The sequence below is a fragment of the Phascolarctos cinereus genome, unplaced genomic scaffold, assembly GCF_003287225.1.
Source record: "Phascolarctos cinereus isolate Bilbo 61053 unplaced genomic scaffold, phaCin_HiC Scaffold_2;HRSCAF=192, whole genome shotgun sequence".
NCBI lineage: Eukaryota > Metazoa > Chordata > Mammalia > Diprotodontia > Phascolarctidae > Phascolarctos > Phascolarctos cinereus.
The window spans coordinates 165,373,624-165,517,802 of NW_027555625.1; the positions used below are offsets into that span (position 1 = coordinate 165,373,624).

General features: G+C 39.1%; 1 protein-coding gene and 1 pseudogene across 3 annotated transcripts; both read right to left on the bottom strand.

Annotated features, from left to right (window-relative positions):
• Window positions 1–6,809: 6,809 nt before the first annotated feature.
• On the bottom strand, window positions 6,810–110,339 carry ISM1 (isthmin 1). Of its 3 annotated transcripts, none has more exons than XM_020986153.2 (6): window positions 110,111–110,339; window positions 52,476–52,715; window positions 34,401–34,665; window positions 25,157–25,300; window positions 13,154–13,243; window positions 6,810–8,561 (listed from the first exon to the last, which is right to left on the bottom strand). In XM_020986153.2, exons 1-6 carry the CDS (start codon window positions 110,243–110,245, stop codon window positions 8,044–8,046), a joined length of 1,392 nt encoding a protein of 463 aa, XP_020841812.1. In that variant the 5' UTR covers window positions 110,246–110,339; the 3' UTR covers window positions 6,810–8,043. The 3 variants fall into 3 exon arrangements, with proteins under 3 accessions (XP_020841812.1, XP_020841808.1, XP_020841817.1); XM_020986149.1 differs by lacking the exon at window positions 110,111–110,339 and adding an exon at window positions 57,199–57,351; XM_020986158.2 differs by lacking the exon at window positions 52,476–52,715.
• Window positions 110,340–143,323: 32,984 nt separating this feature from the next.
• Window positions 143,324–144,179, bottom strand: part of LOC144455682 (E3 SUMO-protein ligase KIAA1586 pseudogene) — an 18,413-nt pseudogene continuing 17,557 nt past the window's right edge.

The following is a 144,179-nucleotide window of genomic DNA, read 5'->3' on the forward strand; positions in this document are numbered from 1 at the left end:
AATGAGGTCATGAAGAGTTGGACACGACTAAAATGACTGAGCAACAGCAGCAATAAGAAATTAGGCTAATACTGTCCTTAGAAACTGCTCTTGTAAATGGCTTGATAAATAGAGAGAGAGAAGATAAAAGTCACTAACCAAAAGGCATTTCAGGAATTATCTGTAGATGTTAGTCATGTGTCTCATTGTTTTAGGAAAGTGAGAGCTGATTCTTACCTCAAGTTAAAAAAAACTCCATCATATTTGAACTCGGCTTTCACTTGTGATTTAAAATTAGAGACTTCCTTCCATACATATAGTCAATAGAAACAAAATATTGTCCCCCCATGATAATAAATATTTTTAATTTGTGTATCATGTTGCCATAAATGTAGGCTTCTCTCAAATATAGACTGCACCTCTCAAATGAGATCACAGAATCCAGCTTTGGAGTGGATTTCAGAGGCCAGCTTGTCCAATTTGTAAGTCTGTGGGAATTACCTTTACAACAAGGGGTTACCCTTGATTAAAGTAGATTATTAGATGACCCATTTCTTCAAGAGGGAGCATTAAAAGTTAGAATATTTTTCATTTTATTGAACCTAAATTTGTCTCTTTGCAACTTCCCCTATTGCTCCTAGTTCTACCATCTTGGGCCAATTAGAATAAGGCCAAGCCCTCTTCATATGACAGCTCTTCATGTCTTCAAATATCAAAAGATAACTTTCATGTCCCATTAGTTAAGACTTCTCTACAAGCTAAACATTCCCAGGTCTTCAACAAGTTTTCATATGGCACAGATTCTAATCCTCTCACCATCCTGATCATTCTCCTCTGGACATGTTTCTCTTTATCAATTTGACTTTGTTGAATCGCTTCAGTCATGTCCAATTCATTGTGACCCCATTAGGGGTTTTCTTGGCAGAGACACTGGAGTGGTTTGCCATTTCCTTCTCTAGCTCATTTTACAGATGAGGAAACTGAGGGCAACAGGGTTAAATGACTTGCCCAGCATCACACAGCTAGTAAGTGTCTGAGACCAGATTTGAACTCATGAAGATGAGTCTTCCTGATCATAAGCCCAGTACTCTATCCACTTTGCCACCTCGCTGTCCCGTTCTTGATTGATATCCCTCCTAAAACATCATGTCCAGAACCGAACACAAAACTCTAGAAGCTACCTGACCAGTCCAGGGTACAGTGTAACCATTACCTCCCTCATTCTAGATTTTGAAAGGAAAGAAATATGTAGGTATATCCTGGGGGAAAGATACTGACTACAGGAAAGACATTTTTATTCCTGCTTTACACATGAGACCCAGATGATTGCATTTCCAGAGGAAAGCAAAGAGGATTGGAAAAGACAGGAGGAATGTGAACTTTGCTTACCTTTCATCTTCTCGGGCCCCTGCTTCCATTGCTGCTATTCTTTCTTCACCCACTTTATGCAAGCAGGAAATTGGTTTATTCCTCCTTATTGCATGCTCAGGTTAACATGTTATCTTTAATGAGGGAGACAAGCATTAGGAAAGTGGAAAGAACCTGGTTCTGAGGCAAGAACAAGTAGTCCCAGTCCTCTGGCCTCTGACACTCTGAGCTGATACTCAGAGAGAAAGCTACCAAGATTCTGAAGAAGCAGAATTTGCTCTACTTATTAGAGATGAGGTTGGTACAGTTTTAAGTGTTTGACTACAACAGACTTACCACAGCTGGGAAATAATCCTGAGGGCTTTGTGAGATGCAGACCTTCTGTGAGATATTCCCACTTCTTGAATCTTATTCCAGGATTTGGAATGCTTCCTTATTTCACCACAAATTCATTGGTATTAGAAATTTCTGCTCGAGCCAACTTATACCAGAATTCTTGAGATCTGACTGTTAAATTTTCCGCATGGGCATTTATACCTTGGAAATGGACAAACACTGCAAATCAGGGCTTGACTTAACTGTTTTGTTGATTGTCTTTAAGAAAGTGATGGAGAAAATGTTAATGCTGATTAAGCTTTAAAATGTGTCCTGTGTATCTCTTAAATTTTTTTTTCTGAGAGCTGGTTGTTGAATTTTTACCAGCATGTTGCTGCTTCTAAGTAACTAGAAACAGTATAGGGATTTTGGCAATAGATTTAAACGAATGGCAATACAGTTCTGTACTGCAGATTTCTCCCTTTGAATATCTTCAGTGGTGGCAATTCTTACTCTCTAGGGAGGCTTTTTTAAGTTTTGGAAAGAACCAAAGTAATTCACAAACAAATCTGTCAACTAATATGTGTGATTAAGATGGTTTGTATGGTAGGTTCCAGTGGAATGGGTACTAAATTTATAGGAAGCAGACATGGGCTCAAATCAGGCTTTACTAAAGACTACTTGTGTGAACTTGGGAAAGGAACAGAATTAGTCTGTCCAGTTCTCAGTTTCCTCATCTGTAAAATGAGGAGGGTTGACTAAGGTCTTCGTCTCTAAATCCTTGGATCCCCATCCATTATCTTTATGGGCTCCCGAGCCTAACTCTGCCTTTTAATGTCTCTTCAGGCTCAGCCACTAGAGGGCAACTGGTATCTCTGTTTCTCATGATAGGGCTCTTAATACATTTTGGTGAGACTGGCTCTTTGGGGTCCTCAGGTATTCTGAAGACATCTGTCCTCACCTGGAGTTGCAAAAGAGCTAAATATGACTTAAGAAATGTTCAGAATTGGTATATTAGTAGCATTTTAAGTCAGAGGCTACCACAGTCTTTATGCTGTTGCTTATAATAACATTTGCAAAGCATTCTGTATATATTTCATTTGGAACTCACAGCAACCCTGTGAGTTAAGTAGTTTGGGTATTTTCTGAGGGGTCCAGACTTGTGATTTCATGAGTGCTACAGAATTCCTAGAGAAGCAATTAAACATGTCCAAAACCAAACTCATTATTTTTGAGGTACTACCATCTTTCCAGTCATCTAGGCTCTCAATGTAGATGTCACCTTCAACTCCTACCTCTCATTCCCCATATCCAGTTGCCAAGACCTGTTGATTTTACCTTTCTGACATCTCTTGCATACGCTCCCTTCATCTTTTTTTTTTTTGACACTCATTCTGTCTGCCTTAGGTCTCTCCCTTGTCCAATCCATTTTCTACTCAGCTGCCACTGATATTCCTAAAGCACAGGTCTATGTCACCTCCCTTATTCAGTAAAATCCAGGAGCTCCATAGCACCTCTAGGATCAAATAGAAAAGTCTCTCCTCATGACCTTCCTCCTCCCCTGCCTTCCTCCAACTATCTTTCCATTATTCTCACACCTCTCCCCGAGCTGCATCTCTACTCTGCAATATGGTGACACTGGCTTCCTCGAACAAGACACTCCATCTGTTGACTCAGAGGATTTTCACTCTGTCCCCATGCCTGAAATTCTCTCCCTTCTCATCTCTGCCTCCTTGCTTCCCTGGCTTTCTTCAAATCTCCGCTAAAATTCTACTTGCAATAGGAAGCTTTTTCCAATCCCCTTAATTCTAATGCTTTCCCTCTATAAATTATTTCTTATTTATCATATATATATGTATATATATATACGTATGTACATATAAAACTTGTCTATGCATAGTTATTTGTACATTGTCTCCTCCATTATACTTTTTCTTTTCTTTGTCTTCCTAGCACTTTGCACACAGTGTCTGACACTTAATAAATGCTTATTGGCTGACAGCCTTTTCTTAGGGCAGATTAATACCTGTTTTGCAATTTATAATCTTAGAAGGTTGCCTGGTACACTGAGAAGTTAAATGATTTGCCTAGGGTCACAGAACCAGGATATAACTGGAAAAAAAACCAAACAAACCAAAACTTGAAGCCAGATCCTCCAGGTTCTGAGGCGAGTTCTCTATCCACTCTATTATGCTTCCTTTTTAAGAAGCAAATGCAATTTCTGCCCTTAATATATTCTATGGTGCTATTATAGAGTGACTTTCCTCCTTGCTCAGTACAAAGACAAATGTTACATCTAGAAATCTTCCAATAACTGGCTTGGTACAGATAAGTGACTATTCCTCTCTTTTTCCTTAGAGGGTTGTTATGAACAGGAACTCAATTACTGAGTCACAAAACCCCTTGTGCCTTGAGGTTTCAGAACTAGTATTCGCTCCAGGTTGGTATAGATCAGAGATCAACAACCTTTTAGAAGTGAGGTGCTAAGCTGGTGGGGAGGAATTGAAGGGCTTTTCTGATAGGCAAAGGGGCTACTTTATTCATAACTTAAATTCCTATGTTGCCCCAATTAGAAATCTGTTAGGAATAACATATATTGTTTTTAAAATATAAATTGTAATAAAGAAGAGTGACATTTATCAGCCATGTATTTACACATTCAGATAAATCAGAAAAGCTGATTTGCTTTTCTTCAAGTACCTCCCTGAAATCAGACGATGAGATAATGGAAGTTTGATTAGAGTAGGAAGGAACTGGATGGATAATTTGGAAACACTTTGGGTAGAGGAGAACAAGGAGTACACAAAGAATCATGCTGAAGATTTAGTTCCCATTTTGCATTTTTTACTCACTGACTCTGCCTTGCCTCTGGCTACAGGTTGATAATTCCTGGTATAGTTTATAGACACACTCATCTCACTTGTCTTTGGACTTTCAGAAGGTCGAAGGAAAAGGACCTAATGCCCCAATCCATCTAGGGGGCTCACATTTACAAGCAAAGAGGGAGTTTGGGGATTTTATGAAATAGATCTATGCTCTCCCCCACATCCTGTAACTACAAGAAGCTGCTGAATGGATAAAGTCATGAGCTGTGACATAATTAGAATTTCTGAGCACAGTGCAAGTGAATAGCCCTTCTGGTGGGTTTATGGAAAAGGCAGTTTAAGGGAACAACAAAGGGGAGTTATGTTATGGTGCTAAAGGATGGAGAGGCTTAACATAATAATAATCAGCATTCCTATAGTGCTTTAAAGTTTGCAAAGTGCTTTACAAATATTATTTCGTTTGATTCTCACAACAACCCAGAAAGGTAGGGGCTACTATTATTGTCTTTTTCAGATGGAGAAATTGAGGCAGACAGAAGTTAAGCTACTTTCCCAGGGTCCCACAAGTAGTGAGTGTCTGATGCTGGATTTGAATTTATGGCTTCCTAACTCTAGGTTTAGAGCTCTATTTACTGCAACAAGTAGCTGTTTTAATTTGTAAGCTGACCTTTGGTTTCAGAAGAGCAGTTCAGATACATCCATACATCCATATACTCACATAAGGAGCAGTGTGTGTGTGTGTGTGTGTGTGTGTGTGTGTGTGTGTGTGTGTGTGTATACACCTGTATATGTTGGGGCGAGGCTGTGGGAGTGGTGAGGAAGTTGTGGCCCACTAATATAACATCATCCAACCCATTTTTCCATGAGGGCTAATCTCCAGAACTTTAGTTAAGGATGACAGGCAGTTTTGTCTCCTACCTAATAATTACTGCTGTCCAAGATTTCTTTAACTGTGAAAAGGACACACTCAAGCATTGCAGAGTTTTAAAAAGAGATACCTCTGTGTGAGGTAGAACAGTGAATTAAATTCACACTAAAATAATAATGGCTGATAATACTCCCTTCCTGGGGCAGCTAAGAGGCCCATTGGGCTTGGAATCAGGAAGACTCATCTTCGTGAGTTCAAATCCAGCCTCAGATACTTACTCCCTATGTGACCCTGGGCAAATCACTTCACCCGGTTTGCTTCAGTTTCCACACTGGTAAAATGAGCTGGAAAAGGAAATGGCAAACCACTTCAGTATCTTTGCCAAGGATACTCCAAATGGGGTCATGAAGAATTGGACAAGACTGAAACAACTTAACAAAAGGGGAGGTAGGAAAGAACGAAAGACCATGTGCTTTGGGGAAGGAAGACCACATCAGAGAGGGGGAAATAGAGGGAGAATATCAGAGCATCACTGATGCTAGATAATGGAAAGAACACTGGATTGAAAATCAAAAGGCCTCGGCTCAAGTTCCAAGATCTTTTACTGACATCTACTCTGTGTGATATAGACAAATGACCTAATCCTAGCTCCATCATTTATGATCTAGCAAGTCACCTGAAAACGAGTTTTGGACGAGATGGCTTCTAATGTCCCTTCCAGGCCTCAATCTATGATCCCATGATCATATATCAAATAGAAGGGCCTGCTGCTTTTAGCTTTGATTAGTTCATCAAATTCTTCTGTGAAATACCTTTAAGTTCTAGCAAGGGACTCTGAGGAGACAACTTAAGCTTTAGTAAGTACTTTCTTCACAAGCCAGGAGGCAGGTAATACACATATTATTTGACCAATGAGGAATAGGCACTGGGAAGTTAAATGATTTTTCCATTTGTCACACTTCTGAAAAATGGTAGAGTCTTGTTCAGTCATTCTTTGTGACCTCATTTGAGGTTTTCTTGGCAGAAGTACTAGAGTGTTGCCATTTCCTTCCCAACTCATTTTACAGATGAGGAACTGAGGCAAACAGGGTTAAGTGACTTACCCAACGTCATATAGCTAGTGAATGTCTGAGGCCAGATTTGAACGCAGGGAAGGTGAATTTTCCTGACTGTAGGCTATCCACTGTACTATCTAGCTGCTCTGACAAATGGCAGAGCAGGAACTCAAATTTGAGTTATATGACTCTTCTTTTTGGTGAGGCAATCAGGGTTAAGTGACTTGCTCAGGGTCACACAGCTAGTAAGTGTCAAGTGTCTGAGGTCGCATTTGAACTCGGGTCCTCCTGACTCCAGAGCTCTATCCACTGTGCCAACCCCATATGACCCTTCTTTTACTATACCAATCCACCTCTCAATTGACCTTAAATAATGTTATAAAATAAAAGATGCAGGCATACATACTACGATGATTTTATTTATAGATTCTCTTTTTCTGGAGTTTTGCAAGTAAAATATTCTCTACAAATCAGTTCTTTACTTGCACCAAATCCCACCCTACAGAAGCAGAACATATCAAAATTGCCTGATGCATGAGACACAACAACTTAATAAATACTTTACAAAAATAATGCAGTTTTTTTCTTAAAACATTAAAAACAATTTAGGATCCCCAGCCCCAAGCCCTTCTTTAAACAACAACATTTGCTGGCCAACTGCAAACTGGGAGCATATGAGGGTGGGGGGAGGAGAAAGGTGAGGTGATCTGAAAAGAAAACAATGAGTTTTATTTTCTATTCATTTTGTTCCTCTTTCAAAAAAGTGCTATTTCCTTCTGAATGCTCAAAATTCCTGTGATTTCCAGTCCCTGCTAAGGCCTGGATGAGAACTCAAAGTTTTGGTGCCTTTATGTTTTTTTTTTCTAGAATCATCCAAGTAAACAAATATTGACCTTACACTCCAGAGGCTTTTGATGGCATTGCAAAAACTGGGCCCCAGATTTGCCATGAAATGCCAAACTCAGCACTAATTTGAAACAAGGGGCCTATGGAAACCTGAACCTCAAGAAGGTGCCTTAGGACTAAATAATATTTGGTTTGAGGTTGTTTTTCTTTGTCATTTTTGGCATTTGTGTTTGTTTTTTTTTTTAAGTCATTAATATTCCCTTTCTCTTCTACTTCCCCAGGACAATTCCTTTCTCTATTCTTAGAGATGTGACTAAATATTTTTTTATGAATATAGCTCCAGAGAAAAAGTTATGCTTGTCACATTCATATTAAATAAGTTATATATAAAAACTGTCTATAATGTTTAAAACTTTTAACCTCTCTTCCCCCTTTCCCTCCCTATACTCTGAAATACTGGGTCAAAGCACAAGTTTAATCACACCAACTACTTATTCCCATTTATTTTCCTGGCTTTTTATCCCCTTTTCCACATAGGTTTGATCACCATATACATTATTCTTAGTATGCATACAGGGGTGTGTATGACTTCATATAAAAAGTCCCATGGCTCTATGCATACTCATACTGTAAATTATGGAAAATACACATGTATTATATACAAATATACATATATACTATAAAAAGATTAACCCCATTTCAAACAGATCAGTGCAGAAAATTTGTGTCACAGGTGCTAGGTATATAATTACTACCTTCTCCCTCAAGGCTGAATAGCCCCACCCCATTAATATTCCCTAGCTTCCTGGAACTGCTTGAAATAGTCTTCATCAGAAGGGTTTTCTGTACACTTCTGACCATTGTTGGGAGGCCGGGCTTCATTATACCTGCTCCAGTCTCCCTTGCAAATTATCCAGGGCAAAATGTCTACTTTGTAATGGAGCTCTGCAGAGAACTCAATGCTAATCAGGTTTGGAGTCCCAGCGCCTTTTCCCCTGGTAATGAGTTTCATATTGTCATCATAACAGCAGTGCTGGGCTGCCAGTGTTGTGCTTTCCAAGGAGAGCATGGATCTGATGCAATATCGGGCTGTAGGTTTGTAGATGTCCAGCTTCTCCTTTGGTCCACTTGCATCCTTCCAGCGGAAGTCTTTCCGCTTATTACGGTCAAAGATCTCTGCTGTACTATAGGCAACTTCAGTTGGGTAGGAGCAAGGGCAGCTAGGAAGGTCATTGATCACTTTGTGCATATATTTCTTTAAAAACTCACTCTTGCAGCTCATCCATCTCTCACAACTGTCAGTGTCTGAAAAAAAACAAAGAAAATCATCTAATCACAAGCAGAACCACAATGACATATCACATCCAGTCAAGCTATCAGATGAATTTAGAACCAAGAATGACCATGAACAGCTCTCCTATAATGAATGAAAAAAAACCTATAATTGGTCATTCTCATGCACATCAAAGGATGTTTGGAAAACTCCTCTTTATTACAATGCCTTATTTAATTGGCTTTCCAAGCATTGAACATGGAGTGACATAAAAGTGGAAGCCAGGAAACCCAAGCTCTAATACTGATGCTCTCATTTGTTTAACTGTGTTGTCTTAGGTAAACCATAGCCTCTTTGGGGCTCATACATACATATAGCAAATATTTATTGCCACTGTAACTAATAAAAAACAAATACATATGATCCCTGATAGTTGGAGAGATAAAACATGTGTAGCAATAACTAAGGTACAAAGTAGAATGTGATATATGTGTGTGTGTGTGTGTGTATGGTATTTTGAGATGGCTCTTGAAGGATGGGTAGGATTTCATAAATGGAGTAGGGGGGGAAGTTTATTACAGGCTAAAGGATTGAAATATACAAAAGTTGAAGGAACAGTAAATAGTCTAGTTTGACTGGAGCATATGCACATAAGGATGTAGAAAAGTACATTGTGGATAGATCATTGAGGGAGGGTTTTGACTGTTAACCTAAGGAGTATGGATTTTATTTGGCAGTCAATAGAGAACCATTAAGATTTGACTGGGGAGTGATATAATTAGAATATTGCACTGGGAAAATTAACCTGACAGTGATGTACAGGATGGATTGGAATGGAGAGAACTAGGAAGACCAGTTAGAAGGCTTGGGACAGTACCTGCATTCAATAAATGCTAGTCAACTTGAAGGCTATTTTGTAGCAGTTGCTGGGAGGGAATAAATAAGAGCCTGGACTAATTATGTGGGCTGTTGGAAGGGGTAAAAAGGAAAGGATGTGAGAGACACTGAGGTAAAATCAATAGGATTTGACAACCAATTGCAGGAGAGGGGTCAGAAAGGAGTCAAAGGTGATGCTAAAGCTTGGAGCCAGCATGAAAGGTAGACTATTAGTGCCTTTGACATAAATATGGATGCCAGGAGGAAAAACAGGTTGGAGGAAAGGGTCTGTTTCTTCACCTGTAAAGTAAATTAGGGCTAGATTAAATGATTTCTAAGGTTCCCTCTATCTTGAAATTACATGCCTTCTATGGATTCAATTATCTACTTGGAGTAATCAGAGTAGATGATAGATCCTGCGAATTACACATCTGGAATGCCACTGAAAATTTTCCACTGAGGGTCTGCACTTCAAAAGCAAAACTAAACTTCATTCGGAACACCATCAGAAAGTCCAAATATAGGGGTTTGCTTTTTCCCCCCAGGGTGAAGTTTCCTGAAAGTATGACATTTGTGATTGTATATTTAGAACATGCATGGTTTTTATTGATTTTCCTCTCCGATGGAATGAGGCCAATATGTTAAGATGTCCAAAGACATATTGTTAAATAGACTGACAGGGTTGCCCCAACATAGAATTTTAGAGCTGATCGGGACCTTAGATATCACTTAGTCTAGATGAAGTTGGTATGATTTGAAAGGTATTAGAAGATTCTTCTTCTCTCAAAATACTGCCTTTACAATCCTATCATAGGGCCTTTAATCTTCATTAGAATCATGCCTTTGGAGTAAAGCACTGTGCCTCCATAGAATCCTGGTTAAAAAGAAGTTTCTTATCTGGGGAGATAATACATTAACATAATAGCGCTAACGCATTATCACAGAGTCTCAGGACAAATAAAGGGAAAAAATGTTCCCACTATGGGGTATTGCCCATAGAAGGTATGAGGCTACACTGTGGAATGCTGGCACCTGATTATAGTATTAGGCAATGATTTATCAATCATGGAATAAAGGATGCTGGGGAAATAATTAGGCCATTCGGGAAAAGAAGGAGACTGTATTGATGGGAAGGAAAGGATGAAAAATAGAACTAGTACATATATACAAAAATATCCCTCTCATGGGACTGATAGTCCTGTTATCCAGTTAGTCTAAGTCAACACACACATGCAAGCACATGGGAGTGCTTGCTTTGGCCTAAAGAACTACTGAGCTGCTCTTATGTTCTCAAATTCAATGACCATAAATTTTATAAGATCATAAGTGCAGGGCCAGAAATGGCTTACAGGTCAAGCTCCGGTAAGAAATTCTCATTTGGGAAGTTTTTTAATCTTTTCTAGCAAGACTGGTAAAGATACCACTATAGAGCTGATGGGCAAAGGTATAATGTTTTGGAGAGAGGCTTTCTGCCAGCTGGCAAAGTGGTGAATGGAAATGGAAAATAACACTCTATTTCTGAAAAATACCTTCTTAAGGAATTAGAGACCCATAAGAAAGGATATTTTCTCCAGGCTAAATTTTATAGTGCATGTTCATGACACTTTCAGATCTATCTCTAAAACTAGTAGTATAACTGTGAAACTATGATAATTAATTTTCCCTCTTTCAGGGAGTAAAATGTGTGGTAGGTCATTATTAGTTCCATTTTATGGATGGGGAAAATATGGCAGAGAGAGTCATACATTCTGGTAGAGCCAGGGCACCTGATTCTCAGGTCACTATTTGCAGCCTGATTGGTATTTCATATTTGGGAAACATTTGTTAGGGGCTTCATATACATAAGGCATTGTGTTAGGTACTTGGGAATATAAAGATAAAATAAAATTCTAGACCTCAAGGAACTTTCTTCTTGGGGATACAATGTTTACACAGGTAAGTAAAGATAATTTGAGGGTAGTGAGGCACACTAACAACTAGTGAAGATCAGAGAAGGCTTCTTGTAGGTGTCACATGACATGATCCTAGAAGTAAAGTAAGGATTTGAAGAGGTAGAAATGGAAAGGGTGTGCAGTCTCAGCAACGGTGGGATTGGGCCACCCACCTAGGCAAAGGCATGGAAGTGGAGAGGGAACCACAAGAAGGTCAGTTTGGCTGAAATATAGTATACGAAGGGGAATAATATGAAATGAGTCTGGAACTAGACTGAGAAGGTATTTAAATGCCAAGCTGAAAAGTTTCTATTTTATCTTAGAGGCAAGAGAGAACCACCGAAAATTTTTGAGCAGGGGACTGACATAGTCAGACCTGTTCTTTGGGAAGATTATTTTGGAAGCTGTGCAGAGAATATTAGAAAGGGGAGAAACTGGAAAGAAGAAGACCAGTTAGGAGGTTATTGCTATAGTTCACAAGAAAGGTGACTCTGCATTAGGGTGGTAGATATGTGAGAATAGAGAAGGGATCACTTTCAGGAACTACTGCAGAGAGAGAATGAACAAGACAGTGAAAAGTTATGGATAACTTCATGATTATCAACCAGGGTGACTGGAAGAATGGCGAAACCCTAAACAGAAAAGGGTAGTTCAGAGATGGAACAGATTTAGGGAGAAGATGAATTGAATTTGAGATGCTTATAGGACAGATATCAAAATGGGGCCGACCAGAAGGCAAAAAGATGATGTGGCACTGGAACAGCTTAAGAGAGAGAAGGGTTGGATATACAGATTTCAGAGTAATTCACGTAGAGATAATTACTGAAGCCAAAAGAGCTGCTGAGGTCACCACAGAAGGCAGAGAAACAAGACTCAGGATGGAGCCAAAGGATCCTAGCAAGTGGGATAGAGATGATGATTCAGCAAAGAAGACCAAAGAGTATGAAAAACTCACCACTGAATGTAACTGCCTAGCCCCTCAATTACGGTGTTATGGCTTGTATCCTTAGTCTGAGGAATCTTTGTGGTTGAAATAATTTTCCTTCTACCACAACCTTGACTGAAGTGATAGAATAGAATGAGTATAGACTATATTGAGGACTATACCTACAACAACCATATCACCCTATTGATGATTGTAATAGCTCCTCAATTCATTAGGAGCTAATTAAGATGTGCATTGTTCTAGCCCATGCATGCTTTTTCCTTCTCCCTGTTACCTGGCTGCTGCTCATTCGAGGGATCCTAGCTAGAGGCAGGGAAAGCAACTCAAATTCAAAAATCAGTCAACATGGTGACTGATAATTAGTTCTTTTTAAGATGTGGTGTAGGAGAAAAAAGTGGGAATAAATGGCTGAAGGAATATTTCATGCTAGTTCTGGTACCAGTTACTAAGGCTAATTGAGACCTGGGAGTTTACATATTTCTGTGCCTCATTTCATACGTTTTCTTATATATTTCCTTGATTCCCTTGCTTGCAGAAGGAGAAAGTATTGAAGAGCTAGAGCAGTAAAATCTGGTGCCACCCTAGCCCAGACTTGGGACTCTCCTACCCCTACCTACCACCACCACCCCAACACCTCCCTGCCCCAAGCATGGAAATGGCCTGGAATAGGGAGCCAATACTTTCTGGCTCAAGCCTGAACCCTGCTATTCTCTTTCTGGGAATGTGTGTGGAGAGAAAATAATGTTCTGGAAGAACTGGGCCCAGTGAAAGGAAAATGAGGCCTTGAGATGAATCCAAAGATGACTTTGCAAAGGCAGAAAGAAGAAAAAAGCTAAATCAATATTGGGATATAAATCTTACAGCAACTTACCAACTTCAAAGAGTTTGGTGGCATTAAACTCTTCACTTCCTGCAAGCAGGCTTACTTCTGTGGCAGCTGTCCGAAAGGTGTCTTCAATTCCTAAACACAGGCAGAAGTTCATATTTTTTTCCAGTTATATAAAAAAGAGAGACAGCTTAAAAAAAACCCAAAAGTCTAAACAAAGATCTTTTTGTGCTCTACATTGCTTTGTTGGCATGAATTTGTAGACAGAGAAAAAAATTAAAGGCAGATAGAACATAAAATATACTAAAACTAGGATATAGCTTGTAGCAGAAATTGCAACATAACTCAAATAACTCTGAAACAGTCCCCAGGGAAGTTCCATCTTGTTGGTTTTTCTATAGTGTGGAGCCCAGGGCAAGATGGTACCTGGGAGAGAGATGGCCTAGAATTTCCATAGGGTAGTGAGTGCAGTCAAACAGGTATATACTTATGTGTAAAGAAAAAAATAATTTCACCTTACATATTTATAGCACTTTCATGGGGGATAAGGATGGGGTGGCATGGTAGATATTGCCTTCTGAAGGAGAACTAGAGGTTCAATTTGGTTACAAGAATGGTTCAAAGTTACACAGGCAGTAAATAGTGAATGTGGGACTAGAACTACTTTCTTCAAACAAAACTGAAGCAACATAATCCCTTTTTACTAGGCTACTACTGCCCTAATTACTCTATCTTCTCTTACACTGCAAGTACCAAGGAATATCAATAAGGCTTCCAAAAGAACTATCAAGGTTCAGGGCAAGATTCCTCTTTGTCTTCTGAAGATTGATGTAACTGAAAATTATTTTAAAATGTAACTAGTATCCATTTGGCCTAAAAAAATCCTGTATTGGCCTTTTCCATGTTTACCAGCACCTGTCCTGTTCCTTGCACATGGGTCCTGCCTACTTTTGCTATGGTTTGTTTGACTGGGCTAAGGGAATCTTAGAATCTTAGAACTGGAAGAGACACTAAAGGTTATCTGGTTCAAGCTTTACCCAAATTGTCAATCTTCTATATAATGTCCCTACCAAATAGTTTAGCCTCTGCTTGAACATGCCAATGAAAGGGAACTCCCTACCTTAAAAGGCAGCTCATTCCAGTTTTGAGTAGCTCTAATTATTAGGTGGTTATTTTATATTCTGAGCCTAAATCTGTCTCTCTACAACTTCTAACCTCATCAGCTCCTTTGGGTTTAACTATCATGTCCACACAGAGGACAGATGTGTGTCTGCGTATGAATAGATAGACAGATAGACAGACAGACTGACACACAGATAGGTAGGTAGATAGACAAACAGATAGATAGACTGATAGATAGGTTGATAATTTATGAATATATCCTGTCCCAGTCTTTACCCTCAGTCCTGCTTTACCAACTACCTAATAGCCATTTTAAACTGGATGTGCCAGAGGAGTCTTAAACACATGTCCAAAACTGAATTCATTTTATTTCCCTTCAAATATTTTCCTCTTCCAAACCTCCCTGTTTCTGTTAAAGACACCACCATATTTTAGTCTCCTCAGTTTTAAACTTTGGCATTATCATGGACTCCTCACTCTCCTGCACTCCACATATCCAATCAGTTTCCAAGTCTTGCCATTTTTACCATCATAACAACTTTGCATCTTACCTCTTCTCTCCATTTGCCAGATTACTATCTTATTTTGGGATCACAACACCTCTCATCTATTTTTCCAATGGCCTCCTAACTGGTCTCCCTGATTCAACTCTCTCACCACTCCAGTCCTTCTTATGCATTGTTAACAAAGTGATTTTCCTTATATGCAGAGCTGACTATGGAACTCCCCTACCCAATCAATATCAGTAGCTTCTTATTGCCTCTAGGATGAAATAGAAATTCTTCTGTTTAGCTTTAGAACCTGCCTGCCCCCAATATATTTTTGTAATTTCACTGGTTGTTACTTCCCTTCCTTCACTCTGCAATCCAGCCAAACTGTCCTTTCTACTCCTCACACATGACTTTCCGTCTACTGTATCTGTCCCCCATACCTGGAATGCAATCTCTCCTGGTCTCCACATCATAGAATACCACTCTTCCTTCAAAACACAGCTCAAGCACCACCTTCTGCATGAAAACTTTCCTGATTCCCCTCAACTGCTAGTGCCCTCTCAACCAGACTTGGTGATCTTACTAACAGTATATATTTATTTTATTAACTTTATATTGATGATCTATGTATTTATATACACTGTTGCTTTCTCCCATTAGAATGTAAGCTCCTTATGGGTAGGGATTATTTCATTTTTCGTACTCGTACTCAGCATCTAGCACAGGGCGGGGCACATACTAAGTGGGTAATAAATACTTATTGATTGATTGATGATCCCAGTTCTGCTCTCTGGAAACACATAAAATAAGTCTAGTGTTCTGCAATCAATTCATCAAGTTCTCCTATAAATACACAATCCCCAAAAAGAGAAACCAAAGGAAAATCTTCACCATCAATAAGCATTTATTAGGTGCTCACTATGTGCTAAGAACTACGGATACAAGAAAGGCAAAAACGTGGACCCTGAGACAGAGTTCACAGTCTAAAGGGGGAAACAACATTCAAACAAATAACTATAAATATACAAGATTTAGAAGATATATATTATGTAATATACATATATACATATACATACAATGTAAATCGTAGGTAATCTCAAAGGGAAGGCACTTGGGGGTGTTGGGGTGGGGAGCAAGAATGAGAAAGGAGCAGCAAAGACCTCTTGAAGGAGGTAGGATTTTGAGCTGAACCTCAAAGGAAGCCAGGGAAACCAGAAGGAATATCACTCCAGCCATGGGGACAGTTAGTGAAAAGGTATGGAGCTTCTTGTGTGAGGAACTGCAGGAAGGTCAGTATGACTGTATCATAAAGTACATTGAAGGGATCTAAAGCATAAGAAGACTGGAAAGGCAAAAAAGAATCAGGTAGTGAAGGTCTAAATGTCAAATGGGATTTTCTATTTTGTCCTAAAGGTAATAGGGAGCCATTGCAGTTTATTGAGAAGGACAGTGACATAGTCAGACTCACATCTTAGCAAAATCACTGGCAGTTGTATGGAGGATAGATCAGAGAGAGACTTGAAGCAGGGTAACCAATTATAAAGCTATTATAATAGCCTAGGTGTGACATGATGAGGGCCGGCATGTGGTAGCAGCTGAGAGCAGAGGAGGGGACACATAGAAGATGTTGTGGAGGGAGAAATGATAAGACTTGACAACAGATTGGATATATGGGGTATGGGTAAGTGAGGAATAGAGAATAAAACCTAGATTGTGAGCCTGGGTGACGGGGAGGATGGTGCATACTTGACAATAATAGGGAAGTGCAGAAGAGAGAAAGGTTTGGGGAGAAAACATGAATTATATTTTGAACATGCTGAATTTGAGATGTATATGAGACATCCAGTTTGATATGTCTAATAGGCAGTTAGTAATGCAAGACTGGAGTTCAAAAGAGAAGTACAGATCTGAGAACAGTCTGCATGGAGATCATAATTGAATCCATAGTAGCTGATAAGGTCACCAAGCAAGATGGAGAAAAGAAGATCCAATACAGATCCGTGGGGCACACCCACAATTAGTGGGGACAATGTGGAAGAAAATCCAGCAAAGGAGAGTGAGGAATAGTCAGACAGGAGTATAACTAGGAGAGAACAATGTCATGAAAACCTAGAGGAGAGAATATCCAGGAGAAAAGGCAGCTGATCGTGTCACAGTCTATAGAGGGCAAAAATAGGGTTGAGAAAAGACTATATTTGTCAAGCAAGTGATCACTAGTAACTTTGAAGAGAGCATTTTCATTTGAGCCCTGCATGTCTCAATCCCTGCAGTCTGACTTCAGATTTGGAAAAGGAGCAAAAGAGTATAACAAATTTCTTTGAGGTACACTGTCTGATTTTCATTTGACCTGCTTTCTTTTTCAAAACTTCCTCTGTAACCCATGATAAGAATTTATTTTCATAATGGGTTAAAGGTTAATGTTTCTCAGGTGAGTTCTCTGCCTGCCATGTCAGGCTTCTGCTCTTGGTTCCTCTCCTACTTTATCATAAAAAGGAAGGGCATGGAAAAATAAAACGGAGGGCTGAAATTCAACAAACCAGTGGAAAAAACAGTGCTTTCATTGAGTTATAATAGTTCTGCCACTAACTGGCAGGCAAGTTATTTCACTTCTCTAAGCCTCAGTTTCCTTTCTTCTATGATGTAGGGCTTGAATGAGTTGATTTCTTTTTTAAAAATGTATTTTTTCCCAATCAGCAAACTCTTCCTTCTTTCCTTCTTAACTACTCCCCTCCCTCAACTGAGAAAAAGAAAAACAAAACCCCTGTTACAAACATGCGTAGTGAAACAAAAGAAATTTCCACATTGGCCAGTAAAAAAATAAAAAAAAACCCACCTCATTTTACCCTCTGAGTCTTTTACATCTGTATTAGGAGGTATGTATCATGTTACATCATTCCTCTGGAATTCCTCTAGTTGGTCATTACCTTGATGAGATACCCTAAGTCTTTCAAAGTTGTTTGTCTTTACAATATTGTTGTCCATGTATAAATTGTTCAGTGGCTCGGTTCATTTCACTTTGCATCTGTCTACACAAGTCTTCCTAGGTTTCTCTGAAACCATCTCCTTCTTCATTTCTTAGAGTAAAATAGTATTCCATCACTTTTATATACCATAGCTTGTACAGGCATTCCTTAATTGATGGGCACTCTAATAGTTTTCAATTCTTTCCTACCACAAAAAGAGCTAGAAATATTTTTGTAATCCTTAGAGTTTGTTTTGCTTAGAATTAATCCCTTCCTCAATCTACCTTCCTCTTAATTACCCCTTTTTCTTTCTCCCCATTTCCCTCCTATTTCACTGTTGAATGAAAAGTATTTCTCTACTTAACTGATGTACATGTGTATTTGTATGTTCTTTCCTCCTTTAATGAGTTCAGATAAGAGTGAGGTTCAAATGTCATCCATTTCCCCCATACCTTCCTCCTTTGTACAGACTTCTCCTTCTACTCTTTGTGACCCCATTTGGGTTTTTTTTTTTGGCAAGAAGTGGTTTACCATTTCCTGCACTAGCTCATTTTACAGATGAGGAACTAAGGCAAACAGGGTTAAGTGACTTCCCCAGGGTCACTCAGGTAATAAGTGTTTGAGGCTAGATTTGGACTCAGGAAGATGAGTCTTCTTGACTCCAGACCCAGCACTCTATCTACTATATATCCTGGTTATGTGAGATAATTTTCTCTAACCTTCTCCTTTCCTTCTTCCCCTCTCCCCAGGGTATTCCTCTTTACCTCTCTTTCTATTCTTTTAAGACCATTACCACAAATCCCTCCCTAGGCCTTCTATATAAATAGATTCTCTTTCTGCCCTACCTCCCCAGTCATTATAGGGCTCAGAGGGTACACATATATCATCTTCCCATATTAGAAAGCAAGCAGTTTGTCCTTGTTCTGGTACTTTATTATTGCTCATTTGTGCTTACCTTTTTGTTTCTCTTGACTGCTGTGTCTGAATTTCAAAGTTTCTACACAACTCTGGTCTTTTCATCAGGAATGCTTGGAAGCCCTCTATTTTATTAAAGGTCTATTTCTCCCCTGTAGCATTATGCTTTCTTTTGCTGGGTAAATTATTCTTGATTGTAAGCCTATATCTTTTGCCTTCTGGAATATATTATACTCCCTTATACTGGTGGCTAAATCATAGGTGATTCTCGCTATGGCTCTTCAGTACTTGAATTCTTTCTTTCTGGCTTCCTGCATTATTTTGTCTTTGGCCTGGAAGCTCTGGATTTTGGCTATGATGTTTTTAGGAGTTTTTGTTACGCATTTTCCTTCAGGAGGTGACTGGTGGGTTCTTTTTATTTCTACTTTAACCTTTGTTTCTAAGAGATATGTACAGTTTTCTTCTGAGATTTCTTGAAATATATCTAGGCTCTTGTTTTGGTAATGGCTTTCAGGCAGTCCAATTATCCTTAATTTTTTTCTACTCTATCAGTTTTCCAAATCAGTTGTTTTTGCTATGAGCTACTATACAGTTTCTTCTATTTTTTTTCAGCCTTTTCACTTTGCTTTAATATTTCATGTTGTTTCATGCAACCATTAGCTTCTCTTTGATCTATTCTAAGAATTCCAAGTTTTTTCTAAAAGCGTGCACAAGCGTGTGTCTACACATACACACACACACACACACACATACACAAAACTGGATAGAGAAATACTTCACTCAGAGAAATTTCATTTATATGGGAAATGGGGAGAAAAGAAAAGGGGCAATTAAGGGGAAGGTAGATTAAAAGAGAGATTAATGCTAAGAAAAAATAAACTCTGAGGATTACAAAAATACTTATAGTTTTTTTTGTGTGTGTGTGTTGGAAAAGATTTGGAAACTAAGGCAGTGCTTCTCTATGTTGCTTGGACCACGTTTTATACCTCTTGTGCCAAACTATGAATAGCCTTTCCAATTCTTTCTTCCATAACTCTCATTTCTTTTCCAAGTTTTTTTCCTTTAGCACTCCTTTCATTTACAAAAATATTTTTAACTCTTTATAAAAATCCTCTCATTTCATCTCTTTCAGGAATTCTAGTTGATATGTATCCACACTATATTTTTCTTTGAGGCTTCACTTATAGTTGTTTTAGAATCATTCTCTTCTTCTGATTTATGTAGTGAGTATCCCTTTCACCAAAATAGCCTTTTGTGGTGGGATCTGTTTTTTTGGTTTGTTTGTTCATTCCTGAAGCCTACTTCCTGTTTTTTGGACTTTATATTAGGGCCAGGCTCTGCACACTTCTGTAGCCCTCTATTTTTTTTTTAGATAGGCAATGGGGTTAAGTGACTTGCCGATGGTCACACTGCTAGTGCTATGTGTCTGAGACCAGATTTGAACTCAGGTCCTCCTAAATCCAGGGCCAGTGCTCTATCCACTGCACCACCTAGCTGCTCTGCACACTTTTGGATAGAATATCTGGGCTGGCCCAGTTGTTGATTTCTCTAGAGTATAGAGTATTGTCTTATGCCAGGATCGGATCGCAAGAACAGCTCAGGCTAGGTACCTGTAAGCTCTCAGTACTCCCACAGTAGTCTGATCCAGGGCAAAATTTGATTGTGGTCACCTTACCACCCCCAGCCCCCATCTGAACTCTGCAAATTACTCATCTATAATTCTGTTTGATCAACAGGCTCGTGGGCTTGCCTCCTTTAGAGGTCAAGGACTGTATTTAATCACTATCAGCCAGCTGAAATGCGTTATTGGTTCAGAGTAACAGAATGGGTTTCCCTTTGGTTTGGGAGTGCTGCTCCAGTTATTCATCTGCAGTCTTCAGACTGGGCTAGATATTGAACTGAGATCTTTTTCAGCTTCTGGGGTTCCATACCTACTGTTTGCTTCTGAACTTGGTCCTAACTCAGCATATAGCATAGGGCTCTTTACCTCAGAATGCTAATCCTCCATCTTTCCTGGATCTGTGATCTAGCACTGGGTAGTGAGTGACAAAGCTGCCAGTTTGCACCTGTCCCCATCAATATACCTTTTGTGGGTATGGAAGTGCCCTGGTAAGGGTGTAAGACCTCCACCTGCCCCAGTGCGCCACCTCTCCCTGGGCACTGTAGTGCTACATACTCCTAGCCAAATCCTATTGCCTAGTGTCTGGAGATGTTTCTCTCTGTCTCCCTGTGTTGACCTGGTTTGGGAAAATGACTAATTGTGATTTTAAAAAAATTCCTATCAGGATTCAATCTGGTGCATTTTGTTTCGCGAATTGTTATGAGGACAGCTCACTGTACTTTCTTCTGCTTCTCCACTATCTTGGCTTCACCCCTGGATTAATTGGCTTCTATGAACCCTTTTCAGTTCTGCCATATTATAACTCCATGGAATAGTTCTTCCAAATGGAAAATGATGGCACTTTGTGGATAAGGAGAAAGTCCAGGAGCAGAGAAGCTTGGAGAAGGCAGAAGCAGAGAGGATTGTGTGTGTGTGTGTGTGTGTGTGTGTGTGTGTGTGACAGAGAAAGAGAGAGAGAGAGAGAGAGAGAGAGAGAGAGAGAGAGAGAGAGAGAGAGAGAGAGAGAGAGAACAGGTAAGAAGAATTAGGACAAGACATCATTACTACTAATCCCTTGATGAGGGCACAGAAAGGAAAAGCTTGAAATAAGCCAAATGGGAGTTGGCATTCTCATAATAGGATAACTGAATCCATCATCTTGTTCCCTGGAGTTGGTAAGGAAGAGGGAAGTCACTGCCTTAACCAAGAACAATAACCTGGATTAAAGAGGAATCACTTTTTCCATTTGGTTGATTTTACTTTAAAAAAATTAGATCTGTCTGTTTTTAGCCACAATTGTGTTTGTTATTGGGCATTTTCTACAATGTAGCTTCCTTGTATATTAAGCATAAATGTAGAAGATAGCCCCTTCTCCAAAGACTGGGAGTCAGGATGATGGGGTTCTAGCCTTGACGCTGACACTGCCTTTACATGTGACCTTGGGAAAATCACACAATCGTTATTATTTTAGAGGTATAAACAGAATAAGGTGATTGCTTGTGGTCCATCACTCAGATCCCACAGGGCAGGTTTCTCTCCTCCCCAAAATATTTACCCTACATTCGTCCCATCTCTCCCTTATATTCTGCTATTAGCAGTAATTCATTTGATTCTGGTCTTCAAGAATCTCTTTTTCAAAATAGTGAATATATCTGGAGGTGGGAAGAGAGATAACATCCTAAACTGCTATTAGCTAAACCTTAGATTAATTATCAGTTTCTGAGAACAAGATAGATTTTGGGGGAGGGAAGACAGGTCAAGGGTTATTTTATCTTTGTTCAAGGTACTTGGTAAGAATATTTCTTGGGACAGTAGGATAGGGCCAGTGATTTTTTAAAAATCTGGCTAAGGGATCTATTATCTAATTTTTATCACTATGGTTAGTATCTTAATAAAACCACAGATTTAGAGCTAAAAGGGACTTTGGAGGCTATTTAATTCAACCCCTTAATTTCATAGATTTGAAAACTGAGACCCAGAGAAGTTGACAAAACTAGTATCTGAGGCATGATTATTGACTCCTTGTCCAGCATCCTAGGTGCCATTCCACTCAGTTGATACTAGCAGTGTGACAGGGATGTGACTACTCTATCTGATCAAATGAAACAACATATGTAAAAACACATGTAGGGGGCAGCTAGATGGCACAGTGGATAGAGCACTGGCCCTAGAGTCAGGAGAACCTGAGTTCAAATCCAGCCTCAGACCAAACACTTGACACTTATTAGCTGTGTGACCTTGGGCAAGTCACTTAGCCCCAACTGCCAAAAAAACCAAAAACATATGTAGTATAAAAGGCTCTGCAAACCTTAAAATGCTATATAAATGATAGTTGTTGTTATATAAAAATTTATTGTGGATCAGATCTGGTAAGAAATATATATTTAACACCTATTTTCTAGCTGCATAAATATTATAAGATGAAAATCTATTTATTATATATGCTAAATTGCTTGGTAGTTTACTTATGGTGGCTTGTGAAGTCTTCCTGGTCAGGCAAACATAGATCAGGTTTAGATGCTAAGAAAAAATTAGTCTAAATAAATTATGGAGTCATGTGGTTGAAAGGAACTTCTGAAGGTGGCATCTTGCCTATAGAGAGGAATATATATCTTCATGGGCACTTGAACATTTTTCCTATTTCTGAATGCCTCTGGAAAGTCTATTTAAAAAGAAACAGAAAAAATAACCTATACATGGGTGGCAGTGTCTATAGTTCTTCTAGGGAAGCTCCCTGCCCTTAAAAGCACAATCACTGGATTGGGGAGGAAGAGTGTTGAAGGGAGGGCAAAAATTGGGCAAGGAAACAAAGTGTTTTCATTGGCTTCTAAGTTTTTCCAAACCTGTATAGGGCTGCTCCTTCCCTCATGTCCCATACATAGACACACATGCACACACACACATACCTGTATGCAGATACACACACATACACACCTTTTCCTAATATGCACATTGAATACTGTCAAATCTTTTTTTGTTTCTCCTCCAACTACACCCTTTCATTCAAAGTCCCAATCTCCACTTCTATGAATAGGACTTCTGTGTGCATGAAAAACAGAAACTTCTAGTGAAGGATTTTCTATCCCTGAAATTCTGTCCCTTTTTAGTTTTAGTCCTTCGAAATTTGGAATTTCCCAGAAAGAAGCACATGGTAATATTTTACTCAGAAATGTTATCTGGTGATAAAGGGACCTAAGGGTAACAACACCAAATGAGACAATAGATGTTTGCAATTGTATAGTGTTCTCTGAACACATAAATTCAGTAGCCTAGCAATCTGGTTTTGTGATTAAGAAATCAAATGCCAAAACAACAACAGTAATTAAACAAGAAGTTGTCTTAGATTTTAAGTTCATTTGTATCTATGATCTGTATTTAGGGATGGCTCTTCAAAATCCTTGCAGATATCCACAGAGAACCAATCATAATATGACATTGTATTTACTCAAGGCTTTACAATTTACCAAGAGTGTTTATATACATGTGCTGATTTGATCAAGAAAATTTAGTAAAAAACTCAGTTGGGTACCAGTTGGATTGTTAATTGAATTCCTTCCATTTAAAAGTTTGTGTAACAGTTGGGCATTACATATGGACTGTGTTAAAAACTTAGTTTGAAATTTGTATTTATCTATGTGTGGCAGTAAAACTTCTTGTGATGAACAACATATTTGACCACAATTTTATAGTTCAATATTCTCAGAAGAAAGCAAATCTAAGTCCAAGGGCCAAGATCAGCATCAGGATAACAAATTTAGACCTGGGAGGGATCTTTGAGATCAACTACTTCAACATTCTCATTTTACAGATGAGGAAATAGGCCTGAAGACATGAAGTGACTTTTCCAAGGTTATACAGGTAGTAAGGGGCACATGTATGATTGCCTTCAGTTTCTATTTTAAAGTTAATACATAATATTATGGTCTTCAACTGTGTCACTCTTATGCACAGAGATACAAAAACTACCTTTTTAGGTTTAATATCTTTTAAATATATTGAGTATGGTTGTTTCTGGGCAGCAGATTCCCTAATCTCTATATATAGCCCTAATCTTTCTCCTGAACTCTAGTTATTAATTACCAGCTGTCTGCTAGATAGTACTTCCTGGTTACCTTGTTGACATCTCAAACTCAGCATGTACAAAATGGAACTCATTATCTTCTCCTTAAATCCACACCTCCTACAAACTTCCCTATTTCTTTTGAGGGTACCATTATCCTTCACTTACTAAGATTCATAACCCTGGAGTTGCCCTGGATTCTTTCTTTTCCCTGTCCCCTCATATCAAATCAGTTGCCTAAACTATAGGCATGGCATCTCAGCAATGAAATGCCATAAAAATAATGAGAGGGGACACTCATCCTACACGTCTGTATATTTAATCTTTTGTCCAGTCTTCTCATTTCTACCTTCACAACATCTCTTGTCTATATCCCCTTCTCTTCACTCACAATGCCTTGGTTCAGGTCCTCACCCTCTGTCTCCCGGAATACTGCATTAGCTTTTAACTGCCTCAGGTCTACAGCCAGTTTTCCACAGTGCTGTCAAAGTGATTTTTCTAAAGAATAGGGAAGTGTTACTTGCTTCTTCCAGAAGATACAGTAGCTCCCTATTATCTCCCAGATCAAATACGAAGTCCTCTATTAAGCATGTAAAGCTCTTAACCTGACCCTTCCTAGACTTCTTAATTCAGTTCTCTCCATGAACTCTTACTGACCAGCTATACAGTCATTCCCTGAATTAGATTCTCTACTTCTTGCCTCTGTGCATTTTCACAAATTGTTCTCCGTGCCTGGAAAATGCAGTTCCTTCTCACATTTGCTACTCAGATGCCTTACTTATCAGTGTTTACAGATTTCTGAAGTGCAACTGCTTACACTGATAATTTAACAATCAGCTTTAGTAAGCCTGTACAGTCTCACTCCAGCACACCCCTGGGTCCCATTCCTCAACAAACCTGGGCAGTTTGGATGGTCACATGTTCGGGACTCCGTGGCTGTGCAGGCATAGCCACATGACCTCGTTCGCTTCTGATTGCCACTTCCACAGGTTACACTGCAGACAGACCATCGGCTCCAGTCTCCTTCACCATCAATGTAATCTGGATGGAATGAAAGGAGATGGCCTCTGAGGCTAGATGCATGCACTCCAATATGCCACAGGCCACATGCCTATACAGCTGGTCTTGTACATAGATTCAAATTAGCCAGCAGATTCCTTGCTGGCTAATTTCATACTTACCAGGGGCCACAGTTGAAATGCCATTGGCTGAACTAGAGCCATAAACATGTAAATACCTGGCATATTACTTTAATTACATAAAAATTTCATATTCTCAAAGCACAGAATCATAGAACTGTGATGATGGAAATAGCTTTAGACATCATCTAATACAACATTCTTTTTTTCTCTTTTTGCAGAGGAGGAAACTGAGGTTCAAACTGGTTAGGCAGTTCATATAAGGTCATACAGATGGTGTCAGAGCCAGGGCCAGGGCCCCAGGACTTCTATTTTGGTGAGCTTTCTGCTCTGTCACATGTCTTCATGATTTCTGCTCAGATCATCCTGGTTTCTTTCTAGCTTTGAGGTTCAGGGCCTCTGCTCATCTGAAAAGGTGATCTTAGTATATGGAGATGTTTGTGTGCCTTGATGAATAGATAATATAAGTATACAAAGCTAACAGATCTTTGGGGCTGGTATTACATAGACAGCAAGAATGGAATCCACATGTTTCTACCTGAGATTTAGGCCTGGTGCCAGCCTCACAGCCTTCCAATGTTCCTAAGGGCAGTGCTATTTCAAAAAAGTAATTTTCTAATCTTGATTCTTGGCAGCTGAGAATCTTTACCATTAAGCAGGGTGAAGCATTGTATGGCTATGTCCTGCTCTCTGCCCAAGAGAGGGAAAACAACCCTCCTGTGGACTGCCCACCACTGCCTCCATCTGAAGACCTCCTTCCTTTCACCCCCCTAACAAAAGGAATTTTTCCAAACATTGATTTTTCTGTTATGTAGAATTAAGTTTTCTAATCACAGTAACCAAAGCAAGTATTTAAAACATCATCTTGCTATAGAATTAGGGTATTTTGGTCTCCCTTCTCTCTTTCTCCTATATCTATTTGTCTGCATTTATAATTTACTTCATTTTACTCATTAAAGCAAAAATAAAAGTAGAGGACCACATGTATTCTGCAGGAGCAGAGTTAAGGAGCCAATCTGATATAATTAATGGTAAGAGCAAACTCAGTTTGAACCCGAGCCCTGACACATACTGGTTATATGACCCTGGTCATGTCATTAACCTATGGAGGTTAAGTGACCTTAACTTTATATCTTTCCACACTCTATAAATTAGCCAGCCTTCTGAGTCTCAGTTTCTTCATCTGTAAAATGAGGCTAACAATTTCTGTTCTTTCTAGGGGTATATTGTGAGGTAAATGCTGTGCTATGAAAATGTGAATTGTGGTTAGTGAATGATTCATTTTACCTTTCAAAGCACAGGTTTTAGAATTAGAAAGGACTTTGGGGATCATCTAGTCTAGCCGCCTCATTTTATAGGCCTAGAGAGATAAAGTGACATGGGTTCAAATCTAGCCTCAGACACTAGCTACTAGCTGTGTGACCCTAGGCAAGTCACTTAACCCTATTTGCCTCGCTTTCCTCATCTCTAAAATGAGCTGGAGAAGGAAATGGCAAACCACCCCAGCATCTCTACCAAGAAAACCCCAAATGGGATCACAAAGAGATCACTGAAATCACTGAAAAGACTGAACATTAACGACCAAGGTCACACAGGTAGTAAATAACAGAGTTGGGATTTGAATACAGTTCCTCTTGCTCACCTTCTTAACTAATAGAACCCTATCGTGAACATCAGAGGTGTCCCTGGAGCATTGGTATTGGCACAGTCTCCCATGTGTCCAGCAGAATATCCAAGGGGAATGCACCAGATGCACATTTGTGTGCACACACACAAACACATATATACACACATTACCCACAGACTGCACAGTTTGAACTTTTTTAATAACTCAGATTTTAATAACAAGGGGAGAGCCACATTAAGTCTAAGTAACAGCTAGAACTTTTAAAATTCATAAAAAGTAGCAAGTGGGAAAGTCAGAAGTAGTCTAGTAAATCACCTGGGTATGTATCGGTTGTATAACAGGTGCCAGGCTTGGGAATCCTGCTTTAGGACTTGGCATTGAATACTCAGTGCCCAACCAAATATATTCTTGGGCATGTGGTCATCCAGAAGAGAGTCAACTTATAATTTTTCTTCTCCATTACATTCAAATAATTTTTTTTCTTAATCCCCCTAAGATTGGAATGGAATAGAATTTTTACAGTGCATATATAGTGAAAGGCACTGTGCTAAGCACTTTACAAAGCTATCTCATTTGATCCTCACAGCAACCCTGGAAGGCAGATGCTATTATTACCCCCGTTTTATAGATAAAGAAACTGAGGCAAACAGTGGTTAAGTGACTTGTCCAGGGTCATGCAACTAGTGTCAGAGGCTAGATTTAAACAAAGAAGTCTTTCTAACCTCAGTGCTCTAGCCACTGTGTCCTCTAGCTGCCTGTAAAATGAAGGTATTTTGCTCAAAATTCTAAACCACTTTGGAAAATTACATTGGAATCTAAGCTCAAATTTTATTGCCTTTTCCTCTATTATTCCTTGTGAATTCAGCTATTAATTCTAGTTTGTCTAGATTATAAAATTATGAAAACATCCCTAAAATGTTCTCTTCCCCTTGAGAAGTAGAAGACCATAGAGGTATTTATCATACTAAGAAATAGCTTTCTCCTTGTCCTAATTTTAAACACTCACAACTGCAGTTCCTTTTAAAACTATCTTTATATTGTTCTCCACAAAATTAAGCATGGAACACTTATATAGTTAGATGCATAATCATTTCCGCCAATGATAAGCAATCTAACGGCCTTTTGAGGAGCAGATTAGTGTAATGTTAACCACCACAAAGGAAGGCCTCTGCAGCCTACCATTTTATATGAATATCAATGAAAATACCTTTTTCTTGGAGATCATGCTTATCTAATGATTTTGTAAGACAGAATGGGGATTTCTGAATGTGGCAAAAGCTAGAAGGGCAGCACTGACTTTATAATATTGTCACTATATGTAAAATGAAACCTGCTTCATTTTCTTGCCTATCACAGATGTTTACTTAAAATAGTAAATTCACATAGGGATAATCTTCCATTTTTATAGTGCTTTACACTTTACAAAGATAATAGTTGTCTCATTTAAGTAAAAATCAAAGAACACAGTAAAGGAAGAAAAATAGGCCACTTTAGAATGGGATGTGACTTTTGTTTTACAAATGCCTTTTGGAGATTAAAAAATATATATACATACACATATACATACATACACACACACACACAAATATGTGTGTGTGTGTGTGTGTGTGTGTGTGTGTGTGTGTGTGTCCTATTTTAGAGTGCTTCAGGTACCAGACCTCTATGAGATGGTTTCAGTCTCAGTGTTAGGGCAGCTGAAGACACTTGACTCTCTTAACTCACCTGATGGAGAAGAAATTACCCAAAAGGAAAAGCAGTTTGATACAGCAAAAAGTTCACTGACATTCAACAGACCTGGCTCTGCCACTTATTAACTGTGTGACCTTGGACAAGTTGCTTAACCTCTCTGGGTCTCAGTTTCCTCACAAATAAAATGTTCTAAATGATCTTTACAATTCATTATAGTCAAAATGTTCTGTTATTCGATGAATTCTGGATTGGGAATCCAAGACCTATCTCTACCACTTACTAGGCTTGTGACCTTGGACAAAGTGCTTAACCTTGTTTGAGTTTCAGGTTTTCATCTGTATAATGGAGGTTTTAATACTTAAAGTACACAAATCACAGAATTTTTATGAGAATTGAATGAAATAATATACGTAAAACTCTTTGTGAACCTTTGAATACTAAACAAATGGGAGCTACTATTATTAGGATAATTATGATAATAGTTGTGAAAGTTGTATAATTCTTACTAACAGGTAAAATGAGTTACAGAAGTGGAAATGAAGGGAACCTACGGAGGATTTGACCATCCCTTCTTCAAGTTTCTGAGAGAGATGAAGAAAAAGCCAGGTGTCATCTGACATGCACTCTAGATTTTGGGGGGGAGAAGATTTTATAGGTTCAAAGGAAGGCTGAAGCATAAGGACTAAAAATTCTACAAGTGAAGTCAGCTGAGGAGGGAAAGGAAATTCAAGAATGAAATCCTGAAGCTATCAAAGGGAATCAGTTGTGATGGGGAGGAATAATGGGAGTCTTCAAGCAAAGACTAGATGACCAGCTATGGTTTAGCGGGGCTTTATGTGTATGGGCTGGACTACATGGCTACTGAGGTCCTCTAAAATTGTGTAACTGTGAACTGTCTGAAGAGACTAATGTAAATGGACATGGATCTCAACAGGCAACTTAGGTTTTGTTTCATTTGTTTTGAAAAAGTAGGTACAGAATTTGGAAACAAGGGCAGTTAACAGAAGATGAATATAAAACCACATCATGGACCTGTACAAATAGTGCCAGGAATGGTAAATTCAGAATGAGCTGAGGCTGGCAAGCTGAAGACAAAGACAGGAGAGGGTTTTGTTTTGTGGTGCTGGATAAAAGAAGGGACAGGACAGTTGTTTGGGGGTGGGTGGGTGATGAGAGCTGACAACAGAGAGAAGGCAGAGGTGTTTAATTGTCATTTTGCTTCTCTTTTCTGTGTAAAGAAGGGTGACTCTTGCCCTGGAAATGACATACAGTAATGGTTAATAGGTAGCTGATAATACCCAAGACAAGTAAGGATATTTACAGTAAGAGAACATCTAGCTGCCTTTGATGAATTTAAATCCCCTGAGCCAGATGAATTGTGATGTCACCTATTAAAAAAATGGCAGGTGTTATCACTGAGCCACTGTCAGTGATAACTTTGAAGGTCATGGATAATGGAAGATGTACTATGAAACTGAAAAGGGAAAGTGTACCAATATTCTTCCCCTCCCCAAATTAATCATGTTCTAATAACAAAAGAAAAACAAGAAAAGAAAGAGGAGAAGTAATATGCTTCTATCGCACCCTGAGTCCATCAGTTCTCTATCTGGAGTGGTGGATCACTGTGTTGATCAGAGTTCCAATTTTCAAAAATACAGGAAAATAAAGGAATCAGTAAACTAAAGTCCAATGAATGTAACTTTGATTCCTGGGAAAATTCTAGGAGTGATCATTAAAGAAATAAGCAATAGATATCTAGAAGAGGAAGTAGCCACTGGAAAGGGCTAGCGAGTATGAGTTTAATCAAGAAAAAGTCACGCCAGAAAAACCTCATTTCCTTTCCTTGGTTTAGGGTTACTAAGTTACTACATATACAGCTTACCAAGATTTTACCAAGATTTTAGCAAAACACTTGCTAAAGTTTTTCATACCCTCCTTATGGAAAAGATGGACAGATGTGGGCTAGATGATAAATACAGTTAGCGGATCTAGATCTGGCTGAATGGCTGGATTCAAAGGGTAGTCATGAATGATTCAATGCCAGTTCAGCAGGAAACCTCCATTGGATTGCCCCCCAGAGATTTGTGCATGGCTCTGTAATACTACAATGGACTGGATAAAGGCAGAGGTGAAATGTTTACCAAATTTGCAACTGACACAAAGCTGGTAGGAAGAGCCAACTCACTAGCTAAACAGAGTCAGTATCTGAAAAGATATTTATAAGCAAGAATAGTGGGTTTAATCTGAGAAGAAATTCAATGGGAATAAATATAAACTCAAATACTTTGGTTAAAAAAACTATATTATAAATGTAAGATGGAGAGATATGTTTAGATAGCAGTGTCTAAAAATCTTTGAGTTTTACTGGACTTAAAGCTCAATATTAGCAGTGTGATGTGGAAGCTAAGAAAGCCATTACAACCTTGGTATTCATTAAGAAAGTCGCAGCTTTTAAGAATGAAGAGAAGATGGTCCCACTGCACTTAGCCCTGATCAGACCACATCTGCATTATTGTGTTCCGGGCTCCACAATTTAGGAAGTTACATTGATAAACTAGAGAGTATCTAGAGGAAAGCAACCAAGATGATGAAGGGCTTTTCATTCCATGCCATATGAAAATAGGCTGAATGGACTAGAGATGTTCAGCCCAGAGCAGACTTGGAGTGACATGACGGCTTTCTTCAAGTATCTGAAGGGCTGTTGTGTAAAAAAGGGTTTGGATCTGCTCAGTTTGCCTTCAGAGGACAGAAACAGGAGCAGTGGGTGGAAGTTTCAATAAGGCAAATTTAGCTTGATGTCAGGAAAAATTTCTTAACAATCAGATCTTTCCAAAAGTGGAATGAGCTTCCCAGAGAGGTGGCTAGGTTCCTTCTCATTGGAGGTCTTCCAGCAGACTGGAAATGGCTGACTATTTGTCAGGTTTGTTATAGGAGGATTTCTTTTGGGGATTTGTATTGAATTAAAAAGACCCTAAGATCCCTTCCAACACTAGAATTATGTGATTCCATTCCATGTAACCTGCCACATGCTATGTAATACATCTTACAACAATTATTATATTATGTAACTATGTCTAATTGTAGAATGTTATACACACATACATCTTTAAACATCTCTCCAACCCCGGTCCCAAAGCTGCTTCGATTTGGGTAGAAAGGATCCTCTTACTTAGAGTTTATGGTCATGTGTCCATAACTGAATATTTTAAAGTGAAATTTATCTTTCAAAACTTTCAAAACAAAAATAATTACTAAATGTTAATGGCTAGATTCCTAGCTATCATAAGCTGCTTCAAAATTCTTTCAGGTGAGCTATTTGCTCACCTTAAGCAGATACTAAACTTCATGAATGGTTCTCAGGTCAAAATCCCTACCTATAAATTTCCTCAAGGGTATACAGGTTAATAAAAAATAATTAGTAAATCACTTTACCTGGTCAGACTTTCCTTTCCTAACCTTAGACAAGCCCAAGGTGTTGAAACCATGATGAAAGCTATGGTTGATGATAAGTTCAACACTACAGTCAGCAAGCCTGCAACTATTAAAATTCTAAGCTAGATGATTTTCTTCATCTCTTTTTTTCTCTGTGTCTCCAGAACTGTACTGAAAGTTCTTGGGATTATTCTAATTATGGACATGTTTAAGGACGTTTTCAGTAGGAGTATGTTAATGTCTGGCACAAACATTTGTGGCTTGGAGACTCTTTTTTGTACTGACTTCTTTGAAAACCTGAGGAAGTCATCTTTGATGCAGTATGAGTTGACATGTCGATGCTTTGATGTTGGGATATATAGTGATAATAGTAAGATATGTGACAGGATACAGCTTGGTGTGACAAAAAGAATATTAGGTTTGGTGTCAGAGTTCCTGGACATAATTTATAATAAAGCTATTATTTATGATTGCCTATATGGCCACAGAAAAATTACTAAACTTCTCTGGACCTCAGTTTCCTCATCTGTATAGTGATGAGGTTGTACTAGATGGTCTCTAGTTTCCTATTCCACTTTGAAGGCCTGTGAAATTAACATTAGACTCATGTGTTTTTATGCCTAGAAACTCTTTTATTTCCTACTTTACCAGATCTTTTTAAAAAAATTGTTTTGAGTTCTTTTATCTTTATGTCACCTACATATCTCCCTCCCCACAAGTGCCATCTCTTTTTATAAGCACTGTATTTTAATTTTTGTTTCAAAGTTTCTGCAGTAATCTTTGTTCGAAATGATTCAAGTTCTGATGACTAAAAATTCTGCCTCTCTCTCAAACACCAATTTAAGTCCCACATGTCAAAAGAAGCCTTTCTGATGATGCCAGTCCTCATTTCTCTCCCTCTTCTCTAAACTACTGTTGTTTTAGTGGTATACACTCAATGTATACCATTTGTAACATTCTGTTGTTGCTTTATGTTTCAATAAGAAATTATGTACCTTGAAGGCAGGAACTCTATCTTTAAATTCTTTTGTATGCCTCATAGTACTATCAGCTGAATGGTACTATGCTCTATAAATGCCTGCTGATGGGCCAGTTAGAATTGGGAATTACCTATCTGTCCTAGGCTGTATAACATGTGGCAAAAATGGAACTTTGGGATGAGCTATTATATATCCTATACTCCTTGGCTGCTAATCTGGAAAAATAAATTTTCTTTCCTCAAATATTTGAGGGCTATGTAGAAAGAAAAGTTTGTGTATTGGGTGGCAAGGATACAGAAGGGCAGTATTTTTTCCTTATAGATTAGAAATTCACATTGTTCATTCTTTTAGATGAGAAGACATAGTTGATCTGAAGTGATATACACTATCTTCTTTGGACCAATTTTTTCACCAGGGATGGGTAACGTTGTGAAAGTAATGTTTTACAGAATCATTTCAGGACTAAGTATGAAGCCAGTTAGGACTGAACTACAGCATCTTGGCCACCCATGTTTCCTACATATGTTCAGCTCCTTTTGTATCCTCCACATGTACACATTCTCTCCTATAATTTTGAATGTATTTGATCCACTATCAGGGAAATATATTGTTACTATTTTCTTACTATTTTCATATGGTAATTAGACAGTTTTCCAGTATATTTATCAGAAAACAAAACAAACTGCCTGGCTTGTTGCCATGGGAAATCAGAATAAGTTTGGGGCTCTCCAGCTTACTGAGGACCATTACCTGCCATACTAGCATTAACATGTAAGACACATACATACACAAAATTGCTTAAGTAATATTCATCTACCTTCAATCAATGTAAACCATAGTATAGTATGGCTCAGGCAAGGGAAGAAGTAGAATAAATTTCCTTGCTGGCTCTACTGTAACTAAATTATTTTTAGCATTGGTTTTTACAGTACGAAGTTGTCAATTTAGTCCTTCATCTTTAGATATGAAACTCAATTTTGCTTCAAAAAACAGAACAGAACAAAACAGAAACAACCCTAAAGACCCCCAGCTAAAAAAATGTTTCCCTCATAGGGTAATTGGTATATATTTTAAAATTGAAGTCTTACCAGAGAAATGTGGCTTGCTAGCATCTCACTGGGGATTCTGTTAAGTGTAGTCTTTATGAGGTATGCTTCACAAATGAACAAAAGCCACATATTGTAAACTGTGTTTTACTTGGCTCTGGGTCAATAATGTCTCATCATTCTCATTTCCTCCCCTAAATAGTTGTATAACACTGAATGAAAACTCACCATATTCTGGCTGTTCTTTGGTTTCAAAAGTCCGATGGCTTGGGGCATGGCGATCCCATCCCCTGGGGGGGTTGAGGAAGTTGCTATCTTCTGTAGTGCTATCAAACTTGTAGTCCTGGTCACCACTGTTTACCCTTGTCAAGGTGGAAGACCTCTGCCACCAATTACGCCAATCAGGTGATGGGATTGGCCAGCTGGGCTTGTTTTCTGGGTGCAAGTCTTTCTCTGACTCTGTGTCTGGACCATCAACAACCTCTATGGTAACCTGGGGAATTCAAAGCATGCAGAGAGTGAGGGTCCATTATCCCAACTCACATCTCTAGGGAGTGAGGGTCTTGGGAGGTATTCTGTTGTGGTGAGAAGAACAATGGTTTGGGAATCAAGAGACTTGGGGCTCAGCCTTATCTCCTAGTTGGTTGTACTTGGGCAGGTCACAATTATTTAAGACCTCAGTTTCCTTGCTTGTATAAGTCCCCCGGCAGTAAAAATTTTGATATTTCTATGATCTAAAACTTGATATTGCAGAGAGAAATGATGAACACCTTATTAGTTAAGAGAGAAGTCTGAGCTTAAGGCAATTAGATTCCTAGACATACGAAGATAGGTCTTGGTTTCATCATTAATGAAATTCAAAACTCGATGGATGTTCAAATATGGGACTAATGCAGGGTGAGGTAATTATAATCCTGGGTCTACTAAAGCTATCTGCCCTGCTACTGGACTCTGCAAACTCCTGGGTGTTGTCATCCACCCTGCCTAAAGACCCCTGCTCCTTACTTGCCCTAAGGATGCCTAGACCCTTTCATCCCAATTTCAGTTGAACTCTCCTATATGTTGTCTGTTCCCTCTCCCCCAACCAGAATATGAGCATCTTGAGAGCAGAGATTATATCACATTCCTGTTTCTATCCCCAAAGCTTGGCACAGTGCTTGACACAAAGCAGGCACTTAATAAATGTTTTTTTTCTCATTCATTCATACTGAATGGCAGGCAGTTCATGTCCCCATACCACCCATAGACCCTGTTTAGCCCCAGTGGTAAAATATAAAGGTACAGGGTTGCTGATCTCTGATCTAACTAAGATTTACAACTAAAAGACCCAGGAAGTTAGAGATCTGGGCAAAATTTCATAGGTGTTCATGACTTCTTGGTGATGTCTCTTACTTTCCCTGCAGCTAAAGCTCATCACAGATTAGTGATGCCAAATTCCAGAACAAAGCCCCTGAAGCCAGGGCAGGTAGAAGAAGTGCCAAGGTTAGAACCTGCCCACAAGTTAAGGCTTCTGCATTTTTAAGACCACTCTGCCACAGCCACAGGGCTGACAGAATGGAGCTTCTTGGCTCTGAGAGACAATCAGCTTAGTGAGGCTTGTTCAAAAGACTTGTTGGGCTTCTTTGGACATCACACAGCTCTTGCAACATCACTCTGGATGAGTTATGTGTAAATGAATAAGAAACACACACTCCCAAATAATAAAGGCAAGCTGTGCTAGGCAGATGCCTTTTCAGTTTTGCTCTAACCCGACATTTGAAGAGGGACTGCACATGTCCTGCCAAATCAAACTAGTATTTGCCCATCTATGAGAAACAGCCCCTTCCTTTTCTGTTAAGGGGAAGACGTATTGACTGGAACAGGCTTTATATTGCTTATTTTGAAATTCCCAGCTAAATTATTCAGGTGGGATAGTGATGTTTCTTGTCTGTTTAAGAAACCCATAAGGGCTTTCACCTGGTGGGGAACTGTGAGTTCCCTGGGACCTGGGAGATAAAACGTCATCAGCCAGAAAATGTCTCCTTAATTCCTTTCTCTCTAAACTTCTCCTCCATTCTCCAGAAGCCTTCTCACCCTGGAAGATTCTTCTACCCGAGGCCCCATCTTCTATCTGGCAAATTCCTCCCAGAACCTCCATTTTGAGGAAATGCCCTTCATTCCTCTCCTAGCTCCACTTTTGACTCTCTTGACTTCTCCTCTATGACTCTGCACAAATGCAGAATCTTTTCTCTCTTTTCTCCCCTTTCCTTTTCAGCACCCTATTATATGTAGTTTTTCCCCATTAGAATGTAAGTTTACTGAGGGCAAGTACTGTCTTTCTTTCTGCTTATATCTCTATTCCCAGCACCTGGTACATAGTAGCTCCTAATAATGCTTCTTGATATGCATGGAAGACACAGTGTTATCGGCATTATACTGCTTTTCACAAACAAACAAGACCCCCGTCAGACTATCCAATTAGGAGATTTACTGTTTGTCTTCTACTTAGGTAAAGTGGTCTAAACAAATAATGATGATGACAGTAATGGTAGTGGTAATGATGATAGTCTGAAGAGCTTGTCAACAAAGGCATGGAAAGAAAAGGCAGGAATCTTCTGTCCCCAAATTCTCACCACATGCTCCCCCAGTGATTATGCAAATGCAGAAGCATCTGTATCAAATAATAATTAATCTTCTCCTTTGTAGGACCTAGCATGGGCAGAGATTGAGAACAAGATATTTGTGCCCAGAAATTAAGACTAACCACATAAATATAGTAAAAGACTATTATAAAACATTTCAATATAGCACAACAATCCATGAATCTGTGTCATTGGTTAGGCTGCCTGTCAAATGCCATATAATGCATCTTTCTCACTCAGATACAGAAAATCTGTAAGTCACGTGTTATACTGGTACCCAACAGAACTCTGTTGCACTGCTTTGATGCCTAGCATCTTTTATATACATTGGTCTTTAGACTCTTTTTGCAGATCCCCAAAAAGAGAAGCAAAAAATATATATATATATATTCCAGTACCTATTGTTTCTATCTGCAATTAGTGGCAGGGGGTGGGGAGAAGCGATGGGGGTGGAGAACATAACCCAGGAAGTGGAAAAGGCCAGAGCCAAAGAATCGTTACAGTTCAGTAGTGCAGAACCAAGTTGGGCAGTTACAGGACAATGAACATATTTCCTCTTTGGTGACATAAAACTTTGCATTTATAACCTTGTTCCCCTTTGACTACAGATGGAACAATTGAGATGCAGTGACTGTGAGGCTATTAAGAGACTGCAACAGGCCTAGACGGCTAGAGCCATACAAACCTGCAATTGTGGTAATAAAAGAAGTCTCTGAGTAGGAGATAAGGTGGACTGTGCCCAACGGTTTGGTATTACATTTGTATGCAGACTGGAGTCAAAGTGATTACTTCAACAAAACAGGCCCTGCAATTTCTCCAAGTTGGGAATAAAAACAATGTCATGTTTAAAGCTATTACCGTCACTCCATGTGTTTAGAATTGTGACAAAGATCCAAACAAAATAGGTTTGTTGGTTGGCCATGCAAAGAGTAGCAAAATAAGAGTTTACTCCAGTTGTTATATCAATGACTGAATCTCAGCAGCTTAGAGTTTTCTTTTTTCCCTTTAATTTGCACCGTCTCTGCCCAAATGCAAAAAAAAAACCCAAGGATCCTTCTTTCCCCTTATTAAATTAACAATATAAAAATTTCACAATAGTATTTTTTTTAAAAAGAGACTGGTTTTTAACCTAACATTCTGCTAGGTCATGATTAGAGATTCTTCATTAGCAAGATCATTAATTTTATTTATTTATTAAACCTTTTAAAATACAGAGTATCCCAAAAGTCTTAGTGCAGTTTTCAAACTTTAATATCTTCAGAAGTATGAAACCTACAAACTTACAAAAGCACTACTGGAAAGAGTAATTATTTACATTTCTCTTACACTTTTAAGTTCCGTGAATTTTGAATAACAATTTTAATTTTTAATTTTAGCAAGATGGGGCATTCTGTCATTATGCATTATATGTATGATAAATGACAAGTTATTAGATGACACTTTCTCAGATCAATGCAAGTCCTTTTGCTTGACCACCTCAATCATCTGATCTGTCTCCATTAGACTTTTTCCTCTGTAGTCATGTCAAAACTGTCACATATGCATCAAAACTTCATTCTTTTGATGATCTTAAGGCTAGGTTTACAAATACAAACCCCTTTACAGTCACTAAGACTCAACTGATGAAAGTGTTTACAAATTTTGAAAACTGACTAGAGTTAATACATAACACAAGACAGTAGTTATGTTGAATATTAATTTTAAAATAGTAATATTTTAAACTTTTAAATAGTCTTTCCAATGCTGTTTTTTGTATAAGTGTATAGAATTTATACTTCTTAAATTATTAAAGCTTAAAATTGCACTAAGATTTTTGGGACATGCTGTAGAAGAAATGACTCATACCTTTATTACAATAACTACTGACAGAGTGCTTTAAATTTCATAAAGAGCTTTAGATACATTATCTCAATTAAACCTCATAAGAACCTTGTACAGAAAGTACTTAGCCTCATTTTATAGACGAGGAAATAGCTATTTAGAGGTGGCAAAGCAACTTGCCCAAGTTCACACAGCCAGTAAATGTCACAGGCATTTACTCTGGATTTGAATCCACATCTCTTCTGATTTCCCAAGTCCAGTACTATTTATTGTCACTATTTACCTATTTCTTCAGTGTCAAAGAATCTTGTTTACAGAGCAGACTGCCAGCTGAAACAATAAATGTGGGGAGCTTAATGTTTGTGTCAAAATACAGCAGATTTCCAGCATTGATAGAGGCACCAAGTATTCTTAATCCTTATTCTTCTCCTTAATGCAATTATTTTTTGTATTACAAATACATCTTGTATTCATCTCCTCCATTACCACATGTGAAGAAGAAGCACAAGAATGAAAGCTCTTAGAGTACTCTCAAACAATACAACTCTTGGCAGAATCTCTTGGTTCCTTAAGGGAATTTACCCACCTTGTGTACTAGTCTGGACAATTCTGTCTGGGAGTCCTGTCTTCCAAAGCCAAGAGATACATGGGAGAATCCTATGTAATTCTCTAGCTTCTTCCCACCTCTTGAATATGGAAGTACTTTAGAAAGAAATACTTTGCTTCCCCTCTGTTCAGAAGGGTCTTCTAAAGGAAAAGGGTAACTTTTACTCATTGGGGACTGTTTTCATCATTACTACTCACACTCATTCAAAGAGGATAAAGATCTATCATCTTGTTGATCATCTAAATACATCTGTGAGGTGAGGGGAAGACATGTCCCATTTTGATGAACAGGGAAATAAATTCCTCCAGATCACACAGTAATCAGCAGTAGGACTGGGACTTGATTACGTCTTCAGGTGTTGCATATATTATTCTGTCCACAGTTGACAGTACCACTCTGGGGCCCATTTCTGGATGATCCTAGTAAAAAAATCACTAAACAGATTTTGTAAATAGAACTAACTATACTCAACATGTTGAGATTACCCCCAGTTCTTATTTGTACACAAGCTGACTGCATATTGTCTTCTCCATTGGACTGTGAGCTCCTTGAGAGCAGGGACTCTGCTTTTTGTCTTCTTTGTATGCCCAGAGCTTAGCACATAGTAGGTGCTAAATGACTGACCATGGAACTTTTACTATGCTAGAGATAACAGTATTTGGGAGAGATAATAAAGGGTAAAGTTTGTTGCTCTAGACCTTTATCTTTTTTAACTGCTTAACAAAAATTTCAGGCTCTTATTTAAGACCCACTGTCAATGCTGACACTCCAAAATAGATCTCTCCCCCCAACTCCCACAAGGGAGAGAGGAAATCTGAAGCAAATGTACTAAGAGTGTTGTAATCTGACTCATCTGATTGTATGGTATGGAGCTTAAGAGCCTTGTGGCTATGTAAATATATTTTAGCAGAAAAAAAAAAGCCTTTGGATGACTGGTGTGTTTTTTATAAGTCTTTTTCAATGGAGAGAATGAAAGAAAATATGTATATTAGTTTAAATGAATGTTAATCTCAGATCATTCCAGAAAAGAGAAAGTTTTGGTGGTTAAAAGCTATTGTAGCAATGAATGCCCTAAGCCTAATTATAAGTTTATTTTAGGGATTTTGTCTTTTCAGTTGGGATTTGCTATCTGACAATCAGTTGTACACTTAAAGCCAAGTCAGTACCATGGTTCAAGTAAACCAGTCCCAGGTGATTTACTTTCTTTTTTAAATACTTAAAAAAAATTAACTTCTATTATTGTGTCAAATTTAATATTGAGAGTCAATTCAGCAGTTTGGAGTGATTTATTTTTATTTTGTACTTAGGTGGTTTCTTGTCTCCAACCTACAACTTCCACTGCCCTAAAGCTAGACTTGGGACTATTAAAGAGAAGGCCTGACTAATTTAAAGAAGAGACTACCTGACTTATTTGGAAAAAAAAAAACCTATAAAGGGATCTGAGGTTGTGTCCTATTCAGTATCACTCTCCCTAAAGGCTAGAAGGAGAATGGGACTGGGGGTATCCCCTTGTCCTCCGTTTGCCAGTTTCATCTTGGAAAGGTGTAGACAGCTTTTGAGGGCTAACAGATTTGGGAAAACAACCCCCTTCCCAACAGCTCCATAGTACAGAGCGTGGGAAACCTTTCTAGAAACTAGAGGGGCAGGGCAGTGAGCAAGTTTAGTTGAAAGTGGAGTGTCAAGTTCCAAGCTTAGGCTCCCCATCAGGAGTAGGGAATAGGTGGGGGCAGGAAGGGAGGGGGCAGGCTGCCAAGGAAAGAAGGACAGAAAAGGGGGGCATTGATAATGGAAACGGATTCATTGACAAACCCCCTTCACCTGGCTTCACTCTGCTTCACATAGGAAGGAAATGCTTTGACTGGGCCCTGAAGTCACCAGCAGGGCTGTCTGCCCTGCTGATTCAACCTTGTGTCAAACCAGTGAATTTCAACAAAAGAGTGGAGCTGTGAGGAAGGGGAGAGTGTTGCCAACACGGAAACATATCACCCCCTTTTAAAAAGCACCTCATATTTTAAAGGACCACCAGGGAAATGGTTTACTCAAGTGCAATGGTGCATTCGGCTGCAGCTGCCACCCCAGCGGTCAGGCCAGCTCCAAAGCAGCCCGGCCTTGCACTGGATGTATCTCTGCGCATAAGCAGCCCTAAGGCTGGTGTAGCAGCAGCTGCTCCATTCTTTCTTGACTGACCAACACTCAACGACTGTTCTTTTGTGGTCTTCCACAATACGAGGCCAGAAACTGGATTCAAAAAATTATTTTAAGAGCTAACAGGTCACTGATCAACAAAACATTCACCTCTGCCTGCAAGGAGCAAATAAACAGACATAAGAACTGTATTAGAGGAAAATAGGATGGCACAGCTGGAAAGGGTAGGAAAAGGGGGTGTCTGTTGCCTTTTACCCCTATTTTAACTTTAATTGTATCTGGGCAGTGATCATTTGAGTTTCCAGTCCATTTCGGCAAGTGCTTTTTTATTTTGAAATGATATAATCTTTATTCTGCTAGCCTTGGGGCAACCAATATTCTTTTGGCAGCTTGATGATCTCAGTTGTCCTTAGTGGTAACCTAAGAAAATGTGGCAGCACTCATAAAAACGGCACATCCCATTCTCTGGCCATAGCCTCAAAAGCAGTATTCATGAAAGGATCATAGAAATGCAAACTCAAACATCTTTTCACAGGTGAAATCTTCAGAGAATCATGAAGTACACATTTCTTCCTCCCAGGGAATAAGAAAATGAGATTGTAAAGTCACTCAAAGCCATCATAGGTGTACATGGGCCTGTCTAGATATGCCTAAAGAGTGGCACAGTAGATAGCCTGATGGGCTTAGGTCAGGAAGACCTAAGTTCAAATCCAGCCTCAGACACATACTAGCTGTGTGACCCTGGGCAAGTCACTTCACTCTGTTTACTTTAGCTTCCTCATCTGTAAAATAAGCTGGAGAAGGAAATGATAAACCACTCCAGTATCTTTGCCAAGAAAACCTCATATAGTGTTGCAGAGCCCAACAAACAACAAAGAGAGCAAGCTATTTCTATTTGTATCACATCAGCAGCCACATCTCCACAACTTGAGTCAAAAGGAAACTGAATTCTGAGATTGCCACTAAAGGAGTATGAACAGCTGAATTGAGCCTTCTCACACTCTATGCTATTTTTGAGATTTAGCCCCTCCTCTCTCTCTCTCTCTCTCTCTCTCTCTCTCTCTCTCTCTCTCCCTCTCTCTCTTTCTCTTTCTCTCTTTCTCTCCCCCTCTTTCCTCTCTCTTTCCTCTCTCTCTCCTCTCTCCCCCTCTTTCCTCTCTCTCTTTCCTCTCTCTCTCTTCTCTCTCTCTCTCTCTCTCTCTCTCTCTCTCTCTCTCTCTCTCTCTCTCTCTCTCTCTCTCTCTCCTCCCTCTCTTCTCCCTCTCTTCACTCTCTCTCTCTGTGCCTCTCTCCCCTCTTCTTTTCTTCTTCCTTCCCTTTCTCAATTGTCTCGTTACTCCTTCCATACACCCTCCAACCTTTCCTCTTCTCTAATTCTGCTCTGTTCCCCCATCTCCAGCCATGAGTAGGAATGTTTCCAAAGCATTCTTCAGTTCATATTCAGCTAAACAAAACAGCTTATTATGATGAAAAATGAATTGTAATCTTGGCCACTTTGGATACTCCTCACACAGACAGATTAGGTGTGCAAAAATTAGGGTCAATTCTTGTTTGTCATCTCCTGTTTTCTTTTGAAAAGAAAGTTTCTCAGTTCTCAACTCCAGAGCAAGTAAAGCTATACCTACTTTGTACCAAAAAATCTAGATGCCATGTAAAATGTGCCCAAGTAAATGCCAGATAGGCTGTAACAGCTTCTACGCTTACTGAATTATCTGGAAGAGAGAGAAGGAAAGCCAAGAAATCTTCTCAGACTCAGTTCTTGGCCATAATTCTGTATATTTGATAACTTCTCAAGAAAGGAATATTTCCCCTTCTATCTCCCCCACTCTTGCCTCCATCTTCCTACATTTCAGTAGCTTGTTTTAGTATTTGCTAATTTTTTGCACTAGCCTTAGCTCACTCTAGGGCAGCTAGGTGGTACAGTGGATAGAGGGCTGGGCCTGGAGTCAGGAAGACTCACCTTCCTGAGTTCAAATCTGATCTCACATACTTACTACCTGTGTGACACTGGGCAAGCAGTTAAACTTGTTTGTCTCAGTTTCCTCATCTATAAAATGACCTGGAGAAGGAAATGGCAAATCTCCCCAGTATCTGCCTAGAAAACCCCAAATGGGGTCACAAAGAGTTGGACATCACTGAAAAAAAAATGACTAAATTGAATCCCTAGTATCTAATACAAGGCCATTAGTCTGTAACTTAAAGTCTTCTCAATCTCCCTTAATGCTAATGCCTTCCATCTATTTTTTTTCAAATTAAATTTAATTTTTTTCAATCATCAAAAACCCACATTCTCTCCCCCTAAGAACTAAGAAAAAAATAAAACAAATCCCTGCTTCAGACATGTACAGTCAAACAAAATAAATTTCTATATTGTCTGTGTCCAAATATACACGTATACATACACATATATATATAAATCACTAAGATATAAAGAATATTTTATATGTATATACACATATGCATGCATATATGCATGTGAATACATGTGTATGTACACACAGATATATAGCACACATATATGTATGCATAAATATATACATGTATATGTGTTATATATAAGAATATGTATAAATGTATATTCTCATTTTGCACTCTCAGGCTCTCACTTCTCAGGAGGTGGGTAGCATGTTTCGTCATTAGTACTCTGAAATTGCTGGTGGTCAGAATTCCCATATCTTTCAGAGTCATCTTTACAGTACTGTTGTCAGTGTAGTCTATTGCTGCTGTTCACTTCACTCTGCATAAATTTGTACAAATCTTCCTAGGTTTCTCTGAAACCATCTTCTTCATTTCTTAGAGCATTGCAGTATTCTATCATTTTTATATGCCATAATGTGTTCAAGAGTCATTCCCCAATTGATGGGCAGTACCTCAGATTTCAATCCCTTGCCACTTCAAAAAGAACTATACATATTTTTGTACTTAGAGTTTGTTTTGTTTAAAACTAATCTGAGCCTTAATTTACCTTGCTTCTAATTCCTCCTTCCCCTTTCTCCCCATTTTCCTCCTATTTCACTGATGACTGAAATATATTTTTATACTCAACTCTGTGTGTGTGTGTGTGTGTGTGTGTGTGTGTGTGTGTGTATATATTCTTCCCTCCTATGACCAGTTCAGATGAAAATAGAATTCAAGTGTCAGATGCTTTCCCCCCATCCTCTACCTCTTCCTCCTTGTCTGTATGGACTTCCATCTCCACACCCAGATTATGGCATATTTTTTCCTAATTTTACTTTTTGTTCCCCACCTATCATATTCCTTTCACCTTCCCTTTCCATTCTTCTTTTAAAATCGCTGAGACAGAAAGAACCCCTCTAAAGGCCTTCTGTCTAGTTAGCCTCCTTATATGAGCCCTGATGATAGGGTTCAGAAGGGACACATGTACCATCTCCCCACCTTCTTATGAATGAATGTTCATTCTTATTTACATTTTTATGTTTCTCAATTGTGTTTGTACTTCATAGTTCTCTATGGGGCTCTGATCTTTTCATTAGGAATGCTTGGAAGTACTCTAATTCATTAAAGATGTATTTTTTTCTCCTGTAAGATTATGTTTTGCTGGGTAAATTACATTTGGTTGTAAGTCTATATCTTTTACCTTCTGGAATATCATAGTCTAATCTAAGCACTCCATTCCCTCTATTTTCTATTTATCCTGAATATAGTTTGTTTGTACATATTTGTTTGCTTGTTGTCTCCCCCATTAGACTATGTACTCCTTAAGGTCAGGGACTATTTCTTTTTTGTGAGGCAATTGGGGTTAAGTGGCTTGCCCAGGGTCACACAGCTAATATGTGTCACGTGTCTGAAATTGGATTTGAACTCAGTTCCTCCTGACTTCAGGGTCCGTACTCCATCCACTGTGCCACCTAGCTGCCCCTAAGGACTGTCTTTTGCCTCTTCTTGCCTACCCAGTGCTTACTACAATGCCTGGCACATAATAGCCACTTAATAAATGTTTATTGACTAACCTTTATAGTGGTAGCTGCTCAATCATAGGTGATTCTGACTGGCTCCTCAATACATGAATTCTTTTTTTTCTGGCTGCTTACAGTATTTTTTTTTCTTTGACTTAGAAACTCTGGATTTTGGCTGTGATGTTCCTGCAATTTTTTTGGTGTGTGTGTGGGGTTCCTTTAAAGAGGTGACTGCTAGATTCTTTCTATTTCTACTTTGCCCACTGGTTCTAACAGATCTGTGCAGTTTTCTTTTATGATTTCTTGAAATACGATGTTTAGGCTCTTTCTTTTTTGGTCATGGCTTTCAAAAAGAACAATGATTCTTAAATTTGTTCTCCTCAATCTATTTCCTGGTCAATTGCTTTAGCTATGAAATAACTTTGTATTTTCTTCTATTGTTTTTCAGAATTTTGAGTTTATTTTGATATTTCTTGGTTTTTTTTTTCCATGGAGTCTTTGGATTCTATTTGGACCATTCTAATTTTCAAGGACATTGTTTCTTAGGCAAGGTACCTCTGGTGCTAAGCTATTGTTTCCAATTCTTTCTTCCATAACTCTCATTTCTTTTCCAATTGTTCTTCTTATACTCTCATTTCATTTATAAATCATTCTTTAACTTTTTTTCATACTTTTGTTTCATCTCTTACAGGAATTTAATTTGTGCCTAAACTGTGTTTTTCTGTGAAGCTTTGGTTGTAGATGTTTTAGAATCATTCTTATCTCATAGGTGAGGGTCTTGAGTGTTCCTCCTATAATAATTGCTTTTTATGCAATTTATTTTTGTTTGCTTATTCTTCCAGTCTACTTTCTGACTTTAGACTTCATGTTAGGGCCAGGCTTTATGCACTTGTGGATGAAATATCTGGGCTGGTCCTGGTGTTGCTTTCTTGGAGCATTGTATTGTGTTATTCTGGGATCTCAGGGACAGTTTATGGTGTGATCCAGGGCAAAATACTGACCCCCTGGTCTGAGCTTTCCAAGTTCCTGACCTGGGTTTGGGTCTGCACAACAGGATATTGCTGATATATTCAACCAGCTAGCTGGAAAGTTTTGCTGGTTCACAGCCATAGAACTGTAGGCTTCCCTTTGATCTGGGATTCTTGCCCTGCTTATTCCTCTGCAAGATTTAGATTGAACTGGAGCCTGGAGTTAAGACCTTGCTCTGCTCCAGGGGTCAGAGCCACACAGCTGCTGTTTCCTTTTGAATTTGCTCCTTGCTCAGGATACAGCCTAGGGTCAGCAGCCAACTACTTCTAACCTAAACTGCCACCCCTAGGTGGAGGTCCCCTCTTCCTTCAGACCTGGATCTATGACTTGGCACTGGATAGTAAACAACAGAGCTGCTATTTGGCACCTACTTCTGTACCCAGCACAACGTTAGGACACTCTATCCTGGAACCTGGACTTATGTTTTCCTTGATGCACAGCCTCTCCTTGGTATAGAATGGCCAGACCCCATTCCCAGTTTCCATAGATCTCTCTACCTCCCTTTGTCAACCTTAAAAATGGTAGGGAAATGACTCACTATGATTTTCCCCCCTGAATTTCCCAATCAGGATTGATCTGGTCCATTTTTCTAGGTCTCTTTGGAGGAATTTTTTGGAGGGGAATTCACTGTGCTTCTTTCTTCTGCTCCACCATCTTGACTCTGACTCTATGTCTGCTCTGTGTTATCTCCATGGTATCATGTATATATCTTGTTTGCACATAGTTGGTTTGTATGTTGTCTCCCCCATTCAACTATGATCTTCTTGACAGTAGGGATTATCTAAGCCAAGTGTTGGGGATACAAAGAAAGGCAAAAATGTAGTCCTTGACCTCAAGGAACACATGTTCTAATGGAGGACACACCATCCAAGCAACAATATGCATATAAGATATATACAATGCAAATCAGAAGGGGCAATACAAGACTGGGAATGACCTCTTGCAGGGGGTAAGATTTGAGCTGAGTCTTGAGGGAGGCCAGGAGGTGGCAGGTGAGAAGGGAGAACATTTTAGGAATGGGAAATAGCTAGTAATAAGGCATGGAGTCAGCAGATGGAGCTTCATGTTTGAGGGAAAGCAAGAAGACCTGTTTCACTGGATTGTAAAATACACAGACAGGAGAAAGGTATAAGAAGACTGAAAACATAAAAAGAGGCCAGGTGGTGAAGAGCTATAAACACCACATATGGGATTTTATATTTCATCCTAGATGTAATAGGAGCCACTGGACTTTACTGAGTTGCAGGGAAGGGGTTACATGGTCAGACCTGTGCTTTAGGAAGATCACTTTGGCAGCTGAGTGTAAGACAGACTGGAATGGGGAGGGACTTGAAGGAGGTGGACCATCCAGGAGGCTCTTGCAATAGTCCAGTAGTAAAATGATAATGGCATGGATCAGGATGGCAGCTACATGAGTGGAGAGAAGCAGATGTATCAGAGAAATGCTAAGAAACAACAAGACTTGGCAAAAAGTTGGATGTGTTGGGTAAATGGAAGCGAGAAGTCGAGGATGATGCCAAGGTTGTGAGCCTGGGTGACTGGGAGAATAGTGGTGCCCTCAACAATAACAGAGAAGTTAGGAAGAGGGATGAGTTTTGGGGAAAAGATCATAACTACTGTTTTGGCTATGTTGACCACTTCATGTAAATAAACCTTATTTTGTTAGAGGTTTTTCTGTTCAGAGACAGCCCAACAGAAAGAGTAGATACAAGACAGACAATACGTCTGGAAGGGTCTATACTTTGAATAATGCAACCAATTACAATAAGTCAGTACTGATTAGAAGCAATACTTAGGTAGATGGTGATTTCACTTCATTCTTTAAGAGAGTCCTAAATTGATATGCTTAAAGTTCCCTGAACCCTGCCTCTGCTTTTTTTCATGACTACTTCCTCTCTTCCTCTCTTTCCCATCTGTTGAAATCTTATTTACCAATTCTTCAAGGTTCAGCTCAATATATACCTCCTCTATGAGGCCATCTTTAATTAACCTACACAATAATCTCCAGTAGCATTTATTGTCTTTACCACTCAAATGTTGCTGAATTATCACCCACATATTGCCCTGTAGGCCTATGTGTGCCAAAAGGTTCTGTCTCAGGCCCTTTCCCTTTCTCAGTGCTCAGCGATCTAATCATCTCTCATTGGTTCAATTATCATATTATATGCAGATGACTCCCATATAGACATAGCTTTCATCTCTCTCTTTAGTTCAAGTTATAATAATAATAATAATAATAATAATAGTAACTAGCATTTATATAGTACTTCAAGCTGTGCAAAACTCTTTAAAAATATCTCATTTGTTCTTCACAGCAACCTTGGGAGGTAGGTACCATTATTACAGCCATTTTATAGATGAGGAAACTGAGGTAGGAAGAGGTTAAAATGACTTGCCCAGAATCACACAGCTGGTGGTTGAGGCTACTTTTGAACTCAGGTCTAGTGCTCTATCCACTGTGCCACATAGCTTAAACTGTATGCTATACATACCTAAATCAGTGTCCCATAGGCATCTCAGTCTCAATAAGTCCAAAACAAAAATAATTATCTTTATCCCCAAACCTAACCTTCTTCCAAATTTCTCTAATGCTGTTGGAAGCTCCACTATTCTTCCAATCTCCTAATTTCATAACCTCAGCTTTACCTTCCACTCCTCGCTCACTTATCCCACATATCCAATCAGTTGCCAAGTCTTATCAACCTCTACCACGTATCATCCAAGTGTACCTTCCCCTCAAGTCAGCCATGACCCTACTTCAGGTCTTACTTACCTCTTGCCTACACTATTGCAGTAATCTCCTAACTGGTCTCTCAGCTTTTATTTTCTTTATTCCCTTCTTTGAGAAGGTTCAATAACTCTGGCTCCAACCTAGTTTTCTTGACTGATTGCACATTATTCCTGTTTACACACTTTCAGCCAAACTGTCCTACCTGATTCCCCATGTTACATTACACCACCCATTCCTCTTCTTTTGCATCTTGCGGAATCCTTAGCCTTCTTTAAGACTCAATACAAATGCTACCTCCTACATAACACCCTTCCTGATCCTCTCCCCTCAGTTGTTAGTGTATCCAACTAAATTACTTTGTATTTACTTATCTGTCTATCTAACTATCTATCTGTCTGTATGTCTATCCATCCATCTATCTATCTGTTTTTTTTCTAGAAGAACCCAAGCTCCTTGAGGGGCAGCAAGGTGACAAAGTGGATAGAGTGCTGGGCCTGGAGTCAGGAAGACTCATTTTCCTGAGTTCAAATCTGTGCTCAGACACTTGTTAGTTGTGTGACCCTGAGCAAGTCACTTAATCCTGTTTGTCTCAGTTTGCTTATCTGTCAAATGAGCTAGAAAAGGAAATGGCAAACTGCTTTGCCAAGAAAACCTCAAATGGGGTCACAGTGTCAGACATGGCTGAAACAACTGAACGGTAACAAGCTTCTTGAGGGCAGGATTTTTTTTTTCGTTTTAGTAACCTTAATGTGTAACACATTGATTTTTGGTTGGGAAGGTTCCAGCCTTGTGATTTCATCAGTGTAGGCAACTTCCAATGTGGAAACTCCACACACACACATACACATACAATTGTTCAATTGTTTCAGTCAAGTCCAAGTCTTTGTGACTCTTTTTGGAGTTTTCTTGGCAAAGGTAATGGAATGGTTTGCCATTTCCTTCTCCAGCTCATTTCACAGATAAGGAAACTGAGGCAAACAGGGTTGAGTGACTTGCCCAGGTTCATATATCTATAAGTGTCTGAGGCCAGATTCGAACTCAAGTCTTCCCGAATCTAGACAGGACACTGTATCCACCATCGTATCTAGCTGCCCCCTCCAATACATATCAGTAACTCATCTATAATGTGTAGTTTCAGAGAGCTGACTGGGGCACTGAGAGCTTTAGTGACCCACTTAGGGTCAAGGAACTATTCTATGTCAGAAGCAGGATTTGATCTCATATTTTCCTGGGTCCAAAGCCATCCATCTATCCTCTATGCAATGCTGCATTTCACTGCACATAGTAGGTGCTTAATAAGTGCTTATTGAATTGAACTGTCACATATATTGTTACCTTTTCAATTATTTTGTGAACCACTTGAGAGCTGGGGCCTTAGAATTTTTTATATATCCCACAGTGCCTAGGTATACTGTCTTACATAAAGATAGGCAGTAAATAAATAATGTTTTATTTGAGTTCAGTTGTGGTTCTGCTTAGAACTCAAGGAAAGCTCCTCAATTTCTCCTTCTCTTGTCATTAGATTGTAAGCTTCTTGAGGGCAGGGACTGTCTTTGTCTCTTTCTGTATCCCCAGTGCTTAGCATAGTGCCTAGCACATAGGAGGCACTTAATAAATGTCTTATTGATTTTTCAAATTGGCATCTCAAACAAAATAGATCTAAGAAAGGATATTTGGATTCCTACTGTACCTGGTAGAAATTTTTTTTTAGAAGAAGGCATGAGAATACTGCCACTAATTTACTAGTGATCAATCATTCCAGTTTTCATTTTGATGTGCTCTCTGCCTTGACTTATTTCTGGCATTTGTTGATGAGAGAAAGGATAGGGAAAGGGTGGGCAAAGTTACCCCCCCCCCCCCCCCCCCCCCCCCCCCCCCGCTTATTGAAAGGAACTTAAAATAACTTTGAAAATTAAGAGAGCATGAAAGTGGAAACATCTGCTGGGGGTCAGGAAATTGTTATTAGCCACTGAGCCAAAGCCCTATTCTGCCATTAGACAAACTGGTGATGGAAGATCACAGTGGAGACCTAAGGTTCAAAGCAGGGCTTGGCCTAGGTAAAATTGTGAAGCTGATGAAGTCAGTGTTTTTGTCTTCCCAGCCCCCTGTTTGACTATGTACTTGCTCCTTCAGATCACAGGTTCCCTTTACTTTCTTTACTTAACCTTCTTTTTTAAAACTGTTCTCTGGAAATTTCTCAGTTCTTCATACCTCAGAATGAATAAGTTTAAGTCAATATGTTACCTTTCTCAGGCATATTTTCACTTTAATATGCTACCCATTACTATCCCTATAACTAACACTGTCCCATCACCTTGTTTTCTCTTCCTCTACCGGTATACTAAATCAGGGGCCACAGAGGAGCAAAATAACCCCCTCTCCCTATTCTCTCATTCCTAACCTCAACTTTTTCCAATCCAAAGTCCACTACAATCCTGTCCACCCTTCAGCTTACCTACTAGCATTCATATTCTATCTTCCCTTCATTCTGGACCTCTTTCTCTTAGATTCCTTCCATCTACCAGTCCTCACTAAGACCTGGCTTTCCCTCAGAGGTCCTTGTATCACATACTGCTAAATGGAGCTAAAGGAAGTCAAATAACCAGGCTGCTGAAGACATTATAAATTCATGTTATCCAACTCAACTGGTCTCTCACATAAACAACTGAGGCCATTCAATAATGAGCTCCTTCTTTGCCCTTGCATTTATCTCAGAATCCCCACTCTCTTCTCCTTTTCTCCAATCTCTGACAATGAAGTAGCCCTACTCTTTGCCAAAGTAAGCCCCTCTATATGTGTCTTTGTTCCCATCTTCCATCTTCTCCAGAAGACTGCTCCTTCAATCACCATCTACGGACATACCATCCTGAATGTGCTTGGAGAGGAGGCAGCCATTAGTCACTGGCTGCCATAGGCTTTTGCTTAGGCAGCTAGGTTGTACTGGGCTTGGAGTCAGAAAGATCTGAGTTCAAACATTATCACATATTAGCTGGTGATGATGGGCAAGTGACTCAACCTCTCTCTGTCTCATTTTTTCATCTGTAAAATGACTGAATGATCTCTAAGATCTCTTCTGCTTCTGGATCTATGACCATATGACCCCCTCTCCATAACTAAAGGGTTTTTTTTCTATACTGTCTTTATACGTCTATTCCTGGGAAAAAAGAATCCACTAGATTTTGTCATTCCTTCAAGCTGTCATCATATGGTCTCCCTTTCTCTGCCAAACTCCTCAAAAGAGCTATCTATACTCACTTCTTCTATTTCTTCTCCTCCTACTTTCCAATCTTTTCTAATCAACTTTTGTCCTTGAAGATGCAAAATAAAGGCATAGTCAGCTGGGAAGTGACTTAGAAGCAACTTGGGAACACAACTGGGTCACACATTCTATTTAATCCCCAATAGTTCCACCTTCTGATCACAGCCCTTTACCTGAATATTTGGATTTTGTCCATTGATATCAGCTTTTGAGAGATCTGGAAAGTTTGGGAGATCTAAGAGGAAGGATCTGGGACCATCTCTCTGTAAAGATGTATGGGTATGCTCCTGCCTGAATCGTTGCTTGGGGAATGGTCTGTGTGCAGCTTGGTGGTCAGGATACTCCCTCTGTTCTTCCCTGGTGAGTGAGAAGCTGGGTTCTGATAAAGAGTGGCTGTCCACATTGAGGTTGTTCTGGGGGGAAAAGAAAAGCATTAAGAAGCAATTAGAAAAATAGCAAACCAAACAGGCCATCCAAGCCAATCAGTCTTATAAGCTCACGTAAGGCCATAGATGGGATCAGGAAGTTGACATTTTATTTCTAACACTATAACTGATTCATTTTCATGCATTCATCAAGAAATGTTGCCTCTCCATGCAACATTTGTTTCCCTTTCTTCAAATACTAGGTCACTATTAATTCCCCCAGTTTACTGAGAATTTTGTGAGGATTAATGAAATAATGGTTGTTGAATTAGTACTTGATTTGAACGGAAAGGGCAGAGACCACAAAACAAAAGCACCATCTTGAACTAAGATGGATGGTCTTCTAGAACTAACTTAAGTAAAGCCAATAGAGGTCACCTCCTAAAGAAACAGGAGAGAAATTGCCCTTTCTTCCCATCTAACTCTGGTACCATCAATGTGAGGGGTGTGTGTGTGTGTGTGTGTGTGTGTGTGTGTGTGTGTGTGTGTAGGCATGTGTGTATGTGTGTGTAGGCGTGTGTGTAGCAAAATGTTTGTCCGTGATTTTAGCTCTGTTGACTTAGTAATTTTTATCCCTTTATCTGAGTTTTAAAAAATTCAGATTCTCAATCAGATTCTCATTTCTACCTCCTTCTTTCCTCTTCATTTGGCATATTTTTTCTTGCACCTAGAGTATCTTTTTTCAATCAGTTTTTTAAAAATTTTCAGGCATTTATTTTTTCCTTTCCTCCTCCTTCCCCCACTGAAAACAAAAGAAAAGCCTTGTAATAATAGAAAAAGGACAAGTAAGCAAATTACATGGTAAATCTTTTTTATGCTAAACTATTTGATGACATTCAAGAGTATCACCATTCTCCCAATCACCCAAGCTTGAAGTCTCAGTGTCATCCTCAATTTCTCACTCTTACTCACCTTACGCATCCCATACATCCAGTCCATTGCCAAACATTATTATTTCTGCTTGCACTGCATCTCATAGATACATCCCCATGTCTCTACTCACACCTTCATCATACTTGTTCAGGCCCGCCTCATCCCTCACCTATACTAACGCAATAGCCTCATAAGCAGTCTGCCTGCTTTGAGTCACTCTCTGATCTAATCTATTCTCCATTCACCTGCCAAAGAGATTTTTTTAAAAGTCTGACCATGTCACCTCACTATGCTCCCTATTGCCTTCTGTTTCAAATGTAAACTCTTTGACATTTAAAGGTCATAACCTGATTCCTCCCTATCTTTCCAGTCTTTTTACACTTTTCTTCCCTTCACATACTTTATGATCCAGCTACATTGTCCTATTCAGTCTCTTGACCACAACATTGCATCTCCTATCTTGGTGCCTTTGCATCGACTGTCCTCTCATCTCTAAAATACTCTTCCCCCTCATCTCTACCTCTTAGTTTTTCCTGTTTCCTTTAAGATTTAGCACAGATTGCACCTTGTGGGCATTCCTGATCCCTCTCTGCTAATGCCTTCCCCTCTCAGACTGCCTTCTATCTACTCTATGGTTTTTTTTATATCTAGTTATTTACATGTTGTCTACCCCATTAGAATGTTAATTCCTTAGAGACATGAACTGTTTTTATCTTTCCTTATATTCTCAGCACTATATTCTAAGCACATACTTAGGAAATACTTGTTGATTGACCACTGCCAGCAGTTACTATATAATTTCAAGAAACTGAAACCAGAAGAGACATGAGCATTTCTCCCTTGGAGAGAAGCAGATGAGGCGGTTGACTAGAGAGTCAAATGGCAAGAATCTACTAAGAGCCTAGTAGTGACAAAAAGAAATATGAAGGACAATCTCAGCCAGGAATTTATAACATGAGCTCAGTAATAGTAACTGTGAAATGAGCATAAAACACTCCCTATAGGATACTCCCCTAGCATGCACTGTCAGTTAGGGTCACCAGAGGGATAATGACAACCTTGGGTTCTAGGGGTAACCCTGTAGGGAGCTACTCCTGTTATTACTATTATGTTATAATTTTTTTTACTATTATTACCACTATAACACTCAAATTCCTACATCCCACTAACAATCAGATAGAAGACTTAATTAGCTTTTAGCAACATTTGCTTAAATTTCATAACAAGAATAGTAGTTATCAAATATAGTCTTGGAATGCACTCTCCCCAAAATATACAGACTACCTATGGAGAGAATGGGCTCAAACTTAAGAGAACAATGGTCTAAAAGTGAGACATATACATAGGATACATATGTTGCCAAGGCAGATCACAACTCTTGATACAGCAGAGCCTGGCAGCATCTCTTCACAGAGTCTTCACACAACTCCCTGACAGGTGTGGCATCTGTGCTGTTCACCCTCAAGACCTAGACTCTGAGGCCTACCACCTCCCAAGCAGGTCATCTAAGCAAGCCAAAACCCTGCAGGCTTAGCTCTTTCTTTTGGACCACTCTTCCAAGTTCAGGGCTGGGCCTCTACATAAAAGACCTTATGACAACTATCCAGTACCTTTACCAGATCTTCATCTCTGAAGGTTAAGCCATGACCATTAAATTGCCATTTACCCAATAAGTACTAAAGAGCTCAGGGGTTCAGGCTTCCTCAGTTCTGTTCTGTTTTGTTTTTTTCAGAAATAAATTTATCCATAGGTATATGCAGGTCAGTGACTTAGAAAAAGTAGGGGGTAATATATACTTTGGAGACAAATTCATTGTCTCTTCTGGCCTTTTCACATGCAAATTAGATTCTCAAATCCTAATATCCCTTACTAGTGGCAAATAAGTCTATGAAAAATTGAAAAATGATCCACTTATCTGAAAGAGGCCCACACTCTATTCTTCTAGGCCAGAATATTCTCTGAGTTGGTTTCACTCATACAACTCACAGATGGAGACAATTGTTTGTCCCTTATATCTTGTATGTTTGTCTAGAAGAGGCATACCGTTACTGATAGCATTGACAACAAATAGCACAAGAATTCAGAGACGAGTTTAAAGATTATTTCCAACTGGGATAGTCAAAGAAGACTTCATAGAGGAAGTGAGACTTGAGATGATTAGGATGAGTGTAGAGATGAATGAGTATGCCCACTGAGGAGAATTCATTCATTCATTCAACAGGCATCCTTTAAGCAACTACCATGTACAAGATACTGTGCTAGATGAAAGGAATACAAAACAAAGTAAATAGTCCCTTCCCTCAAAGAGCTTACATTCTTCTGGGGGTAACTACTTATACATAATTAAGTCAATATAAAATATGTAGAAAGGAATTTCAGGGGGTATCACCAACAACTGGGGGGGGCAGAAAGAGACTTCTGTAGGGGGTAACACTTGAACCGAGCTCTGAAGGAAGCTAGAGACTCTGAACAGTGGCAGTCACAGAGTGTATTCCAAGTATAAAGGATAGCCTGTGCAAAGGAATGGAGGCAAGAGTTGTAATATGATGTCTAGGGAACAGCTAAGGCCAGTGTTGCTTGGATGTAGATTATGTGAGGCCATATAATGTGCAATAAGACTAGTAAGATAGATTAGTGTCAGACTGGGGAGGACTTTTAAGGGTCAAATAGATGAGTTTGTAACTTACGCTAGAGGCAACAGGGAACTATTGAAGCTTTTCAAGTAAGGGATCAGTAGGGTTAAATCTATGCTGTAGGAATATCCATTTGGCAGCTCTATGGAGGAGGAGTTGGAAAACATAATGATGGGAAGCAAGGAGGCCAATGAGGATACTATTACAATAATTTAAGCAAAAAGTATAAGGGCCTGAAACAGAGTAGGGCTTATAAATGCTAGAACCAAAGGAATAGAGGTAGAAACACTAAAACTACAGCATGGGGCCATGAGTTTGTCTAGAATGGAGAATTCATATATATGTGGGACAACTGAAAGTTTCTCTCATGAAATGGAAGCTATGCCCTAAAATTTAGTTAAGGCTTTAGCATTAGCTGGGCCTAAGTTTCATTTTCCTGTAAATCATACATCTGTTGCCCACCCCCTCCCTTGTTTTGTAACCACCACCCCAGCCTTATCTTTGCCACATAAAGCAATCTTCTAGCTCCCAAGCTTGTTTTGAGTAAAATGTATCTCTTAGTTTCTGGTAGAATGTAAGGTCTCTTACCTCAACCAATGGGGATAAAGAGATTCAGGAGGGTGGGGTTTTCTTAGAATTGTTTGTCTAGGGGTATATAATTGCTTGCTTGCTGCTTGTATCCTACCTTCCTACTCCAGTCTGCCCTGGGTAGGTGATGCCCAATTCTCGAGCGAGACTTGCTAGAATAAAACTTCTGTTTCTACCTAGAGAAACCTCTGAATTTTTATTTGGGTAGGTGGTCTCAATCCCACTCAATATATGAAAGTAGTTTAAAGGAAAATACAGTGATAGCAAATGATAACCAAATCTTGAAATTATACTTTGCCCTGATCAAACAATAACTAGAATATCGTGTTCAATTCAGGGCACTACCCTTTAGGAAGGACGCTGGTAAGATTGACAACCTGAGGAAGGCAATCAGAATGGTGCTGGACCTGAAGTCTCTGCCATGGTCTAGAGAAGACTCCAGGAAGGACATGATCACTGTCTTCAAGTACTCGCCGAGCTGCTGCATGGAAAAGGTTTTGGATCTTTGGTCTCATTTTGGCTCTTTCTTTGGTTTCAGAGAGCAGAATTAGGAGCAATAGGTAGAAGCTGTAAAGGAATAAATTTGGGTTTATTGTCAGGAAAAACTTCCAGATAGCAGGATGACAAGTGGAGCTATCCTGCTCTAGATGGCCATGAGAGCTATCCAAAAGTTGCATGGTATACCCTGGGAGGTAGAGAGTTTCCCCTCCTTGGGTAGGTAGGTGGGGGTCATCAAGCTAGATCTGGATGCTGCTGTTCAGGTATGGCTACTAAATTTTCCTCTAACTCTGTAATTCTGTGATTTTGGAAGCCCTCTCATTTCCTTCTTCACCTCTAATAACGATAATTTTTTTATACTGGTCAATGTAAAATTCTGTGTGAGCCTAAAGAGGTAGAAGGCAGTGTTGTGGAACTCACTGACTTTTCTTTTTTACCAATCCTAACCTTCTATTGTTCACCAGTTTCCTTGATCTCTCTCATCTGAACTTCCTTTGGAAGATTCCTCTGGGATGTCATTTTCATGTTTTCATAATGGAGATGGGGCAGGGGGAGGGGAGAAGATAGGATTTCACCCAGCTTTGGGTTCGTGGTTAATGCTTTTGTTTTTGTTGAATGTATTTTGGGGTTTTGCAGTGTACATTAAGGCCAACTGTCTCCACACATGGCCCCCTCCTCACCCCAAGTAGGAGAGCTGCCACTGTCTTTCACCCAGGCAAAGGGATACATTTAATATCAAAACATTCAACACCCTAGAGCATGTCCAGGGTTAGGAAAAGCCCAAAGACAAGAAGAATCCAGTAGATAATTATCTTTGTAGAGAGTTAAAAATGAAGAGATTCAGTAGATTTTAAGTTAACAAAAGATGATTCTTAATATAAAAAGAATGAACTTGAAAATGCCCTTCTAAAATTAATGGTTCTGAAGTTCAAATTCATTATAAAACATTTGTGTGTAAAAAGAAACTTGTTTCTTGAATCAATAAGAGAAGGGGAGGCTGAGGCAAAATATGAAAAACCTACATTTCTGTCTCCTTTCACAAAATGCAGGCTAAGTGGGAGAAGTCTGGCTGTCCTTCAACATGTTTTGGCTTGCCTTTGCCTTAAAAGCTGGAGACATGGCCAGGGGCATCGTTTTTGTTCACCTTTTAAGCCATCTCCCTGCTATAGTTTTTGTCTTTTGGCACATCTGCACTGAGTAAGCTCCCATGGCATTCTAAAGCATTGCACAATAGAATTCAGGGCCCAGTGAGTTATTGAACCAAACTCCAGGGTAGCAAGGGAGAAAAATCTTCCCTTCCAAAGGAAAAAAAAATCTCTTTCTAAAGCTCAACAGGAGCTAACTGGATTAAACTATTTCTCCACTTTTTTTCTACATTTGCTTTCTGCCTGCCATCCTCCTCCTCCCAAACATATAACCTTTTCCCCTCCGGGCCTCCAACAGTGCTGAAGGGGGCAGCTCTCTTTTGACCCTGGGTGGTTGTGTGCATATAGGTGTGGGAAGAGTTTAGTCTCAAAAGAGGCCTCTGATTTGCTCTTCTCTATTTTGGAGGTCCTGTAAATTAAACCTGAGTCTCACTGAATTAAAGCACATTGGAAAAGGTATATCCATTTGGTTAAAAAATGGCATTAAAAAGATAAAATACATCTCTCATTTGCTATTTCTTAGCATTTTGATTAGTTGATTAAAAATAGAATTTTATCTGATTAAATTTTTATTTTAGTTGTTGGATTTTTCTCTTGGTTAGGGATAAAGAGCCACATGCTCTAATCCCAGCTCAGCTACTGACTTCTGTATGACCCTGCGCAGATCACTTAACCTCTCTCTAGTTTAATTACTTGTTTTGTAAAACAGAGCTGGTAATACATACCAACCTCTCACCTTCCCAGCAGGACTGTGAAGATTACTTATATTATGTCTACACTGTGGAAAGGACAGTGCAGAGTTAAGGCAATTAGCTGGGTAATTCAGGCCACAAGTACTTTTGCCGGGAATATTCAGATAATTGAGGTAGATGTATTTTTTGGCAGGGGTTAGACACACAATTGCTGCATTGCTCTATTTCTCCCCAACACTCCTCCCCCAATCCTTCACTCTCTACCCTTAGCCTGACTCTGGAGTTTGAAGAGCAGTTGGAAGATGTGATGTAATACAGAAACTCAAACTCCAGAGACTTGTACTCCATGCTCCCCATGCAACTCAAGAAGTGACTCTGGAGTTCTGCCCATAATGTTCTCCTCGGGACCTTGCTATAAGACTGCCTAATACTGTACATTCTCTCTCCTCCATTCCTTCCTTCCTCCCTCCCTCTCTTCCTTCCTTCCTCCTTCCTAACTTCCTTCCTTCATTCTTCCTTTCCTTCCTCCCTTCCTATCTTTCCTCTCTCCCTCCCTTCCTTTTCCCTTCCTTCTCCCTCTCTCCTCCATCCCTCTCCCTCCTTCTCTTTCCCTCTCCCTCCTTCTCTTTCCCTCTCCCTTCTTTCTCTCTTCCTTCTCTCCCTTCTTTTTTCTTTCCTTCCTCTTCCTTCCCTTCCTTCTTCTATCCCTCCCTTTCTTCCATCCATCATAAATATACAAACCTATTCCCCCAACACATGGAAGGCAGCCCCCCCTCCACTTGTACCATCTCAGTCCCTGAGGAAGAGAAGGGGATTACATTCTTTTTCTACTTCAGCAATTTGACTCTCCCATGAATATATTTCAAGACAGACTAAAACTCTATATTGTGTTATAGCAAAGTTCCAGTATAGTCAAGTAAGATAGGAAAATCCTTCCTCAAACTATGGAATGAAAAGCCTGGCAATTACATGCCAACCAGAATTTACTAAAGATGTGAAATGGGTCTTTACCTGTTCTCAAATAGCCACACTACATATCTTCCTTATAAAGCACTTATTTTATGCTGAGCTTTTAGTTGGTAGAAATCTATCATATATTTACTCTGTTCATTAATTTTGTGCATGCATTCATTCAACAAGCAAGCGCCTACTATGTACAAGACGTTGTAGATACAAAACCAAAATGGTTCCGGCCCTCAAGATGTTGGGCAAGGGACTAAAGAAAGGGAATATGTAATAATTCTATAAGGACTACTATGTGTTAAGCATTTTTAACAAATACTTCATTTCAGCCTCACAACCACTTTTAGAAGTAGGTGCTGTTATTATTCCCATTTTACACTTGAAGAAACTGAGGCAAGAAGTTTTGTGACAGCTGGTAAATGTCTAAGGCTGGATTTGAGCTCAGGTCTTCTTGCCTATAGTATCCCTTCCTCAATCCAATGTAGCAACAGCTGCCCCTAGGGAGGAGGTATACACACAGGTAAATAAATACTACATAAAATTATTTAAATATATGTCTGCACCTGTGATTCCATTGGTGTAAAGAAACCGCCAATGTAAATGAGCACCTATTTTACAATTTAGTTTTACAGAGTTGCTTGGGAGCACTGAAAGGTTATGACTTGCCTTGGGTGAATTGGTCAGTCAATAAACATTGATTAAGCCCCTGCTATGTGCTAGGCACTGTGCTAAGCTCTAGGGATACAAAAAAGAAAAGATAAAAGACTCTTAGATTACAGTCAAATGTGGTCATATAGTTTATGTCAGAAGCAAAATTTGAACCTGGCCTTCCTGCCATGAAAATTGGCATTAAGCCAAATGCAGACCTTTCTCCATTACTGCCTCAGTTAAAAGGGTATTCCTGGGACATAACAGATTTGTGAAAATGATTTATGACCAACAAGCTGTACTTAAACTGGACACTGAACTGGGAGATAATTATCAGCACTGGGGCATCCTTGCAGCAAAAATAAAAATATTCCTCCTTGCGGCTCTAAAGTTGTGACTATACCAACAAAGCACAGAATTAAAATAGTTCTACAGGTAGCATGTATGTATAGACACCCTCTTTCTTAAGGCAAACAAGCCTTTCTGAAATTGGCCTAATTGACTCTCCACATTGACCCAATTATCCAAATATTAGTCATTGTTTAATATACTTTGTGTTGGAGGGTGGAAAAAAAATCACATCTTAGTTTTAAAGTTTCTTTAGAACATAAGAATATAGCAAATTCTATGCTTTATTGTAACAATGATGTATTAAGCCTAGTTTTCTGTCTTTGGCATCGAGAAACATCTTATGTCCTCCATAGTGGACTACCAAACGTTAGTCAGTCATTCAACAAATATTTATTAAGTGCTTACTGTGTGCCAGGCACTATGCTAAGACCTAGGGATACAAAGAAAGGCAAAAGTCTTCCCTCTCAAGGAGCTCACAATCTAATGGAGGAGAAGACATGCAAACAACTATGTAAAAATGATATAGAGAAGACAAACTGGAGATAATCAACAGAGGGAAGGTATTAAGAGGATTTGGAAAAGGTATAAAGTGAGATTTTAGCTGAGACTTGAGGGGAAGCCAGAAAGCAGAGGTGAAGATGGAGAGAATTCCAGATTTGGAGGACAGGTAGAAAAAAGGCCCAGGCTGGGAAAGGGAGTGTCTTTTTGGAGGAATAGCAAGGAGTATGTGGGATTGAGTAGGTAAGATTTTAAGTAGAAGGAGATAGGAAAGGTAGGAGGGAGCTGAGTTATGAAGGGCTTTAAAAAAGCTAAATAGAGAATTTTATATTTGATCCTAGAGATGGTAAAGATCCACTGGAGTTTATTAAGTGTGAGATTGATGTGATCTGCTCTGAGCTTTAAGATTAATCTGACTGCTGAGTAGAGGATGGACTGGAACAAGGAGAGACCTGCGTCAGGGAGACCAGTGAACATGCTATCATAACAGCCTAGGTGTGAGGAGATGGAGAACTTGCACCAGGCTGGTGTCAGTGTTAGAAGAGAGGAGGCAACATACTGGCTAGAGGTTAAGAAAATGAAGTCGACAGAATTTAAAGTGCCGTATAAATGTTAATTGTTATTATTAGTATTTTTTCTATCTCTACCCTTCATGCCTTTGTGATTTAGTAGAGCTTACAGACTTGGCCATATACCCTCTCAGCCTTCATCTTTTCGTAGTGGAATCTCAACTTGTAAATTTTTATTGCATATTTTGGTGAGATGGGATTTTAGGGGATAGATGGAACAGGTGTGAGATGGGGAGTGAAAGGTCAGAAGTGAAGGGCAAGAGGTTTAGATTTAGAGCTATAAGGAATCTCTACAGCTGTCTGGTTTGACCCCCTCATTTTACAGATGAGGAAACTGAGACCTAGAGAGGTTGTTAATTGTCCATCCTCACACAAAAAGCAAGTGACAGAGCCAGGATTGATAACAGAAACAGGAGAGTAAATGAAAAGTTTAGGAGACTATAGCACTTTTTCTTCTAATATACCGTGTCCCTTTTTAATGGTTAGCATTTCCCATGAAGTCGTGGTTCACTACCCTTATAATTGGCTGCCTATTTCATGAAGAATATTGAGGTTCTCTGTGACAAGAGGTCTTTCAAAATTATTCTTCAAAGCTTTTTAGCATTATTTTCTACTCTCTTTTCCTTCCCATGTGTGACTGTTCTTCATCTCACTTGCTCTCAGTCTTCTCTAGAGCCTTCCTCCAAAAGTCATCTTTTCTCCCTTAGTCATTTTCAGTCATTCCATCTCTACTAGTTCTTCTTCAGCTATGTACAAACATGGTTAGGTCTATCTAATCCTTTAAAAAAAACCAAAAGTCTGCCCTTGACTCTTTTTTATCCTATCTAGTCACCATTCCTCCTCTTTCTCCCATTCATGACCAAACTTCTGATGAAAAGCTGTCTCTACACTCAATATCTCCAGTGTCTCACCACTCATTCTACCTCTTGCAATCTGGCTTTCTCCTCTTTCACTATACTCAAATCTTGTCTCAGACTTTATCAGTCACCATTAATCACCAAATCTAGTGTCTCCTCTTTATTTCTCATCCTCTATGACCTTTTTGCATCATTTGATAATCTTGATCACTTTGTTCCCCTTTGTATCCTCACTCTCCACCCTTGGATACATAGTCACTCTTGGTCCTCCTACTACACAATTTAATTACTCCTTGTCTTCTGACCTTAAGGTGATTGTTCACAGAATTATATAATCTAGAGCCACAGGGTAACATGGCCACCATCTAGTTAAACCCATACCCCCAAAAGAATCTCCTCAACAACATACTTGATGTTCACCCTCTACCTAAAGACCCCCAATGAGGGGTAACCCAAAGCAGCTGTTTTGAAAAACTCGAATAGTTGGGCAGTTTTTTTCCCCTGACATAAGACTAAATTTACCTCTGAAATTTCCACCTATTCCTCCTAGTTCTGCCAAGAACTAGGGGCCAAGAAAAACATTAATTCTTCTCCTGCATGACAGCTCTTCAAATGCTTGAGCATAACTATCCCATGTTCCCCTTAAGTCTTCTTTCCTACCAGCTAAACATACCTAGTTCCCTCCTCATATGGTATGGTCTAGAATACCTTAGCATTCTATTTGCCATTCACCAACTTAGCAATATACTTCCTAAAAATGTGTTACCTGGAGATGAGCACAATATTCCATCTGGAGTCTGACCAGGACCAGGACAGTTGGGACTATCACCTACCCTCTCCTTGGTCATTATGCTTCTCTTAATGAAGACCAAGATCAGTTTAGCTTTTTGGATGCCACATCACCCTGCTGATTCATAAAGCTCTGGAATTTTTTTTTTTTTTGGCTAGGCAATGGGGTTAAGTGACTTGCCCAGGGTCACACAGCTAGTAAGTGTTATGTGTGTGAGGCTGGATTTGAACTCATGTCCTTCTGAATCCAGGGCTGGTACTCTATCCATTGTGACACCTAGCTGCCCCCAAACTCTAGAATTTTTAAGACAAATAGCTCAATGCCATGCTTCCCCCATCTTGTACTGGAAAAGTTAGATTTTAATTGTTTTTAACCCATGTCAGACTCTACATTCCACCCTATTAAATTTCATCTTACGTTCAATTTAGGTCAATGTTCTAGACTGCCAAAATCTTTTTTGGATTCTTACTGTTTTTCACTGTGCTAGCTACTGCTCCCAGCATTGTGTTATCTGCAAATGTGATAAGCATATGATCCAAGTCATTGATAAAGAGGTTCATTAGGAAAAGTGCCTTATGGGCTGCTCCATAGGAGGTATCTTTCCAAGCTGACAGGGAGCCATGTCTCTAAATCCAGCTAATCAACGGTTCTAATTGTACTATATCATCTAGCCGAGTGGTATCAAACTCAAATAGAAAAAGGGGCCACTAATCTAAAATAAGGATCCCCAAGGACCGCATACTGACTTAGTTTTAAATTTTAATATTATCTATTTCTTACTGTATTTTTACTTATTTTGTCAGATATTTCCCATTTATATTTTAATCTGCTTTGGGCTGCACTTTGTAGTGTTGTGAACTGCATTCCAGCTGTGGGCTGTGTGTTTGACACCTCTGGTCTAACCCGCATCTCTTTTTTCCTCCAAATGAATAGCATGTGATACTTTATAAAGCACTTTAATAAAATCTAGTTAAATCATATCTAAAGCATTCCCCTCATCTATTAGCTTAGCTAGCCTATCAAAAAAGGAAAAAAAAGGCTAGTCTGGCTTGTTCTCACCAAAGCCATGCTGATTATTTGTGACCAACAATTCAACCTAATTCAAAAAGCATTTACTACACATAAAAGTACAATGCAAAGCACGGGGGCTACAAAGGCAAGAATGAAATAGCCCCTGGCCTAAAGAAGTCTACAGTCTTTGGGGACAATGGGGAAAACATGCATATAGAAAATAAGGCTAGACAATCATATGCTGTACTGGAGATTCCTTTTGTGAATAGGTTGGACTAGATGGTTCATGACGTACCTTTTAAATTTCAAATTTTCTGATTCTGTCATTTCCCACAGAAATTGGAGGGAATAAGGATAGGTTTCCTGTTGGAAGTATCACTTGGCCTGAGTTTTGAAGGAATTTGGGCATTCTAAGAGGTACAAGTGAGAAGAGACAATTTTCCAGTCGTGGGTTGTCAGCTTGTGCAAAGAGATGGAATATCATGGATGGGAACACCAGGCCAGTTTGCACAGAATGTACAGTACGTGAAGAAGAGTAGTGCAGGAAACTCTGGAAGGTAGGTTGGAGCCAAATTGTGAAAGTCATTAAATGCCAAACAGATGAGTTTGTATCTTCTGAAGAGCAAGATAAAACTACTAGAACTTCTTGAGAAGGGGAATAAGTAGTCAGAACCTGTGCTTTAGGAATAACAGTTTTGCCAAGGTTTAGAGAATGAACTGGATAGCAGAAGGACTGAGGCAGAGAGACCAATTTAGAGATTACTGCAATAAGTCTTAGAAAGATGGGATGAGGTCCGAGCTAGGGTGGTGGCTGTGTGAGCAGAGACAGGGGAATGAAGACAAGGTATAGTGTGGAGGCAGAATCACAAGACTTTCTAGACACAAGAGATGAAGTAGAGGACAGAGTAAAAAATTACTTTGAAGTTATGATTTTGGGAGACAGTAAGGATGATAATGTCCTCAGGAAAAACAGAGATATAAAGAGAAAGAAGAGTTTGGGGGAGGGGAGGCAGAGGATATAAGGCATTCTATTAGAAATATGGGATTTTAAGATGCATTTGTAATGCCAGACTGGAATTCAGGTGAAAGATGAGAGCTGAAAAAATAGATCTGGGAAAAGCTGCATAGAGGTGATAATTGAAAAGGATGGCTTCTCTTTCTAGATCTTCACTAATTATCCCATTTTGCCAGGAAGTTTGAATGTTAGTATTAAAAATATGTCCTTTTTCAGGGAGAAGCAATTGCTACTTTATAAAAATAATATTTGTTTGTTTAGAATAGACCTGTGATTTCATTTGTTTAGGGAGGGAATTCTCTACCAAGGTAGGGAAAACTATTTTGCAACTTACAGTCTTAGAGATTTGTCTGGAGTACCTGAAAGGTCTTAAGTAACTTGTTCAGGATCACAAGACAGTATGTGTCAGCTACAGGATTTGAACCCAAGTCTTTCTGATTCTGTTGCCTGTTCTCTATATTACATCACGTAGGTTCTCATATCATAATGTTATAACATAATGATAATTTATAATGATGAGATGGCAGTAAGAAAAAGGGCTATGGAGCTATACGTCTGTATATTCTACAGCCCTGGGGACACAGATCTGAAATAGGATTCATCATAGAATATTCAGGTGAAAAGAAACTGAGAAGGGCATTATGTGAGATTCTCCAGAGCTTGCTCACCTATCTTATTCTTCCCACTCCCAATGCTCTCTCTCAGTGCCACAGAAGTTTCCTTTCTATGGCCCTAGACAATAGTTATTAGTGTTCTTTCAGGTGCTGGCTTTGGTCCTATTCTCTGTACTCCTTATACTATCTCCCTTAGCAATCTTATTTATTCCTAATGGGTTTGACTATTGCCTTCTTTCTGCAAATGATTCCACAATCTTCATCTCTAGTGCTGATCTCTCTTTTGAGCTCTAAACATACATCTCCAACTGCCCACAAGGCATTTCTACCTGTATACCCCCACTAGAACCTCAAATTTAACATGTCTAAAATTGAGTCCATCAACTAAATCGAGACTGTCAAATTCTTTAAGAGTGTGAACTGTCTCATCTAAAATCCCACTCCTCTACAATGCTAATTACTGTGTTCTAAACATTGTAATTGCTTCATTTTAAAAAAATCGGTTAATCTCAAATAAGCAAAGATTGCCCCACTTTAGGTCATACTGGATAGGCAACATATAGAATAATATAATTTTGAAGTCAGAAAGGAAAATGAGTCCCAGAGGAGTTAACTGAGTTCCCTGAGGCTTTACAGCTAAATAGTGATAGAGCTGGTACTGGAACTCAGATCTCCTGATCTCTAGGACAGAGCTTTTTCCATTATTTCTGGCTGTTAACTGCTTCACTGTGAATCCTCTTTCACTTATTACATGTGTCTAGTCCTTTGGAGAGTTGTTGAAAATGAGTTCTTTATAAGAGACATCTTCTTCTTGTTAAACTTGATTTGAAAATGGTTCTTAAATGCTGGTGGGCCAAGGTAAAATTGGGTAAGAAAAGCAAAGACATTGTAGGAAAAGACAATGAAGTGCAGGGTTCTAAAGTTTTTCTACTTGTGTCCATTTCCCCCAGTATATCACTAGTTAGAGATCAAAGATATGTAGCCACTGAATCAGACCACAGTTTGGCTGATCCTACTCATTTTGGTCATCTTCATGAATGAGTTGGTTCACCACAGCCTCATCAAATATGAAGACATGCAGAATGATCAGTGGCCCAGTCTGGTAATTCTGTTCAGGCAAGTCCAACTCAAGTTGTCATATTAACTAGGCAGAAAAGTAGAAAACCATGCCAGAAAGTAAAGAGTATACATAATGTAGTTGGAAGAACAACATCTAGAAGCTATGGGCAGCTTTATCCATCTCTGGAAAAGATGGAACTAGTGCAAAGTGATAATGGATTGATCTTACAAATAGCTCTTTGCTCTTTGAAGCAAACAACAACAAATACCAGGCAAGTAGAAAAGAATTCTGAGTTTACTACCTCCAAACCTCATCAGGGAAAGACAAGCTGGTAAAAATCTGCTGTGAGCTAGGAACATTTGGTGCTTGGTTTTCCAAGCTATTATAACTATTCCCAGATTAGCACAATCTGGCATACATCCTGAAGCTACACTGGATTGTAAATTCCTAGAAGGCAAGGACCATGCCTAATCTATAGTCTATAAACCCCACACAGCCCAGTAGAGAGTATGATGAACACAGTGGGCACACAATAAATGTTAGCTGATGATATGATGAACGTGGGCCAAGTTATATTTTATTTTAAATTATTCTCAGCCTATGAGCCTTAGGAACACTAATTTAGCTTTTATGTGGTCTTTTAAAGAAAAAATCTTGGAATTTTCAATTGACAATATTAGAGAAGATATTATTAGAAATGTTTATGGTCTTACGACTTTGAACAATAAATAGCCACAACTGCCATTAGAACTCCAGCCTTTTTCCTTGAAACATACTAATTATATAGCTAATTAATTGTCTGTCCTAATTTTTTGAGTGAGGTGAACATCTGCATATTATTATGGTCAATGTTTTTTCACTGTTCGAGGGATAAAGGGACCCATATTGTAAATTTGCTAATGGTTTGAGTCACTTCCATACGTAGACTACATTTTCTTCTTCCCCTTACATGTGATAAACACACAGGACTTTATCTGTGGTGGCATCTATTATGTCTGGAAGGCTTCCACACATCTAAAAATAAGTTCAAGAACATAATTGGTGGCATTTCAAAGAGAAGAACAAAAGTTTCTCCTCTTAAGAAGATAAAAGAATAAAAGGGCATATGATTATCTTTATGCATGAGTGAGAAGAGAGCACTCCCAGGAATAGAGAGGATTGGGGGGGGGGGGAAATTAAATCAGTTTCAGACTGTACAATCCCTTTTCCTAAGGGGGAGGAGCTGACCTGTTCTTATTGCTCAGGAAAGTGGCACGAGGCAGATTGTCATGAATGTGGCAGGCTCAAAGGATTGTCAGTCACCACTGTAATTACCAAAGGGAAGTAAACAGGATATGGCAGGCAAAAAGAAAATATGCAATTTTAATAAAGGGATGGGATGACAGAGGCTAACCACCTTCTGGTATTGCATGGCCCCTGCATATGCGTTAGATAATTCATTTTAATCACTATGCCTGAGGCAGTGGGAATGTAACTGATACCCAAAGCCATGAACCTCAGAGAACATGAAAACATAATGTACTTTTAGGAATCACTCCTGGAGAAAAGAAAGCAATCAGTTTGCACCAACCTTCACTTTAGATTTGGGTGCCATGGAGTCCTTAAGACTAAATTTAGTGTTAAGCTACTTGGACAAAGAATGTTCTAAAGGGCTGGTGTGAATATAGACTCACATATGGAAAAGTCGGCTGTTTCCTGGGGGAGCACATCCCCTTACTGTGAAAGAAAATATCCTAATTTTTTAATGTTTTTGTTCCTCTCCAGCGTGGTTATAGTAGAGTGCTGGAGTGTTACTTCATCAGGTGGTAGTAGACACTGAATTCTTGACTTCCAAGTTTCAAGTGTAAAATTCCTCTTAAGAGAGTAAAACCATAGGTCCTAAGAAGAGCCACTCCATTTCAGTTTTATATGGAGCAAAGTTTGGTCTTTAGGAGCAGTAAAAAAGACACACCGACTCTCAATTATGTAGGAAATGACTATTTGGCTTGTAGATTATGTAGGTCCAAGACTTCTCTACCCCTTCCTGCTTCCACTATGCTGTTTAAGCTTTATTAGCAAGTTCTCAAGAAGCAGTATGGGAGAAGAGATAAAATTCAAATATGTCAATTTTTAAAAGCATTTCCCTTTAAAATATATTTTTATTTATTTTGTTAAATATTTCCCTATTAACATGTAAAAAAATTAACATTCTTTTTTTAAATTTTGAGTTTTTAAAAGAATTTATACAATTGCCAACTGGACATCTCCAAATGGGAGTTTCATAAGTATCTCAAACTGAACATGCCCAAAATAGAACTCATATTTTGCCCAAAACCCACCCCTCTTCCCAAATTTACTATTTTTGTTGAAGTTACCATCATTTTCCCAGTGATCCAGGTTCACAATCTCAGATTCATCCTCAATTTCTCACTCTCCTTCACTCCCTATATCTAATCAGTTGCCAAGTCCTGTCAGTTCCATTTCCACATGTTCTTGTCTGTCTAATTCTCACTACTCAAATAACAACCATTCCAGATCAGGCCTTCATCACCTCTCATCTGGACTACTGCAGTTGCCTATTAATTGGTTTTCCTGCCTCCAGTCTCTTCCCTCTGCAATTCATCTTCCATATAGCTTCCAAATTTATATATATACATAAGGCAATTGGGGTTAAGGGACTTAAATTTTATATATATATATGTGTGTGTGTGTGTGTGTATGTATATGTGTGTATATATATACATATATGTACATATATATGTATATATATATATACACACATATATGGCAATTGGAGTTAAGGGACTTGCCCAGGGTCACCCAGCTTGTAAGTGTCAGGTGTTTGGTCTGAGGCCGAATTTGAACCCAGGTCCTCCTGACTTCAGGGCTGGTACTCTATCCACTGTGCCACCTAGCTGCCCCCCCCAATTTATATTTTTAAAGCACAGGTCTGACCATGTCACTCCCCCATTCAAGAAGCTTTTGTGGCTTCCTAGAATCTCTAGAATAAAATACATAAAACTTTTTTCTCTTTGTCATTTATCTTCAAAATCTAGCTCCAGCCTATCTTTCCTTTATTTTCCCTCATGTAATCTGCATTATAGCCAAACTGGCCTATTTGCTGTTCTCCACACACAACACTGCTTTCTGTGTCCATGGCTGGAATGCTCTCTCTCCTCACTTCTACCTCTGAGTGGCTAGCTCCATCCAAGGCTCATCTCAGCGACTAGTCCCACATGAGGCTTTTGCTCATCCTCCAAATTGTTAGTGACCTGAGGGGGGGGCTCTCCCCCTCCACCAATATTTTGTGTTTCCTTATCTGTGTACAAGTTGTTCTTTCCTCCATCCCCCGATCCCATAGGATGTAAGCTCCTAAAGGGTAAGCACTATTTAATTTTTGTGATTGTGTCCTCAGTGCCTAGCATTGTATCCAGTGTAGTAGGTGCTTAATAGTGCTGAAATGACTACCTCTAAAAACAATTTCAGTAAGCCCCATTCAATTTTGTATAGTTGATTAAAGTTATATTGAGGAAGCAGCAAATTGAAACTAATAACTAAAATAAACCATCAATTAATTTAATCTATACTCTTTTTCCTATTGTCATGGATAATTAAGAGCTGGCTTTGTTTTAAATTCTGTCAGACTAAGCATGTTATAAAAATCACAGAATCTCCAAGTTTCAAAGGGACCTGAGAAGACCGTAGCCCAGCCTATAACTGAAAAGAATCTCCACACAATAAGATACCCTAAAAGTGCCACGCCCCAACCATGACAGCCCAGTCTACCTTTAGAGAATTCAGATCTTGAGGAAGTTTGTCCCCATACCAAGCCTCAGTTTACTTCTTTGCAACTTCTACTCACTAAGGCCAATTCTGACACTGAAGGACAAACATAACAAGTCTGATCCAGTCTTCCACAGGCCAGCTCTTCAGATACTTAAAGGTAGCTATACTATCTCACCACAACGTTTTCCTTTCCATCAGCTAAAAGATACCCAGTTTCTTCAGTGAATTCTCAAATAAGATGAACTTAAAGCCCTTCACCAACCTGGATGCCCTCTTCTGCATACTCTGGCTTTTCAATATCCTTCCTAAAAAGTGACCCCAGAAAACTAAACCCAGTACTTCAGATCTAGTCTAATCAAGGTAAAGTACTTCAAATATCATCACTTCCCTTATCCTGGAAACTAAGCTGCTCTTAATCCGGTCAAAGATTGTATTAGCCTTCTTAGCCAACCTATCACACTCACAGAACAGATTTGAGGAATGATTTGCCATCTCAGATTTGAAGGTGTTATACAGAATAGGGTAGGGAAAGGAATAAACATTTATATAGCACCTACATTGTCTAGTCTAGACACTGTGCTAAGTGGTTCTACAAATATTATCTCATTTGATCCTCAACAATCCTTCAAGTGTTGGGTAGAGTGTTGGAGTCAGGAAGATCTGAGTGCAAATCTGGCTTCAGATACTTACTAGACTCTGGTCAAGAGTCTATCTTGCCTCAATTTGCTTGCCTCTATCTGCCTCAATTTTCTCATCTGTAAAATGAGAATAAAGACAGCAGCACTAACAGCTCCCAGGTTTGCAAGGATATTTGTAATATTTGTCACTGCAATCGTAATAACTTGTAATATTTGGGGATATTTGTAAAGCACACAGTAGATGGTTAATAAATATTTGTTTTCTTCTTCTTAGTTTAGCTGTTCCCCAGTATCTAGAATACCCCCTTACTCCCCATCTCCACCTAGTAAAGTCCCTAGCTTCTTTCAAAGCATAGCTCAGGTACAGAGTCTGCTATATGAAGCTTGTCCTGAGTTTCCCAATTATTAATGCTAACTTTTTGGAAGTTACTGCTTACATATTTTTCTCTTGTGTTCAGGTTCTGTCTCCTCTTGCCCCTCCCCCCGTTCCCACTCAAATAAGAAGAGAAAGATTTATTTTTGTTTGCTTGTAACACAGTGACTTACACATATTTGTGGTTGTTCAGTTGTTTCTAACTCTCTGTGACCCCATTTTGGGATTTTCTTGGCAAAGATACTGAAGTGGCTTGCCGTTTCCTTCACCAGCTCATTTTACAGATGAGGAAACTGAAGTAAACAGGGTTAAGTGACTTGCACAGAGTCACACAGCTAGGAAGTGTCAGAGGCTGGATTTAAACTTAGGAAGACGAGTTCCTACACCACTGTGCCACCTTTTAAAAAGTGTTTGTTGAATTGAATGTCAATAACGAAGCTCAAAAATGCAGTCTAATTAGAATGAAAAAGATTATCTATCAGAGAAAGATCCGCATAAAGTCATAGTTATGCTAAAAGGATTATATCCCTTACCCACTGGACACAGACAGCCACGAAGGCCCAAGGGGATACAGGAATACATTTAACTTATCTTTGAAAATTTGAAGTTGAGAGTACAGAGACTCAAGATGGTAGAGCACAAAGACCAAGGATTCTTCTATCCCAAGAAAGACTGAGAAAGATCCAGTTCTTTACTGCCCTTTAGTGAGTGAGGATGATCCCAGTGAAACCTAAGCAGCTCATCACTCTACAGAAGTAGGAAGGCAAGAGAAGAAGTTTAAGGAGTGGCTAGTAGTCCACTTTGGCTTGAGCATAGGGAGCATAAAGGGGAGTAGTGGGAGATATGGCTAGAAAAGTAGACTGAAAACCTAGGATGCCAGGCTGAGTAGTTTATATTCTATTATGTAAGCAACAGAAAACCACTCAAGGCTTTGAACGGGAGGATTACATAATTAGCTCTGTTCTCTAACAAGTCTAATCTGGAAATAGTGTATAGGATGAATAAGGGGGAGGAGAAAATTGTGGAAGGATTACTAGAAAAACTGTTACGAATGTCCAGTAGAGAGATAATGAGGCCCTGAATTAGGTTAATGGCAGTGGGAATGAGGCAAAGAGAATAAATAGACAGAGCAAATCTTTCAGGAGCAGTATTGACAATTAGATGTGAGACAACGGATAAAGAAAAGTCAAGGATTATTCAGTGGTTTATTTGTTTCTGGCTACCTAGTGATATTAATAAAATAAGAGTCAAAGCAAAGGAAGTGCTAATTTGTGGTAGAAGAAGTGGTTTATTATAGCATAAAGAGAAAGGGTTTGACCTGGGTTTGTATCTCATCTTGGTTGCTGACAATTCATTCCTATGATGTGTTCAGTTTGGGTTATGTTGATTTTTTTTTTGATGTGGTTGAGGGGACACCCTAGTAGAAATATTCAATAAGCAATTAAAAAATGTGAACCTGGGGCTTGGAAGAAAAGCCCTAGAATGAACATCTTAGAAAGATGTGGATTTTGAAAAAGAAAGCATTTACGAGAGTCATTCTCCTCTTGCAAAGGAAAACTCAAAGTTCTAGAAACCTCAATTGGAGACATTTAAAAATCCATTAACATGGTGGATATTAAAGCTTACTACATGATACTATCTGGGGGCTGTATGTTCCAAGTGCTCAATAAATATTTATTGAATAGAATCCTCCCTACTTATTTTCACCACATTCCCCAACCCCTCCCCCCCACTCTCTGCCTTCCTTCCACTCCCAATATCAAAGGTGGCTACAATCCCAAGGGAAATTCAAACCTATTACATCCAATTTCATTCATTTATTTTAACTCCTTTGTTAACATCACATTGCCAGTTATTTCAAAGATCTTGAACTGAAACTTAACAGTTTACTATTACACTTTCATGATGCACCTGTATGGCACCTTGGGCTGCCAGAAACCAGTAATGCTCATTTATTAGGAAACCCCTACTGACACTATAAAAAGATTATATAGCTATCAGAGACTAATGTAGCCTTAGGCTAAGAAGACAGAGCTTTATACCACGGGGGCCAGTTCCATTCCCCACCTGCCTACACAGATTGTTCTGATTTGGTCCTGCTACATGTTACCTTCCACAGCCATTGTTTGATCCCTACCTTAAAAACTAACAGCACCATGAAGCAGTGAGTCCTGTGGATTAGCCTTTTTGCTTTTGCTAACCCTTGTGGTAAATGAGTGAGGCTCTCATACTGATGCTGACTTACACTTTTAAAGGTGAGTGGATGCTGAATGGGCCTAGGTGAAGACATTAACTTAGCCAGGTCCTCATTTAGTTTTTTCCAGCTCCAGATTTAAGTGCACTGCATAGCGCTGGCTCCTCCAGTATTTAGTATTCAAACTATATTTAAATAACTTCTATAACACTACTGACAAATGTTGCTCTGCTCTCCACTTGAAGACCTCCAGGGAGGAAGAATCCATTACAACCCATTCTAAATTTGGATGACTCTAACTGTTGGGAAGTTTTTCCTTAAGTTGAGTTTAAATCAGCCTCTTTATAATAGAACCCACTGCTCCTACTTCTCTCCCTTGGGGTCAAAAAGATTTTTGTGCCCCTCTTCCCATGACAATCCTTCAAATACTTCAAATAGACAACTATCATACCCCACCTAAAATTTCTTTTCTAAAAGCTAAATTGCACTAGAACGCTGGACTTGAAATCAGAAGACCTAATTATTCTCACTTGAAGGTAGTAGCCTAATTCTCATTTTATTTTGGTTCTGTAGTCACTAGAGGTACTGATCTGGTCAGTTTAAGTCCAATGAGAGTCCCCTGAACTAGCTATTACTCCTCATATGGAGAAGTGCTTTGAGGTTAAACTTTCACCCATCTTCTTGGGGGTGAGTGGGACAGAACCATTACAAGTATTGGCACTAAGGGTAGAGAAAGGTAGGAGAGGGTAGCACAGCAAATAGTAGAAGGAGGTGGGTAGTACTTTGCTACTCACTTAGAGCTAGGTAGGGAACAGGCAATAAAAGGGGTTCTGAGTCTTCAAATATCTTATTGACTTCTCTTCTATAGGCAGCTCATAACCTCAGCTTTAGAGAGGTGAGTTCCTACAACAGGGAATTACAGCCTTACTCCTTCACAGCCTATTAGTTTATAAGTGACCAATGATTCCATAGAGATCAATGGTATTTCTTGATGATTTGATAGAAGAGGATCCAAAAGGAAATATGGTTTTGTACTTACCTTCCTAAAAGGAAGCATTAGAATCAGGACCTTGTTTTAGTGCCACTACTTAGAATCTATCACTTCCTGGGGAAACTAGATGGCTTGGAGAAAAGAAGCCTTGGGGTATAGCCTGGCGTGGGGGTAGGGACAAGTTGGAGGGCTATAATCAAGTATTGATGGGCTGTCCCATGTTAAAGAAAGATGATTTGGCTTAAGAGAAAGGTAGTTCTTAACCTTGAATCCATGGAGGGTAGTCATGAGTAGATTTCAGGGGATCTGTGAACTTGGATGGGAAAAAAAAATTAAATCTTTATTTTCAGGAGCCTCTAACTGATATTATTTTTAAATTTCTTCAATTATTTAAAAACATTATTCTGGGGGGCAGCTAGATGGCGCAGTAGATAGAGCACCGGCCCTGGATTCAGGAGGACCTGAGTTCAAATCCGCCTCAGACACATAACACATACTAGCTGTGTGACCCTGGGCAAGTCACTTAACCCCACTGCCTAGCCAAAAGAAAAAAAAAAACATTATTCTGACAAGAGACCCTTGCCACACACAAAAAAAATTAGGAATACATTGCTCTAGAGGAAAGAAGTAGGAACGATGGGTCAAAGCTGATGAAAATTTATACTTAATAACAATAACATTTATATAGTGTTCACTATGTGCCAGGCACTGTGTTGCGTTTTGCAATTATTATCTCATTTTATCCTCACAACCCTGAGAGGAAGGTGCTATTATTATCCCCATTTTACAGATGAAGAAACTGAGGCAAGTTAAACAAGTTGCCCAGAGTCACACAGCCAGTCAGTGTATGAGGCCAAATTTGAACTCATGTCTTCCTGACTCCAGGCCCAGAGCTCTGTCCACTGAGCCACCTAACTTATTGTAAGGAAGGAGTAAGCAACAAGAGGCCCCCAAAACATAACGAATGGGCTCTTTCTGGAAGTAGTGGGTTCTCACTCCAGGCAAAAGGGCAAAAGCTGAACAACTACTTGTTCAGTGTACAGTAGAAGAGATTTTTGTTCAGTTGTAAGTTGATTTGCATGGTCTCTGAGTTCTCTTCCAATTGTTATACTGAGGGAAGGAGAGAGTTGGAAACATACAGAAATCTGTGTCTTCCCTGTCCCTCTCACCTTCAGCCCCTATCATTCCATAAGCTCCTGTGTGTCTCTGATTTCCAGAACTGTTTGCAAGAAAACTGTCTAGACCCCACCTTCCCCCAGTTACGTTCCTGGTGAGAACACCACCTATAATATCTTCAAACTAATATTGTCTTCTCATTTTCTCCCTCAAGAACTCCCATCTAAACCTGAAATCAAATCTCGGGTCTCTTCATAACTAACTACATGACCTGGGGAAAGTCATATATCTACTCCGGACATCAGTTTCCTCCTCTGTAAAATGAGGTGCCTTCCAAGCTTTTAATCCTATGCTTCCACAATCCAGTGAAATGTTGGTCCAGTCTGACCTTGCCTAACTTACGCAATTCAATGAGATCATGGACTTAGGGATGACTCCAGTAAAAACAACAAACATAATTAGGATGAAATTAAAAGGATGTGGTGACTAACACATGAAGGAAGAAGACAGGAATGACACGACACATGATTGTGTGCATCTGTTATGAAAGTTATTTGCTTAAGGAAATTTAACAAGGCCCTTCCATAAACCTGCTTCCATTAAAAGTCAGAATCAAGAGGGCAACACAGAAAGCTAAACTAGAAGTGGAGACTTTGAGGTTGAGGATGCGAGAGAGCAGAGCTAATAACAGAGAACTGCATATCCTCAAGCATCAGTATTGGATATTTGGGTGAACTATTAAGGACAATATCACTGAGATTGCTAAAGAGATATAAAATCTGTTTCTCTACCAGAAAAACAACACCTGTGTTAACTGGAGTCACTGGAGACCAAGAGAGAATCCCCTTCGTATTCATCTTTAGGATTAGCAAAGTAAACCAAGAAATAAAGGTAAAAGAGCAGGGGTTGGCAACCTTTCCGAAGTGACCCTCCAGCCAAAAGCTCATTTATTCATTCTGTCTGGAGTAGGGGGTATGATGGGTGGGAGGTGGCAAGAGAAATGCCACCAGAAGGGGAGGTGAGTGTTTCCTTGCTTAGTCTTAAAGGCTTTTCTGTCTTCAGGCTCAGCTATTAAAATGCAAAATACCCCAGGGAGAGGTCACACGTTTGAGGTAGGGGTGGGGGTTAGCATAAATGGGATACGAGATAGGCCCCTGGAGGGAGGAGAGGAGAATGCCAACAGGGAGAAAGTGGAGGAGGAGATGATAGGAAAGGCTGGAGGGTGCCAAAGACAGGCTTGCTTAATTTTCAGTCTTTTTTAGGGCGGAGCCCCCATTAAGGCCCTATCACTAAAGAGGTGTTTGGTTCACCTTAAAACAGCTTCTGAATGTTATCAGGATCTGGAAAAGGAGTTATTTACCTATATTCACTATTACGTAAGGATTCAAAGATATTTGCAACTTCTTTCTCTAGTGACCTAAGTGTTTACCTCTTCCAATTGAAACAAATAGAAAAGTTAATAATAATTCTAAACCATCTCAGGACCTGGAAGAATAGCCCTGGCTATAGAAGAAGGCCTGGGCAATTCTCCGGGACCTACTGCACTTACTGTAGAAAAATTCTATCCATGGGAATTTTCTCCTAACCACAATGCATCTCCTAGTTTAGGTCATGTTGTTTATTTATTTAGTTTATTTTGGCTGCCTTGGGGGCAGGAGGAGAGTCCAGACCTGTAATTTCATTGGTACTTCTTCCAAGGCTATCCATTTAATTTTGAGGTTCCCTCATAAACCTCTTTTACCTTTCCCTTCTCCCTTCATCCCACAAGAGCTCAAGTAGGGGTAGTTGATTTTCCACCCAGGCTCCACGTAAGATAAGACCTATTAAAGGAAAGTCAACATTGCACTATTTTAAAACTAAGTCATTTAAAATTATTTAGCAGTCCAGTTCTTCCTCCCTTTTTATAGATGAAGAACCTGAGAACTAGAAAGGAAAAGTGACTTGATCAAAGTCACACAACCATTTAGGGGAGCACAGCTGAGAATGGCAGCCAGGATTTCTGCCAGAAAGGCAGCGTGGTGTACTGGAAAGAATTCTGGTCTTCAAGTCACAAAGACCTGAGGTTCAAGTTGTTACTGCCACACACATACTAGCTGTGTGATCATGGGCAAATTACTTATCCTCTCTGGTCCTCAATTTTCTCATCTGTAAAAATACCTATACTCCCTACCCCCTTTACTAAAGTCCTACTCTGATGCATCAATGAAACAAAGGTGACTCTGGGTTCTTGAAGGCTATACCAATGGACCCCAAACTCTGGAACATCCTACCAAGCTGGAAAGGCTTTGAATGAGACTTAGGGCCTATTGTCTATTGTATCAGAACTAGCTCACCTACATTTAGAGAAAATCATCACCAGGTTGGCCAAAGGGTAATTTATTTTTTGGCCACAGTAATCCTTGAAGACCATCTATTAGGTTATTAGGGAGTGATTATGATCTGCTTCAGTGAAGGAAATACCCACACTGATGAAATTACAGATCCCTGAAACATTACCTGCCTTATAAGGTTAATCATGAGAAAAGTACTTCGTAAACTTGGAAGTACTGTATAATGTGAGCTATTATAATTTCCACTGCACCATTTGCCTTTAACTGGGGTCATCATATCAGGCTCTATGGTACTAGCCATGATTTTTATAACCTATTAAATCCAACAGGGTTAGTGGGTTGTTTTTTTTTTCCCCATGGGAAAAAAAAAGATACCTTTATGATTAAATTGGCTAGTGGGGCCTATGACCCTGAATAAATGACCAAATGATTCACAATTATTTTCTCCCACCCCATATTCACTATGTAGAGAGAATGAGCTTTGTTTTTTGGTAAGAGGTCAGTAGCCTCTTTAGCCCTAAGGCTCCTCATACAGCCAGGCAATGCCTATAAGTACCACTGGGTGTCACTGGCAGGCCTATAGCAGATGAGGGAAAAAAAAGTTTCCTTGAATGAAAAAATAAAAGATGAAAGGAAGAAGAAAAAAAGAAGTGTTATAAGTGGAAGTGGGGTGAGGAGGGGAGATCCAGAGAGTCAATTAACTTTTCTTGCCAATACTTTAAGGAATTAGACTTGTAATTAAAAAATCAGACCAATCACAGCTGAAAGAGCCATCTCCATCTGCAGTATCCAAACTAGTCCCATTAGGTAGTGAAAGGTCTAACACCATGATATGCTACAATGTCTAATTTGCATTTTTATAGAATAATAAAAAAATTAAGTTCATGAAGTCAGAGGAGGAAATGTCATTTGTTAGCATTAAGTCACATGTGAGCTATTTTTTCCTATAATAATAACTGATATTTAGCAGCATTTCACACATGGTTGTTGCTGTTCAGTTGTGTCTGACTCTTTGTGACTCTATTTGGGGTTTTCTTGGCAAAGATACTGGAGTGGTTTGCTATTTCCTCTTCCAGCTCATTTTATAGATGAGGAACTGAGGCAATCAGGGTGAAGTGACTTGTCCAGGGTCACACAGGGAGTAAGTATCTGAGGCTTGATTTCAGCTCATGAAGATGAGTCTTCCTGATTCCAAATACAGTGATCTAGCTAGTCCATAGTAGGTGCTGTAGAAATGCCCTTCCCTTCCTCACTTTATAGTTAGCAAAGCCCTTTACTTACATTATTTCATTTGAGCTTCACAATCACCTTACTAGTCATGATGATATAGGTATTATTTTCCCCACAGTACAAATGAAGAAGCTGAGAGATGTCTAGTAACTTGTCCATGGCCACACAGTCATGTCCATTATTAAGTATCAGAGGTAGAATTTGAACACAGGCTTTTCCAGCACCCTATCCACTAGACCATGGTAATGGTAAAACCTTTCCAACTTAAAAATGATCACTGGGAAGTATTTCCCTACTCCTAGCCTACCATAAATGCAGTCATTACTTCTCTAGGAAAGCTTTTTTTCCTACTATTGAATACAGATGAATTAATTAACATCTATATGCTGCTATATTCTACAAAATGGGCAAACTGTACCTCACTGGAATCCAAACTACAAAAAGTTTGTTTTTATTTTATTTTTCTCAATTACATGTAAAAATAATTCTTGAAATTAATTTTTTATAATTTTTGAATTCCAAATTCTCTCCTTCCTTTCTTCTCTTTCCCCTTCCCTGAGAAGGGAAGCACTTGGATTTAGATTATACATGTGCAGTCATGCAAAACATATTTCCACATTAGCCATGCAAAAGAGAACACAGACCAAAAGACAAAACATGAACGAGAAAAATAAAGAAAGCAAAAAAAGTATATTTCAATATGCATTCAGATTCCATCAGTTCTTTCTCTGGAGACATATACTATTTTTTATCATAAGTCCTTTGGAATTGTCTTGTATTATCGTATTGCTGAGAAGAGCTAAGTCATTCATAATTGATTATAGTATTGCCATTACTATATACAATGATTTCCTGGCTTTGCTCAATTCACTTTGCATCAGTTCAAATAAATGTTCCCAGGTTATTCTGGAACTATCCTGCTTATGCTTTCTATTAGCACAACAGTATTCCATCACAATCATATACCACAACTTGTTCAGCCATTCCTAGTTGATGGGCATCCCCCAAATTTTCTAATTCTTTGCTACCACAAAAAGAGCTGCTATAAATATTTTTGTATATATAGGACTTTTCCCCTTCCCTTTGATCTCTTTGGGATACAGACCTTGTAGTGGTATTACTGAGTCAAAGGCTATGCACAGTTTTATAGTCCTTTGGACATAGTTCCAAATTGCTTTCCAAAATGGTTAGATGAGTTCACAACTCCACCTAGAGCATTAGTGTCCCAGTTTTTTGATAGCTTTGATTTCTTCTTCTGAAAACGGCCTGTTCATATCATTTGACCATTTATCAACGGAGGAAGTGATTCATATTTTTATAAATTTAACTCATTATGTATTTGAGAAATGAAGTCTTTATCAGAGAAACTTCCTGGAAAATTTTCTACCAGTTTCCTGCTTTCCTTCTAATCTTGGCTGCATTGGTTTTGTTTCTGCAAAAACTTTTTAATTTAATTCAGTAAAAATTATTCATTTTACATCCTGTAATGCTCTCTATCTTGTTTGGTCATAAATTCTTCCTGTATCCATAGATCTGACAAGTAAAGTATTCCCTGTTCCCCCAATTTGCTTATGATATCACCCTTTATTTCTAAATCATGTACCCATTTTGACCTTATCTTGGTATATGAAGTGAGACATTGATCTATACCTAGTTTCTGCCAAACTGCTTTCCAACTTTCCCAGCAATTTTTGTCAAAGAATAAATTCAAAAAGCTCATTTTAGAAAAGTACCACAGGCCAAAACAGCAAGCACCCATGTTAGGAATTGGAATTTTTGCTTTCCCTCAAGTTAATTATAATTCTGACCTCTGAAATGATCACTTACTTCTTTTTCTTCTATGCAGTCCCTATAGCTGAAGACAGAAAATAAATTCTTTTTGAAAAATACTTTGAAGATATTTAATGTAGACATAATAATGATAGTTACAAATAATATTATTTATTTATTCCTCCAAATTCCAACCATCCCCTCTCCTGCCACCACCTCAAACTTTAGAAGAGGAGAAAACAACCCCTTCCCTTGGAACAAGATAAGTTTTATAAATTTTTTAATAATCTCTTTGGAAATGCTAAATTTACTCTATCTATAAAATAAGCTAAAGGAGATTACACACAAACATCTTATAAGTGGTTTCTCCTGCTTATTGATCAAAGTAATTAGGCTGCTTGCTATTCAAAATGGAACAAAAAAAGAGGCCCTTGCAATCCACCCCTCCTTCCATCAGACTCACATTTGCTGTCCTCTCTTCCCACTCCCTCTATCCCTTTTAGAACAAATTGTTGAACTGTCTCTGGTTTGGGGTTCTATAACAGATAATAATATTTCCTTGAACTCATGCCCTCTTCAAACTTGTAAATTCTCTTTGCTCTAGGTTTTGAGCAGAGATTCCACAATACACGTTTGATCTCTTCACGCTCCATTTTCATTCATCTTTCACACTCTCTATCGGTTGGGAAAATACAAACAGTATGGTTCAGTTTTAAGGTTAAGAACTGACAGTATCCATAAACATTTTCACAATAAAAACTGATGTATCTGTTGCCAAAGCTCAATGTCCATGGGGGGTTGGGGGTGGGGAGAGGTAAGATTGGGGAGAGTGGGAAGCTTTCAATTTCCTACCAGTATTTCTAATGCAGTAGACATGGTTAGAAAACCAATCCACAATCTGATGGAACTATTAATAAAGAATTGGGCTTATCTACTCCCATAATTGAGACATTTCAGGGGGGCATGCACAACCTGAGAGAAATAGATGAGTATATAAAAGGATGGATAACTAACAAAGGGGAAAAATCAGTCATCAGCTGTAAGCTATGAACTTTTCAGGTAATAATTATTTTAAAATGGTCACTCCCTTTTCTGAAGGAGTCATAGAAGCATTGAGAAGCACCTTTTGGCTTTTCTGCAGGCAGCTTAAAATGTGTCAGAGTCCCTGAAATACAGAAGAAAAAGAGGACCCTCAGTGTATGGCAGTGGAAGTCAAACCTTCTAACTTAAAAACCAATGATACCCAACATTTCTGCTGTGCTTTAAAGTTCACATTATTTCATTTCAGCTTCAAAATGACCCTGTGAACTAGGTTCTAGAGACATTTCACAGATGAGGAAACTGAGGCTCACTCAGGTAAAGTGACTTGCCCATGGTCACCTAACTCATAAAATGTATCCACCAAGGAAGTGCTATATAGATGGTAAAATGAGTCATTTAGAACAGAATATGGACAGGAAGGCACAGGTGCTTCATATACTACTGTTGAATGAATGAACACCTCAACCTCTATTAAGATTAGGAATATTTTCTTTTTGATCATGACAATATACAGTACATTTCTATGAAGTCAGGCAGCAGCCTCTCTTCTTGTGAACTAGTAGATCTGGGGGCTTTTTTCCTCTATTCTACAGGAACCTTTTGAAGTGTCCCAGCTCTCAATCCCTGCATGGCAAAATGTTAACTAATTCATAATTTCTAAGACATTTTTTCATTCAGTTTTGAAAGGAGATAGCATGTTAAAACTCCTTCTCTAGCTAGCATCAAGAATTTTCAAGAATGACCATAATGAAGAAGAAAGGAGTTCTTCTTTGAAATTGGAATGAATATGCCAGAAAGAGCAATGGACACTGAAAAAAAATAGTCTTGAGAAGTGCATCTCTTTGCTTCCCATCATGTGTTACAAAGGATGAAGTGGCCCTCTTCAAATAGTAGGAGTCTGCCAGTTGGCCAAACCAGCAGCATTCCATTACAGAGATTAAAACCAACTTTATGATTGTGGTGCAAATAATAAAGGGTCTGGCAAGGTTTCCTTCCAAAATAAAAGCTCATTTATTTTTTGAGGTGTATAATTTGGTTGTAAATATTTCCTTTGGGCCAAAATATCCCAGATTGGGTTTTAACCTGGAACACATCACTACTTTGCTTGAGAAGAATGGAGTCCGTGTGGTCCATCCACATCTATCCACTTGGGACATGGAGGGTTTAAAGTCTACCTTACTCTTCTTCATGAGCCTTTCTGGCTGGTCTTAGTGTGGTCTAGTGGGTAGAGCATGAGTCTAAGAGGCAGGAGGCTGTAGGTCTAGACTGAGTTCACTGAGCTGCTATACGAACTTGGGTAACATTAAAATTCTTTGGCTCTTTCTTCTCCATCTGAAAAATGGGTATTCCATCACTTGCTCTTTGTTCACAATTATGTTTGGAGTCACTGCTTCTTGGGAACGAGGAGAAGGTGCTATGACCACCTTGATCACTATATTAGCCTGATCTTTCCAGTCCTTTTGTGTTCATGTTTTATTGATTTTTTAAAAGTCATCCAGCAATGACTAATATTTGTATAAAACCACAGCCAAATTCTGCCTTGGGTTGTATGGGTGGCTTGCTGTGACTTCAATGGGGGCTGACCACACACATTTGGGGTAGAATTTGGCCCATAATGTTTAACCAGTCTCACCCAGACATAAACAAATCCTTTTACTTCTCTAAGTAGCTCAAGAAAACAATCGCTTTTTCTACTATATCATGCTTGTCAATTGTCCTGCTCTCCTATCAATTTTTTTTTACCTCCTAAGATCTCCATTTGTACATCTGTGTTAAAGCTAGGCAAAAGAGCCAGATGCTTCATATATATATAATATATATATATATATATATACACACACACACACACACACACACACACACACATATAAATATAATACATTATCATATTGTTTATGTATATTTATATATAAACAATAATATAGCTATATATAATGTAATGTATGTTATATAATATATGTGATATATAATATATGTATATTATATATATGTATGTATATATGTGTGTGTGCGTCTGTATATATGTATACACACACACTGACTTTTCCAAATAACTGCTAATGCAGACTTAGATTGAACACAATGGTTAATGCCATCAGAAAGAATAAAACAATCTCCTTTAAAGTCTTCAAAAACTGTCACCCCAGAAGTGGGTTTGAGAAAAAGGTAGAGAAAGGGATAGGTGAGTGGGGACAGGGGAAGGAAAAAATTTCCAGTTAACCTGAAGCGTCGGTGAAACCCAAGTGGAAATTGGACTGTTAGTTCCCTATAGCTCTGAAGCTCTGATCCACAGAGAAACTCTGAGTTTCATTTATTGCATAATCACCTGCTGGGAGATGACAGGGGAGTGGTCTCTCCAGAACTGAGCTCCTCCAAGGCCTGACCCCAGAGCAGTATGTCAAGCAAAACGTTACACTAAAAAATAGCTCCCTGTGGAGTGTGGAGGTCTTACTGCTGAGATGAATGGTCAAACAAAGCTGACAAGATTCTATCATTTTCCAATTAATCATGATCCTATAAGAACTATTCAAGCACTACCTGCAATCAGCTTTTGGGGTAATCACCTGCTTTGGATGAGTAATTCGAGTTCTATGGCTAAAAATTCAATTATAGTCATGATAAATAATATAAAAAAGGAAACCAAGTGAGGATGTGCTTAAGAAATAAAGGATCACCAAGGTTAGTTCACAAAGAATTTTGTTAATATCAATCAAACAGACAGTGCTGGCCTTTGTCTGTAAGTGAACTAATGACTGGAATCATTCAGTAAGGTTCCTTGGGAGTTACATTCAGCTGTAAAAGGTCCCTGATGAATGCTGAAGTCACCTCCATGTGGCCCACCTGGTGCTTAGGTATAGCAAGAAATATGGAATGCAAGATCACTCCACATTGGGAAACCACAATGCTGATGCATCATGAATAGCTCACAGAGGAAGTATCAGCTTTAACTCAGAATCAAACGCACAAAAGCAAAGAATTCAGACCATGAGTGTTTGAAATGTCATTTTGTTTGTGGTTGTAGGGTTTTAGTCTAAGAGTTTGATAGTCCACAGAGATAAAAGTGATTAGAAAAAAAAATGGAAACTCTTCTTTTAAAAAGACATGATTCTGCCCCTATTTAATGCTAATGCTCAAAACTACCTTTCATTAATTATGAAGTTTTTATCCCAGTGAGTTTTTTAAGCCTTCTTACATCTCTCAGTTTCAAAAGTGTATGTACATTGAAAACCATCTGCTGTTTTGAAGGTTGTTTTCAACAGTCTGGATTGCAGTTTGCAAGAAGCAATCATTTCTTTGCATCCAGGTGACCTTTTAAATGCTAAAAAAACAAAAGCTCCACTCCTACCCCACAAAACACCAAATGCACTACTTTATAGAAGTGTCCATGGTTCTATTTATGCCAGCTTGCAAATTCATCCTGAGGTGATTGCAAAATGTCTAACCCAGGTGTAACACAAACTATATGATGATTCTGTTGCACAATCAAAAGTTAATAATGAAACAAAAAATGCAATTTAAATCACGTCTCCTTGGCTTCTGGAAGTTTTTTTTTTCCAGGTAAGTGAAAAGGATATGTCCATGAAGTTGCGTCATCTGCTGCCTGTCACATTCCTTTCTTTCTCCAAGAACAAAGAAAAGCAGATTTGGTAAAATTCAAGAGTTCCCAAGTGACTTTACAGTGTCTTTCAAGGAATAGCACACTTTTATGTCTCACAATATAAGTTGGAGTGGTTTGATACTTATATTAGTGACAGTAGGAGAGACAGGGCCTGTAATTTCATTGATGGGAAACTCCCAGGTGAAGAAACTCTTTCTCCTAAATCAGTCAGCACCTTTTCTGCAACTTCTTATCCTAAAAGACATGACTTAGGGGCAGCTAGGTGGCACTAGAGTGCATAGAGCACAGGCCCTGGAGTCAGGAGGACCTGAGTTCAAGTTCGGCCTCTGACACTTGACACTAGCTGTGTGATCCTGGACAAGTCACTTAACCCCAATTGCCTCTCCAAAAAAACAACAACAACAACAACAACAAAAGACATGCCTTAAATGACAATACTCCTTTTAACAACTAGGCAACCTGCCTACTGACAGACAGAATTTCAAGGTAGCTAAGTGCGCTTTGCTGAGAGTACAGGACAAAGGGTTGGGAGAATTGAGTTCTAGTCTCAAGCCTTGTCATTGCCTCCCCATATAACTTTGGGAATGCCTCTTAAGCTTCCTATCTCAGTTGCTTCATCTCTGAAAAGATCACAAGAGCACGGGTACCCAGACTCAGTGCTAGAAGCATCCTCAGAAACCATTAGTCTAAACCCCTCATTTTACAGTTTGCTTCATCAGGTTTTTTGGTGGAACAAATGAGACAACAGAAGTCAAAGTCCTTTCAAATATCTATTTATTTGATACCTTCTCTATAGAGGGCACTGTGGAAGATGCACTGAGAGATTCAAGAAGAACAAGAAACAGACCCTGTGCTGAGGGTGCTTACAATCTAGTAGGGGAGATGAGAAATGTTCAGCACACTTATTCAGCTTCAGGCACTTGTCATTTCATTTGTATGGGGGGAAGGGGAGAGTAATCTTCCACTAACACAGCTCACAATCACTGTATCTTAATGGATAGTCTTCAAATTATTATTGCCAAAAAAAAAAATCTGTCACTCTACAGCCAAGTTGGTATTCAGCCTCCATGAACTTACTTAAGCTCATCTTCAGATAGCAGTCCATAGCAGGACCTATATTTAAGGCCTTTCCAGATTATTAAGGCCTTCCAAAGCTTTTATTCCACTGACATTGCCTTTAAACCAGGCTCACCTCCAAGTCACAGTGATGAAATCAGAATAGGATTTCAGGAGGGTGAGGACGGGGCACAATACACAAATAGCCATAAAACAAAGCACTAAGAGAGAAAGAGATTTCTTTTGGGTAAAGAGGGGTAGATGATCAAAGCTTCGTGGATGAAGTGGCATTTAAGGTGGGTACTGAAGGAAGTGTAGGCTTTTAAGAGACTGAAAAAGGGTGGAAGGACATTCTAGGCTAAAGGAACAGTACCAAGAAAGGCATGGAAGTGGGAAAGTGAGGAATGTGTTCTGGGAGCAAACAGTCCATTTTGACGATAATGAAGGGAATAAGGGGGGAAAAAGGAAGGAATCATTTATTAAGTGCCCACTATGTATGTGCTGGGCATTGTGCTAAGTGCTAAACAAATGTTATTTCATTTAATCCTCACAACAATCCTGGGAGGTAAGTGCTATTATTATCTTCATTTTTTAGTCCAGGAAACTGAGGAAGACAGAGTAGAAGACTTGTTCAGTCACACAGGAAGTGCTTGACGCCAGAATTGAATTCAGATCTTCCTTATTCCAGGCCAGCATTCTATTGATTCCACCACTAAGCCTTCTCTAAAGGCAACATAAATTAAGGGAAGTAGTAGGATAAAAGACTAGGAAAGAAAAATGGGCACCATATTGTGAAAATTCTTGAAAATTCTTGGCAGGCAGCAAAGAGTCTTTGACCATTTTTGAGCAGGGGAGTAAAATGGTCAGAGTTATGCCTCAGAATCTAGCTATGATACATAGGATGCACTAGAAGGAGAGAAGATTGGAGATGGGACAACCAATTAGAAAGCAATAGAATAGGTGAAAGGTATTTGAAAATCCTATACAAATTCAAGGTATTATTAATTGGGGCAGGGGTAGTGGTGGTCCAGACCTGTGATTTTAATCAATAGGAAACTCTGATGAAAAAACTCCTTCCACCAGGGTAGGCTGGCACATTGTCTAGGACACTGAAAAATGAAATGACTTACCATGAGTCACACCACTAGTATCTGTCAGAGGGAGAAATTCAATACTTGGAGGCAGGCCTTTTTGACTCCAAGGTTGGTTTTCTATCTATTTTGTGTCACATTGCTCCAGATAGTATTATAATTATGAATTGTAATCTTAATAATTGTTATTACTGTGATCATCACCTTAGGGTCTTGAAATAAAAACCATAATAAAGAGAATCTTCAAAGGAGTGGTCGTAATGAAGGCATTTACTGACACAGGGACAGAGAAAGGAGAGATTCTGGAACATTAAGTATGAAAATCCAAGCATCCCTATTCAGAGCTGTGATTTTTCACTCTGAGTTTCAAAGCAAATCTCTCTCTCTTTTTTTTTTAAGGAACTTTTCATAAAAAGAAACTCCCTTCCACCACCGCTACCATCCCCTTTTCTTTCAATGTTTCCTAGGGCTGATTAAAGAAGCATGACTTGATTTTCAATTTCAAACGTCTGGGGGTGTGGGGGCATTCCAGTAGACTACAGACAGGAAATGAATACCATACACACACCCAACAAGGCAGATGCTTTTGAATGTGACACTTAGGTAAAAGAAAACTATCTTTTTTACACGCCTTTCTCTTTTATTCCTGTTTTTATTTTTCCCCTTTGTAGTTATTTCTTTGGGAAATGTATTCTTGGGATAATAATTCATCCTTCAAATTCATTAGTATCACTAGACATTTGAAATTACCTGGATAAGGACAATAATTTAAACAGATTTTTAAAAAAGAAAATTGGACAGTTCATTTGCCCCAGAGCTATGGAATCATGAAACAAAGCAACATGTTTGTCAGTAATATAAACTACCATTTTATCTTTTAAATATATTTCCATGAAGATGGTTTGCTAAATCTTTTCTCTTGTTCTTGTCTCTGAAGAAACCTATAAGCCAAAATTATTCTATGCAAAATTTGCAGAAAAAAAAGCTTATAAGATTTATAGACCAGTTCTTTCTTTTTTGACAATAACCTGAAATGGAATTTCTTTTTGGCCATTACAAATTGTTATTATTTTCAGTGTCTGTTGAGTTCTGTATTTTCTTGACATTTTTATTCTATCTATTTCTATCATAGGCACATCTGCTTTCCTCCCCAAGTTGTTGGCAGTGCCAGATCAAGTATTTGAATTCAAGCCTGTTTGAACTCTTTTTTAAAGAATAAATTTAACCTCTATTTTTAAAATTCACTTTGCCTTATTAGTGGCTCTACTATTCCTTTTAAGTGAAAGACGGAGATTACAAGCAAATTTCTAAGTTTTCCTTTTAAATATGAGTTGTTTCGCTAGTTGGATTGGACAAAGGTGCCTTTTAAACCACAGGGGAGATACTGCACTGAAGCATTACAGTTGTGGAAATGGACAGTGATACACTGACCATACTAGTGCTGACATCAGTCTTTGGTTCTGTCCAAAGCCCGACTTGAGTTAATTAATCCCTACTTGTTATCTGGAAACTTCTAAGAACCATGCCATGGGCTTCTCTGATGGACGTAAGTTAACACTGATTAAATGTAAACTTTTTCCACCTTACTCCCCTTTTTAGGTAGTCTACAATCCATTGACACTGGTCTCCAGTGGCTGTGGCCTCCTTGCTTTTTCTTGAACACCTCACTCCATCTTTCAGTTCCATAGATTTTCACTGGCATTTCCCCTCTAACTGGCATTTTTCCCTCATCACCTCTGCCTCCTGGCTCCCCTAGCTTCCTTCGAGTCCCTCTTATGCCACGTTCTGCAAGAAGCTTTTCCCAGTCATTCTTAAAGCTAGTGCCTTCCCTCTGTAATTATCTCCAGTTTATCCTGTGAGCTTCTTGAGGACCAGCTGCTTTTTGCCTCTTCTATGAGGATACCCCCAACATTTAGCATAGTGCTCAGCACACAACTGAAGATTAGTAAATGCTTCTCGACTTGAGTGATTTGTTAAACAGGACTATACACCTGAGTTGTTGTTTTGGAAAAAGTCTGCACTAGGGAAGTGATGAGAGGGCAAGAAGTAGAAATACATCATCCAGGCCTAAGATAAGAGCTGGTTTTGATAAGAAATAGGGTCAATGAGACTGAAAGTCACCTGAAATTTTCAATGCCTAAAACAATCCACTAACAGAAAAACAATAAGAGAACAATTAGGTGTAGCTCAGCATCAGCTAGATGGATGCTAACAAGTTACCATGACCAAAAAATAACTACATAAATATTTCAACAAATGTAGCTTTTGACCTCAATTATCTGAATTCTTTGTGTAGGTGGACCCAATCAGACCATGGCTGAATTGGCACCAGTAGATTTAGCCAAGGGGCTAAATTTCATACATAAAAAATGAAATGAATGGAATGTCAATTTGGATGCACCCAAATAAAAGAAGATATATAACCCTCAAGGAATCTAGTCTTTTGATTAAAGCAATGTGGCGTAGAGGAAAGATCACTGTATTGGGAATCAGGAAACTTATTTAGTCTTAATTCATCAATTAACTATATGATCTATGTCAAGTTGCTTTGTTACTCTAGGTCTCAATTGACTCATTCATAAAATGGGGTGAGGGAAGGCATGAGGCTAGATTAGCTCTTTAGGTACCTTCCAAAGACAAAATCATGTGGTTCTGTGGTTTGGTACAGTGCAGATTTCACTGCCCTGGTTTAAATGGGTTCTAATGAACCCCTTCTATATTATTTATATATGCTATGTATTCCAAAAATTGTGAACCTATTAGTACTGTATTTATTTAGTATTAAATAAGACTTAATAAAGTTAGCTTACATTTATATAGTACTTTTCAATTCATAAAGGGTTTTCCTCACAACAACCCTGTGAGATAGGTAATAATTTCATTTTACAGATGAGGAAACTGAGGGATAGAGATTAAGTGAATTAATTGGCCACTGTAAGAAAATCAGTAAATGTGCCAGGGTCAGGAAGCTAGTAGATGTTAGAGCCTAGGTTTCCTGATTCTGAATCTAACACTCATTCCACCATACCGTGAATATTTCCTTCTCTATAAACTATTTCAGGGGCAGCCAGATGGCAAAGTGAAGGCAGGAAAACTCATCTGAGTTCAAATGTGACCTCAGACACTTAGTAGCTATGTTACCTTGGCCAAGTCACTTTACCCTGTTTGTCTCAGTTTTCTCATCTGTAAAATGAGCTGGCGAATGAAATGGCAAACTACTCCAGCATCTTTGTCAAGAAAATCCCAAATGGAGTCACAAAGTTAAACATGACTAGGAAAAAAAAAAGATGAACAAACTATTTCATGCTCATTAGCACCTAAGGAAACACTTTGTAAAAGTTAAAAAAGAATGTGTGTGGGGGAACAGAGTGGTGACAGCAGTTTGAAATTCTAGGCTCTCTAAACTGCTTCCCCAGCTGTCAGGGTAGAGAAGGGTATTCCTCTTGACATGTACTCTGAGCCTAACGGGGGTCACGTGTGAATGACCCTGGGGTCTTCCAAATTCACCCCATCATACTACATGGTTTTAGTAGGCAGGATCTTATATCAGCAGGACAACAGGGTCAGAAGGTAAGTAGACAAACACAGCTGTGTGCAGATGTTTGAGCAGGACTTGATAAGAAATAAGAACCACGCCAGGAGTCTTTGTAATGAACATAATTGACGCTGAATCCTAGGTTAAACTAGACTGTAACCAAGGATTCCCCTGATGGAAAAACTACACTACCTAAATGATGAGTGGTGAAAAAGCAGAAGTGTAAAATCTAAGGAAAAAGCTGGCTTTGATAAGAGAAATGAGACTGAAAAGTCTCATGACACTTTCAGTTCTTGTAACAATCCAATCATAGCCAGCCAAACCCATCTGGACAGGACTGTGTAACTTATTCTTTAAAATTTTCAAGGGTGATAATGAAACATGCTACCCACCTCCTAACAGAGAGGGCCTGAATTTAAGAAGACTGAGGCTTATTTTTTTATATAGCCAATGTGGGAATTTGTTTTACTTGACTTTAAATATATTTCCATTTTCCTCCCAGTGGCAGGGTTGGTGGAAAGGAGACAAAATATATTTTTGTTAATTAAAAACCAAATTTAATTTTAAAAATTTAAGGGAGGGGGGTGGTGGGGTAGGCAGTGTAGCATCCTACAAAGAGCACTTACCTGGGAATCCAAAACCCTGAGTTTTAGTGGTGGTACTCCTGCTGACCAGCTAATGAGCTCTTCGGTGAGTCATTTTATCTTTTGCTCCTCATTTTCCTCATCTCTAAATGAAGGAGTTGAGCAATTCTCTCTAAGGATCTTATGAGGTCCAGAATCCTGTGAGATTCTGTAACCTCTCTTGGTAAACAAGGCATTAGATTTAGGATCTTATCTAAGAAATGGGGCAGGATTTCAATCACTAGGCCAAGACACAGATTACATACAGTGGCATGGCTATAATGCTCAAGAACATCTAGACCATCCAGCACTAAAAAACTATGAAATTTGGGGCTACAGGGTTGAACAGATCCTCTCATGAACTAAAGTTACCAAGGAAGTGCTCTCTCTGGACTAAAAACGAAGACCTATGACGGCATTTTTGGCTGACCTCTTCCTTTGAAAAAAAAAGAGTCTGTGTGTTCCCTCTGTCTGTTCCTCCCATCCCAGCAGCCAGCTCTACCTTATTGGCAGGTTACCACAATGTTTCTGTTTGCACGGTACTCTAAATAGCATGAAAAACCCAAACCAGAAGGGGCCACTCCTGTCTAAAAAAGCAACAAAAAAGTTAAAGATGCCAACAAACTAAAATATCTCAAGCTTCCCTGAGCAATAGGGTATATTGCTTCATAAAAAATAAATAAAAATTTTAAAAGGAGGGATAGGGGAGATTTCTGATTAGCAACTCTAAGGCTTTAACATGTTTTTTCCTATTAAGATGTTATTATAGGTATATAATAAGTATAATATATTTAATATAGTACATAAATTATAAAATATATAAACATAAAATATAATATAAAATATTCATAACATTAATATTATGTTTACATTAGATATAATATATAAATATTATATATAATAAAATAATAGCTAACAACGATATTCATTTTAAGATGTTTTTATTTGATCGTCACAACAACACAACAGAGGCTCAGAGAAATGAACTGACTTGCTTATGTCATTTAGGTAGCGTCAGGGATTAGAATAGAGGTTCTTCTTTCTGCCTGTTTCAAATCCAGTGATCTTTTCACTATAACACATTATCTCCTCAGCCCTACTAACATTACTAAGGTAAGGGCAAATTTTCCTTTAAAAGAACTTTCAGAGCAGAGTCTCTACTAAGCATTAGAAAACTGTGGTCCTTACCCCTACCTTTGCAACGTAACACATCATGTGACTTTGGCCAAGTCACTTTAGCCCTCTATGCCTCAGTTTCCTTGTCTGAGCAGTTTGGGACAGATACTCTCTAAGGACCCTTCCAGCACAGCAGTGATAAGATTCTGTGACCTTTGCCCTGAAAAGTAGGAAGCTTTGATGTCTATTTGTTTCGAACTTTATTTCAATGGGGAAATTCAACAGAGAACAAATTCCATTCCCATTGGCAGTGTGAGAATGCATACGGAAACACATAAATTCTACCTCATTGCAATCAGTGCATCTTTTAGAAAGGGTGTGTGTCTACTCATGTAATAGGAAGAGAAGGAGGGGATGGGAAGGAGCCCAAAAGAAGAAATGATGAAGCAGCATGCCATCTGGTTAAATGGAATCCCCTCCATCTGGAACCCAGCATGTTGCAGACACTAAGAAAACAGATGCCCGATGGATGTGCTGAACATTTGCAATGAGAACGGATAGTCTTAACAGGTCTCTTGTGTAGAGAGACCCATCTTCTCTCAAGGGCCTGAATCAGGTGGAGTAAAGTGGCAGTGTTTGAACAGCCCAGCCCTTTAGAAATCAGAGTTGAAAATGACTTAACATGTCATCCTCCTCAAGGTGCTGTCAGTGCAGGATTAGTCTCCACCACAAATTGTGACCCAGCCAAGATCCACACATATATCTCTTTCTATCTTCCTACCTAGTGTTCTCTCTTGTACACTTTCACTTCTGTTTCAGAGGACAGAATGGCTTTAAGAATGTGATGCTCTGGCAAAAATGGAATCGTGCCCAGAATCATGGTATGCAGCCTTTTAGCATGACAAGCCTAAGACTGCAAGCATTTTCTCCTGGGAGTGAATTTCCCCTTGTCTCTGATCCTTACTTCCTAAGGGAGAATGAGAAAAAAAGAGAAGCAGGGGCTGCTTAATGAAGGAGGCAGTGTGGTACAATGGAAAGTGTACTGGCTCTGGTGTCAAGTGCTGTCCAAATCTTGGCTCTGATGCTTATTAGCCCTGCGACTTCTGACAAATCCCTTAATCTCCTTAAGCCTCAGTTTCCTTATCTGTAAAATAAGCCACTTGAACAAGACCTCCTCTGAGCTTCATGCCAGCTCCATATCTATGGCTCAATGAAGAAGTTCCTCAGCTTTTCTTATCAGTCATATTCCATTATCCATTAATTAATCAATTAATGCTGCCTCCTGGAAGTCCTCCCCTTTCCCTATCTAACCAAATCTTCCCTGGCTATAATTTGCAATTCAGTCTATTTCTCCTTGGTTTTCTGTGGAGAAGGAAAACACCTGGTTGGAATTTAAAATAACTTTCTGCATTTAAGGGCAGTATCAGTTTTGCTTTTTAAATAAGTGAATTGTATTGATGGTACCTAATTAGACTGTGTTCCATCATGTCCCACAGATCTTTTTTCTGCTATACTTACAGTTGGCTTGTTTTTCCCCTTTTCTGTAACTTTGCTTGGTATCTTTTGTTCTTAAGTGAACTACCTCACTCTCATTCCAATTGAAGTTTATTATGTTTTAAAGGAAAAAAAAAACAGACTGTTTCTATCATTTAGCCAGGCAAATTTGCACTCTAGTCTTCAAAATGTTAACAAACTTAGGCTTCATCTCTATTCTTCCTGGTTCCCTACCACACCACCCAGTACCCCTAAATGACTGAGGCCTGGCTAATCTTATCATTTCAGTTGTCTCAGTGATTGATGGGAATCATTACAAGATCAATTTGGCTGTACTGATAGGAATTGATAGTGTGAATGGCTGAAACCATCAAATTAGCTATTGTCTGTTTTGGCTTGGAGACTGTGTAGAGCCATCATTTTGGTGTCATTTAGAGTCAGAGGGGATGTCAAGATCTCTGGGCCCATATCTGGCTGTGTTGTTAGATGTGACCTTGAGAAAAAGCCATGTACTAGGTGATTCAGCTTCTCCAACTGAGTATAAATAAAAAATGCTCAGTCTTTGTAAATGGTGGATTCCAAATCATATACAGAATAACAGAAAGAAGGCAAAGATAAATTAAAAAAAACAGACAAGCATAAAGATGAGAAGGTCTTAGTTGCAAGAAAGAGAAACAGAGGTTTAGGGATCTTCTTCCTGGGATCAGTGTGCCTGCTATGTTGGACATTATTCTCTCTCCAATTTTTAATGAAGGCAGACTCGTTGTTTCTGTGTTATGGGGGTTCTAAAATGCCTCTGTGCCCAAATTCTATTGTTAAAACATCAAAGACCAACTGCTGGCTGAGATACAGTCCATATGAAAAGAGTGACCAGTGAATTTACTGCTTGACTTCATTCCCTTTAAATGGAACAGGCCCCATGGTCCTCTTTCAAAGCCCAATCGTGAACATATATCTTCTTTATAGGACATCATGTACAATAAAGTGAAGCAATAACTTCTTTTTGTTAAAATAAAGAATACCTTTGAGACTCCTATGAGATGAACATTCCATTTAATAAACATCACTGTGGTTACACATTCTCAAACTCTCCTAGCATTCTAACCAGAAGTCCTAGCCCCTTGCACTCTACATGATCATTTTTCCTGTACTAATTAAGTTATATTTTGAGACTTCAACCCCATCCCTCTGACTTACCTTGTTTCAGGACAGAAACAACTGAATGATTTCAAGGGCAGCATCACTGAAATAAAGCAAACTGAGTTCATATCCCCACTAATCATTAACTGACTTGTGACTACTCTACTATGGAGTAAACATTTTTATTGAGAGCCAAGTCCATTTTAAGTGCTAGGATCAGTTACACACAGCACCACCAATGTCCACAAGGACATCACTCCTTCATTTAAGACCCCTGAATTCTGCAATCCCGGGAGATCTTTAAGTATTTACAGATGCTAGCACTGTGGGGCAATCATAATTGGTTTTCGTTACTGAAGGGAAAAGAAGAACTTTAGCCCTATATTAAAGGAAAGGCAAAGTGATTGTATATAAGTGAGAATCCACTATAGCATAAATGACTGCTTCAGAATGGCATGGGGACCCCCAATGCAGGTTGATAATGGAGGCATCTGCAATAAAAACCACTCAGGGGTCACCACTGGACTACCCTAGGACTACTCTTTTGGTGACTGAATCACTTATCAGCAACAGGGGGAACTGAATATTTAAAATAGTAGCAAATTCATCCAGTCTCATCTAGCTTAGCCTTCTGCTCAATTCATTATTCCAGAAAAAAATTCAGTTCTGCATACCTTGCTTTAAATAGGCTAAATAATGAACGGATATTTTCTTTTCCTCTCCCGTCACAAACCACATACTGTCTGAAAACCTAGTCTCACAGCCGAGTCTAGACTTTCATGGGTAAATCACCCTATTAGAAAAACACCTGTTAAAAGAAGTAGTTTGGTGAATTAAAAAAAAATCCAGCAACAAAAAGAGGTCACTTTACTTCATTTAGAAATGCAACAAAATCACAAGAAGATAATGGTAATAACAATAAATTTGAATGACAGATGATGAAACACTGGGTGAGAAATTTCAGTAGCACAGACTGTTTCTTCACACCGTCTATCAAACCTAGTAATTTGAAGTGGAATAGAAAAAGGAAGGAAGGAAAGAAATAAAGGAAAAGAAAAGAAAGAAATCTGCCCAGAAGTTATTCACCATGCTTTCCACACACTTAGCAAATGCCTTATTGAGATGTATTTGGTTGCGATCACATTTTCTATTTTGAATTTTAGTTTTTCTACACCTGTAGCATATCTGCTGGCCTTTTAAATTGCATTTGGGCCTGAAGCCTACAGTTGGTATTGATAGCTCCCAGGACATTTCCTAATGGGCTTATTGCTAGTTTCTCGGTGCAAGATTGGGATTCCCCTGACACCATCATGAAGCTGGGTTTATAGTGGCCCTGGGGCAGGCTTGAATATTAAACCTGAAAATACACTGCTCCTGCCATCCCTTCCTCCCCTTACAAAACCTTTGGAAGGAATCTCTTTGTGGGTTTATTAATAATAATAGCTACCATTTATATGATGCTTTAAAGTTTATAAAGTTCTTTGGGGGAAGGGAAAGAAACAAGTATTTGTTAAGCACCTAGTATGTACCAAGCACTAAACAAATAGTTTTGTTGGAGCCCCACAACAACCTCTCTCCACTGTACTACTGAGCTGCCTCTAGCTTTATGGATATTATCTCATGTGATCTTAATAGTTGGAATTTATACAGTACTTTAAGGTTTATTAGGTGCTTTACAAATATTATCTCATTTTATCCTCACTACGATCCTGGGAGATAAGTGCTTTTACTGCCCCCATTTTACAATTGAGAAAACTGAGGTAGAGAGAAGTTATGTGACTTGCCTAAGGTCATACAGCTAGTAAGTATCTGGGGTCTGATTTGAACTCAAATCTTCCTAACTCCAGACCCAATGCCACTGTGTAGATGGCTAGGGGCTACAAATATAAGTAAGACACAGTCCTTACATGATGGTAAGCTCCTTTCCTATTAAATTCTAAGTGTTACATCCAAAGAAAGAACTATGGAAGTTGAAACACTATCATTTTTTTTCCTCTTCTGTTGAGTTTTGTTTCCTCTTCTGATGGTTCCTATTGGTTTTAATTTTTATTTACAACTTCAATAATGTGAAAATATGTTTAATAGGAATATAAATGTATAGCCTATATCAGATTGTGTGCTGTCTTGGGGAGGTTGGTGGGGAGGAAGGGGGAGAAAAATTTTAAACTCAAAAATATATGGAAGTGATTGTTGATAAATCAAAATAAATTAATAAAATGTTTTAAAAAAGAAATATACCAAAAATAAATAAATAAATTCTAAGTGTTAGAGAGGGAGGGAATGTGTCTTCTACTTTGTAGTTTCCTCACAACAATTCTGTGAATTAAGTGCTATTATTACCATCAACATTTAATGGATGAGGAAGTGGGGCTTAAGAGGTTAAGTGACTTATTCAGGGTCATACAACAGTCTAAGGCAGGTTTGAACTCCAGTCTTCCTAATTCTAAGTCCACTAAAGTCTACATTTATAATGATATATTTTTTTTTCTCGTGTGTGTGTGTGTGTGTGTGTGTGTGTGTGTGTGTGTATGTATGTGTGTGTACATTGAACCCTATGATATTATTCAGATCTGGAAATTCCTTTGAGCTGCAGTTTTCAGATTTTGAAAAGAAAGGGTAACATTTGATAAATTAAAAAGTTCCTTAAGTGTGTGTGTGCATGTCTGTGTGTGCCCTAAGAAACTGACTAAATGATATTTCATAAGCATGTAACTATCAAATGGTTATTTCTATCAGTTTTATTCAATAAATGAATACCCATGGTGTGCAGATATTTGATGGCAATCATTATAAAATCAATTTGGTCATGGTGAAAGGAATTGATTGTGAAGATGGCTGGGACTGTAAAGATGGACATGACACAGACCTTATATGATTGTTAGCTCCTTCCTATTAAACTGTAAGTTCTAGGAAGGGAGGGAACATGTCCTCTATTTTGTAATCTCCCATAGTGTCTAGCATAGTGCCTCACATAGGCTAGGGCTAGGCATTCAATAAATATCCATTGAATTGAATTTAACTGTCTCCAGGACTTGTTATATTTTGGCTTGTCAGGTTACTGAAACATTCCCCTTATCTTATGGGAAATATATCTACCCACAAACATATCAATTTTCATTATTATACATTTTCAAAAGTCATAGGATTCTATCAAACTTGTCCCCAAATTTATTTTGGTGTTCTTAACTCAATTTCAAACTGTTAGGCCATAAGGTACATGGTGGTCTAGGTTTAGAAGATGTAGGTTCTGTTCCTGATCCTTTTCACTGGCAATGAAACAGGGCATGGGGGCCACAGAAAGGAGGATGCCAGCAGCTAATTTATCAAATAGAGAAAGATGGGGAACAGGAGCAACAGTTCTCAATGTAGGTGGTGTTCTGGGCCAGTACTTTTATTAAACACCTTTCTCCTTCTAGCATATAAACAACTACATATGGAAATTAAATAACTAGAGAATTGAGCCCTAGATTATTCAGATTTGGAAATTCCTTTGGGCTGTAGTTTTCAGATTTTGAAAAGAAAGGGAAATACTTGATAAATTAAAAAGTACTTGTACTTTGAATCATCCGAAGCCTTATTGAATCATACATTTAGAGCTAGAAGGGCCCTCAGAAGCCTGAAGTTCAATCCCCTCATTGTACAGATAAGGGACCTGAGGGACAGAGAGGTTAAGTAATTTGTCCAAGGTTACAAAGCTTTTAATTGCCTGGGGAAGCTGAAATCAAGTCTTCCCAAGGCCATGTTCACTGCTCTGTCCAGTACTTTGCTGACTCTTGCTGTCTCCCATCTCCATGTGTTCTCTTCTTTCCACACTCACATGTTATCTTCTCCATAAAGTCTTCATTGATTCCCAACTGCAAGTGTGTGCTCCCTCCTCAAGTTTTCCTATATTTTATCTGGATCCCACTTTTTCTCTCTACCTTGTATTATAATCATCTCTACCCAGCATACCCTTCCTAGGAGATCATACATTCCCTGAGGGCAGAGACAGTGTCATTTTTTTGTCTATGTATCCCCAATACCTTGAACAGCCCTTTATATATACAGGTGTTTAATCAGTGCTTGTTCATTTGAATTTCAAACGTTATATTCTATAAAAAGTACATATATATATTATCTCTGAGCTTATTTTTTTTAATCCATAAAATGGGAATATTTACACCATTTATCAGACAATGGTCCTGTAAGGAAAATGCCTGGTAAATTACAAAGTGTTATATGAATGTGAACTATTATTATTAATAACTTTTATCAAATAGAAATAACAGATCACACTTAAATAGCACTTTCCCACTCTCACCCCTTTGAGGTAGATAGTAAGAGTATCCACATTTTGCAGATGAAAAAACTGGGGATTAGCCTCTAAATTTCATGGATTCTACCATAATATTGTATTCAGGGGTAGCTAGGTGGCGCAGTGGATAGAGCACCGGCCCTGGATTCAGGAGGACCTGAGTTCAAATCTGGCCTCAGACACATAACACTTACTAGCTGTGTGACCCTGGGCAAGTCACTTAACCCCATTGTCTACCCCCCAAAAAAACCCCACAAAAACATAATATTGTATTCATCCACCCTCTTTGTCTCCATTCATATGGCCACCAACCTACTTGGGACCTTCCACACCTGTCACCCAAACTATTACAATAGTCTCCTAATTGGTCTCCTTGCCTCATTTCTCTCATCCCCTAATCCATTCTCCACTAAACTGCCAAATTAATATTCCTAAAGCACAAGTTTAACCATGTCACTTCTCTGTTAAGTGGTTTCACTGGTTCTTTAATGCCTCTGCTATAAAATACAAACTTCCGTTGTATTTTCATTCAAAGCCCTTCACAGCCTTTCTCCTTCCTATCTTTCCAGAATGATTACGTATTACTTTCTTCAAAGCCTCTATGGTCCAGCTAGACTGGCCTGTTTGTAGTTCCTCACATCTGACAGTCCATTTTACATCTCCATCCTTTCCCTAGGCTGTCCCCCATGCCCAGAATGCATTCTCTTCTTTCTTTTCATCTCTTGGAGTATCTAACTTCCTTCAAAGCCTGGCTCTCAGTGTCACTTCCCTCACCAGGCCTTTTGTTATCCACCTAGTTGCCAGTTAACTCCTCCAAATTACTTTGTATCTTCTTCTCTGTGTATATATTGCTATCCCTTCCAGTCAATTGGAAACTCCTCAAGACTGGAGGGGCTCTGTATCTCGATTTTGTGGAACAGTTACTGGCACATAGCAGACGCTTACAACACCTGCTGCATTTCATCTGTAGATGTGCAGACTAAAGTCATACAGCTAAAAAGAGTAAGTAGCAGGACTTGAACCAAATTCTTCTTACTCTAAGACTCATACTCCTTCTATCACACTGTGAGAAACTATAAATCTTTTGTCTTCACAGATATTTCTTTCACAAGGCATTCCCTCTTAAAGAGGGTGGGAAAACGTGTAAAACTATGTTAAACTAAGCTCCATTGTTGTGCTCACCTTTGCTGCTGTTTAATGTCCTACCTCTGTGTAGGCCAACTAGGCAGCACAGTGGATAGAGTGTAGGGTTTGAATAGGGTTTGAAGTTAGGAAACTCATCTTCCTCAGTTCAAATCTGGTCTCAGATACTGACTAGCTAGGTGACCTCGGGCAAGTCACTTAACCCTATGTGCCTCAGTTCCTCATCTATAAAATGAACTGGAGAAGGAAATGGCAAACCATTCTAGTATCTCTGCCAAGAAAACCCCAAATGGGGGTCATGAAGAGTCAAAGATTGAAAAAAACTCCACAAGAACCACAACACCTCAGTGTAGCTGATACAATGGACTGGTTACAGCCCATTTAAAAAGTATATTAAGAGAGTAGAACTTGGGGCAGCTCAGTGGCGCAGTGAATAGAGCACCAGCCCTGGATTTAGGAGGACCTGAGCTCAACTCTGACCTCAGACACATAACACGTACTAGCTATGTGACCCTGGGCAAGTCACTTAACCTCACTGCCTAGCCAAAAACAAACAAACAAAAAAAAAGAGAGTAGAACTGTTATATTCTCTATAGACCCAAAAATGTCCTCTCCTTCATGGATGGTATTATCTGTTGCTGCTGCATAGACAATATGGGGTTAGCAACAATAAAGGGAGTACTACAGAAGTTGGTTTTGGGTAACAGAATGCATGGAAGTGAATATGCCACAAGTGTCTCCAAGGCCAGGAAGAAGTAGTTAACACTGTTCGCTTGTTTTTCCTTCTTGCCAGTTCACAAATGACATGCACAAGTCTATGTTTGTGGAGTTGATGCTGTGCTATATTTGTCAAGGAACCCTGGCCTATCTGTTTCTGCAAATAGCAAATGTTCCCACTCACAGTTGGGGACTCCCCACCGTTACCCATCCTGTCAACCAAAAACAACTGACCACATTTCAGTTTCTCCAAAGATAAATGACTCGTCACCTCCTAAAATGGGACTATATTAAGACTCCCCAAATTGCAGGTGTCACCCTTGACACTTGAAATTTGGGAATTCTCTTTATAACAGTCCTGGTAGGGATTATGACATCCCACCTCAGATATAGCCTGAAATACCTTTCTACCCAAATCACACTAATTTCACCCTTGTTACTAGCGACCTACAATTCTGACATAAAGTTTTATATGAGCCATCAAGGAGTGAGACAAAACTCTGCCAATTGTCTCTATCCCTGGAAATTTCTCTATAACTTCACCACTCTTGTAGTTCTAGAGGCATAACTATCACCAAATATCATCCTTCACACATAAAGATAAATAGAATCACCCAACATTACTAAGGCATGTTTGTTTTTATTGCAGTGGGGATGATCTTACCACATTTATCATCTTTTGGTAGGTATTTCAAAAAACAACTGGTCAGTTTAAGTTAGAAGAAGAGAAGCAGGTTGTGAAAAGTAATAAGGGAATCATAAGAATCACAATCTAACCTCTTGAATTGACAGGTATCATAGTAAAATGAAGCAGTTTTATCCCATATATTCACTGTTATTTATCAAGTACTTACAGAAAAAGGATAACACTGAAATATAATGAGAAGGTAAATAAAAACTGATGATTTTAAATTAATGAATCTCCCTCTCCTGCCCTTTCTCTGCACACAAAATAAGACTTTTAAACTGACACCCTTTTCCCTCCCCGAAACAAGCCCACGTCTTTTAGGGGATTGAGTACAATAGAGATAAATAAGAAAAAAGCATTCTTGGCTGCCCCTGTGAGAGGGAATTTTAATATCATCTTTTTTTCCATATCAAACCCTGAGAAGCCTTGCAAAAGAAAGATTTCCCCTCAAGGAGAGGCAGAAATAAAAGAACCACAAAGATGATCAAATGATTGTAAAGTAAGCCCACTGGTCATATTTTTCAATCTATAAAATGGGAAGTTTGCACTACCTATATAACAATGATTCTGTGAAAAGAAGTGGGAGAATGCAGAAGGGTTATTCATGATATTCAGGTGGTATATAAGGAAAGTCTTCATGAGAGGCTAGTATCCTGTTTTCCCACCACCTCCCATTGCAGACAGAAAAAAAGAACCAAAATGACTTTAATTTATAGCGTAAAGTATTTGAGTTAGGTGAATAAGAAAAAAACACACTTTTTTTTTCAAGGATAGTTGTTGAAAACACCGGGAGTGAATTAGAAGTGATAAAGGTTATTTTTGTGAGACATAATACTCTTTAGCTTCCAAGCTAAAGCAGTCCAACTTAGAAATTAAATTGTTCCACTAAACTTGGGAAAACTTGGAAGCATTTAAGAAATGTTGATTGAATTGACGTTCTATGAAATAAAGGAGGAGGGAGTTCCCTTAAATACTATGGCACATCAAGTCATAGAAGTTGTCCATATTGTACTTGTCATTGGTGATTTACACACCCATGCCCTTGACAAGGTGGAGGGGAAAAGATGAAAAAAACATGACAATATGGTATATTCTTGAAAAAAGAAACAAACAGATGCACACTTTAAGCTTAGGAGCAGAATGAAACTTGTTTATTTTCTTTCTGAAGTGTCTGGTCATGGAGGATGCGGTCCCTTTAAACTTTCCAAGGTAGTTTGTAAAACAAACAAGTTGTTAAGGGGTTGCTAAGGAAAATCAGACCAGACCTGAAAATTGGCATCTGCATTGCATGTAAAGGTTAAATAAACAACCTCAAACCCAAAGGAGAGAAGGCAGAGGGTTCCTCAATACCTAGGGAGCAAAGTGAAAAAATAGGTACTTGAGATTGGGGGTTCTATGCTTCCTAGGCAGGACAGTCTTTTGTCTTCCTAGTTTGAATAAAGGAGAAGAGCACCTCTTACAGCAGGAAGCCAGAAAGACAGACATGAAGATGGTACTTCTTTCTCATCCTCCCTGGCAGTTTTTTCACATATTATCTGAGAAAGGAGAGAATGGAAAAGAAGAGTTGAAGAATAGCTGGCAGGATTTTAATGCTGACCAAGTCCTAAACCTGGGAAATTGAGTACAAAAAAGGTTAGGAGGGGCTTTTTTCCACAAAATTTTAAGCAAGAGAATGAAAGAAGCTTATACTTTCTCATGAAAGCCAAATAACTGAGTTTGTTTGTTTTTTTAAGGGAAGGCATAAGGAGTGACACCGCAGAGGTAAAGAGTTTTAACTGTTACTCTAAAAAAGATTTCTGTACCGATTTTAAAAAATGTTTGCTCAAGTTTAGTTTATTTATAAATGTGAATGAAGTTTAGTAGGAAGCTACCACCTGGAATCTTGGTGATGGCCAGAACATCCTTACTGCTCCCTAGTGACAGCATAACTGAGGCAAAAAAAAAAAAATACCAACAAGAACACAAAACTGAACACACACACTATCATTCCAAGTGCTAAAAGTGCAACAACAAAATCGGTAGCTTTTATCTTTTTACAGTAAACTTAAGCTTTCAACTCTAGGTCAAAAGGTAAATATTTTTTTAAAGATGGGGTGAAGATTTTTTTTAATGAGGCAGAATAACCCAATAGGATCACAGATACAGAGATATCTAGAAATTTTTACACACACATATATGTAAAGACAGACTGAGACAGAGAGATAGAGAGAAGCAGAGATACACAGACACAGAGACAGTGAGAGATGAGACAGAGAGACACAGGGAGAGAACTGCAAAGGATCTCAGAAACTATTTAGTCCAACCTCCTCATTTTAAAATGATGAAACAGTCCCAGGGAGATTAAGAGTCTTGATCAAGGGTCACGTAAGTAGCAAGTATTGGAGGAGGAAGGAAATACTACAGATCTACTCCAGAATTCATTAAACCTACCAATATAACAGTAGGTCAATACACATTTATTAAACACCTTCTAAGAGTTAAACACTGGGCTAAGCACAAGGAATACAAAGAAAAGCAAGACAGTCCCTACCCTCAAGGAGCTCACAGTCCAATAGGGGAGGTGACATATAAATATGTACAAAGAAGCTCTACACAGGATTTAAAAATCATAGCCATGCAATGTGTATAGGTGTTCTTATTACTCAAAGTTCAATTTTTTTTTTCAGTATAGGTCATTAAGGATGATTGCTTTTTAAAAAGGTGAATGGTTAATGGGATTAATGTGCCTTGCCTTGTGTCAAAGGCAGAAAAATGACCAATTCAAACATCTTAAAATACTCAAATACAAGAACACTTCAGATGACACAAAAACAAACTAAGCAACTGTGTAAATAATCTTGACCACTGTTAGATCAGCTGCAAGTCCCAATAGCCAAAAACAACAGACCTTATACAGAAGTATGCTTTAGAAGTGATGGCTAATTTACTATCATGTATGTAAAGAGAGATTCTTTGGTATAGTTCCTTCTGGATTCTACCTTAATAGTTTTGTTTTTTTTTAAACAGTAAAAACCAAAAAAAAAAATGGAGGTATATGCTTTCTAGCTCGCCATTATGTGGGATTTTTAACCAAGTTTATGATACCTAAGAGAAGATTCATTGAGCCTACCTCTCTAGGAATAATTAACATTATTTTATTAACAGTGGACAGGAAACTGAAATAATAAAAATACAAAGTACAAACTCTGTTTGATATTTAAAGCCCTTCGAAATTTGGCTTCAAGCTATCTGTAGACTGATTTCACCACTGATTGATAGTAACATCCTTCATATTCTCTGTACTCTAGCCCAAACTGGCCTATTTACAGTTTACCTTTCCTGACATTCCATCTCCTGCCCCTATGCCTTTCTATAAGCTGTCCTCCATGATTAGAATACTCTCCCTTCACCTCTGCCTCCTGGAATTCCTAGCTCTATTCAAAGCTCAGGTCAAATTCCACTTCCTATAGGAAGCCATTCCTGATCCCACTATTATTAAATGTTCTCCCCTCCCATTCCCATTTACTTTGTTTTTAACTATATGTATATATGTATGTATATACAAATATATTTATATATTTATATAATCTACCTATCCATCCATCCATCCATCTATCTCTTGCTATGTACGTATTGTCCTCCCCTGACTCTCCCAGCAGAACATATGCTCTTTGAGAACAGGGATAGTTTTGTTTTGTCTTTGTTTATCCATTGACTACAAGTGCCTAGTATATAAAAAAGTACTTAACAAATGCTGCTTTTTGTGGCTGTCATAAGGACAAGTCTGCCTCCAGCTAGATTTTAAAATACACCTGTTCAGAATTTACATTTTTTATCATGTCTGTTGCTATGAAAGCAACAAATAAATTCCTTTATTTATTCAGGTCAGGATCCCTCCATGTGGGCTGACACTATTCTTCATGCCTTTGTAGAGTAAGATAGCCAAGTAAATTGCTGTAATATCATTTCAGTCAGGAAGAATATAAAACTTATATAACAAAGGACAAAACCAGGAGAAATATGAATAAAGCTGTTAAACTCATCATGTTGCTTAGAGGTCTCCTAAGCACACAACATAATAAAATGTGGTTATAATACTTCTCAAAAGATGCAATGTATTGGTTTTAGCAATCCCTTTGTATCCAAGATATTCAGGAAAGCATGCCTCCTAAGTCCTCTATCTCTTTTACCCTTTACTACAGCACCTTAATTTCCACTCTCCACCCTGATTTGGAGAATAACATCCATATGCACCCCCACACACACACTTCCCATTTCCTCAGCTGTTTCTCTCATTATGTTACTGGCCTGTCAGAGAAGGCAAACTCAAGGTTATTCTAATGATAGCAAACACCTCATAAAGAAACCCGCCAAATTTACTTTTCCACAGAACATCATTTTTATGGCTTTTCATGAGTCTATGAGGAAAGAAAGCATCATGCAGAAAATATGATTACCAGAAATCTTGAAGATATTAAAAATTGTTCCAATAATGTCAAACTACTAGACATGTTTCAGCCTATAAGTCTGTCTACATTATATTCATACCTACCTCACAAGGACTGTTGTGAAGATCAGATGTGGTCAAGTCCTTGGAAAACCTTAAAGTGCGTTATAAATATCAGCTATTATTAATGTTATTATCCTAGATTTTATTTTACTACATGAATTGTGATGTCAGGTAAACTGACAGTGAACAGTGAAACTGTTGACCAGAATGAAAAGATAATAGGGTAAAAGAAGTCATTAAGATTTCAGAAATGCCTACATTCCAAAGGGCTTTTAGGTTTAGAGTATATTTTCAATTATTTAGAAAAAAACCTTTCTAATTTTAAGGATAATCTGTATATTACTGATAATCAGTAAAGTTACCCTTACTGATCATCATCCCTTAAGAAAATTTTTTTTATACATAAAGATATTAAAGCTGCTTTTAGAAGGCAGGTTAAGGTGCAGTCAAGATTCCTCCCATCTGAATATTATTTAATCTTAACTATCACCAAGTGACCTGAGCTGGACGTCAGAAAAGACCTGTAGGGTTAGCCCTGGACAACTGAAAAGAGGAAGGCCCGAGAGAAATGCCCAGTGGCTTCTTGGTCATTATTGCACATGTCTTTCCATACAGGGCTCTGATTTGTCAAGTGTCACAAACCAGTCAGAAAAAAGTAAGTGATTATTGGAATTATAAGGGCAGGAGGGGAAAAAAACAGTCAAGTTATGTCAGAAAGTATTGACATGTACAATCACTTAATTTGAACTTGCATTCATTCCATTCAATACCACCCTCCCAAAACCATTCTTTACCCATATAACACCCCACACCCATCGTTGTTAAGGGAGGAAGAAAATCCAAATTAATGCAACTACTAGGAAGGTGATGCTGTGGGAAAAATAATTTATATAATTCAGAGAGTCCCAGAGGATGAATCTGACTCTAGAAGCTCAAGCTCAGGTGAGACTGGAATGACAGGTGCAGCAAGGAGCTCCCCAGCTTCCTTACCTCCAAAATTGGCTTTCTCACCCTTTCCTCCCTTCAGAAAGTGGGAAAAGGTGGACATTGCTCATACCCAGAGCAATTAGAGGGGGGAAAAGGAGAAGTGCACTGAATTTGAAGTCAAGAGGACCTGAGTTACCGTTCTGAGATTGTTACCTGTGTAACCTGGGCAAATCACTCTCCCCACCTTAGTTTCCACATCTGTAACATGAGAAGTTAAACTAGATAATCTCTAAAGTCCCTTCCAGTTCTAAAGTCTAAATACTGCCTTCAGAACCAGTCAAGTGGCCAGTTTCCCCAGGCCTGGCATCCAAACTGAGTGAAAAACAACAGGCAGTAAGGAAACGTGTAAGAGCTTTCAGGGTCCGTGAAGAACGCGACCATACTGTATTCTTGGAGTGGCAGTCGGGTTCCTTGGTGGCTCACCATGCCCACGTTTGGAATCCTGCCCCCCTCCGCACCCCCCCCCCGCAATTAAAGTTGCCTTCTCCCTCTCTCTTGCCTCTCCTCTAGGCCTGAGAACCTAGAATTGACGAAACCCCTAAACTGTGAATATCAAGCTTTTGTTTCCACTATCCATTAAGCCCTTCTCTTCCGAGGTCTGATCAATGGGCTCATGCTGCCGCTCCACCCCTCCCTATCCATCCCGATCCATCCCAATGCCCCCTCCCTTAACGGTCTCACCTAGCATGCTTGCTCACCTAGCATCCACAACCTTGGTACTCTCCCCACTGACTTCTATAGTTCGGGGCGCTCAACTCTTGTCCATTTCACTCCACAAATCTACTCGGGGTAATGGTGCGTCCTACCTCCCAGGACAGGGCCACCTCCAGTCCACCCTAGCCCAACTGACCTGCTCACCTAGGCCAGAATAATTGCAAGCTACGCAACTTCCCTAGGAGTAACTTCGTCCCTCTTCCCCAAGCGCACGAGGCATCTCATCCAGTTCAGCCCGCTAAGAACCTGCAATCCCCACCCCTGGCCATTCTCTCCGACCTCAACCGACAAAGACCTCAAGCATCCTCTTCTCTGTACAGTGTTCCTCCTCCACTACAGCAGCCCCTCCTCTGCATTCTTCCCGCCCCCCTTCCCAATCTACAGCACTTCGCCGGGGTGGGGGGCCAGCCCTGGACTCACTCACCTGCAGTTGTCCCTGGCTGGAGTTGCTGGGGGCTGCGTTCGACCCGTCTGCGCCGTTACCCCGCAGTACAGTGATGTGCAAGGTGAGCAGCAGAAGTCCCAGAAGCAGCAGCAGCTCCGCAGCCAGTCGGACCATCCTCTTCAGACGAGCGGCTTTAGGACCCCGCGGGGCGGGCGGTGGCAGAGGCGGCGGCGGCGGGGGCGGAGGAGGTGGCGGGTGGAGGAGCCGGAGCCGGAGCCGGGGCTGCTCCGGGGGCTACTGCGGCCGCCGCCGCTGCCGCCGCGGCTGCTACTACCGCCGCCTCCTCCGCCGCCAGCGCCGCCCCCGCGGGACCCCCTAGCTCCGGATCCGCCGCGCTAGTGGAGGCGCAGGCGGTGGCGGGCGAAGCCGGGGCTGGGGGAGGAGGAGGACGGGGTGGAGGAGCAGGAGGAGCCGCCGCCGCCGCCGCCACACCACGGCGGAGCCACTGCGGGGCAGGGGACGTCCAAGCCGGCGGAGAAAACCCCGGCGCTGCCCGACGGGGATGGGGAAGGGCGCAGGGGGCTGCCGAGAGCCCGCGCTGGGGAACTGGACACCGTGGCCACCCTGCGGCCAGCAGGCTGCGGAGGCGACTTTGCAGAAGCACTGAAGACCCCGAGTCCACATGGGCCCTGCGAGTGTGGCAGCGGCTGCAGCAGTGGCAGGGAGAGGAGGAGGAAGAGGAGGAGGAGGAGGGCTTCAGCAACTAGTTACCTTCACTCCCCCCCCAATCCCCCTCGCCGCCCCAAACCACTCACCCGACAAACCACCTCCCTCCCCCTGTCTCTCCCTCGTCTCCTTTCCCTCCCACCCAGGAGAGGGGGGAGGGAGCGAGAGGAAAGTTTCTCGTTGGAGCCCACGCCACTTTAAAGTCTGTCCAGGTGGCCAAAGGCAGTGCTCAGCCCGAGGAGTTCAATCCACCTCCAGGGAAGAGCTGAGCTAGTCTCTGGAGGATGATTGGAGCGGGGGGAGCAGTAAGAGAGATTTAACTTTGACCGGTGGTAGTAGTGTTCGTGTGGGGGGTTCCCTCCAGCTGCTGCTCCAAGGGCTTTAAACGCTTTTAAATTCTGCCGAGCTCTGTGCCAGTGGTAAGGGTATGTGTGTGCTGGGGTAGGGAGGTGAACAAATGGGGTTAGTTTAGAAACCTTTATTTGCAAAGAGTGGTTGGAGTGTTGGGGAGCACTCCACCGATTATCTAATTCCAACTCCTCCCCCGAGGGTAAAAGTGCTTTTTAGAAGTGTCTTGACACTTGCTTATTATGCAGCCCTGACCCGCTTTCCCTAGCACTGGTCCACGCGTCTCAACGCCCCTTCTGGGTCCCTGTGGCAAGGTCCTCTCTGAGAGGAGAGCCCAGCCAGGGCAGGTGTAGCTGCTCTTGTACTGCTACCGGGAGGATTGACCCTCGGGGACTAGCCCTCCTCCGGCCCCCGGCTCAGCTCCGCTTCCTGTTACTCCACAGGGTCGAGGAGGGGCCGACTCAGCAGGCAAGAGCGGGTGGGGTGGCCGCAGAGCTCCTCACTCTCCTTTGGATCTCGTTGGGGTCTGTAGCCTCCAAAGCTCTCATCCTGGGTACCCAGGGGCAGAAAGCTCAGGCAGCCGAAGCAGCAGCTCCTTTAGCTAAACCTCATTTCACCGGAGAACGCCCCCAGGTTTCCCCAGAGCCCTCATTCCTTGGCGATGCCGGTAGTAGTGCGGCAGTATAGCGTTCTCTCCTGGAATGCAGGAACTGGTCCCCAAGGGCGGGTGGAGGCAGTCGTCTGCAGTAGCTTAGACACTAGGCTGTGCCCGATACCCTTCTCCGGGTTCCTGCTGTGCTCCCTGCACGCCCCACTCCTTCAGTTACCTCTTCAATAGGGCTCTCCAGCCTTTTTTTCTTTTTCTTTTTTTTTTTTTTTGGCCACTGGGGTTGTTTCTGGTTACTTTCTTCCTTTTCTTCGGACTACCTCTCCTATTGCTCCTAGTCGCTGGGGCTTTAGAGACGTGAACGCACTACTCGTTGGTCTAAAGCTTTTATACCACTCTCCCTACGCTGGTTTGCTGTCCTTCCCACTCCCCCCTTCCCTAGTCTTCCTATTGCAGGCCAATCACTTCCCCTCCCCCTAGTCGCTTTCTCTAGCAGCTTCCCGGCTACCTCCCCATACTAGTCCATTCGAAAACTGCCTACGCAGCCGGAATAGTGCCCCCTACAGACTAGGAACTCGATCGCAAGACAAATCAGGGCCCTTGAGGCTATTTTCCAAGTTCGACCCCCAAACCACCAATATCTTCTACCACTATCTCCTTGCCTCCCATTTTTCCTCCTACCCCTAAATCATCTTATCTAGAAGTTTATTTATATACAATTCTAATTACCCTGCCTGTGAAAGCAAGCTCAGAACTTTCAACCCAAAGAGGCATTAAGACACAAACTGTATTCACTGTTCCAAAAGTTTGCTAGATCATCATGACATTTTGTAAATATTTAATTAACAGTTAACTTTTCCCACAATTCTACCTGGTAATTTTAGGTCCAGGTACATAAGCGTCTTGAAATCTCAATCAGCCTCTTATTAAAAGGTTGAAAGTGTGTTTACAGAGCCAGTGCTGTGATGCCCTTTTCATTTTCGGTAAAGTTTTGTGGGGTTATTACTTTATTTTTACAGGCGGAGGGAACTCTTAGGCAGGCAGTCTTTTACCATCTAAATTTGAGACTCAAAACCCTAAATTGTCAATAATTGTCAGATGGCTGGCTGGAGGAATACCCTGAAACAACAGTGTGCCCTGGTTCAGATGGTAGATCAAAGGATGGACCACAATAGTGTCTCATATCCTTCCACTAAGACCCCCTTCTATGTTTTCTAATTAGGATCACTTTAAAAGAAGAGAAAAAAACAATCAAACACAAGGCATGAGCACACAAAATAAGCTATTAAAATAGTGAACTATGATTCTATAGTAGCTAAGGAAATCAGAGACAGTTTCAAGAGTTCCTCTAACCAGCAACCCGGGGTCAAGTAAAGTTGTGACACAATAGAACAAATAGTTTTCTGTTGCATTGAGCAGGTCAATTTAAATCAGACTTTTCCATTCCCTTTTATCCCCTATTTTCATAACATTCAGCTCCCCTGTACAAATGAACCTTTTCAAATACATTATCATTTCTGTTACTGCCAAACTCTTGGATTATAAGGAATATAACTTTAAAAATGCATCAGAGCAGCTTAAAATGTACACTTGGGGAAGGGAATTGTAATAATTATTTAGATGGGAGATTGGGTTAACAACATGAGTATATCTAGCTGGAGAAGTTTGTTTCTTTGAACTTTACCTACTTTCTGATTTTAACTCTATCTGGGTTCATTTAATCAGGGTCATGATTGTCATTTATCCCTGCCTCAAAGTTGGGAAATCCAAATGTCCCAATTTCATTTTACACCCAGCACACAATACTAGAATTGCTAAGCACAGCCACCATTAATCTTTAGATAAAAAGGAAAATTGGATCACATTTGTTTGAAATCAAAAATTATTTTTATTTTTAAAGTCCAAATGAATGAATGACTTAGTATTTGCTTTTTCCTGCCTAGAAGTTCAACTTTGAAATCATTATGAATAGTTAGGCAAAGCTTTGAAAATTCAAATGCTCTATACCCTTTGTGTTGCATTTGTCTTTCATGGTATCTTATGTTTCACAAAAACTTAAGTCATACTGAATCATTAACCTCAGCAGCATTATCTTAAATCCCTCTTCCAGATGAGACTTTTCAACATAGATAAAAATGCAAGGATAACCAAGCACAGAATAATATCTCATAACAGGAAAGGAAAAAAAATGTCCCAAATACCACTTTACATTAAGAAAAATGCTCCCTGTCAAATTTTACCTTTCTGAAAGAAATTCCTTTTTAAACCATCTTTTGCTTAGGAAAGATTTTAATTTAGATAATAAATGTGTATATGTAATTTGGAGGTAAGGTAAAATGTAGTTTAAAACTAGCCTAATGTTAACTTGTAGAGAAGATTGGGCAGGAGAGTAAAGAGTATTTCTGACAGATATAGTTTGATAGAGGACCTCACCAAGAACTTTCTAGGAGCCCCTCAAGTATGACACCTATGCATTAAGTACTCTTCCCAAAGATGGGGTGCATATTTGAAGGGAAATTTGCTCTCTTCGCCTATGGGAGGCACTTTGTGTTGCAAATCTTTAATACTTTGGGCCTGTATGACTTTGGGCAAGTCTCTTAAACTCCCTCAGCCTCAGTTTTCTGAACTGTAAAATGAGATTGGGTGAGATAATCTCTCAAATCCCTTTCAGTTCTAAATCTGTGATTTTATGATTCTCTTCTTATTCTCCTATTTCAAATGTTAGCTATATGACCCTTGGCAAGGCAGTCTAGTTCTCTGAGCCTGTTTCTTTGTGTATAAAATAGGAATAATAGTAGCACCAACCTCAAAAGACTGTTGTGCAGATCAAAGGAGATCATGTAGATTATATGCTGTGTGAGCCTTGGGAAGGACAAGGGCAAATGTCACTGAGGACGGATAGTCATGGATGGGATATTATCTGCATCGTTGAGGTCACAGATTCACCTCAGCATTTAAGTTACATATTATCAACATGCTGATAATAAATAAGAAAAGAGTGATTTGTTGTAATAATGATAGATAGGATTTGTGTAACACTAAGGTTTGCAAAGCACTTTATGCATATTACATATTATATATTACATATAAATGAAATAATTTTCATTTGGCCTTCCCCACAACCCTGTGAGGTAGGTGCCATTGTTATCCCCATTTTACAGATGAGGAAACTGAGGCTATAATATAAATTACATAGTTAAGAAAGGGTCTGAGGCAGTATTTGAACTCAGCTCTGGCCAGAAACTGAGGGTCTTTGTTTCCCAGAATGATTCTTTTATGAAGGCAAAATAGGGCATCTTTTGCCTCAATTCTTACCTAGCCTTTAATTACTGAATGGGCTTTGCCTCAGACGAACTGAGACCTGGGAAAAGACCTCAGCTTAAAAGGGCCAAGATTCTCTCTGCCCCAACTGCATCTGGGGCCATAGCCAATCCTCTTGACAGGACTTAGAATCAAAAAAGACCTGGGTTCAAATTCCTACTGTGATATTGTAAGATATTTAAGAGTTCTCAGTCAACCAACTAGTATTAAATGCCTACTGTGTGTTGGGCATTGTGCCAAGCACTGGAGAAACAAAGGCAAAAATCAGATCCTGTTCTCAGTGCTTAACAGTCTGGTGAGGCAATGAGGTAGCTAGAGGCCATGAAATAGATAGAGCAAATACTGCCTAGCTGGTGTGATCCTGAACAAGTCCCTTATCCTTTCTCAGTCTCAGTTTCTTCATCTGTAAAATGGGTATAATAATAGTGTCAACCCCGCAGGGTTGTTCTGATACAAAATAAGATAGTATTTGCAAAGTGCTTAGCACAGTGTCTGGCACGTAGTAAGTGCTTATTAAGTGTTTCCAAATGTAGGAGAAAACAAGCAAATAACTATCTGCAAATGATATTTAGAATATAAATGGGAAATAATAAACAGAGAAGAGGCATAAAACAAGCAAATAACTATCTGCAAATGATATTTAGAATATAAATGGGAAATAAGAAACAGAGAAGAGGCATAAAACAAGCAAATAACTATCTGCAAATGATATTTAGAATATAAATGGGAAATAAGAAACAGAGAAAAGGCATTGACATTAAAGGGGATTGGGAAAAGCTTCTTGCAGAAAGTGTGACTTTAGCTGAAACATGGAGAAAAAAAAGCCAAGGAATCTAGAAGGCACTAATGAGGAGAGAGAGTTGCAGGCAGGCAGCTAGGTGGCGCCATAGTGCACAGAGTGCTGAGCCTGGGGTCAGGAAGACTCATCTTCCTGGATTCAAATGTGGCCGCAGACACTTAATGGATGTGTGACCCTGGGCAAGTCCCTTAACCCTCTTTGCCTTAGGGTCACAAAGAGTCAGTCATGACTGAAACAATTGAACAGCAGTATCAATAAGACTTTCAGGCATGGGAAGATAGCAAGTAAGAATGCCTGAAGTTGGGAGATGGAGTATGTAGTCTGAGGAGCAGCAAAGAAGCCAGTGTCACTGGATTGCAGAGTACTTTAGGAGCTATGAGATAGAAGAAGAAGGGAAAAATAGGAACAATCTAGGTTAGGGAGGGCTTTAAAAGCCAAGCACAGAGTTTTATATTTGACCCTAGAGGCAATAGGGAGCCACTGGAGTTTACTGAATAGGGAGGGTGACATGTGCTGTAGGAAGATCACTTTGCCAGGTAAGTGGAGGATGCATTTCAGTGGGGAGAGACTGGAGGCAGGCAGACCCATCAGTAGGCTATTGCAATAGTCCAGGCATGAGGTGATGAGAACCTAGTCCTATTGTGAGGTAAAGAGGAGGAGAAATTTGGAGCTCTCTGTAAATGACCTCAATTTTTAAATAAAGTATGAGACAAGGTTCTTAGCTGAGCAGGCAGAGGAGTCATGGGAGGAATGAAGAAGGATAAAGAGATTTAGAAATATGCTGTGTGAATGGGATAGTGAATAGTTGAGATTATGTAACATAAATTTGTAGTGGATTCAGCCCAGTTTTGTAATTTTCTCCATCTTCATTCTGTAGGAGTAATCCAGATGGCAGGGCAAAATCTTAGATGAGATAAAAAGACAAAGGACTCAAGAGAAGAAGACTGTAGAGTTGAATTAGTTCACCAGTGGGTCAAGATGAAAGGGAAGCTAGAGGGGAAGAAAACACAAGCATTTTAAAAAATTTATTAGTTAATTAATTTTGAGGTTTCAACATTCACTGCCATAAAATTTTGAGTTTTAAATTTTCTCCCCCTTCCTTCTCTCCTTTCCCCAAGACAGCGTGCAGTCTGATATAGGCTCTACTTATATATTCATACTAAAGCATAATTTTACGTTAGTCATGATGTAAAGAAGAATTAGAACTAATGAGAAGAACCACAAGAAAGAAGAAACAAAACAACAAAAGAAAAGGAGAGCAAATAGTATGTTTCCATCTGCATTCAGACTCTATGGTTCTTTTTCTGGATGTGGATAGGCCTCTGGGGATGTCTTAGATCCTTGCATTGCTAAGAAGAGCTAAGTCTGTCAAAGTCAGTCCATCGCACAATGTGGCTGTTACTGTGTACAATATTCTCCTGCTTCTGCCCATTTCACTCAGCATCAGTTCATATAAGTCTTTCCAGGTTTTTCTGAAGTCAGCCTGTTCATCATTTCCTACAGCACAATAGTATTCCATTACATTCACATACCACAACATGTTCAGCCATTCTCCAATTGATGGGCATCCCCTCAATTTCTAATTCTTTGCCACCACAAAAGAGCTGGTATAAATATTTTTGTACATGTGGGTCCTTTTCCCATTTTTATAATCTCTTTGGGATACAGTCCTAGAAGTGCTATTGCTGGGTCTAAAGGTATGCATAGTTTTATAGCCTTTTGGGCATAGGGAATAAGCATTTATTAGCACTTACTATGTGCCAGGTATTGTGTTAAGCACTTTATAAATGTTATCTCATTTTAGCTTCACAACAACCTTGTGTGGTAGATGCTAAAATGGGAAGGGAGGAGACTATAGCCAGTATATGGGTGATGTTCTGGGAAAGAACTGAGGAATGGAGCAATGAGGTCTCAATGCGCACATCAAACTTTTGGGGTTGCAAGGCAGATGGAGAGGTGGAATGATGACAGATTGTGATTAGATAAAAGAATTTGAGAATTCATGAACATGGTAGTAATGCATTTGTGGCTGATGGCAAGATCAAGGATATGAAAATATGCTAAGAGGTGGGGTACAAAGAGCGTGAAAACACTCTTACTGCTCTCTTTGGGGGCTCTCCTGGTTTAAACAAACTGTGACTCACTGAGAGTAGATGGGTGTCTAGAGGAGAAGTTCTTAACTTATTTTGTGTCATGGCCCCCTTTGGCATTTTGGTGAAGCCTATGGATCCCTTTCTCAAAATAATGTATTAAATGCATAAAATAAAATAGGGTTATAAAGGAAAACAAAGGTTTGTGAAAATGAAGATGTTACGGTTATCCCTTCCACATTGTAGGGGGCCAGGGGTGTAGTGCCCCCATGATCTGGAAATCCATATAAAATTTTTGGCTCTTCTTGCGTACCAGAGAAGAAATTGTGTATATTTATGGCATTAAAAGATAAAAACATGTTGATATTATACAATACCATACATATGTTTTAGGCATTTCTAAGTTTATGAACTTTTTTTGTGTTGTCTGCCAGTCTTCGTGTGTCATCTGTGGCTTCCTCAAAACTCCCCTAAAATTCCCATTTAACTTTTTTTATGCCAACCCACAATATATTGAAAGCGTAATGGGGAAAGTCATGATGTAGAAGGGATAATTGTATTTCTTTTTTCACTTCTAGGTTCACAGGTCCCTTGAAATCTCAGTTCAGCACTTAGGGAACTCTCTTTTTATCCCTTGGCTGCATAAGCAGCCTACTTTCCTTTCCAATCATATTATTTTCAGAATGATGAATAACACCCCTTATACCACTTCTCTGACTTATGTCCTAACTGGAACTGTTCTGTAACCTGCTTATACCCACCATGGGATTCTCCAGTGTCATTTGGGTTTCCTCTAAAGTTTAGGCTCTTTGTAGATTGTGGTAGAAGATTCATAGGCATACATCATCACTGAGAAGAATTGGTGTTAAAAGGTAAGTTTTTGTCCTGGAGAGCAAGTTGGGATCATTTAAATCAGCCAATCAATTAATAGACATTTATTAATTTCTACTACATGCCAGGCACTATACTAAGCACCAGGGATACAAATAAGAAAAAGGAAGACAGTCCCTGGCCTTAAGGAGCTCACAGTCTAATGGGGAAAGACAATAAACAAAAAAAAGCGGAAAAGAGCGGGGTCATGGGGAAGAAGAGGTACTCAGCCTAGAGGCATTATGGAGTACAGTCCAAGGAGTTATTGTCTGTTATTTTACTGTTGAAAAAAAATGAGACAGTGGTTAAGTGACTTGCCTAGGGCCACAAAGCTAATTAGTATCTCATGGGATTTGAACTCAGGTCGTCCTGACTCCAGGTCCAGTGCCCTATCCATTAAAACACCTAGCTGCCTAGGCAAGACACTTAACTTTTCTAGGCCTCAGTTTCCACCATTCATAAGTGAAAGGAAGGTAGACTCTGTGGACTCTAAGCTCCCTTTCAACTCTAAATCTATGACCCTATATAACAACAGTAATAATCACTCACATCAGTATAACATTTGACGTGTAATCTCATTTGAGTCTTACAACTATCCAGTGAGGTATCAGATATTATCATCCCTATTTTACAGAGGAAGAGACTCTAAAAGGTGAATTGAATTGCCTGGGGTCGTACAGCTAGTGTCAATTCAAGGCAGAATTCAAATCTACACCTTCCTGACGCCAAGTCCAGCACACTATCCATCATGCAGAGTTGACTTGCCATTTACAAACTGCCTATTTTATAGTATAGGTTATAATGGGTTGTCCTGTGACAATCACAGGGGCAGGGGGTGTCTCTCTCTTAATCATTGTTAGCAAGATTCTTGCCTTAGTCCTCCTTAATAGTTTGATCCTTCACCTGGAAGATGGTCATCTACCTGAGAGCCAGTGTGACTTCAGAAAGAGCTGAGGAATGGTTGATGTATTTTTTGCTGCTCAGCAACTCCAGGATAAATGCTAAGAGCAGAATAGAGGTCTATACACAATGTTTGACGATCTGACCAAGGCCTTTGATACTGTCAGTTGTGAGGGCTTGTGGAAGATCATGGCAAAATTTGTTTGTCCAGAGAAGTTTGTCAGTAGTGTATGCCACTTTCATGACAGCATGCTTGCATGGTTCTAGATAATGGACAATGCTCTTATGCTTTCCCAGTCACTGATGGAGTGAAGCAGGGCTGTGTGCTTGTTCCCGTGCTTTTTAGCATGATGTTTTCAGCAGTGTTGTCAGGTGCCTTCAACGAGGATAAAAACAGCCTCAAGGTCAGCTACTGCACTGATAGCAAACTATTTAACTTGAAAAGGCTACAAGCCAAGACTAAAGTGGGAGAGTTGGTACATGACTTTTTTGTTCCCGGGTGATTATGCATTTAGTGCAACAAAGTATATATCAATTTTCTGCTGCTTGTTTTTGGCCTGACAATTAACACTAAGAAAACAGAGGTTCTCTACCAGCCCATACCACACCATCAGTGTATGGAACCATCAGTTATAGCAAGTAGAGAAATTTTAAATGCTGTGGATAAGTTAACTTTACCTGGCAGTATATTTTCCAGAGATATCCACACAAATGGTAAGATTGATGCACACATTGCTAGAGCTAGTTCAGTGTTTGGGGGGCTCTGAAGGAAAGTGGGAGAGAAGAGGTACTGGAATGACTATCAAACTGAAAGTCTACAAAGCCATTTTACTGACTTCATTGTTGTATGCCTGAGAAACCTGGATGATATGCCAGTATCATGGCAAGAGACTGAATTGCTTCCATTTGAATTGTCTTGGGAAAATTCTGACGATCACATGGCAAGTGAAGTCTTCTCTTAAGCTGAACTGCCAAGCACTCAAACAGAGAGCACAACTCTGTTGGGCTGGCCACATTGTTGGAATGCCAAACGTATGTTTGCTTAAAAGATGAGAGAACTCACACAAGGCAAGCACTCACACAGAGGTCAGAAAAAAGATAGAAGGACACTCTCAAAGTCCCTCTAAAGAACTATGAAATCAATTGTGACACAATGAAGACGCTGGCACAGGACCACCCAGCATGGCACACCCACATTAAAGGTGCCGAGCTCTCAGAGCAAAGCAGAATCACAGTAGCACAAAGGAAACATGACATTCACAAATTTAGAGCCATCTCCACTCCAACTGTTCATGTGGACTATTTGTATCCAACCTGTGATAGAGCCTTCTGAGCTCATATTGGACTGGTCAGTCACAGCTGGGCATACTGTAACTTGACCCCAATATAGGGATGTCATTTTGGTCCTCCTCCAGAACGAAGGACAACAACCAATCAACCAACTTTACAAGTAGCTCTATGAGAAAGGTAGAGATATTCAGTTGTGCCCAACAGGAAATTTGGGTATATTTCAGTGTGTTTGTCATTGCAAGTTATTTTATTGTTTCAGGAAACCATAAGTTCATTGATACAAATACTTCTATGAACTTAGAATGAAAGTGACCCTGCTTTTAATAATTGATAATATTTGAGAGTTGTTTCATTTAAAAACTTGGCTTGTCTGTGGCCAACCTGGTGGTAAGCTTCTCTGAACCAAATTCAGCTGGTCCTGAGACAATAGACATAGAATCCATTGGTGGGTCAAGTGCTTTTTAGCTTGGTAGCACCTGCCAAAGCTTGTGCAGCCTTTAACAACACAGGGTGACCTTAGCACGCGATGAGGTAGTGGAAGGGGTCTTTAATAGAGTTATCATGAAGTGGTCACTGGTGGAAGTGGGAGATTTTTTTTGATGCCCAGAAGACCACTATATCTTTTCTCCAATGAAATGCTTCCTTTATCTCAAAAGGCTTGTCAACATGGACCAAATCCTTTTATTCAATTAAAGGTGAAATCTCTTTGTAAATTAGTTGTATTGGTTGGTATAATCAGGAGGTGTCACCAAACTACCTTAATGCTTGGCCCCAAATCTCCTCTGTAAGCAAGCCTCATGTAAAGTGAAGGAAACACAAGGTATGCTACTAATCAAAACTATGTTAGGTGATTTTTTTTTCATAAATACCTTAGCTTTATGATGCATTTTTGTTTTATACCAGGAAGCTAAATGGGCCTTGGGGAAGTTAAATGGGACTTGGTAAAATGAGAAAAAGACCAGCAGGCTTGGAAAATTTAACTTTTTTTTTTTGACTGCCAGTATCTGGTGAGTTGGAATAGTATATTTCATAGCTTTGTGTGGGGTAATGCTGAAGCAAGCTCCAACTAGTTAATCTGCAAGTGAATTTAATGACACTCTAGCCTCTCAGAAGGAAAAGAGCCTATTGACACCTGTTTCCTCTACAGACTAAAATGAATTAAGAGGAATAGGAGCTCCATTCAAAATTTAGTGACCAATTTATTCTAAAAATCTTCAATGAAAAACATAGAACCCCTACCACCAGCACTTGTGGCTGAGGATTTCACAATGATTGAGAGTGTAGTGTTTTCCAGAGAACTTCATTTGCAGGCCAGATGTCAGAGCTGAAATCTGAAGATTCTCACTGTACACTCTCTAAACAAGATGATGAAAGTTAAATGAGAAATGGCCTGGTGAGAAAACAAACATGAAAACACTGTTTACACTTCTTTGGAGGACTCAGTGTGTGGTAGTTGTGATTTTTCAAAGGTAAAGCTTTTCTTTGATTTACCTGCTGCCTAACTTTGCTTTTTATTTTTTTAAGTAGCTCTATGTAGGCCATTGTAAGTGATAAATACTAAAAAAAAATTTCTGTTTTCTGGAATAAAAGTTTTATTTATCTGTCATAAAAACAAAACAATACCTTTTTGTGGCATTTTGATTCTTAAAAGTTTAGATTCTTAAAAGGATAGACTTTCATTTTCTGAAGGCTGCAAACAGCTACAAAAGAAAAAATAATCATATTCATTGCTATGGAGGCAATATTTTTACATTACTGATTTTCACCATAACTATAATAATAGCATTTATAAAGTGCTTTAAGGTTTGCAAAGAACTTTAGAAATATTACATCTTTTTTACCCTTACAACAACCCTTAGGGGTAGGTGCTACTGTTATTTCCCTTTAAAAAGATATGGCATCTGAGGCACATAGAGGTTGTGACTTGTCCAGTATCACACAGCTAGTAAGTATTTGAAGTGACAATATTGAACCTAGGTCTTCTTGACTCCAGGTTCAGCACTATCTACTGTTCCACCTAGCTTCCGCTATTACTCGAGCCTCTTTACCAAGCTGAAAAAAGTTTCAATGTAATATGATATAATACAATATGCCTTTCCTTATGCCTACTGCATGTAAAGCACAATGCTGAGTGCTAGAGGGCATACAAAGTTTTGATAAGAAACAGTCCCTACATTTCTAAAGCTTACAGTCAAGTAAGGGGAAATGATCCAAATACAGATAACTATAACATAATTCTGCAAGAAAATTGCATCACAGATTTGCAAAACAAAGATGTAAGGTCTGAGGGAGAGGATTGTTACCAACTTTACTAGAAGGATGAATGAAGGCTTCCTGGAGAAAATATTGTTTGAAGTGGGCTTTAAAGGATGGGAAAGAATCCAACTGGCCCCAACAGTGAGGCAGGGCATTCCAGTCACAGTAATAGTCCTAGCAAAGTTCCGATGGAATGTTTGATGCTGTAATCAGTACGTGTGTGCACGAGCATGCATGTGCACATAAAAAGAAAACAAATCAAAAGATCGGGCTTTCTTGCTTAGCTGAGATTTTCCTCAGATTCTTTGCTGACCTGATTTTAGTTATGGGTGGGACTTTTCAATAGATATTTATAACAATTTTATAAATGATATATGAGGCTTACCTAGATTTTTAGCAAAACATTTATCTTTAATGCTATTTTTGTGAAAAGTTTTGAGAGATGTGGGTTATGTGAGGCAACTTGGTTGCTGGACCTGGAATCAGGAAGATCTGAGCTCAAATCTGGCCTCAGATATTTCCTAGCTGTGTGACCTGGGCAAGTCTCTTAGCTGGTCTGTCCCTCAGTTTTCTCATTTGTAAAATGGACATAATAATAGTACCTTCCTTAAAGGGTTGTTACAAGGATGAGATCATATTGTTAAAGTGTTTTGCAAACCTTAAAATTCTGTATAAATTCATGCTATTATTATTGTTATTATTGTCATTATAGATTCATAACTGGCTAATTGTCCAGACTCTAAGTACAGGTTTAATTTCAGCTTGTAAAAAAAGTCACCAGTGATACGTCCCTGGGATTTTTGCTTGTTCCTGTTCTCTTATCAATGGCTTGGATACAGATAAAGATGTCATGTTTATCAAATATGTAGATGATAAAATGCTAGGTTGGATAGCTAACACATGAGATGACAGACTCAGAATCTAAAAAGCTCTTGACAGGTTAGAACATGGAGATGATTTTAATAAGATGAAATGTAATAAGTACAAAGTATTACCCTCTCCTTCAAAAAATCAGCTTTACAAGTACATGGTTGGGTGTGGCTAGGAAGCAGTTCTTGAAAAGATCTAGGAGTTTTAATTGCATATAAGCTCAATATGTCAACAATATGATGTAGAGCCAAAAAAGCTAATGTCTTCTTAAGCTACAAGAAGAAATGCAGTGTATGGAGTTAGGGAAGCAATACCCTGCCCACCCAGATTACATCTGGAATGCTGTTTTCATTTCTGGGTGCCACATTTTAGAAGGAATGCTGATAACCTATAGGGTTTCCAGAGGAGGGCTACCAGGATTGTGAAGGGCTTTGATATCATGATATAGAAGAGTCAATTGAAGGAACTAGTCATCTTTAACCTAGAGAAGGAACTAGTTATGTTTAACCTAGAGAGGAGAAAACTTAATAGGGTCATGATATCTGTCTCCAAATATTTTGAGTATTTTAAAAATTTTAGAAATCTTTCTAGAATTTTCCATTCTATTATGTGGAAGAAGGATTCAACTTTTTCTGCTTGCTCCCAAGAAGAAAAACTAGAAGTGGGTAGAGGTAGGCAAAAAGACAAATTTAGGAGTGAAGCAAGGAAAATACCCCTAAACCTTGCCTTAAATTTTGCCTTATAGTTAAAGCTATCCGAAAGTAGAATGGCTTACCCCAGGAAGTAGTGAGTTTTCTGTCACTGGAGGTCTTAAGAAGAGAGGCTTGATGATCACTTGTGACATATTCTATAGAGGGAATTTTTGTTCAGCTATGACTTGGACCAAAGGGCTTCTAAGCTCTAACTCCAATCTGAGCTTCTGAGATTCTATGATTCTGTTACTTTGATTTACATAGATTCGATTCAACTCAGCAAAGATTATGTTTAATGTGAACACACTGCTAGGTGCTGAGGACAAAAGACAAAAACTAGAGTCCATGACATTAAGGAGCTTTTTACAAGAAGTATACTACATGGACACAAGTCAGTAAATACAGGGGATAAAAAAAGTCATTTCAAAAGCTAGCTCTAATAACTAGGGGACATCAGAAAGGCTTCATGAGAGAAATAGAGCCTGAATCTTGCTTTTAAGGAAGCTAAATATTCAAAAAGGCGAAGGTAAGAAGGGAAATTAATCCAGACATGAGGGAACTCTTGTGCAAAAGTGTAGAAGTAGAACGCAGATCACTGTATAAGGAAACAGCTGGCTGCCTACTGTGACTGGAATAGTGTGTGAAAAGGAGTAATGTTAAATGACTGGAAAGTTAGTTAGAAATCAGATTGTGATTTTGTATTTCATCCTAGAATCAAAAAGGACTTTTTTTTAATAGGAGGGAGGGGAGGTGATATTACCAAATGTGTTTTATGAGGATTCACTGGGACACTGGGTAGATGATGGAATGGAGATAGAAAACTCTGGAGAAGGGAGGTTAATTAAAAGCCTATCAGGACATTTCATGTGCAATGTGATGAGGGTTAAGAGTAGAGACTGTGTGAATGGAGTGGAGAGATGTGAGGAACATTGTTAAGGTAAGGTCAATAAGACTTGGCAATTGATTAGATATGGGGAGTAAGAGAGAGAGAGAGAAGAATCAAGGGTGATTCCAAGGTTGTGACTTAGAATAACTGGACAGATGTGGTGCTAGCCACAGAAATGGAAAATTTTGGAGAAGGTTGTGTTTAGCGGGTTTTGTGAGTTCTGTTTTGGACATGTTGAAGTCAAAATGCCTTTGGGACACTTAGTCAAAGGAGTCTTGGAGTTCAGCAGAGACATTAGGGGTGGGAGTAAAGAAAAGAGTAATGAGTTCAAAATCAAAGAACTTGAGTGCAAATCCCAGCTCTGTCAATTTCTACCCTCCCTACAGCAAGGCAAACCCTGTTTTGATTTCTTTTCCAACTCCTCAGAGGCTATTCCAAACCTTCCCTCCTTTTGAAGAACTTTCTAATACTTTGCTGAGACAATAGATGCCATTTGCGCTGAACATTTATCCTCTTCATCTCAAAACCTCTTGGCATCATCTTCCATGATCTCTTCCTTTAGACTTCCTTGGCTCTGGTAATTATGGTAATGGTCATTTCCACCAAGGCCAGCTCCCCCTACATGAACTTTTGATCCTATCCCCTCCCACCTTTTCTAGCAGATTGGTTATCTCAATCTTAATCCTGCTGATCTTCAATCTCTCCCTATCTGCCAGTTCAGTTCCTTCCTTGCTGCCTACAAACATGCCCATTCGTCCCCATTTAAAAAAAAAAACTTCATTAGACCCTACCATTATTTCACACTATTGTCCTGTGTATCTCCTTTTCTTGTTCAAAATCTAAAAAAGAAAAAGAGAAAGAAAAAGAAAAAAAACTGTCCATACTTGTCTCCATTTCCTCTTCTCCACATGTTGCAATCTGACTTCTGACTTCATCACTCAACCGAAACTGAAACTTATTCATGAAAGTCACCAACTGACCTCTTAATAGCCAAATCTGATGTTCTTTTTCTAGTCCTAATATTTCTTAATCTATTTGCTGCTGCATTTGGCGCTATCTTCATCTCCTTCATTCTCTCTAGTCTCTGGGTTTTCATGATCTTACTCTGTCCTGGTTCTCTTTGTATGTCTCATCATTCCTCTCATTCCCTTGTCCTGGTTCATCATCCATATTATGCCTCCCAACTGTAGGTGTACTCCAAGACTCTGTACTGGGTTCTGTCATCTTCTTTTTTGCACTCATCAGTTTCCAAGGGTTTCACTATCATCTCCATGCAGATGACTCCCAGGTCTGTGTATATACCCCAGGACCTTTCTTGAGATCCATTCTTATATCACCAAGTGCCTACTGGACATTTCAAACTACTTGTTTTGGAGCTATCTTGAATTCACTATGTCCATTATAAGTAAATTAGGGGAGAATGGAAACAATTAACTGTCAGATCTATGGATAAGGGGAGAGTTTATGACCAAATAAGATATAGAGAGGATCATGGGAAGTAAAATAAATAATTTCAATTACATGAAATTAAAAATGTTTTGCACAAACAAAGCCAATGCAGCCAAAATTAGAAGGAAAGTAGGAAACTGCATGTGTGTGTGTGTGTGTGTGCGCGCGCGCGCGCGCGCGCGTGCACGCGTGCATGTGTGCAGCCGGGGGGGGGGGGCAGTGCAGCACAGGGGCAGGGGGATTTATAGCAAATTTCTTCAATAAAGGTCTCATTTCTCAAATATATAGGGAATCCAACCAAATTTATAAAAATAAGAGCCATTCTTTAATGGATAAATGGCTGACATAAAGTCTGTTTTCAAAAGAAGAAATCAAAGCTATCAATAGTCAGATAAAAATGCTCCAAATCACTAATAATTAGAGAAATGCAAAATAAAACAACTCTGAGATACCACCTCACACCTATCAGATAAACTAACATAACAGAAAAGGAAAAGACTAAATGTTGGAGGGGATGTGGAAAAATAGGAACACTAATGAACTGTTGGTAGGGTTTTGAACTGGTCTAAACATTTAGAAGAACAATTTGGAACTATGCTCAAAGGCATACCCTTTGACCCAGCAATACCATTATAAGGTCTATATCCCAAAGAGATCAAAGAAAAGGGGAAAAGACCTATATGTACAAAAATATTTATGGCAGCTCTTTTTGTAGTGACAAAGAATTGGAAATTGAGGGGATGCCCATCAATGGTGGAATAGCTGAACAAGTTGTTATATATGGTTGTTATGAATACTATTGTGCTACAAGAAATGACAAAGGGATATTTTAAGAAAAACCTGGGAAAACTTATACAAACTGATACAAAGTGAAGTGAGTAGAACCAGGAGAACACTGTACACAATGACAGTAACATTGTAACAATGATCAACTTTAAAAGATTTAGCAACTCTGTTTAAGACAATAATCCAAGATAAATTCCAAAGAATCCATGGTGAAAAATGTTATCTACCTCCAGAGAGAGAACTGATGAACTCTAAATACACATTGAAGCATACTTTTTAAAAATTTCTTCATTTTTCTTGCTTTTTTTTTTGCAACATGGTTAATATGGAAATATGTTTTACATGACTTCATGGGTATAATTGATATCATATTGCTTGCCTTCTCAATGAGTGGTGAAGGGCAGGAGAGAATTTGGGATCCAAAATTTAAAAAAATGAATGTTGAAAATAAATAAATTGATCATGAAAAAAAATTTTCACCGTTTCTAAAATAGAGTTCATTTTCTTTCTCTCCAAAATTTTCCCCTCCCCTGTACTTCCATAATACTTTTGAAAGCACCACTATTCTTGCAGACTTCCAGAATTATAACCTCTGTATTATCCTTGACTCTTCACTCTCCCTCACCCCATATAGGCAAACCTACCTCCATAACATCAGTCACATCCATACCCCTTTTATGACTCACAAAGCTACAAAGTTCAAGACCTTATTGCCTCTTATCTAGACCATTGCAATGGCTTCTTAGTTTCCTTACTTCAAGTTTCTCCCTACTCCAATCCATCTTCCCTACAGCTGACAAAGTGACTTTCCTTTAAAGCGCTGATTGACCACATCACTTCCTTACTCCGTAAACTCCAATTACTTTCTATTGCCTCTAAGAGAAAATATGAACTCCTCTAACTTTTCAAGCCCTTCAGAATCTGGCCCCAACCTACCTTTATAGATTTGTTATATATCTTTTCCCACACTCCATAATTCAGGCAAATTGGCTTTCTTTCTGTTTCTCACACATGGCACTCCATCTCCCGTCTCTGTGTCTTTGCATTGGCCATCCCTCAAACCTGGAATATATTTCCTCCCCACCTCTGTGTTGTAGAAACCTTCACTTCTTTCAGTATTCAGCTCATGTGACCTAATAATAGCTGTAAGAACTATGTAACAAGTTTGTTTTGAGGATCAAATGAGATAAAATATATGGTTTCAAGCCTTAAAGCACTCTATATACAATATACTATGTATTTCAAAGGGGATTGCTATTTTAAAAATATCAATCAAAACATGTTCTAATGTCTTATTTTCTTTTTTGATTTTTATGAATAATAGAAACTTACATGTCTATTTTCTTAACTAAGTTTATGGTTTTCTTGCTGCTGCTGCTTCTTCTCTTCTTCTTCTTCTTCTTCTTCTTCTTCTTCTTCTTCTTCTTCTTCTTCTTCTTCTTCTTCTTCTTCTTCTTCGTGATTTGCCTCGTGATTAGCCATGACCAAAGAATTAATTACTTAGTAACCTTTCTGATAGTGATAAAGCTTTACCATGGGGATAGGACAGAGTTTGTCCTCGGTAGTAGACTCAATCTGCCACTGGCATTTTATGTTAAGCCTTCCTAGATTGTTAGATCCTGTCAGACCACTCAAAGCCTTTGAGCTTTGAGAATAGTGGGTCGCCACCATGGTGATGAGATATTGGCATAGGACTTCTTGTACAATAAAACCCAACCCATTTTTTTTTAACACCATAGTGATGTTGTATGGTTGGGAATCTTGAAATATCATAATCTCTGAAGAATCAGTGTTGCAGATTGTCCCAAAAGCTAACAGGAAGATAATAGGTCTAAGTAAGCTTGATATATTTCAAATAAAAACCTACATGTAAGAAATAATATAATGGCTATAGTTTGAGAAAAGTATGATCAGAAAAGGAGATGGGCAGGTCAGGTAGTGAGAGCAAACAATACAACAGATAGAGAACTCAAGTGCTACACTGGTAGCCACATAATGTAAAAAAGGCTTAGAGAAAATCTTCCCAGCTCTGGATAGATCCTTTATTTAGGCTTAGTTAGAGAACATATCCCAAAATCACACAGGATGAGAAGGTCTGGATGGTTGTGATCTGTACTGAGAGAAGAAATATATCCATGATATCAAGATCATGGACCCACTGAAATATTGAAGTAATCCTTGTTAGTGGGCATGAGGAATGATAGTGATGATTCAATGGGTTCCATGAAAGGCCTGGGTACAGATTCTTTGAGGAGGTAATTAAGTAGTTCATTTTCTGGCATGGCCTGAAAAGATAAGACCCTGCCACATGAGGTGACTTGATATGATATGTAAATAAAAACTAGAATCACAGGATTTAGAGTTAGAAGGTAACTTAGAGGTCATTAAGTTTAATTAACCATAGTATGGAAAATATAATCAACAATGATATGGTATTAGGTCAGGTAGATGCCATCCCACTCATCTCTATAAAGAAATGCATCTGGTCAAAATAATGTGTTTACTCACATAGTAATGGGACATCTGTCAATTCTGAAAGGCACTGGGCCCTTGTGCACAGGCATTTGATGCACTATATGACCAAGAAACTTATCAGAGACATGAGCCTTAATTCTCCAGAATAATCAATTCTTAGGGACAGTTTTCTGTCTTTAAAGGAAAAACTAGCCCAGCCTACATGACTAGAAAGCCACATCAACAGCTTGAATTTTAGCCCCTGGACCAATAAAGCTTCAGAGCTTCTATGCCTTTTTGAGGGAAAAAAACCCTGAATCAAAAAACTAATTTCGTCTATGATAGGAACCATAATAGATACTGCCCTTACCACAGCTCCCTTTACTTTTTCCTTTTCCCTTCTTTTTGTTGATGTATTTTGTGACCCCATTCTCTTAGCTAGTGAGTCATCTCTTGTAATAAAGAATATCTGTCTGTCTATCTATGTATCTATGTATCTGTTAGGAATTAGGGAGACTTTATGAGAAAAAAATGATAAGCTCTGTTTGGTATATATATATATTCCATACCTATAGTTCCTCTTCACCTCTGTGGAAAAAGAAAGGATAACAAGATATATTTTCTCAACTCTTTTCTGGGATCAAGATCTGGGGTCATTACAATTACATATATGTTGACTCTATTAAATACTTCACCACTGGTCTCTAGTCCCTTCTCACAAATCTTACATATTTTCAAAGGATCATGGTGAGGCTTATAATGGGAAGGAATTGCTCAAACTTATTTTCTAAATAGGACTGTACTGATTTGTCCAGGGATTATTTGCAAAGATAGGTATTAGAACTAGTGTTTTAATAATGTGAGGCCACTGAGACTTTGACATAGAGTAGGTAATTTAAATGGAACCAATAACACTCTCCTGGGCCTTAATCCCACCCCTATCCTAACCCCTCCAAAAAAACCAAACAAACCTGTTGAGCTGTGCAGTCTCATCTCCCAGCAGGGATTGTGGCTATCTTGGAGTTTTGCTTCCCTTTCAACCCCTATGGGTTATTCTTCTACATTGAAACTTCACAATGTCCTAGGCACACTTCATTCTCCTGGCATGCTATATGACTACCCACTAACAATTTTCCCTAGAAGCAAAAATTGTTAATTATGATTTTGGTGAGGATTTTTGTATTCTCTTCTGAAATACAATTTTGCTCAATTTAAACTAATTCAAATCCTATCAAATCTAACAAGAATTTAAGTACTTATCATGTGTAAGGTACTATGCTAGATACTGGGGCTACACAGACAAAATGAAAACAGCACCTGACCTTAAACAGATTACATTCCATTAACAGTGAGGTGGTGATTAAGTTTTGTTTTGGACACATTAAGTTCTCTTTTGAGATACTTACAGATCATTTAGTTGGAAATGTCTAGTGGGCACCTGGTAATGCAGTGCTTCATTCCCACATCACCAGTCACCTATGAAGTCCCACATCATCATCTGTCTATTGGACATTTCCAGCTTGATGTCCCATAAGCATCTCATTCTCAATGTATACCAAACAGAGCTTGTCATTTTTTCTCATAAACTCTCCCTAATTCCTAACTTCTCTGTTTCTGACAAAGGCATAACCATTCTTCAGGTTCATAGTCTTAAGAGTCATTGTTGCCTCTTCACTCTCCCTCACTGCCCCATCTCACTGAACCCCATGCTCACAGAAATCTAGCAAGTGACTCTAGAGCCATTCTTTCCCAGCCATTCAAGTCTAACAAAGGTCTGACACGCACATTAGCCATCAACTGCTAAATTAATCCATAGTTTAATCACTAGTGACATCCTAGCATCAAATAGTCAGTAGAAGTATTGATTTATACACTTGCTATATTCCTGAAAATATATATGTTGAATTATATTCTAAATCCTCCGAGAGAATTTGATATTTGAATTTCCTGGTGATTTATCTATTCTTAAAGGTAAAGAATCCTTTTGTCTAATGTCACCCCAAATTATTTAGTAACCCTAAATTTTCAGCATAAGGTGAGATACATATGTCATACCTTAGCTCTAATTCTGAGTTATATTAAATACCTTTTCATAAATTAATATATTTTGATTTATTAACTAACCATTATTTTAATAAATTTTATTTCAATAAGTAGTTCAAACATTCTAGGGAAAGTTTATAATTTAAAGAAACTTCTGAGTAATTTTGTAAAATGAAGAATCATTTAATAAAGCTACATCCTAATTTATCTGCCATATAGCCAGATCTACATCTATCTAGCCCTAGATTCTTTCTTAAGTTCTACATCCATAGGCATATCAAATTCAGTAAGTCCAAAGTGGAGCATTTCCCCTGAAAAGCTACTAGTTCTCAAAATGTCCTATTTCTTTTGAAGGAAGTGACTTCAGCCTTGATTTTATACTTTGCCTCAGCCCTATTACCAATAAGTTCCCAACTCTAATTGATTTTATTGCCACACTAACTCTTGATATTGTGGCTACTCTGATGCAGTGGATAGAGCACTGATCCTGGAGTTAGGTAGCCTGGAATTCAAAGCCTGCCTTAAATATTTAGTAGCTCCGTGACCCTGGGCATCATTTAACCTCTGCTTCCCTCAGTTTCCTCATTTGTAAAAATAGAAATAATAATAGCACCTGCCTCCCAGAGGTGTTGTAAGGATGAAATGAGATAATATTTGAAAAGCACCTTGAAAATTTTAAAGTGCTGTATGAATGCTTTTGTTGTTTAGCTGTTTTGGTTATGTCCAACTCTTCAAGGCCCCATTTGGGGTTTTCTTGCCAAAGATGCTAGAGCAGTTTGTCATTTCTTTCTCCAGCACATTTTATAGAGGAGAAAACTGAGACAAACAGGATTAAGTCACTTGCCCAGGGTCACACAGCTAGTAAGTGTCTGAGGCCATATTTGAACTCGAGAAGATGAGTTTTCCTGACGCCAGGCCCAAGACTCTATCCACTGCACCACCTACCCGCACCCAGCTTATTATCCAACTTTCTATGTCTACTTAACATAGCTACTAACTATATCCTTTACCACCTCTGCCTCCTAATTTGCCCTTGCTGCCTCTCTTCTCCCCTCTCCAATCAGCTACATGTATGATACTTCTAAATCACAGATCTCATTATGTTATTCCCTGCTCGAAAGCTACAATATCCCTATTGTCCTAGAATAGAAAATAAAGTATGTGGTCTGGCTCCAACCTGCTCTAGCCTGTCTTTACAGGCCCATTATACATTATTCCTCTTAACGGACTTTACATTCTAGCTGCACTGGCTTACTTGCTGTTCCTTATAGATAACATTCCATCTCCCATTTATTTCTGTGCAGTTGCTGAGTCTATTCCGTATTCCTGAAACCCATTCACCGATTAGCTCACCTCTGTCTCCTAAAACCCTTACCTTCCTTTAAAGCTCATCTCAAGTACCACCTCTTACAGGAAGGCTTTTTTGATTCCTCCAAGCAAAACTGCCTTCCAGGTTAAAAAATAAATTAAAAACTACCCTTCAAAAATTCAAGATGACTATTAATTTCCTAAGTCTTTTTTTGGGGGGTGGGGGGGCAGGCTAACCATCTCCAGTTCAGCAGATACTTATGTAACCTTAACTACCCTGGCCCCCAATGCCTGAAAGCCAGCTATGTTACATCTCCCACCTCCTCCATTGCTATCCAGTGTCTATAGGGAGGTTTGGAGTGTTTGGGATTCCATACCACTTGACTGTAGCCATTGATTCCAGCCACACCAATGGTATTCCCTCACATGTGAGGGGTAGGTCTCCTGTGCCCCAGTTACATTTAACAAATAAAATTAGCTTTTACGAAGGAAAATTTACTTCAAAAGTATAATAATGAATATGCAAATGTATGTAGGAGGCATAATCCCTCTCCCCATACCACCTTAGTCTCTGGGGAGAGGAAGGGGATTAGGTTCATAGTTTTTCACAGTTCCAGTTCCAAGTCCAAAACCCCACTTGGGCTCTAGTCCTAGTCTTCTTGGCTTCTCAGGGCTTCTCTGCCTGGCTGTCTGGCTGCAACATGATACCTGGAGTCCTGCCTATAAGGTCGCCATGCTGCAAACTCCTGGTCAGGTAGGGATTGCCTCCTGAACCTGAAACTGGTGCCTGGACTGTGGACAAATTGTGTGAGATCATTACTTTCTGGACACAGCAGAAAGAATACATAGGACAGAAAGCAAGACTGTGCCAGTCTGGAAAGTTTAAAGACATGGCTTGCTCTGATTATGCAGCTAATAGTAGGCTACTCCCACTCATGCGGTAAGGGAGCACAGAGTACCTCCGTGTTAGGTGATGTGGGTGTGGTCTGAACTCCTATTCCACTTGTGTAGCACAGTCTCAAGGCCCTTCTTCATCTTGGTTTCTCTCCTTTAAACACTATAAAATTTATTAATCTTTCTTCCCAGATGTGTCATCCAGAAACTGCATTGAAATTATAAAGTGTTGGATATTCTATATGTGCCCTACCCCTCCTAGGCAACAGAGTGGTACTTGCACATGTCTCTTCAAGGAAAATAGCCAGTAATGGGAATTTCAGAAAGTATGGCAAGCAGGCCTAGTGGGGGATGGGATGGGGTAGGGAGTGATACTTTTGGATAAAGGAACTCTTCAACACTTCTCAGTTATATCACATAGGTATTTACCTACTTTTTCTATGAATGATGTTGTCCTTCATTACATGGCTAGATAAGAGGTCCTTGTAATGACACCTTTCTCTTCTTTTTCTTTTTTTACTTCAAAAAATGGTTCATTATCACTGGAAAGAATTGTAAGCCAACATTGACGTTTCTCCTGATACACTGAATATTGCCCCTTGGATTCCAGCCTATTTATTTAAAAAGTATCTCTATGACTCTTACATTTTTATGTTCTTTTCAGTTGTTAAGTACTTCAGTGTCAATATCATTGCTGGGTGGAAGATGGCAGCCCCATTCCCATAACTAGTGCTGCTGTGGGCCCTGTCTTTATTACATATGTGCCTTAGTTATTTACCCTTGACCTCCTCACCTTTGTTCTGTGAAGCCTTGGTTAGATTTGCTTTCCTATCTCTGAAGTGCTGTCACATTTTGGGAAGAGGTGCTAAATGTCTTCATAAATGGATAACATCTTATCCCATTCTATGTTAAAACCCTTAAAAATCCATGTAACTAGCACGCCCTTCTAAAGTGAATTTAGTCTAGCCTGAGGAAGAAAATATAACCACCTGATTAGAGACTGCCCCAAAGCACACATTTTTGCTCCCTTTTACTTTCCCCATACATTGCCACACACCAAATAAAGAACTTCTAGCACAGCCCCCATTAAAAGTTACTAAGGGGGCCCCAGTAATATTTCTATTCATAGGGGAGGGATGCGATTACAGAAGTAGAAGAATCTTGCCCTGGAGAACTGGGACAAGGGAATAATCCTGGAATGTGCAAAGGCAAATCTTGAGCTCTGACAGCAGGAACAACTTTTTCCCAGGTGGAACCACTGCTGCCTGACTTTCTTTAATATGGTGAGTTCTATAAATTGTATTTCGTGTGCAGTGGGGTCATTTGAAAATATGACTTCTTTGAAAGAAAATAAAATCCTGGAAATCCAAAACCAATCAGTGCTCAAAAGACTGATCAAATCTGTTGTTAAAAATACAGAAGTTTTAGAAACACAGTTATCTGAATTATTGTATGCGTGAGGGCTGTGAGCAGTATTGTGGAGCTGTTAGGTTTTATTTGAAATAAATTTGTTAAGTTATATTCTGTGTGATCCAATGTGAGAAGCATATGGTGGGATAAATATTTTTCCCCTCTAAAGGATGCATTTATTGTTGTTATGTAAAAGGATTTTTAGAATATGGTCAGAAATCTTCTAAGAACTGAATTTATTGGTGGAGATTTTTCATTTCTTATCTAGTACAAGAATTCTGTGACCCATAATTTTAAAAGGTGGTTGACCAAACAAATGATCTTCTATGTTACACATTTAGCACATTAATTACTTGATTGTTATCTCTGTAGGGAACTGAAGTACTAATAGCACTGAAACTACTAAATGGTATAAAGAAAATAGGGATGGAGAGAGCTTTTATAAGCTTTCCAGAGGTATTATATAATAAGTTGCTGTGAGATAAAATGACCCCGCTTCCTTCCTACAATGGTGATGGAGTCAAGCTGGGCGTTCCCTTTCATAACATTACTTTAGTATTTTCTGTTTTTTTCCTATTGAATCATATTTTGCTGCAATAAAGATGGCTATTTTGATAGCTTTGTGTGTAGCTGAAAAATGCAGAAAATTAGTTTGTTCGGTAATTTGCTTTCAGGACAAGCTCATGAAGTTGAGTCAGAGTGTTAAGATTTCAAGATCCTAGAATTTAGAGCCAGAGGGAATCTTAGATATCATCCCTGTAGCATTTTGGCACTAGGTGTGACATGTTTTCATGAATGGATATCATCTCATTTAACTCTACTTTGAAACTCTTAAAAACCCATGTAAATAACTCCAAATCTAAAGATTTAGTCTTGCTCGAGGAAGAAAATGTGACCATGTTATTAGAAACTGTCTCAAATCACACATTTCCTGCTCCTTATTAGTTCTCCCACACATTGCCACACACCAAATAAATGTCTTTTAGCACAGCCCCTATTAAAAATTACTAAAGGAGGTGCCTGTAATATTTCTGTATTTAGAAGAGGAATGTAATTACAGAAGTAGAGAAACTTTGCCCTTAAGAGCTGGGACATTTTGTAGAAGTAGAAACTTAGGCCTAGAACTGAAACGATTTGTCCCAGGTAATACATCTAGTATTTTGTTTATGTCTTATCTCTTTTGGGTTCTGCCTACTACTTATGAACACTTAGATATTATGAACATCCTACCATATTCCAAACTTCCGTCAGGAACTCTCCTTCCAGGAAAATATAATTAGGGGATTTAGGATTAATCCTCTAATTAGGGGAAGGAGAGTGATAAAATGGGAGGAATACTGCCTTAGAATGTGGAGACACTCAAGTTCAAAAGAGATTATCTATGCTACCTGGCTATGTGCTATCACCAGCCAATTCACCAAGCATTTATTAAGTCCCTACAATTTGTCAGACACTCCACTAGGTTCCAGATATGGAGATTTAAGACTAAATCATTCTTGCCCTCAAGGAACTTATATTCTACCAAGGGGGAAAACGTGTCCACAAATAAAATGAGTATTTGTATAGACACATGTACATGCACTATATATGCATACGTGTACATGCAAATATGTATGTATACACACATATACATGTGTATATGCATGATGTGCATATATGTACATGTATACAGTGCAATGTAGGTAGATATATACCTACTCATGCACGTGTATGTGCATATATAAGTGTGTGTATAAATATATATACATATACATATATGTATATATTTATATATACATGCATATATTTGTATTATGGCAGGAAATAATAGTCTAGACCTGCGATTTCATTATTATGGTGAACTTAGAGTATAGAAATAATTTCCTAGGGAAATGAAAGGTTAAATGTCTCTCCCATGATCATATGTATCATATCTTTTTATTGATTCCAAGGCCAATCCTCTATGTACTCTTCCATATTACATATCAAATACAAAATATATTCAGAGTAAATCTAAGGAAATGGTCAAAGACTATGAATATGTATTTCTTGACAGAAGAAATCCAAGCCATCAACAAACTTAGGTAAAAATGTTCAAAATCACTAATGATTAGAGAAATGCAAATGAAAGAAACTACTCATCAGATACTCATCAGATAGGCAAAGTCGACAAAAAAATGAAAATGAGAAATGTTGGAGGGGCTACAGAAAACAAACATATTAAATCACTATTGTTGGAGCTGTGAATTGGGTCAGGCATTCTGGAAAGCAATTTGGCACTATGCCCCAAAAGTTACTAAACTGTTCATACCCTTTGACACTGCCAAATTATTACTAGGCCTGCTCAGAGATCAAAGAAAGAGGAAAAGGAACCATACATTCAAAAATATTTATAGCAACTCTTTTTGTGGTGGCAAAGAATTGCAAACTAAGGGAGTGTCAATCAATTAGGAAATAGATGAACAAATTATGGTATGAATGTAATGGAATATTATTGTGCTATAAGAAATGATGAAAGGATTGGGTTTAGAAAGGATTAAGAAGCCTCTTGATGAGGGTGAAAGAGGAGAGTGTAAAGCTGGATTGAAGTTTAACATTAAAAGAAACTAAGATCTTGGCTGCTGGTCCTATCACTTCCTGGCAAATTGAGGGAGAAAAAAATGGAAGCAGTGTCAGCTTTTACATTCTTGGGCTCAAAGATCACCAAAGATGGCAACTGCAGCCATGAAATTAAAAAATGTTTGCTCCTTGGAAGGAAAGCTATGGCAAAGCCGGACAGCATAGCAAAAAGCAGAAACATCACCTTGCCTACAAAGGTCCATATAATCCATAAGTTCCCACAGTGGGTAATACTGCCCCCTGGGGGGTGCTGGAAAGATGGGGGGGGTGGTAGTAGCCTCAAGTACAATTGAGGGACTGAGTAATTTTCGTTTTTTGAAAAGGAGGTGGTAGGTAATGAGTTGGTGCACTTAATGAAATATTTTTTGTGACTTCAAAAAACTAAACAGACATACTTTCAATTGACCTATCACCTATTTAACTGTCAAGTATCAAAGGACCAATCCCCCAGACCCTTGCCTATAGCCTGATAGACAGAGGAATATGTCACCTTAAAACGTTTATTATTTGTGGCAGATATATCTTTTATAAAAAGCAGATATCTCAGATGCCAACTTAGTGCTGTTATTTTAATATTGTCAACATGAAATGATATACTATTTATGTACAATTTGTGGATATGAAAGTTCTCTACTTTCTGCATTCCATGTGATGAGCTGTGTAGCTCTCTCTTCTGTGTGGGTCACTTCAAAAAATGTATACTGTACTATCCCCACACCTTCTCTTCCTGTGCCATTCTTGCATGGGTCTTTTCATCAATGTAGCTAATGCACTCTTGAGCTTCCTTTGAATCTTTTGGTATCTTGGGGGGTTCCATGTGATGTTCATATACTCAAATAGATCTCCAGTCTCTTCCATATGATTCTTCTTTCTAGTGATACAGATCTCAGTTGCCATTGTATGCAACTCTTGTCTGTGCCTTCCTTTAAATTTACCCTAGGATCTCACCAAACATAGAAAACTTTCCTTAATTTCTCTTGACCTGTCAAGGATACCAGTGAAGTCATTCAGAGGCAGCTAGGTGGTACGTTAGAGATCTGATTTCAACTTTAGCTGTGTGACCCTGAGCAAGTCATCTAACCTCTTTTTGCTTGCTCTCTCTCTCTCTCTCTCTCTCTCTCTCTCTCTCTCTCTCTCTCACTTTCTCCTGCCCCTCACCGAACCTCTAGTTGCTTTAGTTGCTACGGGTAACTATGACACAGAAAGACTGAATTCTATTTGAATCTGTGCTTGATGACCTTGGTCAAATCACTTAACCTCCTGGCATCTCTGTTTACCCTTCTACACAAATGACATAAGGGTACTTACCTGACAGAAACTTAACTAATTAAAGTTTGAAAAGTACTTCAAGACTTAAGGATGAAAGACACTTTGAAAGGGCATATAATTATCATTATGACTAATCAAGTTAATTCTTACCCATTTACCCCACTGAAGGGTTGCCATTTATAATATAATCCAGATTCAACTGAAATGTGACTCATTCCTACCCCCTTCTTGGTCATTCTGGGAATAGTTTTTCTATTTTTACTGTGAATCCTATAGAAATATAGTGTCTTTTTAATGGTTGGTTAAATAAAATTTTTTAAAATTAAAAAACTCTAGAGCTGTCTCTCTTCTTCTCAGCCTCCTAAATGAAAACGATGCTGTTCTCTAGAAAGATCAGACAAAGTATCTGATGCCAGACCACAGGAGGCAGAATTTCCAGGTGAACCAAGGTATTTTTCTTCCTTTTCAAAAGCATAAGAGGTACATGGTATCCTATAAACTACCGTGGAAATGCTTATTTTTTTTGTTTTTAGGCAATTAAGGTTAAGTGACTTGCTCAGGGTCACACAGCTAGTAAGTATCAAGTGTTTGGGCTGAGGCCGGATTTGAACTCAAGTCCTCCTGACTTCAGGGCCCATGCCCTATCCACTGTACCACCTAGCTGCCCCATGAAATGCTTATTTCTGAACTGCACCAACCATCACCCATCTTTTCTCTCCCCCTTAATGTCTTCCACCACACTGTACCTGTGTCAGCTAAAGGAAGATTTGACATAAAGTGATTATGTTCACACATGGCTATTTAAAACCTAACTTTTCTTGATTTCCATTGGATTTAAGACTTGCTATTATTAGAAAATGTTTTCCTAGGATTGAGGGTCATAATTCTCTTTCTGCATTTGAGCTGTGTGAAATACAGTAGAAATACTGGAGCTTTTCTACTTACTAAATGAAAAAAAAAAGCTCTTGGTAAGTTAAAAAAAAACCCACTGAGTCACTGCATCAGAATAAAACCAGCAGTTCCTGTCCAAAGAGATTATGAATGTTAGCTTGCCACCAATTTACTCCTGGGTTCTCCCCAGCATGAGTTGGCATCAGCGCTAAACCTTGATCCATACCCCAAGTCTGAGCCCTAACCTCTAGCCCCAGAGCCTGGTCCTGCTTGACTTGGATAAGAACCCTATAAAAACCCACATCACTTTCCTCACACTGGGTACCTAGCTCCCTCTACCCAGCTTTTTTCACATCAGGTTCCTAAAGCCATCCCAGATCCCCACAAATGGCCTAGTCTGTGTCTATTTCCACGTTGGCTATCCCTGTACTGTGTGATTATGCCTGTCAATAAAGCTTGCTTGTTGCCCTTTCTCTCTGCCCACCAGTTTTGTTTTGTCTATGACTAGAGTGCCTCTCAGCTCGGTTAGTTCTCTGCTTGGAAACAGGAGCCTGATATGAAAGCTGTGGCAAGCGATTAGGCAGCCATGCGTGATATCTGAGTTTTTTGACTTAGGAAATTCAGGGTGCAGTTTTAAATTTTAGCAGCTTTTGGACACCTTGTATCTAGAGATATGGGGCTAATTAGGAACCCTACAGGGCCTCCTTCAATGGTTCCCTTCATTTCCCCTCCCTAGCATACCATACATTTAAACTTCTTATTGTTCAATTTGTATGTGCTTATGTCTTCTCATCTTAACTTAACTGTGATACTGATCAGTATCCTATATTTTTTCATGTCCTCCACAGAATCTAGCACAAATTAGGTATGTAAATAATACTTATAGGTGTGATTTGATGTTTGATAGACAAACATTTGATAGGGGTCAGAGGAACTGAAGAGGAATGGAGGAAAATGGACTTAGATTTTAAAATTTCAAGCTTCAACATGATGATGATGATAGTGTTTACTGTTACTGATATGTATTTAGTGGTAGTGTCGTATTAAGTATTAAATGGAACGTACCCATAATAGCATCCTGGGCCTATGAGAATTTATAATATGATGGGACGGATTACTCAAGAAGGGAGTTACTCCCTGTCACTGGAAGTGTTTAGGCAAAGGCTGGATATTAATGTCAGGAATAGATTGCAGAAGTCCCAGGCTCAAAAAGTAGGTAGCAGCCAGATTGTACAAAGAGGGCCTTAATGTTCTAAGCTGAGGAGTTTGTATTTTATCCTAGAGGGAATAGGAAGCCTAAAGGATTTTAGGTGTAGGAGTAACAAAGTCTGACCGATACCTTAGGATTCTTTTGGCAGCTGCATGGAGGCTAACTAGACAAAATAGACCAAAATAGATTTAAACATCAAGACATTGCCTCAGAAAGCTACATGCATGAACACAAAGCTACATCCTCTATCTCATGGTAGTTGGATAATTTCTACTCTAGAATGGGAAAAATTTTGAATTAGCTGAGTAATCTCGCATCATTATGATTTTCAAACTCTATACCTAAAGTTTGTTTCTCTAAGACAAAGTCTTTTGAATGAGTAGAATGTCAGGGCAATTCAACTTTTTTTTTTTTCATCTTGGCCTGAACAAAGTCTTTAAGTCCCCAGACACATAAATCTGAAAATAATAGCATCAAGTAAAGTGTGAACTTTACCATTTATCTCAAAGGAGGTATCAATTTGGAGGCTTAATTATATCACTTAAATAACACTGTTAAGCATTTAATGACAGTTGTGATATCCAGAGACAAGCAATTAGTCTGTGACACAGGGTCCAGGCTGGTACTTCAGACAGTGTTGGAATATTTAACTATTATCGAAGTAGATACTATAAGCCAGAATGTTATTGTGGAGGCAGATTGGTGAAGTAGTGGAAAGAGGGCTGGACTTGGAGACAGGAAAGACCCAGGTTTGGATTCTGCCTCTGAACTTTACTAATTTGAGTGATAATGGACATGTCACTAAATCTCTCTGAGCCTCAGTTTCCTCATCTATAAAATGTACACAATAATTTGGTTGTTCAGTAGTTTTTTAATTGTGTCTGACTCTTCATGACCCCATTTGTGGTTTTCTTGGCAAAGATCCTAGAGTGGTTTGCCATTTCCTTCTCCAGCTCATTTTGCAGATGAGGAAACTGAGGCACACAGGGTTAAGTGACTTGCCCAGGGTCACACAGATAAGACCAGATTTACACTAAGGGAGATGAATCTTTTTGACTCTAAGCCTAGCACTCTATCCGCCTAGCTACCCTGTACATAAAAATAAGACTAAAACAGAACTAATTATCTTCCTCTCAAACCAGTTATGAGTGGGTACATGTATAACAACTGCCTATCTGGAAAAAAGTGTATGCATACATATGTATATAAGTTTATTGTAAATATTACTGATAAAAGATATGCATAGCACACAATTTACAAGTAATAATAATATATGCAATACTCTTCATTGTAAATTCTGTATAGCCCATTGATTCTTGCAGAATGCTTTTGCTAATTTTTGCCAAACTCTTGTGTCTATATCCAACTTGTGGTTGCAATTCACTCATGATTTGACAAATAGAGCTGTGTTCCAATCTGCTCACTCTTTCCCCAATCAGTTTACTGTCGTTAAATCTGATACGTGATCTGCTGGTAAACTATTTCTCAACCTCATACAACCTCATGAAGCTTCAGCACTCCTGACTGTAATGGTACTATCTTTTCAGCTTTTTGTATAATTGAAAGAATGGGAACATTATTTAATTCTACACTGTTATCTATGAAATCCCCAAAATTGTTCAAAGCAATTTCATGTTTTAAAATTTCACTTAAATGATGCATTTTTTTCTTTTACCAGCTATCCCATGCTGAAGTTACTTTTTCATAAAGCCAAATAGATGGTTCTAATAAATCAAAATAATTAAAAATGCTTTTATCATTGTTTTACTCTGATGTTAATATTATGTGTTGAATTATATTTTGTAGTGACGTATTCCTAGTAAAAGCATTAAATTTATTATTCTTATTGAATGAAATTTATTTAAACATATAACTTAAATCTTCAACTTAATATTCATTTTCCAAAGCTCTTAAGGAGCATTTGTTTAATTTTTGTGCTTTCTGAGCACAAATGTTAGTTGATCTTGAATCAATTGCTACTTAAATGCAATTGAAAGTAATGCAAATTTTTTCAGAATGTTAATCTTTAAATCAAGTTCTTTCAAGAAATTAATGTTAGCTGATCTATTTGCCAAACCAGAATAAGAATAAAAAATGTATACCTAATGTGGACTATGTGTGCCATAGATAAGTAGCAACCA

Bases quoted from the DNA above. Each gene is read 5' to 3' on its own strand.
- ISM1 (XM_020986149.1), bottom strand. From the start codon at position 57,336: ATGAGACCAAAGATCCAAAACCTTTTCCATGCAGCAGCTCGGCGAGTA. The intron at 52,716-57,198 runs GTTGTCAATCTT...TTTTCCCCCCAG, and splicing joins ATTCTGATTGCCTTCCTCAG to AACAACCTCAATGTGGACAG. The intron at 13,244-25,156 runs GTTTGTTGAGGA...GCCTGTGTTTAG, and splicing joins TGACCATCCAAACTGCCCAG to GAATTGAAGACACCTTTCGG.